This window comes from Rhineura floridana, chromosome 11 (genome assembly GCF_030035675.1).
Source record: "Rhineura floridana isolate rRhiFlo1 chromosome 11, rRhiFlo1.hap2, whole genome shotgun sequence".
In the NCBI taxonomy this organism is placed as follows: Eukaryota; Metazoa; Chordata; class Lepidosauria; order Squamata; family Rhineuridae; genus Rhineura; species Rhineura floridana.
This window is the reverse complement of record NC_084490.1, coordinates 14,421,551-14,564,838: the sequence shown is the minus strand read 5'-3', so window position 1 is coordinate 14,564,838 and position 143,288 is coordinate 14,421,551. Positions and strand designations below refer to the sequence as shown.

The 143,288-nt window shown below is 42.3% G+C and overlaps 5 protein-coding genes across 5 annotated transcripts; all 5 read right to left on the bottom strand.

The window, feature by feature from the left end:
• Positions 1-28,299: 28,299 nt before the first annotated feature.
• Positions 28,300-46,759, bottom strand: LOC133367455 (vomeronasal type-2 receptor 26-like). The gene is made up of 7 exons (XM_061591556.1): positions 46,661-46,759; positions 42,531-42,703; positions 39,487-39,778; positions 38,391-39,233; positions 34,703-34,930; positions 32,216-32,342; positions 28,300-29,210 (listed from the first exon to the last, which is right to left on the bottom strand). The coding sequence occupies exons 1-7, from the start codon at positions 46,757-46,759 to the stop codon at positions 28,300-28,302; spliced, it is 2,673 nt and encodes an 890-aa protein (XP_061447540.1).
• Positions 46,760-52,102: 5,343 nt separating this feature from the next.
• On the bottom strand, positions 52,103-62,256 carry LOC133367454 (vomeronasal type-2 receptor 26-like). Its single transcript, XM_061591555.1, has 5 exons — positions 62,011-62,256; positions 61,490-61,762; positions 56,157-56,384; positions 54,452-54,578; positions 52,103-53,013 (listed from the first exon to the last, which is right to left on the bottom strand). Exons 1-5 carry the CDS (start codon positions 62,254-62,256, stop codon positions 52,103-52,105), a joined length of 1,785 nt encoding a protein of 594 aa, XP_061447539.1.
• A 17,184-nt stretch (positions 62,257-79,440) lies between these two features.
• LOC133367453 (vomeronasal type-2 receptor 26-like) lies at positions 79,441-95,652 on the bottom strand. Its single transcript, XM_061591554.1, has 5 exons — positions 95,407-95,652; positions 91,314-91,556; positions 88,533-88,787; positions 83,464-83,590; positions 79,441-80,351 (listed from the first exon to the last, which is right to left on the bottom strand). Exons 1-5 carry the CDS (start codon positions 95,650-95,652, stop codon positions 79,441-79,443), a joined length of 1,782 nt encoding a protein of 593 aa, XP_061447538.1.
• Positions 95,653-105,135: 9,483 nt separating this feature from the next.
• On the bottom strand, positions 105,136-121,379 carry LOC133367451 (vomeronasal type-2 receptor 26-like). Its single transcript, XM_061591553.1, has 4 exons — positions 120,879-121,379; positions 114,406-114,633; positions 108,335-108,461; positions 105,136-106,049 (listed from the first exon to the last, which is right to left on the bottom strand). Exons 1-4 carry the CDS (start codon positions 121,377-121,379, stop codon positions 105,136-105,138), a joined length of 1,770 nt encoding a protein of 589 aa, XP_061447537.1.
• Positions 121,380-131,449: 10,070 nt separating this feature from the next.
• On the bottom strand, positions 131,450-142,471 carry LOC133367450 (vomeronasal type-2 receptor 26-like). Its single transcript, XM_061591552.1, has 5 exons — positions 142,226-142,471; positions 140,273-141,127; positions 138,967-139,194; positions 136,964-137,090; positions 131,450-132,360 (listed from the first exon to the last, which is right to left on the bottom strand). Exons 1-5 carry the CDS (start codon positions 142,469-142,471, stop codon positions 131,450-131,452), a joined length of 2,367 nt encoding a protein of 788 aa, XP_061447536.1.
• Positions 142,472-143,288: the final 817 nt, after the last annotated feature.

Here is a 143,288-nt window from a genome sequence, read left to right as displayed (position 1 = left end):
TGATGCTCACATGATTGATGACAATCCCTTAATTATTTTATTTTTTATTTATTTAACAAGATCAATATACCACTGGAGTGTTACAAAACCTCTAAGTAGTTTACAAAATCAGTATATCAAGCAAAATAATTCTGGTCTAACTATCTTCTTAACATGTTTTCTGCATTTACATTGAGGCTTTCCCAATCAACTGGGATTCTCCCTTCACACTGAACTTCTTGAACTGGGGCACAATGAAAGCTACTCCTCATTTTCAAGAAATACATTTATTGGTAGGAGTCATACTCCTGCAGGGACTTCATTTGTTAGTAAATGCAACAGTTCAGTGAAAGCTGTGTGCTAGGCTATTTATCTGTAGGTGTGGAAAGCTCAGATTCTAACTGAATGTAAAACCTTTGCTACTGGCCAGATACAATAAAATCTATGTCTTATCAAGAAACATAGGAAGCTGAGTCTGACCATGTGTCCATCTAGGTCAGCATTGTCTACCCTGACCATCAGCAGCTCTCCAGGTTTTCAGACAGGATTCTCTCCCAGCCCTCCCCAGACTTCTTGGCCATTGAACTGGGATCTTCTCCATGCAAAACAGATGCTCTATCACTGAGTGATGGCCCTTCCTCAAAAGATATAACACTGTCAGGACTCTATCATGCAGAAATTTCATTAATTGCTGAATGGGAAATATTGTGGCATGTCCCCTGATGCAGTGGTTTCTCTGTTGAACTTTGGTGTGAAGAGACTTGGGTTAACAGTTCCTCAGTAGCTCAGTATCAATATAGATGTAGGATACTGTACTGACCATAACATATATTTAAAGCAGTTTTTATGTTTGGAAGCAAAGCAGGATGAACACTGAACAAATAATTAAAGCCCCAAATATACACCTCTTCCTTTCTGAAGAACGGATTGTACAAATGGTATTGACGTCCCCATACACATTTATAGCATGTTTATCAAAGGAGAAGAGCAGTATGCTCATTACCATTTATTCAATTTCTGCTATCAGGCAGAGCAGTACTAAAAAAATAAAAGACCAAGAAAATGAATAATTTTGTCATATTCACACTACGCTTTTCAACTGGAATTTTTATTCATCTGTGTGGTCTTCAATATAAAAAGATATTTACTTACTGGTAATTTGTTGCATGAATTGGAGCTTTATTATATACAAATTCTTGAAAATAAGGAATTATAAAAGAGACAAATTCACCAATGACAATAATCTCTGGCATGCCAAAGTCATTTTTAACCTTTAGCTGCTGACCACATCTGTAGTCTGCATTTTTGCTGACAATCTGGGGCAGCTGCAACAGCAAAATAAGTAGCAACAATAACATCCATCTACCTATCAGCAAATCTTGCCCCCACTTGGACACATTCATTGAGGCAGATACACAGCACTAGATTAGCTCCAAGAGCAGCCTGAAAATCCCTAATGGTCAAATAATTTTTGCTGTTCCAATGACTGCAATCTGCATTCTCAAATGTTTCGTAGAACCCTTCCAAAGAGCTCTGCCTGGGAGTTGTTTTGAAACTTGTTCTTATAGATGGAGGAGAGCATTTCCCCAGCTTCTGATGTTGATTCATCTGTGCTTCTGTCTCATAGCTTTGAGATCTCAATCCAATTACAGTGATTTTGATAATTGCAGAGTAGATAATCCCCCTTTCTAAGGTTTTCAGAAGGAAATAACTCTTCACCCAATAACACAAAAAACTGGCACACCTGATCTATCGTATGAGGTCTACCAAAGAGCATCTGATAAAAATCGCCAGAGATACAAGTTAGAAAGTCCTAAGAATTGATACTTTGACCCCTTTTTCCAGGTCTTAAGAAAGCATATTATATATGTCTTTCCACATTTGATGAACTCTATGGGTGCATGTCATTCAGGCTTTTCGGGAGTTCACAGTTTCATTGGTTCAGTGATGTTCTGGTCAGTGCTAAGGAATTACAGATTTCCTGCCCCATTTAGCTCTATGGAAAACAACTTTGGGCAAAATAATATAATGCATGACTAAAAACAGAAGTGAAGCCAAAATTTTCCCAGGAGTCTAATGTTTCAAAGGTATCCACCTACCAGGTTACGTGGCGTTGAAAGAGGATTAAATAAAGTCATGGGGAATAGTGGAAAAGGTCCATGAATGGCTGTTGGTTATGATTATGGCTACAGCTTTATGGATCCTTCAGGTTCAGAACCAATGTGTAAAGGTTGCTCTGCAGCAACAGCACCTGACAGATATCGCATTTGTGCCTTGCTTGGCCGTTTCCAGAGGCATCTGTCTGAGCAATAAGGGAGACAGAGGTTTTTCTCCCTCTCTCATAGTATTGAACTCAGTCATTCAGTGAAGCTGAATATCAGAACATTCAGGATAGACCAAAAAGCAGCGCATCCTCAAACAGTGCATAATCAGCTCTGAAACTCTCTACCATAAGAAGTAGTCATGGCCACCAATCTGGATAGCTTTAAGATGGATTAATGGATGATACGTTTACAAATTGTTACTGTCGGAAGGCAGAGCTGGGGTCCCAATCCCGGGGAGCTGGATCCCGGAGAGTTGGGAGAAGAGTATTCGGATGGATGGCAGAGGGAAGGGGGAGGAACTTCCCCCCTTTGGAGCGAAGACGAAACAGAGGAACTGCCAGTGATAAGGTCGCTTAGCAACGGGGAGCCTGAGCCCTCCCTGGACATTCTCACGCCTCCCCCTCTTTCAGGCTCAGAGCAAGAGGGCAAAGAGGGAGGGCTGCTCACAGCCGAAAAGCGGGGAGGCAGTTTACCATAAGCCCCTCCCCTATCCCCCATCCTGGAATCACAAACTTCAGAAGAGGAGGGGGTGATGCTTCCCCCCTCATTGCGCACACGCAGACAGCTGAAAAGACAGGAGAGAAGGGGGGGAAGGCGGGCAGTACCTGAGGGGCAGTTAAGGAGGAGCAAAAGATTGCGCGCCCATTTGGCCCCTTCTTAAAGAACAGGCGGGAAGAAGTCCCTTGCTCTGTCAACTTTCTCCCAATGCCGCAGGACCTGTATCCCTGTATTGCTTCATGAGAAAACGCAGTCTTTGTTTGGACATTACCCTAATAAAGCACGAATTAACTACAGCCGTTGGTCTGGTTCCTGAGTCACATCCTGGGCCTGACAGCTTGACAGAGCCACCTAAATCACCCTCAACGCTCTCTTCACTTGACTGGGACAAGATGTCAAAGGGAGCAGCGGGGGGGACGAACCCCACTTCTGAGACGGAAGAAGTGGAACTCTTGAGGACTAAGGTAGCTGATTTGCAGACGGATGTTCAAGCCCTGCTAGCAGCAGTCAAGGTGCTGAAGATGGATAATCAAACCTTGAAGGCCACGATAGACCAGATGCGAACAGCCCCTCCAGCTGCCGTAGTAAAGGTTCCCATTGGATTGCCCCCAAAATACGTGGGACAAAGTGATCAGTTGGCAACCTTCGTGGCTCAATGTGAGTTATATCTGGATGTCAGGCACACGGAATTTCCAGACGATGGGGCTAAAGTAGCTTTCGTGATTAGCCTCCTGGAGGGAGAAGCTGCAAAATGGGTGACTCCATATCTCGTGAGAAAGGATACTGTCTTAGGAAGGTACAGAGGATTTATACAGGAGATGACCGAGATGTTTCAAGACCCGCAAAGGGCTGAAACAGTAGCGCGGCAACTAGGCGCTCTGAAGCAAGCTAAAGGGACTGTTTCCGAGTACACTAACGCTTTTAAAATTCTGTCCCAGGAAACTGGTTACAATGACGCCGCCCTGATGTTTATGTACCGGAGTGGATTAAATGCTGAAATCCTGGATGAGTTGGCCAGGACCTCCCCCCCCCGCTGACCTACCAGGGCTCATCCGGCTATGCCTACAGATAGATCACCGGATGGAAGGAAGGCGCCTGGAAAGGAAGCAGGAGGTCCCGAGATACTCAGCCTCGGCATCCCGCAACAAGATCCTTCCCACTGCAGGGATGGCAGGTAATGCAACTGAGGGACAGGGAGGGGCTAGGCCAAGACTGTCGGAAGAAGAAAAGGAAAGATGACGCCGGGAACGTTTATGCTTTTATTGTTCAAAGCCAGGCCATGTGGCCAGAGACTGTGGACTGAAAGGGGGGAAAGCCGAGCCGTCGGGAAACTAGAACACCCAGTCCACGTGCAGGCCGGTGGACTGGGGGCAGCATTGTATAAAGGCCCCCCAACGATCCAACCTCCCTCAAAGGGGGTGTTGGTCTTGCCTATTCGGATTACAACTTCCAGAGGAGTGGTGTTTAATTCCACTGCCTTAATTGACAGTGGAGCCTCCACAAATTTTATTGATGTAAAGTTAGTCAAGCGTCATGGAATTTCCCGGTGGAAACTGGACGCTCCCCTAGCTGTGGAGACTATCGATGGGAGACCCCTGAAGTCAGGAGGGGTGACACAAGCCACGGAGGAAGTGAAACTTCAAATCCCTGGGCACGAAGAGTTCATTTTGCTATACGTGTCAGATCTCTCGAACTTTGAGGTGATTCTGGGAATGCCCTGGCTAGCAAAGCATGAACCCAAAATAAGTTGGAAGGAGGCGGTGGTGTGGTTCACCTCACAGTATTGCCAGGAGAACTGTCAACCTGAAGGAATCAAGAACACCTTAGCAGGGGCAGTGCAAGAGATCGAGCAAGTGACCCTGCTGCCAAAGTATGAAGAATTCAAAGATGTGTTTGATGAAAAAGAGGCAGAGACTTTACCCCCCCACCGCCCTTACGACTGTGCGATTGACCTAGTGCCAGGAGCCAGCATCCCATCAGGGAGAATCTACTCTCTCACAGAGAATGAGAGGGAGGCCCTGAAGGAATTCCTGGATAAAAACCTGAGGCGAGGATTCATACGCCCCTCACAATCCCCTGCTGGAGCGCCACTATTGTTTGTGAAAAAGAAGGGGGGGAACTCAGACCCTGTAACGACTATCGCGCATTGAACCAGATCACCATCCCCAACAGCTACCCGCTGCCCCTGATCTCAGAGTTGCTGGACCGACTGCGCTCTGCAAAAATCTTCACGAAGTTGGATTTGAGAGGAGCGTACAATCTGATCAGAATGAAGGAGGGAGATGAATGGAAAACAGGATTCTTGACCGCTTACAGACAGTATGAATACCTGGTCATGCCGTTCGGGCTTTGTGGAAGTCCAGGAATTTTTCAAAAATTCATGAACGACGTGTTTAGAGACTTGTTGGACACGTATGTAATCTGTTACTTAGATGATATCCTGGTGTTCTCAAAGAACCAGGAAGACCACGACCAGCATGTGAAGACGGTGTTGAAGAGACTGAGAGAAAATCACCTGTATGCTAAATTAGAGAAATGTGGATTTGACCTCAAGTCTCTAGACTTCCTTGGATATCGAATCTCAGCGGAAGGCGTGGAGATGGACCCAGGGAAAGTAAGCTGCATATTGGACTGGGGCCAACCTGTCACCAAAAAGGATGTACAACGGTTTTTGGGGTTTGCCAATTATTACAGAAAGTTCATTCCAGGGTTTTCCAAATTAACAGCTCCTCTGACTGACTGTTTAAGGGGGAAGAAGAAGTTTCAATGGACAGAGAACGCCACCGAGGCCTTTGAGGAGCTGAAGAGAAGGTTTGCTACTGAGCCCATTCTGTGCTTTGCTGATCCGAACCACCCTTTCGTAGTGGAAGCAGATGCTTCAGATTTTGCCATCGGGGGGGTCCTGCTACAATTAGACCAAGAAGGGAAGGAGCTGCACCCCTGTGCGTACTTCTCTAGGAAGTTAAAGCCTGCAGAGAAGAACTACACAGTTTGGGAGAAGGAGCTGCTGGCCATCAAGGACTCTTTTGAAAACTGGAGACAATACCTAGAGGGGACCTCTCATCGAATTGAAGTGCGCTCTGACCACAAGTATCTTGAAAGCCTCCAAACCACCAGAAAGCTGAACCAGAGACAGATAAGATGGTCCCAGTTCTTCACTAGGTTTAACTTCCAGATTACTTACCATGCCCCAGCCAAAAACCAGAGAGCGGATGCCTTATCCAGACAGCCACAATACAAAGAAAGTGAATCCGAGGACCAGCCTCAGTACGTAATCCCGCCAAAGAAATTAACGTTGGGAGTATGCCAGCCTTCATGGGAAGAGGAACTCAAAAAGGCACAACAAGAAGATGCAGACATGCTAAAATATCAGCAGGAGACGGGACAAGGTCAAGACTCAGAAGTAACCTTTCACTGCAGAAATGGACTGTTATGGTTCAAAACCGCCAGATATGTGCCAGAAGGGGAATTAAGGCTCAGAATCCTACGCCAGTGTCATGATTCCATCACAGCGGGACACTTTGGGATTTACAAGACCATTCAGAACGTGGCCAAGGACTTCTGGTGGCCTAAAATGCGTCAGGATATTGAGAGTTATGTAAAGTCCTGCTCTGTCTGTATGCAGACAAAAACACAAACAGGGACACCAGCAGGACTGTTACAACCGTTGCCTGTCCCACACGAACCCTGGAAGGACCTCTCCATGGATTTTATAACTGATCTACCCAAGTCCGAAGGAATGACAGCCATCTTAGTAGTGGTGGATCTACTTACCAAAATGGCACACATTCTTCCTTGTGCAGGGGCCTTAGAGGCTAAAGAAACGGCCAAGTTATTAATAAAAGAAGTCTACCGGCTGCATGGATTGCCAAACAGCGTAGTCTCAGACCGAGGAACTCAGTTCACAGCCAAATTTTGGAGAGCAATGTGGAAACAGTTGCAGACGGAATTAAAACTCTCCTCCGCCCATCACCCCCAGACAGATGGGCAGACGGAACGCTTGAACGCCGTTTTGGAAAGATATTTACGAAGTTATGTGTCCTATCAACAGACTGACTGGGTATCATATTTGCATTTTGCAGAGTTCGCCTACAACAATTCTCTGCACTCCAGCACTCAACAAACCCCGTTCTTCGCTTATTATAGATTCCATCCTAAAGTCTTTCCAAGCAGCTCAGAAGGAATGCTGGTACTGGCAGCTGAGAACTTCCTTAAGGAATTGCAAGCGGCGCAACAGACACTGAAACAGCAGTTAAACGAAGCCAAAACGGAGTACAAGCGAGTTGCTGACCTGCACAGGAAGGAGGGCCCCCCCTTCAACTGGGAGACCAGGTATGGCTGTCCACCCGCTTCCTCCAGATGCCGGGCAAATGTAGAAAATTACAAGACAAGAGGTTGGGTCCTTTCGAAATAGAAACTCAAATCAATCCCGTGGCGTACCGACTGAAGCTGCCTGACATGTTTAAAATACATCCTGTGTTCCATCGATCCCTCTTAACGAAAGCCGCCCCTCCCAGTGAGTTACGGCCGGAGGAACCTCCCGGAGCTCCACTCCTGGTAAATGAGCAGCTTGAGTTTGAAGTTGAGGAGATCTTAGATTCCAGGATCAGACGCCACAAGCTGCAGTACTTGATTCACTGGAAAGGCTATGGGGTGGCTGACAGATCATGGGAAGATGCAGCTGATGTGCATGCTCCAGAATTGGTAAAACTTTTCCATCAATGTTTTCCCCACCGTCCCAAGCCAGACAAGGGGAGGGGGGCACAGCCTGGGAGGGGGGATGGTGTCGGAAGGCAGAGCTGGGGTCCCAATCCCAGGGAGCTGGATCCCGGAGAGTTGGGAGAAGAGTATTCGGATGGATGGCAGAGGGAAGGGGGAGGAACTTCCCCCCTTTGGAGCGAAGACAAAACAGAGGAACTGCCAGTGATAAGGTCGCTTAGCAACGGGGAGCCTGAGCCCTCCCTGGACATTCTCACGCCTCCCCCTCTTTCAGGCTCAGAGCAAGAGGGCAAAGAGGGAGGGCTGCTCACAGCCGAAAAGCGGGGAGGCAGTTTACCATCAGCTCCTCCCCTATCCCCCATCCTGGAATCACAAACTTCAGAAGAGGAGGGGGTGATGCTTCCCCCCTCATTGCGCACACGCAGACAGCTGAAAAGACAGGAGAGAAGGGGGGGAAGGTGGGCAGTACCTGAGGGGCAGTTAAGGAGGAGCAAAAGATTGCGCGCCCATTTGGCCCCTTCTTAAAGAACAGGCGGGAAGAAGTCCCTTGCTCTGTCAACTTTCTCCCAATGCCGCAGGACCTGTATTTCATGAGAAAACGCAGTCTTTGTTTGGACATTACCCTAATAAAACACGAATTAACTACAGCCGTTGGTCTGGTTCCTGAGTCACATCCTGGGCCTGACAGTTACTAGCCAGGATGGCTGTGCACTACCTCCAGTATCAGAGGCAATATTCCTCTGAAAAGCTGAGGAGCATAAGTGGGGAGAAAGCTGTTGCATTCAGGTCCTGCTTATGGGAGGAACTCAGTCAATATTGTTGCATGCCACCCCAATCCCCAAGCAGTGAGGGTCTTTCAGGGGTTTCTGCACTTACCTAAGGTTTGGTTTCCTTGGAAAGAAAGTCAGTGGAGACTGTGGTGTCTTATAGGATACATAGTTTTTATTTGCACATATTCACAATGTGAGAGTAGGGAAGCACCCCAAAGCCATGGTGCAGAGAGCATGCCTCATTTCCAGCTTCTCCAGAACACAAGCCTCTCCTCCAGGATGAAGGGATGAAGGCCTCTTCTCTGAAAAGAATTCCAGTAGCAACAGGATCTCTCTTGGCCACATCCCTTTGGCAGATTGGCTATTCAATAAGTTCATTAACTCATAGGGTGACTTGGCTAAACTATTAGATTAATAAAGGAAACTAGTTTAATCAGTTGAATGGGGTTTTTCCACTGCAGATGCCACTTACAGGTTAAAGGCTTGAAGGGGACCCAAACAAAACATCTATCTCAACTCTCCGCACCATAGTAATACCGCCTTCCCTGACAAAGATCCATCCCAGGCCTGCAAACAAACAACAGAAGAACAATTTTCCCTGGAGAGAAATAACAGTGATGGCTTAATAGAAGCACTGGAAAATATATACATTTCCATGTAACACAGATATAAAAACAGTCTCTTTCTATAAAGCAAGTTTTCAGTTAATTACTTAAAGGCAATACTAAAACTCTCAGAATTCCTACAATGGATCAGTAAACAGTCCCATAACCACAGCCCCCACACCCAAACCATGCAGTTGCCCGCATGACCCTTTGTCTTGGGTTTTCATGAAATTCCCAGTCCAAGTTGGTCCCTGTTGTTGAAGGATCTTGGGCCACCTGTCCAGGTACACATCTGCCCTCTCAATGGCACACTGCAGTTTGTAGACATCTTTCTCCCACTCGCTGCCTTGGAAAAAGTTCTTGGCCCAGTCCACTTCATCTCCTGTCCCAAACTGCAAATCATGATCCTGCTACAGGTCTTTATCTGGGGGCATCTTCGTCACGACTAGCTGGCCTAGCCCACCCAGGTTGGCAGAAAGAAATCTTCTTCTCCCTTACCATTTCCAGTGGAAATCATGACCCCAGAGACAGGTACCCTTCCCTGTGTCTCTTGCCCTCAAAACTCCCAGGGCCCTGGATGGTGGATGCTTCTGGAGCTTGCTTGAGGGCTTTGGCCACTACAGGCCCAGACCCCACAATGTTAAGCCATCATGGGGCACCCAAATTGCAAAGTCACTCAAGGATTTTACAGTATATCGCTTATTATTCCTGGTGCTCACAGCTCCTCTTGGACTTGCATACATGCCTCCAACTGTTCCTCCTGCACTTTCCCTCACACAGCCATTTCTCCCAGTGCTAGCAACTCTTCTTGCACACACAGTTTCTATTGCACTTTCTCTTCCACAGCTGGCAAGGATGGAGTGGAGAAAAGATGGAGTGGAGAGCTTCAGGAGTGAAGCCTCCATTTTCTTTCCAACACGGCTTTTCAGCTGCTCCAGTCCTTGGGTGAGCTGCTCTCTTTGCTGCTGGTCCTCTTGGCTCTCTTCTTGTGTTCGCTCTTCTTGCTGTTGGAATATCAATTTGATCAGTTTCAGAAGGATGCTGTTCCTCCCTCCATTTTGAATCTGGCACACCTTGCTCCCAATTCTTCCTCCAGGAAATTCAATCCCACTGGTAATATCAGTCTTGCATACCACTCTAATCCCTGAGTGGTGTGAGACATCCAAGAGTTCCTGCACTTACTCAGGGTTAAGTTTCCTTTGAAAGGAGGTCAGCAGATACTATGGTGTTTTATAGGCTATACTGTTTTTATTTATACATATTCACAATGTAAACTTAAGATGGAGGGATTCTCAGCATTAGCAGTCCAACAGATACTGCTTTTCCATCAGACTTGTAGGGAGACACCCCAAAGCCATGGTGCAGAAAGCAGGCAACCCTGTGTGTCTCCCTAGCTCCCATCTTCTCCAGCGTAGACTTAAAACACAAGCCTCTCCTTGGCTCCAGGATGGAGACCCTCAATCCCATAACAATATAATCAAAGGGGAGCTCAGTCAATACAGGGACAGGAAGATATATCAACTCAACAACAATGTCATCTTTGCAGTTGTATGTTATTGTGGATGCCTGGACACCAAAGATATGAAGGGCTCTGATTATTGACAATATGAGGCAGCTGTAGCAAGAAAATAAGCAGCAATCTTGTCAGCTGACTGACTACAGACAAATCTTGTCCTGAGCCCAAGCTCAAGCCCTAGCCTTTGCTATAATGCACGTGACTGACAGTGCTATTGTGGAATTAAAATAACCAGGATGTAAAGGATTCTGCATATTTGAAAATATGCTTTCTGCCTGTGTCTGAGTGTAAAAACTGCAGAGTTTGGGGAAAAACAACAACTGATAGAATGACTAGCTAAGGAAAACATGTCTTTGTAGCTTCTTGCATGTCCCTGAAGTACAGTACTTTATTTACGACAGTATAGTCAGCTTCAAAGTGTTACATCCCTAGTTAGCAAGTACTCCCTAACAACTGCTTTAGCAATTTATAGGTAATTGGATTATTTGACCTAAAGAAATTTCTTGTGTATTACTCATGCTCAAAATGTGACAGTGCTCTCTCCTGAAGTCTTTGTTCCCTGAAAGTGTATAAAGGCCTGTGGCATCTTTTAGAGAGCAGAGTCAGTACAGGTTTCCACTTGGCTCTCTGTGGTTGCATTCTTTAAATAAACTTGCAATTTGCTTCAGTTTAAATTGCCTCCGAGTGACTTCCTCCATCAACACAACCAAAGCAATTGATATTGAGTTAGAATTTGTTTCCTTTTTCTGTCAGCTCTATTGAGAGTGATGCAAATATTATAGACATTTATTTATTTATTTAAAGAATAATATATATACATTCAAAGAAAAGTGTGAATTCAGCAACAACAACATGTTCATATGATACTCTAACATTCCTGGTTGCTTTCAGCTGAACATATGCCAAGACATTTATGTAGGGTTAAGGGGCACAGAATCAATATCTTTTTTCAAAAAATGCCTGATGTAAAGAAACTGAATGGATATATGTTTTCACCCTCTGTCATTATTTTATTTGTTTAATATATTTACATTTATATCACAACTTTCAGGCTATATGATCACAAAGCAGCTTATGAATAGGAATACTTAACTAGAACAGGTGAAGCTAATGAAGAATATGGAAAAACTCAACAGGGCCAGCAGGCAAAATAACATTGAAATCTGATGGGTCGCACCTATCCCATACATTTAAGTGACATTTATAGCACTTTAACAGGCATGGCTCTCCCCCCCCAAGAATCCTGGGAACTGTGGATTATTCCTTACAGACCAATAATGCCCAGCACCCTTAGCAAACTAAAATTCCCAGAATTCTTTTTTGGGGAAGTCATTACAGGCTTAAATGAGTGGTGTGGGTGGTCCTTAATAATTCCATGCTTCACTCCTAGAACTAATAGGAAGCTTAGGGGCAGGTGTTAGGTGCTTTTCATAGGGATAAGGACAAAAGAGTAGAGCTATTCCCCTCCCTGTGGCTGAAATTTAAATAAACACATGCAAAACATATTGATTGCATTGACTCAATTAAAATAATGTGGAGTTTGACTCCTTCACCCCAATCTCAATGCCTCCAGAAGGCCATTAATATTTTTCTGAAAATAGACAGAGAAGAAGAGCCTCATGAACTTTTAATGAGCAGCAGAAGAAACATTCCCTTCTGCTGCTCATTAAAAGCATCCCCCTGCTAAATGCTTTAGAAACTTAGATATAGAAATAAATTTGTCTGTGGCCTTACATTCTTTTAAAAAACACAATACAATAAAGAAAAGCTAGTGAGTGAAATTGTCAGAAGAATTGGCATATTAGTCATGTGCCATTTTTTGTTTTCTTTACAAGCTGATCCCTGGTGTTCAGCTCAGGTCTCAAGACAATAATGTAGAATTTAGGAAGGAAGATGCAAACTAGCAATCCAGCACTAGAGGCCAAGATGGAAAAGATCTCCACAGCCACCACGTATTTCCCTTTGGTGCTCAGGTAGGTTGGGACAAAGGATAACCAAACACTGCAGAAAACCAACATGCTGAAACTGATGACCTTGGCTTCATTAAAAATATCTGGCAACTTCCTGGCAAAGAAAGCCACAATGAAGCTGATGGTGGCCAGAAGCCCCATGTAGCCTAGAACAATATAAAACATGAGGACTGATCCTTCATTGCATTGCACAATGATCTGACCCTTTTGGGAGCGCATGTCAAACTCTAGGAAGGGAGGAGAGGTTGCAAGCCACACTGCACATATGTCAATTTGAATAAGAGTACAGATGATGATGACTGACACTGTCAACCTCTTCCCTATCCATTTCCTCATCCTGTTTTCTGGTTGGGTAGCCATGAAGGCCAGAATCACAGTGATGGTTTTAGCCAACACACAAGAAACAGAGAGGGAGAAGATGATTCCAAACACTGTTTGACGGAGAAGGCAGGTCACCTTCCCAGGCTTTCCAATGAATAAGAAGGAACACAGAAAGCAAAGCAAGAGGGAAATGAGGAGTGTGCATGTGATGTTCCAGTTGTTGGCCTTGACAATGGGAGTATTCTGATGTTCAATGAAGATCCACATTACCACAAGGGTGATCAGAGAAAGAAAAACAGCAGATGAAGCCAGAGATTTCCCCAAGGTCTCTCCATATGATAGATAGACTATTTTCTTAGGGATGCACTGATCCTGGTTCTTGTTTGAGTGCTGATCCTCAGGACACTTGCTACAATGGTCTGCATCTGAAAGTTATAAGTCTCAGTAGTTAAAAATGCACATGTACTATCTTAATGTAGATAGGAATAATTGTTTAATGTTCTGTTATAAAATATGGTTTTTAACATATTAGAGAAGAAGAATAGAATTCCTTCCCATCAATACCTTGGCACAGTCATTAACCAAAATGGAGACAATAGTCAAGAAATCAGAAGAAGGCCAGGACAGGAGAGGGCAGCTGTGAGAGAACTAGAAAAGGTCCTCAAATGCCAAGATGTATTCCTGAACACTAAAGTCAGGATCATTCAGACTATGGTATTCCCAATCTCTATGTACGGATGTGAAAGTTGGACAGTGAACAAAGTGGATAAGAGAAAAATCAACTCATTTGAAATGGGGTGTTCAAGGAGAGCTCTGTGCATACCATGGACTGTGAAAAAGACAAATATTTGGGTGTTGGAACAAATTAAACCAGAACTATCACTGGAAGCCAAAATGATGAAACTGAGGTTATCATACTTTGGACACATAATGAGAAGACACGATTCACTAGAAAACACAATAATGCTGGGGAAAACAGAAGGGGGTAGGAAAAGAGGAAGGCCAAACAAGAGATGGATTGATTCCATAAAGGAAGCCACAGACCTGAACTTACAAGATCTGAACAGGGTGATTCATAACAGATGCTATTGGTGGTCACTGATGCATAGGGTCACCATAAATCATAATCACCTTGAAGGCACATAACAACAACCTGTCATAATAATCCTAATCTACAGTTTCATGGTAAAAGCAACAGGTAATAATGAGCCTGAATTAATTAATTTTCTGTTACTATTTAGGATCATCACACATTCCTCTTGAATACTGATTTAATACATTTTAATATTCATCCAAAGTAGGCAGTTGAAAAGAGGATGCAAAATTTAATTGAATCATTTAATTGGTAGAATTTGTTCCTCAGTATTAGGAAGCAGCAGTGTTTTTCCTTCAATGTTTTGACCGAACATTCTATAAAAGCACATACACATTAAATTTTCTCGAGTAGTAAATTTCATGATCAATATGGATCTGTTATTATTTAGTAAGGGAAAAAACCATTAACAGTATGCCTAAGGAAGGATCTGCCCTTCCATGCTTAATTCCAGTCAAGAAACCTGCTGAGAGTTGCAGGATAATCAGCTCAGCATGCAATCCTCTGGTCCCTAGAATGCTGGCCAAGGAACTCTGACTATTCTCCTGATGTCCATATGCAGGGGAGGAGGTCTGTCTTCACAAGCCTTCCTGATGCATAAGTGGAAGCCCCTACCCTTGCTCATCTGCTGTTGGTGCTCTGACAGCCAAAGTGACCAATAAGGTGTATGTCAGGGATAGTGTTTTGTTTATATTTGGTGACATATATATTTGAAGAAAGGAAGGAGAGAGAGATGCATGGATAAGATCCCCATTTGTAAATCTGTAGTCTGGAGTTGCTTTTCGATCCATGCTTTCAATGGAGGTCCAGGTGATCTTAATGGCTTGGAGAGTCTTTTACCAGCTTTGGCTGATAAGAAAACTGGAATAATTTCTGGAGTGGGCTATGTGACTTCTGTTGTTCACCTGCTGGTGACCTCCATGTTGGATTACTGCAATACACTCTATATGGGACTGCCCACAAGGTCAGCCCAAAGCTGCAGTTAGTATAGAATACAGCAGCTCGACTCCTCACTGGAGCAGAATATCACCACCTGTTACTTCTCTTCTCATGGAGCTTCACTAGTGTAGCACCTATCCTTTGGAACTCCGTTTAAACACTGAAATCATAGTGTGACGCTAAGGGCAGTAGGTAATGAACATCCATACATAAACCACTGTGTTCAGCAAATTTACCTTACATATATCAGGACTACCATCTTCTTGTAACTGTGCAATCTCTACTTACCTGTCAGGTTTGAAATCATGCCTTCAGAGCACTGAGGACAATCATAACAACAAAACTGTTCCCCTCGTCTCATGATCCTGCTGTGTCCAGGATGGCAACTTTCAACACATGTGGATTTGGGTAGGGTCTAATAATGTACCCAAAGAAAGGATTTAGGGTGCAAACCAGCATGCAGAACCTTCACACGAATTAGGCACAATTGGAGTCCTAATTTGCCCACAAGATTATTTCCACCAAGCCATGCCCATCAAGCCATGATATTAAATAAGATGACTGGTGTGCGGCAAGTAAAGATTTAGCTTCAAAGGAAAAAATGGGAGTATTAAAATGCACTCCCAATTGTTCCTTTGCAAATTTAGGGATAAACAAGTCTGCCCATTTCAATTCTCTCAGTGTCTTGTTTTTCAAATCTTAAATTAATATTTCCACATTTATGCATCAGTTTACATTTTTTTAAATTATGAAAATTTCTCAGCATTTTCATGCAACCTTTTGAGATTAATAGACTTCTGTATGTTGTTCCAACTGAAATACACCTTTTTGCAAGCAATGTCATTAACAGAAGATAATGGACCTGACACAGCACCTTGGGCTGACAGAAGGCAACATAGCAGAAACTCCAATGGAAGTGGGCTTCTTTAAAGACTGTGAGACTAATGAACTACTGAAAGACAACAGCCAGTACAGGACAGCAGTTGGAAAGCTTCTGTACATATCAGCTCTAACAAGACCAGACACTGCAGCAGCAGTTGGGATGCTGTGCAGAAAGGTTAATACACCAACAAAGAAAGACTGGACTGCAGTCAAGAGGATAGGAAGATATCTAAAGGGAACTGCAGATCTGAAATTGATTCTGCCTGCAAATAGTAACCCAAGACTGGTGGGCTGTATGAATGCAAACTGGGCTGAAGACAGAGAAGAACAAAAGTCCATTAGTGGGAATCTGTTCTGTTATTGGGGAGGAATCATCAACTGGACTAGTAAAAAACAGTCAGTTGTAGCCCTCTCCTCTACAGAAGCAGAATTCATATCTGCAGCACAAGCATGTCAAGAAGCAACCTGGTTACACAGGCTACTCTTAGACTTCGAGAATGCATGAAGACAACAAGAGCTGTATTTTGCACTCCCAGTCAGAAAGGGTGACACCTCAAACAATGCACATTGATACCAAGTACCACTGCATGAGAGATGTGCAACAGAAGGGGGTCATTGATCTGAAGTACTGCCTCACAGAAGAAATGGTGGCAGATGTTCTTACCAAGCCACTGGCCAGAGAACGTTTTCAGGATCTTCGTGAAGTGATGGGAATCATGTGTTGGAGAGCGAGACAATGTCGTTCCTATTAAGGGATGTATTTGCCGCCGCCATTAATATAGGGAGGACTCGTGTATGATTGCGTTAATCAAGTTAGGAGCCACGTGAGATCGTTTATCCAATTGGGAAGGGTGTTGGAGCAGCATATAAAAGGCTGCTCCTTCCTTCCCGCTCTTGCCTTTTTCGCCTCGCGGCACCCACCCTCCCTCCCTTGTCAGTATGGGCTTTGCTGGTCGCCAGAATGGGGCCGAGTAGGAATTTTTTGGGGGGGATCCTGATTTCAGAATCCCTTTGGTTTTGCCTACTCCATGCTGCTTGGGTTGATTCAATTGGCTCTTTGGTGGGGTTGGGTTGCGTCTGCTTTGGCTGGCATAGAATTCGGGCAGGTGAGGTATATGGGGATTATATTTAGGCGTTTACGGCATCCTGAAAAAGGGGCACTCCCCAGGGAACCATCAGGGCTTCATGTCTGGTGGGGATCTGGATAGTGTCCTTGTGGGACTGGCTTGCGCATCATGGTGAACGCCTGTACGGCGGGGCCATGGTGTGGGGGTTGGAACCACGCACCTGGCTCCAGAAGCAAGGGGGGGGATTTCACCTGCGTCCTTGACTCTGGAGTTATGCAATGACGTGAATCGATGCCTTTAGAAGGTGGGAGTGTAGTCCCACGTAGTTAGGTTTAGCCTCACCTGCCCGAAGTACTTATATTTGAATGATTGGCTGTCTTGTTTTGGATTTAGTATGTTATATTTAATAAATATAACATTATTCCAATCTTGTGTCACGAGTCTTCCTTGTGTGGTGGCAATGAGAACAGGTGTTGGAAGTGTCACTTCAGTCAATGCATTGCCTCACTATCAGAGCTTGGAAAAGTTACTTTTTTGAACTACAACTCCCATCAGCCCAATCCAGTGGCCATGCTGGCTGAGGCTGATGGGAGTTGTAGTTCAAAAAAGTAACTTTTCCAAGCTCTGCTCACTATGTGCTCTGAATCTATTGACCATTAGGGACAATAGATATAGTTAGTCAGGTGAAAGGGCCCTCACTTGAATTCTCTCCTTGTTACTTTCCTCCAGTTTAAACATGCCTCTGATTATTTAGAATGATATTCTCAGGGCTATCATCACTTCCTTCTTCTTCCCACAATTCTCTCTCTCCCTATCTTTGGAATTCAGATAATGACGATGATTAGGCTTTCCTATCCACGTGTACTTTCTTAGTAAATAAAATGAGTTTATTTTGTTTAAGATAAACCCTACTCTCATATTATTTTATGTCTCCAATGAACTCTGTTGCATAAAGCAATTCTCTTCAATATACTGTTTGCATGGGACCAGATCAGGGCAGGCTTCATTCTACACCTGTGTTGGACCACGACTAGATAGAATTTGGTCTCCTTCAAGCTATAGTTCAAGAAAATGATCAGCATACCCACCTGATTATACTTGTGGTTCCACACAACAGCACTTCCTTTGATGGTGAACTTCTCTCCTTCAGGAGCCTTTGGGTCAATCCTTCCAACACAGACTCTATGGATGGAATTATTGGGGAATGTGACTGTGTTGATAACATCATATCCAGATGCCAACTCTCCATTCTTATCAAAATATATTTCTTCTCCGGCACTATTGTTGAAGTGGATGCGTTTCAGGAAGGAGTGAAGCTAGATTGGGGAAGGAAAGAACATGAACTGAAGCCAGTGAGGGGAACCAGAAATTGTGATATTCCTGGTATTTGCTTTCTTGCCCCACCCTGTACTGGAAAGATGCAAAGATGCTGGTATTGGGAGGGCAGTTCCATGGCTCTGCTCCACCATGCTAGCCACTACTGATCTCATTCTAACTGCCTAGTATAGATGTATTTGGGTAAAACTATAAAGAGAGAATCTACCTACTGCTGCCTGTAATTCAGGAAGCAGTGGTTGCAAGTATTATAATGGAAATCTGGGCTAAGTACAGGTGAGGGACTCACATAAGTGACCATTTTGTGCTCCATGTAGGAATGAGGTAGCTTTGCTGGCCCCAGCCACTCTATTCATCCAATCTAGGTTTAGGCCTGAAAGACTGTAGAGAAATGCTGTATATGTGTGTATTTAAAAATATTATGTGTAACTGCCATGAAGCCTTGTTTTGGTACATTGTTGCAAGCCTGACTGGCAGTGGTTGCTTGGTGACAGGTTCTGAGAGGGGAGAGACATGACCACTTTAAGATCCTATTATATGCGGTCTGATCAGGTAAATTCTTTCTGATTGACTGGGGGTTCCTGGCAGTAGAATGGCTGGTATAGCACAGTGGGGAGGAGAGCCTGGCTGGGAGTCCACAGTCTGTGAGTTCAAATCCCCGCTCGTGTCTTCTGGGTGTCAAGGGCCAACTAAAGATCACCCCCACAGTGAGTGGCTCAGGGGTTATGTGCCCTGCCACCTGTGCAGCCATGGGCAAGCTGCATAATCCCAAGGAGCCCAGTTGCCCCCCAGCTGGCAGTTGCAGACAAGGAAGGGGCTGGCTTGTGCAGCTGTGGCAAGCTGAGCAGGTCCTAGTCAGCTGGGGAGGACTATCCTCAGAGGGAGGCAATGGTAAACCCCCTCTGAACACCGCTTACCATGAAATCCCTATTCATAGGGTCGCCATGGCTGAGTGTTGCACAGAGCTGATTGTCCATAGAAAAAGAAGCTGATTGGCCAGAGAGCAGTAGATTGACAGAAATGTTTTCAGAGTTTCTCTGAGTTCAAATACAAGCATGAAATCTGTGTGGAACATGCAAATGTGTGGTTTTGAGATTTTTCAGAATTTGTTTTAAAAAACTGCTTGACATTCTCATTGTCAGGGCTGTGCCAGTAGCTCCAGTGGACCAGCCTCCACTGCTTGGAACAGCTAGTTGTTGTATAATAATAGGTAGTTCTCAATTATACATTCCCTTCCTTTCACACTCTGAAGTTACCACTGCCCTGCATCCTGTTGCAAAAGATACATATAGCAGACAGAAAAACAATTCGCATGTTACCGTGTGAAATTGTGGAGGTAGGGGCGTCCAGCAACATGTCATTACCTGCCTAAATATGTGTGAAGATATATATATGTCCCTCTGCATTCATAAATGCTTACTTCTTGTTTTTGCTACTCGACTTAACCATAGGAGCACTCTTGTGTTCTTATCATTCTCTACTGTTTAAATATAGTCACGGTTAGCTTGAGAGATAAACCATCATCTTGATTATTTTAAAACCGATGGAGCTACTTGATACAGTGTAATCTAGGGGAGAATGGTCAGGTATCAGCTTTCAGCCAATTATGGCTGCTTTGAAAATCTTCCCATTGGCGGGGAGAAATAGTTACGGTGGTGGAAATGACCCATCATAAACCCAGGGGATGATTCAAGATGAGCTAAATACTATTTTATCTTGGTTCCTATCAAATTCAATAAATTGTTGCACTAAAATAAAGAACCAGAATGCAGCCAGTGAATGGCATTTATGTCCATAAATGGACTTGAGAATCCTACCTGCCATGGGTAAATGTTTGAAAGGTTCCATGTGGCTCCATGTGCCATTGCCTTCTGCTTATATCTTGATGAGACCATGGCATGGAGAGCATGTGCAACAGCGTAAACAGCATTGTAGATACTGTAGCTCTGACCAGACATTCCCATTTCAAACACAATGTCAGGAAGGCTCCTCAACTTCTCTTCCCCATTACAGATTCCTGCACCTGTGTTATCTGTGGGGAACACACACCTAAATGCAATGTTCCAGAAATCATGGATCATATAAAGTATTGATTGATAAGGATTTAAGGTCTCAAGGAACTCTTTATATTGCCCTACATCAGTAGAGTGGAGAGTGAAGGACAAAGTGCCATTGAAGGATTTTGGTGTGAAAACACGACTATCCAATACAGATGCAAAATCCCACTGAGCTGTTATGATCCAAACTCTCTCTACTGCTTTCATTTTTTTAGTTTCAAGTAAAAGCAGAGTCATCCGTAGACCTTCCATAGACCATGAATCCCCATGAACAAGAATCACATTAGTTTCTGTTGATAAGAGAAGAGAACTTATTCTTTCTATTATCTTCATATTTTGCATGGTTACTCTCCAGTGCTCCTTCAGTATTGGAATAATTTCCTTAAAAGAAATACAAATATTCTGCTGGATCAGTCGAGGAATGAGATTCCTCAATAACATTTCTCCAGTGTCTTCATCTGAAAGAAAAAGGCCAATCCAGGACCATCCAAAAAGCTGAAGGAGCTGAACAATCCCAAGGTATTGAAGAATTTCACTTGGCATCATTCGATAGACAGAAGGAAACTGTGTTTTATCATTCAATGCAGGGTCAAAGGAACCATAGCTGAGCTAAGAACAATGAAAATAATCTTTTTAGACATCGTAACAATCTGTGACTCATTAATTTGCCTCTTAAAGAAACAGTACACATCACCCAGGCACCAAAGCATGCATTTCCCCATAAAGAACTGAACAAATTTTGTTTGTTGACAAGGGGAGAGCCTTTTAGCTCCACAGCAAATGGACCTGTTCCTCTAACTCCTACTAGGATACACCTTTGTGTACAGGCAGACAGACAGACAGACAGACAGACAGACAGACCTGTGTCATCTTGTAAACATTTAAGATGTGGGGCATCTGTTTGGTGTTATGAGAAGTAAGCCCACCAATGATGGCCATTAGCTTATAGATCCTGCCACAGTTGTAGTTCACAGGACTCCCCTGTCTCATGAAAAGGAGATCCATAGTCCCATAATAGTTTCCCATTTCATTGTGAGCATTTAGACCAAAGAGATAAGACAATGTGCTGTTGGGTATGAGGTGCACATTCTTGTTGATCTCATTTATGGCAAACGTGAAGATAAGCACCTGATGGTAGTAATTCAGGAACAGGCTGAAATGACATTCCATGTAAATGCAGTGAACTTATTGACCATTAGAAGCTATTATACTATAGGAAACATCCTTATAAGTCTTATATATCTTCTGTCTTCTAAAGATTTTTGCCACCTCATGTTTCTTTGTAATCTTTCATTACCCACACAGAAATGAAAGCCAAGTAGATATATGAAAACAGTGATTCCTTAGCTGTGCTTCTCTGAAAATAATACAGTCTTCTTGAGGTGGGACTATCTATACATTCTCTCTCTTTGCAGGCATCTGTCTATATAATTTATCAATAAGTGAATGAAAAATTAGCCAGCATAGCCAGGGCTTTTATAGTGGGAGAAGGTCGGGGAAAATATTGTGAGGATACTGGAAAGAAACAAAAAGACTTCTTTCAGAAATACAGTGCCTTGCAAAAGTAATCAGACCCCTGACCAATGCTCTCATATTATTAAATTACAAATAGTACATTGTAATTAACACTGAAACTTGAAATCAAATGTTGTAAGGTGACTTTGCCAGGCACTGTATATAAACTCTAATAGATGCTCAGTACCCAGATGGAGGAGGTTTGTGAGCTATCTGGGAAGGAGATTTGAATGTCCTATTTACACACACTGAATGGAAAAGTATGTGGTTGAAGCCCCATTTGAAGTGCACTCCCGCAAAGCTCAGGGAAGAGGGACTAAAATTAATACATTGGTGGAATCGAACTCTGATTAAACTAAGTTATTAATTATATGTTATATTAATCGGAATCTATTTCCTCTATGCTGTTTAATTAAGGGCACACTATTTCACCTATGGTGGACTTGTGAAAAAGTACAGGAGAAGGCTTTTCATTGTAATAACCCAGATCGTACAGCAGCCTGTGCTTCCTGACCTGACCAGGCACTACGATCCATTTTTAAAGACATGTTAACTTTTTGATATACAGAGCAGTGATAATTTAATCGCTTATAGCTGCCAGGCTGGAGATCACTTACTTCTGGAATGATCTGAGTAACCCCCTCCGTCAAAACATTGGTATGCTGGGACATTGCAGCTATGTTTAGATGAGAAATTGACTCAGCAGTATAAAACGTCAAGGGAAGAAACACAAACATACAAATTCTTGGAAGTTTGGTTCCATTGTATTACTTATGTTAAAAAAGAGAGATAAAAAATTCCTATAGGAAACTTCACTAAAATTGCAAAGTAAATCAAACATATTTAAAGTGACTATCTGAACTATGTCAACTGTCTTAATAATGTTGCTTCCTACCTGCTAAAACAAGATCAGAACAGCACATGTCTTCTTTCTATTATTTGGGCTGATTGCAGGTGTTGCCACCACTCACCAAATGCTCAGAGGCACAGGTTACCAAATTTTTCTAAGCTACACAGGAAGTGGATTGGACTGTGGAAGACCAACCCAAATTGTGTTTGCATTTTGACATATTTGTAGGGCTGTCCAATATCTCAAAGAGGAGGTCAGGTCTCCTGCTCCCCTGGTCCATTCACCATAGCTGCCCAATTTCCCTTCTTTTTAAAGTTTGATAGAAATATCTGTGGGCTATAGGTACGTTCTTAAACTGCATGGGTTTTTTCCCTATTAGTGAATATTGTATACTTATCTGTGGCACTACTATTAGTTAACCAGTTATTTTGATTTTTTAGTTGTTAACAAAAAATCAATAAAAAATAAAAAATAAATAAAAATGAATGGCAAAAGTCATGGAATGTGCTTTGATGTGTTGGCTTTGCTGTTGAATTTTGGTGTGGAGAGATTCATGTTCACAACATCTCAGGGGATTAGTATTAAGACAGAAGTAGGAAACCAGGCTGACCATAACCTACATTACAAAATAATTTTTATGTCTGGCTGCAAAGAAGGATGAAAACTGAGCAAATGATCAAAGCTGCAATTATACACCAATCCTTTCTGAAGAATGGGTTATACAAATGGCTTTGATGTCTGCAACACATTTAGAACCATTTTTATTAATAGAGAACAGCAGTAATCTCACTACAAGGAGTTAACTCATTGCTCCTCTTGTGACTCCCATTTCCTCAAGTTTTGCTATCAGGGGTAGAAGTACCAAAAAAATAAGACCCAAATAATGAATTATTTTTGGTCATATTCTTATTAAGCTACTTAATTGTAATTTTAATTCACCGCTATGTTTTTGATATACTAAAACATAATAACTTACTAGTTACTTATGTCTTGGTATGGAGTCATATAATATGTAAGCTCTTTAATATCAGGAATTATAAAAGAGACAAATTCACCAATGACAATATTATCTGGAATGCCGAACTCGTTTTTAACCTTTGGCTGCCAACGACATCTGTCCTCTGCCTTCTTGCTGACAGTTTGAGGCAGCAGCAGCAGCAGAATGAGCAGCAGCAGTGGCACCCATCTGGCTGCCACAAAATCTTGCTCCAAACGGGACACATTCATTCTGACAGACAGAGAAAAGAACAGGAATTGATCCAAACTACCTTAAAAGCCCCATAAGGGTCAAGACATTTTTACTGTTTCAATTATTGCAATTTGCATTCTCAGACACCTGTTTGTAGAACACTCCCAAAGAGTTATGAGCGGGAGTTGTTTTGAAACTTGTACTTAATGCTGGAGAGGAGCATTTATTTCTGATAGCCTTGAGATCACAGTACAATTACATAAGGACAGCAGTTATGATAATTACAGGCAGAGCTTTGATTTAACATGCTATAGATGCCATTTTTTACTTTAATTTAAAAGAATTAAAAAAATGAAAACATATCAAAGCTAGGGCTTGTTTTTGTAAAGTAGCAAGGGTGCTAGTCTAAAATGGCTGCCAAATTCCAAATTGGTAGGGCAGTACAATAACTCAGAGAGTAGGTTAGGTCTCTTGTTCCCTGGTGCATTCACTATAGCTGCTCTATTTCCTTGCTTTTAAAAGTTTAATAGAAATAAAGGTCATTCTTAAACCACAAGGGTTTTTTCTTTTTTTGAACTTATCTGCTTTTTAATCTGGGAGGTAAGTTTGCTGAGAATGTATTGATCATTTGCATGCTTACTGAGTTCAGTGGGATGTACTCCACTGCAATCATGCTTAGGATAGGTGAAACTGACCACAGGGGAAGGGGATGGGGGGAGGAGGAAGGGGAGGAGGGGAGGAGGAGGGAAGGGAGGAAGGGTGGAGGCGTGGAGGGGGATGAGAGCAGGCAGGAGGGGGAGGAGAGGAGGAGGGCAGGTTTGATCATTTGCATGTTTATTGAGTTCAGTGGGATTTATGTTGGAATAAACAAGCTTGCATGCTGCCCCCTTTGATGGAGAGATTTCCCCTCTTACCAGTATTGGGGATATCTCTATATATTTGTTTACCATGATGTAACTCCCTTAAAGGGTGGGGTTATTTACCTTCTTCTTCCTCCTCCTTTGTCTGGGGACATTGATCCTTTTGCATATTCTCCATTAACCTCTAGCAGAGGGAGCAGGCAGATGCTCCTTCCAGGAGTATACTCACCAATGACTGAAAATGGACTGAGACTACAGATTATTTCTGTCTAAGTAGAGCCTATGTTTTCTTAAACATATGAAGCTCCTGAATAAATATTCTTTTATTCTTTTTACCTAAGAAGATTGTCTCTGTTGATTTATTAGATTAACTAGTATGTATGAGAGAAGGTGTGGGACTGGTTATTCTCAAAATCTGCGGTTTCATTTATACTTTGCTAAGAAATAGGACTACATATTGTTCGTATTTCATTTAAAAACCAAACATGTTGTGTGGGCCAGAGCAAACTGAGAATTAAACCAGATGTTTTGGGATTTTATGTTGAGTATTTTTAGCATGTTTGTTTTCCCCTTTGCTCTGTATCAGACACTAGTTTTTTTAAAAGAGAATTTTTGGGCTGCTGTTTTTTCTGAGTTGATTTGCAAACCAAAGCTTTTCTCAGACCAGCAAGAAGGAATGCATTTGCAAGATAATAAAGCCTTTACCAGAAGGCTGCCAAAACAGTTATAAGATGGGGGATACTTGGCTCAGCAGTACGACATGTGAGAAGGATCTTGGAATTGTCATTGATTACAAGCTGAATATGAGCCAACAGTGTGATGTGCCTGCAAAAAAGGCAAATGCTATATTAGGCTGCATTAACAGAAGTATAGTTTCCAAATCGCGTGAAGTACTAGTTCCCCTCTATTCAGCACTGGTTAGGCCTCATCTTGAACACTGCATCCAGTTCTGGTCTCCACACTTCAAGAAGGACGCAGACAAAGTGGAATGGGTTCAGAGGAGGGCAACAAAGATGATCAGGGGACTGAAAACCAAGCCCTATGAGGAGAGACTGAAAGAACTGGGCATGTTTAGCCTGGAGAAGAGAAGACTGAGGGGAGATATGATAGCACTCTTCAAGTACGTGAAAGATTGTCACACAGAGGAGGGCCGGGATCTCTTCTCGATCATCCCAGAGTGCAGGACATGGAATAATGGGCTCACGTTGCAGGAAGCCAGATTTCAACTGGACACCAGGAAAAACTTTGTAACTGTTAGAGCCATACGACAATAGAACCAATGACCTAGAGAGGTAGTGGGCTCTCCGACACTGGAGGCATTCAAGAGGCAGCTGGACAGCCATCTGTCGGGAATGCTTTGATTGGATTCCTGCATTGAGCAGGGAGTTGGACTCGATGGCCTTGTAGGCCCCTTCCAACTCTACTATTCTATGATTCTAAGTGCCCTTAACTATCAGCAATGGAGAAGGAGAGTAAGGACTGCTCTAGAAGTAGATGAAGTTTTTTCCTGTGTTGAAAAACCAAAGCCACAGGAAAATGCCCAAAATATAAGAGATTGGGAAAAGAAAGATGCAATTGCAAAAACTATTATTTTTTATTCTCTTGAGGATGATCAGCTGGTACATGTTACAGAATGTAACACAGATAAGGAAATACTAGAAAATCTCCAGACAGCATTTGGCTTTATAAGCTTGAAATCTCAGACAATGTTGATTCATGATATGGTCAAGCTGAGACTGGAAACAAAGGGAAATTGTGAAAATCATATAACTTCCTTGATTACTATATTTGGCAAGTTGACATTAACTGGACTTGAGTTTAACGACCAAGAGAAGTTGGGTTTCCTTTAGGAGAGAAATTTGAACAATTTAGGCATTGCAAGCTGACAGAGGAATGTGTTAATCAGAGATCCTCAGCTGCATGTGGCTCAAATTACCTGGCGAGTGGCAAGGACAAAGGAGAAAGCCCCTCCCAAGAACCAATCACAATGCTGTTTTACCTGTGGGAGGCGTGGTCACCTAGCTAAGTACTGTGACTCACCCAAGAGCTCATCGGCCAATGGTAGCTCTCCAAATTTCAAACAGAGAGAACAAAGACAGCATGTTTTACCTGCGAATAACAAAGGACCTCAGAAAGCAGGACCAAAAGAAGGGAGCAATTTCCTTTTAGTGCATAAGGGTCTGATGGCAAATAATTATAAATAAAAATCAAATAATTGGATTTTGGACAGTGGATGTACAAATCATTCTTCATTTAATGAAGCCTTACTTGATGAAATAAACAGAAATGCTAAAGGAAAAATTCAGACTGCTAACAGACAATACATGGATATTCATGGAACTGGACATGTTGCTCTAAAATGCAAACTACCTCATGAAACCATAGAAAATGTAGCAGATAATGTTTTATTTGTACCTGAATTAAGTTGTAACATGCTAAGTGTTTCTGCATTAGATAAGAAAGGATTTGCAATACATTTCCAGGATGGAACGTGTACAGTAACCAAAGATAATACTTGGTTTGCACAAGCTTTTTAAAATGATGGTGTTTATGAACTGAGTCTTTCAGCTGAACAAGCAAATGCAGCAATAGTGGATAAAGATGAGACCAGCTTGGAGCTCTGGCATTGGCAGCTGGGACATTGTGATCCAAAGGCAATCCTGCAACTACAAAAACAGAACCTTACAACAGGTATCAAGAGTACCATGATATAACAAACAGGTGCTTAGACTGCATTGAAGAAAAGGGTGTTAGACCATCATTTCCACCAAGAACAGAAAAGAGAAGCACCAAGGTGTTAGATCTCATACAGGTACTCTATGAACATGGCTGATGTTTAATTAATTTCAACAAATTATGAGACCACTGACAGAAAAAACTGAAACTGGATTTTTTTCACCTCTTTTATTTTAACTCTTGAGATTTTAACTCTCAGTGTTTTGAATGGATGTTGATTCTGGGGGTCCTGCTGGGGCCTGGACCTTGACAGCTGTCCAGTACTGCCAACCTTGACTCTGGTCCTATATTTCACTGATGTTGAGAAAAAAATCAACATCTGATTTTTGGCCCATAAAATCTTAAAATAACGTGTGAAAAGAGTACCACCCCCTAAATATTTCTCTCTAGGATCTTATTACTTGAGTTATTATGCATATTCTTTAATTTTGTTATGTATTGCAATGGAAAGTTGAAAGCTGCCAATTCATCACTTTCTGCCTCAGGAGAATTTGCCGGCAGTTCTAGCCCAGGAATAAGGTTTGACCCTCTTTCCTGTTTTTATTTGTTTAATATACTTCTATACATCAGCTTTCAGGACCCATCATCATGAAGCAATTTACAAAGGAGAATACATACAGTAATCAAAACAGTCAAAACTAACCGAAAATGGGAAACTAATTACAAGAGCAGCAGCTAAAATAATACTAAAAACTGATGGATTAGTTATTGGCAACTTCTCTCCTGGAACTGAGCCAGTTTCTGGAACTTGAGGTTTTCAAAGCAAGCAGGACAGGAGGGGAGGACTACCCCGCTCATTTTGGCTTCACTATAAACTAAAACCTAACCCAGGATCAGCACCAGTATGAAAAAAAATCACCCCACACACAAACTTATATGGTAAGGAATCTGACAAACATGCAGTGGGCTGTAAAACAGAAAAAGTCAAAAAGGTTGGACTCTTGCATCCCACTAAGTCCTTTACATATGAATCGACACCAGCTTGTATATGGGTTTACATTCTTTTAACAAAGCAATCACAACAAAATTAAGGATGTCAGGTGAAGTAAATTATGAGAAGTAATGGGATATTTGTCAGGTACCACAATTCTTTTTCTTTACAAGCTGATCCCTAGTGTTCAGCTCAGGCCTCAGGACAATAATGTAGAATTTGGGGAGGAAGATGCAAGCCAGCAACCCAGTGCTGGAGGCCAAGATGGAGAAGATCTCCACAGCCACCATGTATTTCCCTTTAGTACTCAGGTAGGTTGGAATAAAGGATAACCAAACACTGCAAAAGACCAACATGCTGAAGGTGATGAGTTTGGCTTCATTAAAAGTATCAGGCAACTTCCTGGCAAAGAAAGCTACTGTGAAGCTGATGATGGCCAGAAGCCCCATGTAACCTAGAACAGTATAAAACATGTGCACTGATCCTTCATTGCATTGCAAAGTCATCTGGTCCCTTTTGGAGTGCATATCAAACTCTGGAAAGGGAGGAGAGGTTGCCAGCCATAGAACAGATATGCCAGTTTGAATAAGAGTACAGAGGATGATGACTGAGACTGCTAGTCTCTTCCCTACCCATTTCCTCATCCTGTTTCCTGGCTTGGTGGCCATGAAGGCCAGGACCACAGTGATGGTTTTAGCCAACACACAAGAAACAGAGAGGGAGAAGATTATTCCAAACACTGTTTGTCGGAGAAGGCAGGTCACCTTCCCAGGCTGTCCAATGAATAAGAAGGAGCACAGAAAGCAAAGCAATAGTGCAATGAGGAGGGTGCATGTGATGTTCCAGTTGTTGGCTTTGACGATGGGAGTATTCTGATGTTGAATGAAGATCCACATTACCACAAGGGTGATCAAAGAAACAAAAAGAGCAAAGGAAGCCAGAATTATCCCCAAAGGCTCTCTGTACGATAGATAGATGATATGTTTAGGGATGCAGTGAACCTGGTTCTTGTTTGGATGCTGATCTTCAGGGCACTTGTTGCAGTGGTCTGCATCTGAAAGTTATAATTCTCAATAGTTAAAAATACCCTCAATCTAGATGACAACAACTGTTTAATATTGTGGCATGAAAGATGGCTTTAAATGTATGACTCTAACGGAAGAAGAATGGAATCCCTTGTTTTCATTTTGGAAGAACTGATATGGAAATGATAATGGACAACTTTGTGGTAAACTAGAGATGCTGAATATTTCAGTTAATTTGGGGTTCATATTTAGGAGCATCACATATTCTGCTTGAATGTTGATTCAATAGATTGCAAGATTCAATAGATTGTGTTTTTGCTACCCTGTGCTCCTTTGGGAAGAAATGCAGGATATAATTTTTATAGAGAGATGGAGTAAATAATATTAAACCAAAGCAGGGTTTTTTTTAAAAAAAAATGGATGTGAAAATTGAATTGAATCCTTTAAATGTAGGATCTGTATCAAGAAGTAGTTGTGATTTTCAGAGTTTTGCCAGTTCATTCCAAAAAAGCATATATAAACATTCTGGAATGATAAAATTCATAATCAGTACATTCTGTTGATATAATTATTTTTGCAGAAAAGAAACCAGCAAGATGAAGCTCTGAAAAGTGTCCAGCCTCACAAAATTAATTCCAATGAGCGGTCATCAAGTCCAATCCCCTGTTCAATGCAGGAAACCAAGTTAAAGCTCTTGAATGCCTCCAGTGTTGGAATCCCAAAGCATCACTGCCAAGGGGTAAATCTGTAATCTCCCAGCACAAACCTTTCCTCACTAACCCGGAGAGCTTTTCCAGAAGGATACTATGGTCAGTTAATGCCTATCAAAATCTGCTAGGAGGGCCAAGAAAAACTATCAATAAAAGTAGTGTTTGGATGCAATCCTGTGCCCCCATGAATACACCATCAGGGGTGAGAGAATACCATTGATCATCTGTGCTCCTGATGAGTGAAGTCCATGCAAGGGATCTGAGAAGAAAGTAATTTCCCTTCCAACCTGTATTTGTCACAATCTGAGTCATTTCCATTCTACCAAATACCACGGTATTCATCTTGCTGTCTGCTCTTTAAGTTATGTAACTTTCATAACTTATGTAAATAATAACTTGCATTCATTATAATGTAACAGAAATGTCAAAACAATGTAAAAAGTATTAATCACATACCATTTGCAGACTTAACAATGATGTGAGCAAATACTGATTCTGTTTGCTTGACTGATAGACGTGCACATTGCAGCAGTTTCTGCTTTCTTTTCTGCTTTCATTGGAATTCTCTGATATCCTTAGTCCACACACAGTGGAGGCTTTCTTGTTGCAAGTGTGGGAGCTTCCCCTGCCCTTGCCGCTGTGCCATTGGTGATCTGACAGCAGTGACAGCAACAAGGGCAAGTGACAAGGGCTGTTTTTCTGCCTATAGGACTTGGGAAACATATATTTGATAAAGAGACCTTCTGCTTGTGCCAGGTGGAACTAAGCAAAGTGTGAGATGGGCATAGCTAGGACAGAATGAGAGTTCAATGTTTTCTTAAACACCCACAAGCTTGAAAAAAGCATTTTACTATTGCTCGGGGACCCCAGGATCTCACTGAACTGAAACACCTTATGATTGCAATACAGTGCATGGCTTTGCAGAAGCAAGTCCCACTGAGTTTGAGAGAACTTACTCCCCTGGAGGTGTCCATAGGAGGCTTGTTGGAGAGGAAGCAGCAGCTGGAACCACTCAGCTGGGCCAGTGAGCCGTTTACCCAGCCCTGCCTAGACACTGTTGCTCTTCTGGTACCCTTCCTGACTGCCTGATAACAGCGGCCTTTACACCAAGGGAGGAGAGAAAACATTCTCCTTCAGGCTTGAAGCAATCGGCTGGCTGTGTCCAGCATTTGGCATTTTTGAAGAACTGGCTGCCGCTTATATTTTTTTTACAGTACTGAAAATGTTTTTCACTTCTGACTCTGATTCATATGTCTTGATAGCTTATTTTATAATGTGTTTAAAATATAACTTTTATATGATCAAACTGAATTCTTTGTTTGGATTGTTATATTGTGGTTGAATGGACTTTGGATTGTTATTATAATGTTATATTGTTGTGCATTTTTCCTATTGTGTTGTGAGCCACGTTGAGTGCATTTCTGTGGAAAAGCGGCATACAAATTGAATAAAATAAAATAAAATATATTTAAAAGGACAGAATAAGATCCCCATTTGTAACGTCAAAGTCTTGGGTTGCAACTAACATAAAGCTAATTAACTGCTTATCCTTTAGGGCTAAATTTTCATCCAGAAACCAATTTAGCAGAGCCAATTTGGGAGTTGGGTACATTCTTTTTTATTTTTAATGTCTGCCGTTTCTGAAAACGCTGAGTCCCAGAACTTAATAACTTCACTACAGGTCTACCACATATCAGTAAAAGAGTCTTTCTCTGCACATCCCCTCCAGCAGAGAGGGGAAGCAGTCTTAGACATATAGGATAACTTTACATTGTTTAAATGCCATTTCTGGGCCACCTTTAACAGCAATTCCTTTGTCACTGCAGATATAGATTTATGGAAATTTAGTCCACAGATATCCACACTGCCTCCTCTATTTCCACTTCTTGGGTTGCTTCTGGATCCATCTCTGCATGGTTCAGGTTAGGTCAGTGACTAGGAGCACATTTTTTACCAGCTGTGGATGATGAGACATCTACATTTTTTTCTGGAATGGGACAGCCTGACAACTGACATTCATGTGCTGGCAACCTGCAGATCACATTACTGCAATGGATTCTATACACCTCACTTTAGGAGCTCCATTTAAACATAAAGGTCATTGTGTGATGCTGTGAGCAGTAAGTGGTGAACCTGAGCACAACAGGATGTACAGTCTTCATGTATTTGTCTAATCCCCTTTTAAAGACATACAAGTTGATGGACATCACAGCTTCTTTTGAGAGTGAATTCCATAGTATAGCTGTACAAAGACATACTTTCCTTTGCCTGGACACTTCCAATGTTCAGCTTCATTGAATGCCTCCAAATTCTAGTCCACTTACCCATCAGCTTTGAAATCATTCCTTCAGAGCACTGAGGACAATCATAACAGCAGATCTGTTCCCCCTGTCGCACAATTCTGCTGTGTCCAGGATGGCAACTCTCAACACACGTAGATTGGGGAAGGATCTAATAATATTCAGAAAGAAAGGACTTAGACTGCAAACAAAGTGGAGAACCTCTGGTCTACAAGACTTATATGGCAAGGATTCTCCTACATAGCAGTTTCAAAGGAAAATTTGGAGTCATAAAATGTGGTCCAAATTGTTTCTTGGCAACCAGTGCATTTTAAATCTGAAGCAAAATGGAAGTCCCACTTGGCTTGCTTCCACTTTGCAACTTCCCATATGCAGTCCCCATTGGAGCTTATCTCTACCTGAAAGGGGGAGGGATTGAAATTCCTTTGCTGCATTGCTTGAACTCATAGCACACTTGATGTCATTACACCTGATGTCATTGTAATGTCAGTTGACTGGCAGTTTACCAAGTTTATGAGGTGGGGGATGGATGGATGCCCTTTTGTTCTTCCTATGTAAAATATGAATGCTCTAATCTTACTTTTGATTTTTGCAAACATAAATATATATTATTCATCTCTGTATATATGCTCATATATTATATGAGGGCAGTGGGAATCTAAACGTCTTGTATTCAGTTTAATCTTACTCAGGGTAGAACTCTAGTTAATCATGTCTATTAACTTCAGTGGGTTTATTCTAAATGCCACCTTAAGAGTTGGCATTGTAAATGTTGTCTCTAGTGAAGAAAGGCTTGCAAAAAGCCAACCAGTAAGTTCATAGGTGAGCTGAGCTTTGAAACTCAGAACCGTAACACCACTCTCTGCTCAAGCTGCTTCAGACAACAATTGTAAGCTTTGGGCTCAGCAGTTATATAAAGAGGGGGCAAGCTTCGCAATTATAGATTCTCAAAACTAGACCTCACCAATCAACTTTCTGCAGTTTTGTAACTTATAAGGGGATGGTGTGGGAATCTGGCAAAAACCATGCCTGGTGTGGAATCATATTATTCCTACTTTCCCTATTATTGTGTGGATTGGCTTGGGTGCCTCACACCCACCCTAGAATCAATAAATTGCAAGAGCCTCCCCCCTTTTCGACCTTATATGACGTGGTTTGTGGTCTGCCTCTCTGCCTTTTCCTTTTTTCTTTGTAAATCTTAGAAGCAGACCTAGGTGTCAACCATAAAACAAGTCCCTCTGACAGGTCTCGAAGATGTACCATCACGGGGTATTTATGGGGGTGGGGGATAGACAGATGGATGCCCTTTTGTTCTTCCTATGTAAAATATGAGTGCTCTAGTCTTGCTTTTGATTTTTGCAAGCAGAGATATATATTACTCATCCCTGCATACATGTTCATACGTTACATAAGAGGGCAGTGGGAATCTACATGGCTTGTATTCAACTAAATCTTACTCAGGGTAGACCCATTGAAATTAAGAACTCTAGTTAATCATGTCTATTAACTTCAGTGGGTTTATTCTAAATGCCACCTTAAGAGTTGGCATTGTAAATGTAGTCTCTAGTGAAGAAAGGCTTGCAAAAAGCCAACCAATATGCTCATAGGTGAGCTGAGCTTTGAAACTCAGAACCCTTACACCACTCTCTGCTCAAGCTGCTTCAGACAACAATTGTAAACGTTGGGCTCAGCAGTTATATAAAGAGGGGGCAAGCTTCTTAATTATAGATTCTCAAAACTAGACCTAACCAATCACTCTTTTGCAATTTTGGAAGTTGAATGGGGATGGTGTGGGAATCTGGCAAAAACCACGCCTGATGTGGAATCATATTATTCCTTCCTTCCCTATTGCTGTGTGGATTGGCTTGGGTGCCTCATGCCCACCCTAGAATCAATAAATTGCAAGTCCCTCCCTCTTTTATCTCATATGAGGTGGTTTGTGGTCTGCCTCTCTGCCTTTTCTTTCCCCCCCCCCTTTTTTTGTTTTATTTTTGTAAATCTTAGAAGCTGACAAAGGTGTCAAGAACGAAACAAGTCCCTCTGACAGGTCTCGAAGATGTACCATCATGGGGTATTTTTTTAGAAAAAACACTGGTATACACTGTATATGCACAGCATTTTATGTATATTTTTATCATAAATTTGCCCCGATAGTGTCCACACAACTGCAAGCCCCATCACTCCTAGAAGGACTTGCTTTGTTTAAAAGGTGCCTGTCAGCAGGAGTTCCATGTACAAGCCAGCAAGTTGTAGGTATTTATAATTCCTTTTCAAAATGAAGCAAGGACAGAGGAAGCCTTCAGACAACCTTATGGTAATTTATTATTATTTTAACAAGTGCAGTTTGTAGGTTGCTATTTTCCAGTTTCCTCCTAAAATATCTGCATGGAACAAGCATAGAATGGGATTCATTCCACTTCTGTGGACAGGTTTTGGACCAGCTAGAATTTGGTTCTGGACCCATCCATAACCCTACAGTTCTAAAGAAATAATAAGGATTTTATTCCCCACCTGGTTAAACTTGTGATTCCACACAATGGCATTTCTATGGATGGTGAACTGTTTTCCTTTGGGAGCCTGGGGGTCAATCCTTCCAACATGGTTTTTGTGGATGGACCGATTGGAGAATGTGATGGTGTTAATGATATCATATCCAGCTGCCAACTCTCCATTTTTATCAAAAAATATTTCTTCCCCAGCACTATTGTTGAAGCGGATGTTTTTCAAGAAGGAGTGAAACTACATTGGGGAAAGAAAGAACATGAACAGTGATAGAACTGTGATTTCCCTGGAATTTGCTGCTTTCTCTGACCCATACAGATAAGTTGCCATGATGCCAGTGTCAGGGAAGATGGTTCTGTGATTCTGCTCGACCACATCGGCCGCTACGGATCTCATTCCTCATGTATAGTATAGAAAGACTTGAGCAAGTCTATAAAGGGCGTGTCCTAATGCAAGTTGTTAGATGCTGGCATGTGTTATTTTAAGGAGAGTGAGGGCTGAGGTGCCACAAGTGGCCACCTGATGCTCCAAGTCTGTTTATATGGGACATCTTTGCTGGTCTTAGGTACCCCATCCTCTGGATGTGAGGCTACACCTTGCTGAAGCTAAGGTCTGTGGAGTTGTAAAGAAGCACAAGTTGTGACATTGCACAACGTCACCGGTGATCACATAAGCCTTAACTGCCAGCTTCCTAAGTCTGGAGAGCTGGAGCCAACATGAGAGAGCATTGACCCTAATCTTAACGTGGCAGATTTATTTTAAATCATTGAATTTGTCTGGTTTTAAAAAAAATAAATATTAGGGTCTCTCAAATGTGAAATTAGTTGTTCTGTAACTATTCATTTTTTTAATATAAGTGTTAGTCTCAGTTATACAATCCCTTCAGCTCACACACAACTCTCTTCTGCCCGGCAACTTGTTATGAAGGATACATTTAGCGGTTTGAAATGCAAGTCACAGCATTAGAGAATGAAGTAGAACAAAGTTTGGCCTAGAGCCTAAGCAGTGGTGTCTGGTTCCCATTGAGGCTGATGATGCAGAAGGCGTGGTGGGGGATAACAGCGGATGGAGCCAGAACCAGTGACAGAAAGGCAACTAATTCTAGTTCTGTCCCCATCTTCCTTCCTGTTGAGTTCTGCAAGGGTTACTCATAAGAACATAAGAACATAAGAAGAGCCTGCTGGATCAGACCAGTGGCCCATCTAGTCCAGCATCCTGTTCTCACAGTGGCCAACCAGGTGCCTGGGGGAAGCCCGCAAGCAGGACCCGAGTGCAAGAACACTCTCCCCTCCTGAGGCTTCTGGCAACTGGTTTTCAGAAGCATGCTGCCTCTGACTAGGGTGGCAGAGCACAGCCATCATGGCTAGTAGCCATTGATAGCCCTGTCCTCCATGAATTGGTCTAATCTTCTTTTAAAGCCGTCCAAGCTGGTGGCCATTACTGCATCTTGTGGGAGCAAATTCCATAGTTTAACTATGCGCTGAGTAAAGAAGTACTTCCTTTTGTCTGTCCTGAATCTTCCAACATTCAGCTTCTGAGACTAAGGAGAAGAAAGCTTGACAGGGGGTGCCACCCACTGGACTTGTGGGCTGATGGCAGAATGAGGGTGGTGGGGCAGTAGTGCCCTGTGTGCCTTAATGGATGAGCCTCCGCTGAGCCTGATAATACTAGTGTCGTCATTTTTTAAGTGGGGAAGACGTGTCAGTACCTCCATCAATATGTGCAAATGAATTCAACTGGATGAATTGCTATGGTTCAGCAAGGTTTACTTTTGAGGACTGCACTATACTTTATTCTTTTATCTCCCTGCTCCCTCTTGATCAGTGATCTCTGTTTGGCAGGCTGGCTTCCTCAGAGCCCAAAAATGACCTCACTTTTGCCTGAGTTGTCAATTTGCTCCTACCCCCCCTCAACATATGTTATTAGCAGATGCGATGGACCAGAAGGACACAACCACTTTATAGCTTTATATATCTCAAGTAAATTGAGCTAATCTCAGTGAAATTAGGGCCATTTACTTGCTATACACAGACATACACAAAAACAGCTCTGCTATAACTTCTAGAACAAATGTTTCTGGGAGGCCTGTGGGCACATTTTGAAGTTTGAGAAACTGTCATAGACTCAGTACAAAATTGGTGCCCTAATTTGGCCAGACCTGTTACAAAATGACTGTTAAAAGGCAGCCATCCCATCCTAGTTCCCTTCAAATCAATTCCTGTTTAATTGACTTCATTCATTTCCCCTGTGCCAGAAACTTCACCTCTCAGGATCTTCATACATACGTCTCACCCACAGGTTCATCACACATACACATACTCCCATGCTTTATCTCCCAGATATAGTGACTGTGGGAATCTATTCCTGTGAACCACAAACCACATGTTTAACAAGGCCTGTAGTCAAGCCACCACATCACAGTGCCTCTTCATTTTGGAAAGGAACACTATGGTGGTACAAACTTGACAGGTGATATGTTCTAGTGCAGTGTTTTTCAAACCGTGGACTCAGATCTACCGGTGAGTTTTGGGCCACTGTCAGGGTGGGACCCACAACCAGAGCCTGCCCAGTGCCTCCTCATGTGCTTGCCCCATCTCCTAGCCTGCCAGAGCTTTCTGGTTGAACTAAAGGCAGCACCAGAGACTTCTTGTATGCTGAGTAAAAGTGGCAGAGATTTTTTTTTTTAGGTGAAGAGAAGAATATTGGGGTGCAGGGGAGAAATAAGGAACAAGGTAAGTGGGAAAGGAGGACAGAAGGAAGAAATTATAGGAGATGGGTGCAAATACTTTGAGAAGCATGTGCGGTTGGAGAGACTGAAATATAGAAGAATAGAGCCATCTCCATAGAGTCTCTCAATCTGCAAGTTTTGTATAATATCGAGGGGAAGCCATCACAAAACCTCCAGATCAAACCTTCCTAAGTTTGATCTACAGATGGATTCTGCTAAATAAGGCAGCCAATGAATCAAAGAGCTTAGTAAAGAAAATGTTTTTTCAGTCATGGTTGCCAATCAGCCAGTTATGGCTGCTTGACAAATCTTCCCATTGGCTGGGTCTGGAGAAATAGGGGTGGGGGAGTGGGGGTGGGAGAGATTTCCAGTTTCATATGTTGATGATTCTGGTTGTATTAAGATTGCAAGTTGTATAGCCTTCTTGTAGGAAAGCCTTCCCCAACTTGGCCAGAGCTTGGAAAAGGCACCTGGTTGGCCACTGTGAGAACAGGATGCTGGACTAGATGGGCCACTGGCCTGATCCAGCAGGCTCTTCTTATGTTCTTATGTTCTTAAGTTACTTTTTTGAACTACAACTCCTATCAGCCCAATCCAGTGGCCATGCTGGCTGGGGCTCATGGGAGTTGTAGTTCAAAAAAGTAACTTTTCCAAGCTCTGCTTGGAACCCTCCAGATGTCTTGAAGTACAACTCCCACCATTCCTGGCAATTGGGCATATTGGCTGGTTATGATGGGAGCTGTAATCAAAAACATCAAAGGACAGCAGGTTTTGCAATATTAGTATACTGTAGAATATTTCAAATCGCTTGAAGGAAACAGCTGATCATAAACCAAGGGAGTGACTCAAGGCAGTGATTTCCTGGCTCCAATCAAATCCAATGAATTGCTGCACTGAAATAAAAAACCTGATTTCAGCCAGTAAAAGACATATATGACCATACAATAGGGATGGACATGAAAACTCTACCTGCCATGGATGAATATTAAGAAGGTTCCTTGTGGCTCCATCTCCCATTGCCTTCTGCTTAGATCTTGAGGACAACATGGCATGGAGAGCATGTGCTACAGCATAAACTGCATTGTAGATACTGTAGCTCTGACCAGACATTCCTATTTCAAATTCAGTTCCAGGGAGGCTTCTCAACCTCTCTTCCCCGGTACAGAATCCTGCACCTGGCAGATAAAGCTTATATGTGAGGAATGCACACCCAAATGCACGGGACCAGAATTGTGGGATCAAATAATGCATAGATTGGTAAGGATTTAAAGTCTCAAGGAACTTTTCATATTCTGCCACATAATTTGTGTGGAGTGTGAAAGACAATGTGCCATTGAAAGATTTTGGTGTGAATGCACGACTGTTCAACACAGTTGCAAAATCCCACTGTGCTGTTATGATCCAAACTCTCTCTATTGGTTTCCTTTTCACAATTTCAAGAAAAAACAGAATAATTCGGAAGCCTTCCATAGACCGTGAATCCCCATGAACAAGGATCACATTGGTTTTGGTTGATAGATAACTTATTCTTTCCAATGTCTTCTCATTTTGCACTGATACTCTCCAGGGGTCCTTCAGTATTTCCTTAAAAGCAAAACAAATATTGTTCTGGAGCAGCTGAGGAATGAGAGTCCTCAATAACATTTCTCCACTGTCATCCTCTGAAACAACAAGACCAATCCAGGTCCATCCAAAATGCTGAAGCAGTTGAACAATCCCAACATACTGAGGACTTTCATTGGGGATCATCCGATAGACAGAAGGGAACTGTGTTTTTTCACTCAATGAAGGGTCAAAGGAGCTGTAAGTGAGCTAAGAACAATGACAATGATCTTTTTAGACTTAACAACAGTATGTGACTGGACATCAGTTTGCCTCCTAAAGAAGCAGTACACAACACCCAGCCTGCATTGCATGCCTTTCCCCAGAAAATGTAGTTATCCCATGAGTGGATCAAGATCTGTGAAGAACTAAGCACAGAGATTTTTAACTACATCATAAACCGGTCTGTTCCTCTAATACCCCATACTAGGACAGACCTGTACATATAGGCAGACAGACAAACCTGTGGCATCTTGTAGATATTTAAGATGTGGGGCATCTGCTTGGAGTTATGAGGTGTGAGCCCACCAATGATGGCCATTAGCTTGAATGACTTTCCACACATATAGTTGATGGGGCTGCCGTGTTTTAGGAAAAGGAGATCCATTGTCCCATAAGCAGTTCCGATTTCATTGTTAGCATTTTGAGCAAAGATGGAAGACAGTGTGCTGTGGGGTAATAGGTTGGCATTCTTGTTGATCTCATTCATGGCAAACACAAAGACAAGTACCTGGTGGTAGTAATTCAGCAGTATTCTGCAATGACATTTCATGCACATTTAAAGTACTTACAGTGAATATATTGACTGTTAGAAGCTCTTACTGATATACCAGAAATGATGCTGTGCAGTAAGAAATATATATCTTTAGTCTTTTAAAGATTATTGCACTTCTTTATGTCTCTTTGTAATATTTCATTTCCCACATAACATTTTAATTTTCCGAGGAAGGCTAAAGAGACCTTTGAAGACTATGATTTGTTATCTGTGTTTCTCTGAAACTGATGTTCTTGTGTTGGGGCTATCACTCTGTGCATCTCTCTCTCTTTCTGTCTCTGCAGCTACCTGTTGTCTGTATACTGTAAAAGTGAACGTATAAAGGTATACATACCTTCTCCCACTTTCTGCCACTACAAAAGGCCTGTCCATCAATTTTTAGTTCTCTTCTTTCATGCTTCTTATACTTAGTGGGATATTAAACCAGGCTCTGGGCTGAACATGCTTCAGACAAGGGTTTGATGTTCACATGATTGATGACAATCCTTCAATTATTTTATTTTTGTTCATTTATCAAAATCAATATACCACTTGCTTGTTGCAAAACCTCTAAGTAGTTTACAAAATCAGTTTATCAAGCAAAATAATTCTGGTCTAAATATATTCTTAACATGTCTTCTTCTTTTACATTGTGACTTTTTCCATTATATGGGATTCTCCCTCCACACTGTACTTCTTGAGCTGGGGCAGCGGCGTCACTAGCAGGAGTGCGGGGGGTGCGGACCTCCAGCGCGCACCCTCCCAGGGGCATGGATGAGGTGGCTGGGCCTGCCTGCGCATGCGTGCACACCCTCAAGGCCAGCCACCCCCATCCATGCCCCTGGGAGGGCATGTGCTGGAGGGGCACCCAGCCGGAATGTCGGCGCGCCTCCCTTGCCCCGCTGACACTGCTCCCGATCTCGCCTGCCCGCCTCCGAGGAGGGCACAGCCTTGCCGGGCAATGCCAGGGGGTGGGGCAGCTCTGGGTGTCACCCCCCTCAGGGTGTCACCCAGGTGCGGTCCACACCCTCTGCACCCCGGTTGTGATGCCCCTGAGCTGGGGCACACTGAAAGCTACTTCTCATTTTCAAGAAAGACATTTATTGGTAGGAATCTACCTCCTGCATGAATTTCATTTGTAAGTAAATGCAAATTTTAAATAAAAACTGTGTGATGTGGCTAGACTGTTTATCTGTAGATGTGGAAGGCTCAGCTTCAAACTCAATGCCTTTTACCTGCTTTGGCTGGTAAGACAGCTGCAGCCATTTCTGGACCAGAATAGCCTGGCTACTGTTGTCCATGCACTGGTAACCTCCAGGCTGGATTACTCCAATGCACTGTGGGGCTGCCCTTGAGGTTGGTCCGGAAGCTGCAGCTGGTGCAAAATGCAGTGGTGAGACTACTCACTGGGGCAGGGTATCGTCAACATGTCACCCCACTGCTGAAAGAATTGCACTGGCTGCCCATATGCTAATGGGCCAAGTTCAAGGTTCTAGTTTTGGTATACAAAGCCCTATACAGCTTGAGACCAGGATACCTGAAAGACCGTCTTACCCCTTATATACCCAGTCAATCACTGTGCTCTGCAGGTGAGGGCCTCCTGCAGGTACCATCTTATCAGGAGGCTCGTTCTGTACAATATAGGAAATGGACCTTTAGTGTGGCGGCACCTACCCTGTGGAACTCCCTCCCCTTAAATATTAGGCAGGCACCATCTCTGCTATCTTTTTGGCACCTTTTGAAGACTTTCCTCTTTCAACAAGCCTTTTAAGTTGAGACCTATCCCAGTTTGCATCTGTGTTGGAATTGCTTCTTAATATATATATTTTTAACAATATATTTTAAGCCTTTTTTAAAGGTGTTTTTAAAGCTTTTTTTAAAAAATATTTTTAACGCTTTGTTTTAATGTATTTCAAGGTCTGTTTTTATGATGTTTTAAAGTATTTTTAGCGCTTGTGTTTGCCGCCCTGGGCTGCTGCTGGGAGGAAGGGCGGATATAAACCAAATAATAAATAAATAATGAATAATGCAAAACCTTTACAACCAGCCAGATCTATTAAAATCTATGTCTTATCAAGAAACATAGGAAGTTGAGTTAGGCCATTGGTTCAACTAGATCAGCATTGTCTACCCTCACCATCAGCAGCTCTCCAGGATTGCAGAAAGGATTCTCTCCCAGCCCCACCTTGTCTTGTTGGGGGTTGCACCTGGGATCTTCTCCATGCAAAGCAGATGCTCTACCACTGAGCTTTGGACTGACCTCAGGACTATATCATGCAGAAATGTCATTAATTACTGAATGGGAAATATTGTGGAATGCACCATGATGCAGTGACTACCCTGTTGAACTTTGGTGGGGAGAGGCATGGGTTCACAGTTCCTCAGTAGCTCAGTATCAATGTACATGTAGGATACCGCACTGACCACAACATACATTAAAAACAGTGTTTATGTTTAGAAGGAAAGCAGGATGAACATTGAGCAAATAATTAAAGCCCCAAATATACACCACTTCCTTTCTGAAAATAGGTCATAGAAATGGTTTTGATGTCCCCATACACATTTAGAACATTTTGTATCAAAGGAGGACAGCAGTATTCTCACTACCATTTACTCAATTTGTGCAGAGCAATATAAAAAAATAAAAAAAATACAGGTAAAAGACCAGGGAAATGAATAATTTTGTCATATTCACACTATTCAATTGGATTTTTTATTCAGCTCTGTGGTCTTCAGTATAAATATTTACTTACCTATCACTCATTTTCTGAGTTGGAGGTGTATTATATGCAAACTCTTGAAAACCAGGAAGTATAAAAGAAACAAATTCACCAATGACAATATTTTCTGACATGCCAAAGTCATTTTTAACCTTTAGCTGCTGACCACATCTGTAGTCTGCATTTTTGCTGACAATATGGGGCAACTGCAACAGCAAAATAAGTAGCAGCAATTTCAGCCATCTAGCTACCAACAAATCTTGCCCCCAGCTGGACATATTAATTGAAGCAGATACACAAAACTAGACTAACTCCAAGACCAGTCTGAAAATCCCTAACAGTCAAATAAACTTTGCTGTTCCAGTGATTGCAATCTGCATTCTCAAACATCTTTTTCATAGAACCCTTCCAAAGAGCTCTGCCTGGGAGTTGTTTTGAAACTTGTTCTTATAGATGGAGGAGACCATTTCACCAGCCTCTGAGGTGGATTCATCTGTGTTTCTGTCTCATAGCCTTCAGATCCCAGTCCAATTACATGAGGACAGTGATTTTGATAATTGCAGGGTAGATAATCACCCTTTCCAAGGTTTTCAGAAGGAAGACATCTTTATCATCTTCATGTCCAATGCTGGCTAATGAAATTTTCATTTATTTATTTATTTATTTATTTATTTTATTTTATTTATATACCGCCCTAAGCCAAAAAGGCTCTCTGGGCGGTGTACATAGAGGATAAACAAGAAAATATATGAATAGAACAAATATAAGAAAAGCAAAAAGCAAAACAAACAAAGAACAGAAACCAAACAACATCAGAACATACCAGCAATGAAACACTGTTTTAAAATACACTACAAAACAATTTATTTAAAAAGAATATTTAAAACTTTTAAAATTTTTAAAATGCCTGGGAGTATAAAAAGGTTTTCACCTGGCGTCGAAAAGAAAGCAGCGTCAGCGCCAGGCGTACCTCATCGGGGAGACTATTCCACAATTCGGGGGCCACCACCGAAAAGGCCCTGGACCTAGTCACCGCCCTCCGAGCTTCTCGATGTGATGGCACTCAGAGGAGGGCCTTAGATGTCGAGCGCAGTGTACAGGTAGTTTCGTATTGGGAGAGGCGTTCCACCAGGTATTGCGGTCCCATGCCGTGTAGGGCTTTATAGGTCAAAACCAGCACTTTGAATTTAGCCCGGAAACAAATAGGAAGCCAGTGCAGACGGGCCAGAACAGGTGTTATATGAGCGGACCGTCTGGTCCGCGTCAATAGTCTGGCCGCTGCATTCTGGACTAACTGTAGTTTCCGAACTATCTTCAAGGGCAGCCCAACGTAGAGCGCATTGAAGTAGTCCAACCTAGAAGTTACCAGAGCGCGAACAACAGAGGTGAGGTCATCACTGTCCAGATAGGGACGTAGCTGGGCTACCAATCGAAGATGGTAGAAAGCGTTCCGTGCCACCGAGGCCACCTGGGCCTCGAGAGACAAGGAAGGATCGACAAGAACTCCCAAGCTACGAACCTGTTCCTTCAAGGGGAGTGTAACCCCATCAAGAACAGGATGAACATCCTCCATCTGGGCAGTGAAGGCACTCACCAGCAGCGTCTCTGTCTTGTCTGGATTGAGCTTCAGTTTATTAGCCCCCATCCAGTCCATTATCGTGGTCAGGCAACGGTTTAGTACGTGAACAGCCTCACCTGAAGAGGATGAAAAGGAGAAATAGAGCTGCGTGTCATCAGCATACTGATGACAACGCACCCCAAAACTCCTGATGACTGTACCCAGAGGCTGCATGTAGATGTTGAAAAGCATGGGGGACAGTACCGATCCCTGCGGGACTCCACAACGGAGAGTCCAGGGTGTCGAGCAGTGTTCCCCAAGCACTACCTTCTGGTGACGACCCACCAAGTAGGAGCAGAGCCACTGCCAAGCAGTACCCCCGACTCCCAACTCCGTGAGTCTCCCCAGAAGGATACCATGGTCGATGGTATCAAAAGCAGCTGAGAGATCAAGGAGAATCAACAGAGTCACACTCCCCCTGTCTCTCTCCCGACAGAGGTCATCATACAGGGCGACCAAGGCTGTTTCGGTGCCAAAACCGGGCCTAAAACCGGATTGAAATGGATCAAGATAATCAGTGTCATCCAAGAGCTCCTGGAGCTGGCCAGCAACCACCCGTTCCAGGACCTTGCCCAGGAACGGAACATTCGCCACAGGTCTATAGTTGTTGAGGTTATCTGGGTCCAAGGAGGGTTTCTTCAGGAGTAGTCTCACCACTGCCTCTTTTAGGCAGTCAGGGACCACTCCCTCTCTTAAAGAGGATGAACTCTATGGGTGCATGTCATTCAGGTTTTTCAGGGAGTTCACAGTTTCATTGGTTTAGGGATGTTCTGATAAGTGCTAAGGAATTTCAGATTTCCTGCCCTATTTAATTCTATGGAAAACAAGTCTGGACAAAATAATATCGTGTATGACTGAAAACAGAAGTGAAGCTAGGTGAAGTAAAAGGGAGGAGTTCTCAGCATTAACAGATCTTACTTCTCCATCAAGCTTATAGAGAGGCACCCCAAAGCCATGTTGCAGACAGCAGGCCTCCCTAGTTCCCAGCTTCTCCATCCTCACACAGTGCATAGTCAGCTGTGAAACTCTCTACCATAAGATGTAGTCATTGCCACCAGTTTGGATGGATTTAAGATAAATTAATGGAGGATAAGCCTACCAATGGTTACTACTCAGGATGGTTGTGCACTACATCCAGTATAAGAGGCAGTATTCCTCTGAAAAACTGAGGAACTTAAGGAGGGAGAAAGCTGTTGCATTCAGGCCCTGCTTATTGGAGGAACTCAGTCATTATTATTGCATGCCACCCCAATCCCTCAGCAGTCCAGGGGTTCCTACACTTACCCAGGGTTTAGTTTCCTTGGAAAGAAGGTCAGTGGAGACTATGGTGTCTTATAGGATGTATGGTTTTTATTTACACATATTCACAATGTGAGAGTAGGGAGGCACCCCAAAGCCATGGTGCACAGAGCAGGTCTCCCTAGTTTCCAGCTTCTCCAGAACACAAGCCTCTCCTTGGCTCCAGGATAAGAGAGTTCCAATAGCAACAGGATCTCTTTTGGCCACATCCTCTGGCAGATTGCCATTCAGTAAGTCCTTTAACTCAAAGACTGACTTGACTAAACTATTAGATTAACAAAGGAAACTAATTTGATCAGTGGAGTGGGGTTTTTTCCCCCACTGCATATGCCACTTCCACATTCAAGGTTACAGGTTTGAAGGGGACCCAAATAAATCATGTATCTCAACCCTCTGTCCCATAGCACTACCCTCTTCCCTGACAAAGATCTATCCCAGGACTGCAAACAAACAACAGAAGAGCAACTTTCCCTGGAGAGAAATAATGGAGACAGGTTAACAAAGGAACTGAAAAACATATATAATCAAAAGCATAGTCATAGCACCATTACATTTCCACGTAACACAAATACAAAAACAGTCCAGTTCTATAAAGCAAGTTTTCAGTTAATTACTGAAAGGCAATAATAAAATTCTCAGAAAGAAGTCCTGCAACAAATCAGTAAACAGTCCCATAACCACAGTCCCCACCCCCAAACCATGCAGTTGCCCACAAGATCCTTTGTCTTGGGGCTTCATGAAGTTCCCAGTCCAAGTTGGTCCCTGTTGCTGCATGAAGGATCTTGGGCCACCTAATCTTCACTGGCACACTGCAGATTGTAGACATCTTTCTCCCATTTGCTGCCTTGGAAAAAGTCCTTGGCCAGTCCACTTTATCTCCTGCCCCCAACTGCAAATCATGGTCCTGCTACAGGTCTTTATCAGGGGGAATCTTCTTCAGGACTAGCTGGCCTAGCCCACTCAGGTTGGCTGAAAGAATTATTCCTCTCTGCTGTCCCTCACCATCTCCATTGTAAGCCATGGGCCCAAACAGAGGCAGGTAACCTTCCCAGTGTCTCTTGCCCTCAAAACTCTCAGGGTCCTGATTGTTGCTGCTGGAGCTTGCTTAAGGTCTTCAGCCACTACAGGATCCCAACCCCAGCCTGTTAGGCCATGATGGGGCACCCAAATTGCAAAGTCACTCAAGGATTTTATAACACTTATTTTTTCCAGGTGCTGGCAGCTCCTCTTCAACTTGCACACATGCCTCCAACTTTTCTTCCTGCACTTCCTTTTGCACAGCCATTTCTCCAGGTGCTGGCAACTCCTCTTGCACACATGGTTCCTCCTGCAGTTTCTGTTCCATAGTTGGCACAGATGGAGCGGAGGAATCCATCAGCAGTAGCTCTTCGTCAGCGTGTACTTCACCCTTCCCCAAAGCCCTTTCTCCCTTCTGCACTTTTTTTTTCAAAGGCAAGCACACATGGAAAAGAGAAATCTATGAGCAGTAGCTCCTCTCCAGTCTGTACTTCCCTGAAGCACATTCTTCTTTTTCAGCACCTTCCCTAAGGCACCTTCTTTTTCATTTTCCAGCATGTCCTCCTTCAATTCTTGGGGATTTACTTCCAGCTTTCTGGTGTCTTCCCTGCTGGCAGGCTCCTGGACATTCAAGGCCCTTTCTGCCTCTGCCACTGATTGCAACCCCTTACAGTCCAAGCCCTTCAACTACCCATCCACTTTCTGGATCTCTTTAGACACCCCAATCTGGATGCTCTGCACCTGGGCTCCCTGGTCACTGTCAACCCCTTGTAGCAGTTGATCAGGCAGGACTCTCCTCTTCTCATATGCAGCCTTCATTTTCTCTCCAAGCCGGAGCTTCAGTAGGGAAGCCTTCATTTTCTTTTCAATACTTCTTTTCAGCTGCTCCAGCCAGGGGCGTCACTAGGGTGGTGCGGCAGGTGCGGGCCGCACCGGGTGACACCACCAACTGGCTTCCTCGGCTGTTAGAAGGTGGAAGTGGTGGCATACAACGAGGCGGCGGCGTGCTCCCGGGCCCTGTCGTTCGGCCGCACACTCCTAGAGGCCGCGCATGAACTCCACTGCACACGCAATTGCTCAGAGTCTGAGAAAGAAGGTGCTGCGGGCCGCACCGGGTGACACCAACCCTAGTGATGCCACTGGCTCCAGCCCCTGGGTGAGCTGTTTCCTTTGCCACCGGTCCTTCTGGCTCTCCTGTTGGGTTCACTCTTCTTCATGCTAGAACATCACTTTTATCTGTTCCAGAAGTGTTGCTGTTCCTCCCTCCATTTTGACTCAGGCATATCTTACTCCTAATTCTTCCTCCAGGAAATTCAGTCCCACTGCTATCACCAGTGCTGCATGCCACCCCAGTCCCCGAGCAGTGAAAGACTTCCAGGGTTCCTGCAATTACCCAGGATTTGGTTTCCTTGGAAAGAAGCTCAGCTGAGACTATGGTGATATATGGTTTTTATTAACACATATTCACAATGTGAATGTAATATGGAGGGTTTCTCAACATTAACAGTCCAGCAGATCTTGTTTTTCCATCAGGCTTGTAGGGAGGCACCCCAAAGCCATGGAGCAGAAAACAGGCCCCTCTGTGTGTCTCCCTAGTTTCCAGATCTCTCCCAAGCCTCTGTTTGGCTCCAGGATGGGGACTCCCAATCCCATAAAAATATAAGGGGAGCTCAGTCAAGATATGGATAGGAAGAGAGAGAAACTCACCAATGATCAGAGCTTGGAAAAGTTACTTTTTTGAACTACAACTCCCATCAGCCCAATCCAGTGGCCATGCTGGCTGGGGCTAATGGGAGTTGTAGTTTTAAAAAAGTAACTTTTCCAAGCTCTGCCAATGATAATGTTGTATGTGGAGTTGTATGCTATTTTGACTGACTGGATGCCAAAGATATAGAGAGCTCTGATTACTGACAATATGAGGCAGGAAAATAAGGAGCAACCATGACAGCTGACTGACTACTGACAAATCTTGTCCCCAGCCCCAGCTCAATACCTTTGTTATAATGCACATGACTAACAATGGTATCATAACTTGTCCTTGAATGAGTGGTTGTAGGCCAGCTCCAGACACTCTTGGATGAGACCGATTATCTGGATCCATTTCAGTCGGGTTTCAGGCCTGGTTTTGGCATGGAAAAGATGACCTCTGTCGGGAGAAAGACTGGGGGAGTGTGACTGTGTTGATTCTTCTTGATCTCTCAGCAGCTTTCGATACCATCAACTATGGTATCCTTCTGGGAAGACTGGCTGAGTTGGGAGTGGGAGGGACTGCATCGTGGTGGTTCCACTCCTACTTGGCGGCTCGGCTCCAGAAGGTGGTGCTTGGGGAACACTGCTCAGCACCCTGGACTCTCCAGTATGGGGTTCCGCAGGGGTCAGTTCTGTCCCCCATGCTGTTCAACATCTACATGAAACCATTGGGTGTGGTCATCCGGAGTTTTGGAGTGCATTGCCATCAGTATCCTGATGACATTTCTCCTTTTCATCTTCTTCACGTGAGGCTGTCAATGTGCTGAACGTCAATTGGCTGTGACAATGGACTGGATGAGGGCTAATAAACTGAGATGCTGTTAGTGGGTGGTTCTTCTGACCAGATGGTGGATGTCCAGCCTGTCCTGCATGGGGTTGCACTCCCCCTGAAGGAGCAGGTTCGTAGCTTGGAGGTCTCCTAGAACCATCTCTGTCACTTGAGGCTCAGATAGCCTCGGTGGCACGGAGTGCCTTCTACCAACTTTGGTTGGTGGCCCAGCTATGCCCCTATCTGGACAGGGATAACTTGGCTTCAGTTGTCCATGCTCTGGTAACCTCCAAGTTAGATTACTGCAATACACTCTAACTGGGGCTGCCTTTGAAGATGGTTCGGAAGCTGCAGCTTGTGCAAAATGCAGCGACCAGATTGGTAACAGGGACCAGATGGTTCAAACATATAAAACCGATTCTGGCCCACTTGCATTGGTTGCCTGTATGTTTCCAAGCTCGAATCAAGGTGCTGGTTTTAACCTATAAAGCTCTACACAGCTTGGGATCACAATACCTGATGGAACGCCTCTCCCAACATGAACCCACCCATACACTACACTCAACATCCAAGGCCCTCCTCCAGGTGCCTACTCTGAGGGAAGCTGGGATGATGGCCAGAAGGGAGAGTGCCTTTTCAGTGTTGGCCCCCAAATTATGGAATGATTTCTGTGACGAGGTGCACCTGGCACCAACACTGTTATCTTTTCAGCGCCAGGTCAAGACTTTCTTCTTCTCCCTGGCATTTTAGCATGTGTTTTTAAATTGTTTTTAATTTTTTTAAATTGTGTTTTAATAGTGGGCACGCTGGCTGGCGCTGATGGGAGTTGCAGTTCAAAAAAGTAACTTTTCCAGGCTCTGGTTTGGTGTATTTCCCTCCCAACTTGGTTTTTGAGGCTTGTGGAGGCGGCCCTGGGGCTTGGGGGGGGCGGTGGCACCTGCTATTGTGGCTGCCGGGAGCTCATGGAGGTGGCTCTCCTTATTCTTAATTTTTATTTTGGGGGCTACAGGCAGCAGTGCCAGCTTCAGCACCCACTGGTAGTTCATGGAGGCAGCTCCTTTTACCCTTGCTCTCCCCGTCTCGGACTACACCGGAGCTCGTGGTTGCGGTGACTGTGGCTCTGGTGGACTGATAATGCACCTCCCTTCATCCTTCTTTGGCCCCAGTCCTTATTTTCCTCCTCTGTTTAAGGTGGCTCCTGCTAATTTCCCTCCTCTGTTTTAAGGTGGCTCCTGCTCATTTCCCCCCGTTCCACACTGCATGCTGGGATGCCTGTCACGTGAGCTGCTGTAACTAGCGGGAAACTCCCGTGATATTCCATATTCCAAGCCTTGCTAACAGATTATTTGTGGTATCATTTGTCACTGAAATTAGTACTACATTCCACCAGAATTGCAAAGCTAGTTTGTGCGTCGTGTGAAAGGTCAAATATAATACAGAAATTAACAGGTAAGAAACTGTCAGAATAACAGAATAAACTGAAGTGTGAAAGCACCCTTATTATTATTTTTCAATTAACAGAGACTAAAATTACAAAAATTAAATTGTGGGGATTGCAAAATATTTGAGGTTACAAAGGGGGTCCCGTACTCATAAAGGTTGGAACCACTGCCCTAAAGTAACATGGAAAAAGAGTATAATGTAGATGTACTGCCTTCAAGTCAATTCCGGCATATGGTGACCCTATGGAGGGCTGGTTCTAAAGGGCAGCTGGGTTGGGCACTGGCCTGACAGCCCTTGGAGCTACAGGGGCCCCTTCAGCCACCCCTCTGCTTCCCTTCCATGATCCACGCCCCCCCACATCCCCCAAGTCTCCCCACTTACCTGTCTGCTGTCTTTTACTGTTGCACTTAACTAAGATGGTGGACGCGGTTTCCCTAAGGTACTGAAGCCCCTGCCATCATCTTAGTTGATGGCAGAGATGCGTATGTGTAGCAAGCATGTGCCATCAACAAAGATGGCGGCAGAGGCTTCACCCCCTTAGGGAAATCACATGCCAGGGCCCAGGGCAAGCTGATGCCCAAAGGCCCCGGCATTCCTGGAGCTGGCCCTGACCCTATGAATAGGGTTTTCATGAGGCTGAGAGGCAGTGACTGGCCCAAAGCCAGTGAGCTTCATGGCTATGTGGGGATTTGAAACCTGGTCTCCCAGGTCATAGTCCAGCACCTTAACCACTACACCACACTGGCTCTTGGAAAAAGAGTACCATCTCCTAAATATGTATCTCTAGGATATTATTACTTATTACATATATTTTAAAAATGTTATGTATTGCAATGGAAAATTGACATCTGCCTTACTTTATATCTTTCAGATGCCAGGTAAAAACCATCTTACTATAGTGACCCAAATATAGGCTGCCTTGAGTTTAGATCACACCACTAAATGAGATCCCTTTGAAAGGAAAAGCAAGGTACACTGTGTAGGCAATATGTAAGTAAAAGCAAATAATAGGTATGAATAAGGCTAACCCATTCTCAGTGAAAAATGAATAACGAATAATGAGACAATCAAGTAAGTAAACAAAAACTGAATTCATCACTTTCTGCTTGAGAATTTGCTGGCAATGCTAGCCCAGAAAATAGGGGGTTGGCCTGCTTTCCTGATTTTATTCGTTTAATATATTTATATCTATACATCACCTTTCAGGATCCGTCATCACAAAGATGATTACAAGGAAGAATATGTAATTGTAACAGGCAAAAGTTACCAAAAATGGGAAACTTATTAACAAGAGCAGCAGCTAAAATAATACTAAAAATGATGTACTAGTTATTGGCAGCTTCCCTCATGGAATTAAGAGCAGACTTGTGGAATTTGTGGCTTTCAGTACAAGCAGGACTGCAGGGGAGAGCTATCCCCCTCACTGTGGCTGCAATCTAAATTAAAAGCAAAACTAGGATCAGCACCATTATAAAAACAATCATCACACAAACATGAAAACCTATATGCTAAGCAACCTGATGAACATGCAGTGGGCTGTAAAACAGACAATAAAGTTAAAGAGGTTGGAATTACACATAACACTAAGTTCTTTACAAACATATGAGTAGACACCAACTTGTATCTGGGTTTACATTCTTTTAACAAAGAAACCACAAGAAAATTGAGGGTGTCAGGTGAAGCAAATTATGAAAAGTAATTGGATATTAGTCAGGTACCACAATTCTTTTTCCTTACAAGCTGATCCCTAGTGTTCAGCTCAGGCCTCAGGATAATAATGTAGAATTTAGGGAGGAAGATGCAAGCCAGCAACCCAGTGCTGGAGGCCAAGATGGAGAAGATCTCCACAGCCACCATGTATTTTCCTTTAGTACTCAAATAGGTTGGAATAAAGGATAACCAAACACTGCAAAAGACCAACATGCTGAAGGTGATGAGTTTGGCTTCATTAAAAGTATCAGGCAACTTCCTGGCAAAGAAAGCCACTGTGAAGCTGATGATGGCCAGAAGCCCCAAGTAGCCCAGGACAGTATAAAACATGAGGACTGATCCTTCGTTGCATTGCAAAATCATCTGATCCCTTTTGGAGTACTTGTCAAACTCTGGAAAGGGAGGAGAGGTTGCCAGCCAGAAAACAGATATGCCAGTTTGAATAAGAGTACAGAGGATGATGACTGAGACTGCCAGTCTCTTCCCTATCCATTTCCTCATCTTGTTTCCTGGCTTGGTGGCCATGAAGGCCAGAACCACAGTGATGGTTTTAGCCAACACACAAGAAACAGCGAGGGAGAAGATGATTCCAAACACTGTTTGACGGAGAAGGCAGGTCACCTTCCCAGGCTGTCCAATGAATAAGAAGGAGCACAGAAAGCAAAACAATAGTGCAATGAGGAGGGTGCATGTGATGCTCCAGTTGTTGGCTTTGACAATAGGAGTATTCTGATGTTGAATGAAGATCCACATTACCACAAGCATAATCAAAGAAACAAAAAGAGCAAATGAAGCCAGAATTATTCCTAAGGGCTCTCTGTACGATAGATAGATGATATGTTTAGGGATGCAGTGATCCTGTTTCTTGTTTGGATGCTGATCCTCAGGGCACTTGTTGCAGTGGTCTGCATCTGAAAGTTACAATTCTCAATAGTTAAAAATATGCATGTACCCGCCTAACCTAGATGACATCAACTGTTTAATATTGTGGCATGAAACTTGGCTTTGAATGTATGACTCTAAGGGAAGAAGAATGGAATCCCTTGTTTTAAGTTTGAAAGAACTGATATGGAAATGATAAAAGACAACTCTGGGGTAAATTAGAGATGCTGAATGTTTCAGTTAATTTTGGGTTAATATTTAGGAGCATCACATGCTGCTTGAATGTTGATTCAATAGATTGCAAAGTTCAATACATTGTATTTTTTGCCACCCTCTGCACCTTTTTTTAATAGAGAGATGGAGTGAATAATATTGATCCAAAGCAATTTTTTTTTAAAAAAAATGGATGTGAAAATTGAATTGAATCCTTTAAATTTAGGATCTGTATGAAGAAGTAGTTGTGTAATATTCCAGCACAAACATTTGGTGCCCTTTCCTCACTAACCAGGAGAGCTTTCCCAGAAGGCTACTATGGTCAGGTAATGCCTATCAAAGTCTGCTAGGAGGGCCAAGAAAATCTATCAAAAAAGGTGATGCCTTGATGCAATCCTCTGCCCCCTGGAATGTGGTCCCAGGGGTGAGAGAATATCATGGATCATCTCTGTTCATGATGAGTGAAGTCTGTGCAAGGGATCTGAGAAAAAAAGTAATTTCCCTTCTAACCTGTATTTAGCAGAGCCAGTTTGGGAGTTCTGTATATTTTTTCATTTGCAATCTTCACCATTTCTGAAAGCACTGAATCCCAGAACTTAATAACTTCACTACAGGTCCACCACACATGGGTAAAAGAGCCTTTTTCTGCACAACCCCTTCAACAGAGAGGGGAGGCAGTCTTAGACATATAGGATCACTTTACAGGGGTTAAATGTCATTTCTGAACCACCTTTAACATCAATTCCTTTGGCACTGCAGATATCAATTTATATGGAAATTTAGTCCACAGATATCCACACTGCCTCATCTATTTCCACTGCTTCAGTTGCTTCTGGATCCATCTCTGCAAGGTTCGGGTGACCTCAGTGACTACAAGCGCATTGTTCAACAGCTTTGGATGATGAGACATCTACAACTGTGTCTGGACTGGGACAGCCTGAAAAGTGTCATTCATGTGCTGGCAACTTCCAGATCACATTACTGCAATGGATTCTATACACCTCACTTTAGGAGCTCCATTTAAACATAAAGGTCATTGTGTGATGCTGTGAGCAACCTGAGCACAACAGGATGTACAGTCTTATACTTCATGTATTTGTCTAATCCCCTTTTAAAGACATACAAGTTGATGGACATCACAGTTTCTTTTAAGAGTGAATTCCATAGTATAGCTGTGCAAAGAAATTCTTTCCTTTGTCTTGAACCTTCCAATGTTCATTTTCATCGGATGTCCCCAATTTCTACTCCACTTACCCATCAGCTTTGAAATCATTCCTTCAGAGCACTGAGGACAATCATAACAGCAGATCTGTTCCCCCTGTCGCACAATTCTGCTGTGTCCAGGATAGCAACTCCCAACACACGTGGATTGGGGAAGGATCTAATAATATTCAGAAAGAAAGGACTTAGGCTGCAAACAAACAGTGGAGAACTTCTGGTCTGAAAGACTTATATGCAAGGGTTCTCCTACGCCGCAGTTTCAAAGGAACATTTGGAGTCATAAAATGTGGTCCAAATTGTTCCCTGGCAAGCAGTGCATTTTAAATCTGAAGCAAAATGGAAGTCCCACTTGGCTTGCTCCCGCTTTGCAACTTCCTATGTGCAGTCACCATTGGAGCTCATCTCTACCCGAAAGGGGGGAATTGAAATTCCTTTGTTGCTGGCTTGAACTCACAGAACACTTGATGTCATGACACCTGATGTCAGTTGATTAACAGTTTGCCAAGTTTATGGGGGTGGGGGATAGACAGATGGATGCCCTTTTGTTCTTCCTATGTAAAATATGAGTGCTCTAGTCTTGCTTTTGATTTTTGCAAGCAGAGATATATATTACTCATCCCTGCATACATGTTCATACGTTATATAAGAGGGCAGTGGGAATCTATATGGCTTGTATTCAACTAAATCTTACTCAGGGTAGACCCACTGAAATTAAGAACTCTAGTTAATCATGTCTATTAACTTCAGTGGGTTTATTCTAAATGCCACCTTAAGAGTTGGCATTGTAAATGTTGTCTCTAGTGAAGAAAGGCTTGCAAAAAGCCAACCAGTAAGTTCATAGGTGAGCTGAGCTTTGAAACTCAGAACCGTAACACCACTCTCTGCTCAAGCTGCTTCAGACAACAATTGTAAGCTTTGGGCTCAGCAGTTATATAAAGAGGGGGCAAGCTTCTCAATTATAGATTCTCAAAACTAGACCTCACCAATCAACTTTTTGCAGTTTTGTAACTTATAAGGGGATGGTGTGGGAATCTGGCAAAAACCATGCCTGGTGTGGAATCATATTATTCCTACTTTCCCTATTATTGTGTGGATTGGCTTGGGTGCCTCACACCCACCCTAGAATCAATAAATTGCAAGAGCCCCCCACCCACTTTTCGATCTTATATGAGGTGGTTTACGGTGTGTCTCTCTGCCTTTTCCTTTTTTCTTTGTAAATCTTAGAAGCAGACCTAGGTGTCAACCATAAAACAAGTCCCTCTGACAGGTCTCGAAGATGTACCATCATTCTCTGTAGGATTTTTTTTTTTGAAAAAAAATGGGATATACTGTATATGCACTGCATTTTATGTATATTTTTATCATAAATTTGCCCCGATAGTGTCCACACAACTGCAAGCCCCATCACTCCTAGAAGGACTTGCTTTGTTTAAAAGGTGCCTGTCAGCAGGAGTTCCATGTACAAGCCAGCAAGTTGTAGGTATTTATAATTCCTTTTCAAAATGAAGCAAGGACAGAGGAAGCCTTCAGACAACCTTATGGTAATTTATTATTATTTTAACAAGTGCAGTTTGTAGGTTGCTATTTTCCAGTTTTCTCCTAAAATATCTGCATGGAACAAGAATAGAATGGGATTCATTCCACTTCTGTGGACAGGTTTTGGACCAGCTAGAATTTGGTTCTGGACCCATCCATAACCCTACAGTTCTAAAGAAATAATAAGGATTTTATTCCCCACCTGGTTAAACTTGTGATTCCACACAATGGCATTTCTATGGATGGTGAACTGTTTTCCTTTGGGAGCCTGGGGGTCAATCCTTCCAACATGGTTTTTGTGGATGGACCGATTGGAGAATGTGATGGTGTTAATGATATCATATCCAGCTGCCAACTCTCCATTTTTATCAAAAAATATTTCTTCCCCAGCACTATTGTTGAAGCGGATGTTTTTCAGGAAGGAGTGAAGCTACATTAGAGAAGGAAAGAACATGAACTGAGATACGTAGTGGGAAAGGATTACTGTGGATTTCCCTGGAATTTGCTGTCTTGCCCATACAGGTAAGATGCCAGTGTCAGGGAAGGTTGTTCAGTGATTCTGCTCCACCACATCGGCCACTACTGATCTCATTCCTCATGTATAGTATAGAAAAACGTGAGTGAGTTTATAAAGGAAGTGTCCTACTGCAATCTCTAAGTCAGTAGATGCTGCCCCATGGTATTCTAGAGGAAGACTGGGCTGAGCTGAGTAAGTGAGAGACTGACATATGTGGCCACGTGATGGTCCAAGTGTGGTTACATGAAGCATCTTTGCTAGTCTCAGGTACTCCATTGTACGGAGTGTGTGTGTGTAGGAAATAAAGTAAATGGTGAGTGTGAATGGAGAATGGGAGAAGAAATTACAGGAGATGAGTAAAAATACTTTGAGAAGCATGTGGGACTGCAGAGGGTTAACTATAGAAGAAAAAAGCCTTCTGTAGTTAGAGCCTCTATATCTGCAAATTTTGTCTAATATTAGGGGGAGGCTGGTACAAAACCTCCAGAGCAAATGCCCATACTTAGCTTGAGGAAAACTGATCTATGGAACTTCTTGCCTCAAAGAAAACACTGTGGCAAATAATTTAACACTTTCTGAAGATTACATGTGATGGCAGCAATTGCGAGGTGATTAGGATATACTCTGCCACGATTTTGTGAGTGGTTCTGCCTTTGCTTCACCATTTTGTTGCTGGTGGGCCTCAGTAATTCCATGCTGTCTCAAGTGAGTCTTGGGGATAGAAAGTTTGATCACTGATCTAGAACGTTTGACTTTTGGACCTGTTAAACACATGGCAATAGATACACAGAAATGCATTGCACCAGTTGCTATCTCTCCACATGAAGTTAAATACTGGAAGAGAATGATTACTAAAATGAACCTCCTGTGAAGGTTCAGTTTGGGACAGGGTGTCTTCAAGGGTTTTCATTGTAGAGTGATGTTCAGTTTCGGGAGCTGTATTTGTGAGGGGATTGTGGGGTGGTGGAGTGTGTGCATAGTTCTTTGTGAAGTGTTCTTTGTGTAAGTGTAGGATAAAGTCTAGAAGAGGTGAGGGTTGCAAGGTTTAATATGTAGCAGGCCCATCATGAGGATAATCAGAGTGGGGTGCAGTTTGTTTCAATGTTTTATTGTGATTCTGGGTGTTTGGGGAATTGCTTCATGTAGTTGGGTCAGGCTACATCCAGTTTTGGGGTGTTGTCCCCTCTAGTGCTTTCATTATTTGATGGTTAACCCGACGGGATGAGTCTCACAGGGATACATTGCTGAAGTCTTCATCAGTTCACATGGCATTTCACAGGTTTGTGTTGTGGTTAAATACTGGAATATTAAATACCCAGTACTCCTGGCAATACTGTTGAGGGAGGTGGATTAAATGTGCAGAATGGGGTATTTGTTATGGGGGGTTCCATTGTTAGGCTGTGTGTGTGTGTATGTGTGATGTACTGTAGGTAGCTCTGCAGCCAGCCTTCCTTGTTAGGTGGAGGAGCCACATTTCTAGGTGGGACATTGGGGGGGAGAGGCACATAGCACCAGCCAATCCCCCCCACTGGTGGAGAGGATGTGAGGGCTGGGCCAGGGAAAGAGAAAGACAGTGACCTTCCCCCTCATGTGTCCTCCATTTAGAGAGTGTAGTAACTTACACGAACCTTATATAATCCAAGTTTTACTTGGATGGCTTTGAAAGAGGATTAGAGGATGGATAAGGTCGTCAATGGCTACTAGCCATGATGGCTGTGCTTTGCCAGCATGGTCAGAGGCAGTATGCTTCTGAAAACCAGTTGCCAGAAGCCACAGGAGGGGAGGGTGTACTTGCACTGAGGTCCTGCTTATGGGATTCCCATTGGCATCTGTTTGGCCACTGTGAGGATAGGATGCTGGACTAGATGGGCCACTGGCTTGATCCATCAGGTTCTTCTTATGTTCTTAATTGGTTGAACTGTCTCACCCTTTTTTGAGAGATTCCCAAGAATACCAAACTCAAAAGCTTGACTTTGCCTATAGCTAGAGTCGTCTTTCACCTGTGGCCTGTCCCTGTCTTTTGATATTTCATGAACTGAACTACTTTGGTAATGACAGCGAGCTTCTGAGCTTCGCTTTACTGCTGCATTAGGTATCTCAGTTTTAGATTCCACCTGAAAAACAAACTTGTCCATACTACAAGTTTAGGGAAGGGCAAGGAAAAAGTAAATACTTTAGGGTGTGTTTGTTAAATCCTCCTTAAGAGTCTCTTCTTCTAGTCTTGTTCCTGACCTTTAGATTTTCTTTCCTGTTGGACATTCAAGGGAAAGCTTTTTAACTGGCTGCTATATAAAGGATGAACTAAGCGATTGGAAACTAAATGTGGAAAGCAATTACGATTTTTTTAACTGGTTGCCAAGTTGATTTCTCTCTCAAGAAATCCTGAAAAGGCCTCATGCTGAGCTGCACATATTGGGAAATTCTATTTATTTATTTATTTATTTATATCCCACCCTTTCTCCCAGCAGGAGCCCAGGGCGGCACCTGATCAGAAATTAGAATCAGAATCAGAAATTAGGCCTGAGTTACAGCCTATGTGGCCAGTTGGCCAGCTAGCTAGCCAACTACAGTGTACTATAGCCAACTATAGTGTACACAGCAATATGTCTACTCCTCTAGCAATTTTTTCATCCTTTGCCATCAAACTACTCAAGAAAAAGAAGAAAAAAAAGCCATTATGATTGTATGATGAGTGCTTTAGAAGAGTAAAGGGTAATTATGTTTCTCAGATCACTTGATCTTTGGCACTTCCATAGATTATATCAGGTAGATCAAGTTTCAGGCAATTGCCAAACAGGTGTCATTTTTATAAACTATAAATTTGTGAGGCAAACAATGGGAGAACCTTATTTTTGCTTCTCACCTTAACTATAGGAGAACTCCTATGCTCTTATCATTCTGTATCATTTCAAACTTAGTCAAGGGCAGCCTGAAAGAAAAAAATCTCTTGTTGATGTTCATTTTCAAACCTGTGAATTTACTAGATGCAGTGTTATCTTGGGGAGAAGGGCTAAGCATCAGCTTTCAAGCACCAAGCTATTTTCAAATGATCTGTGTTTTCTTGCTTCCTTTCACAGTTATATTCCATGGTGCTTAAGCAAGATGCTCTCCAGATGCTTCTGGTATGCCACAGCCAGCTCCCCTCAGCTTTCTCTATATCTGGATTCAGCAGTAAATGAATGTACTGCCTTCAAGTTGATTCCAACTTATGGCGACCCTATGAATAGGGTTTTCATGAGGCTGAGAGGCAGTGACTGGCCCAAGGTCACCCAGTGCGCTTCATGGCTGTGTGGGGATTCAAACAGTGGTCTCCCAGGTTGTAGTCCAACACCTTAACCACTAAGCCACTCTCTCTCTCTGTCTCTCTCTCTCTATATATATATTGGGAATACTGGACTCCACAACGTCTCTGTAGGAAGGCATTGTCTAACATCGCTATGTGCTGGAGGTGTAAACATGGAAATGCCTTCCTGCAGAATATTATGTGGATACGTCCAGTCTTCTCTTTGGTCTGAAGTTGTTATACACACCAACTTTGTAGTGGCCACAAACTTGATATATGTGGATATTCATTTACAGGACAACCTATAGATTTTATGAGGGTTTTTTGGGATGATAAGAGACATTGAGCCTGGAAGAATAAATGACCACCATCTGTTATGCAATGGTCTGAAGTTCTTACTACCCTTGTTTTATTTGAACATACTTTTTATAAACACCAGCTTTGCTTTGATAACTATTGGGACATTTGGATGGCATGTAATAATCTGTATATTTTAACTAAATTGGATGTATTTATGTTTCTTTTAATGTGAGCTGATGGATGTTCCCCCCCCGTTTACCCGTTCCCTTCATTTTGTTTTGTTTTCCTAAATAAATGTGCATTAAAAATAAATAATATAAAGCAACCCACATGTACTGGCCTACACCTTTCTTTGGTAAAACAGAATTAATATTAATAATGTACAAACTGTCTTGGGTTTGATCTACAGATGGATCCAGCTAACTAAGGCAACCAATGACGCAAAGAGGTTGGCAAAGACAATGTTTTTCACTTATGCTTGCTGATCAGATAATCATGGGTGTTTGGTTAATCTTCCCATTGGCTGGGTCTGGAGAAAAGTGGTGGTGTTGGGGAGAGATGTCCAGTTTTCTGCAGGTCAAAATATATGGTGGATACTGGTTGTGTTAAGATTGGCTGGTTCTGATGGGAGCTGTAGTCAAAGACATTAGATGACACCAGGTTTTACAATGCTTCTTCAGAATATTTCAAATCTCTTGAAGGAAACAGCCTATTATAAACCAAATTAGTGATTTCAGGTATGCTAAATGATTTTTCCCTGGCTCGTATCAAATTCAATGTATTGCAGCAGTGAAATAAAAAACCTGAGTTCAGCCATTAAAATACATTTATAACCATACATTAGAGATGGACATGAAAACTCTACCTGCCATGGGTGAATACTGAGAAGGTTACTTGTGGCTCCATCTCCCATTGCCTTCTGCCTAGATCTTGATGAGAACATGGCATGAAGAGCGTGTGCTACAGAATAAACAGCATTATAAATACTGTAGCTCTGACCAGACATTCCCATTTCAAATTCAGTTCCAGGGAGGCTCCTCAGCTTCTCTTCCCCAGTGCAGTCTCCTGGACCTGGTAGATAAAGCTTATATGTGAGGAATGCACACCTAAATGCACAGGACCAGAATTCTGGGATCAAATAATGCATAGATTGATAAGGATTTAAAATCTCGAGGAACTTTTCATATTCTGCCACATAATTTGTGTGGAGTGTGAAAGACAAGGTGCCATTGAAAGATTTTGGTGTGAATGAACGACTATCCATCACAGTTGAAAAATCCCATAGTGCTGTTATGATCCAAACTCTTTCTATTGGTTTCTTTTTCACAATTTCAAGATAAAACAGAATCATTCTGAAGCCCTCCATACACCGTGAATCCCCATGAACAAGAATCACATTGGTTTTTGTTGATAGATAACTTATTCTTTCCAGTACCTGCTTCTTTTGCTCTTTTACTGCCCAGGGGTCCTTCAGTATTTCTTTAAAAGCAAAACAAATATTGTTCCGGAGCAGCCAAGGAGTGAGAGTCCTCAATAACACTTCTCCACTGTCACCATCTGAAATAATAAGCCCAATCCAAGTCCATCCAAAATGCTGAAGTAGCTGCACAATCCCAAGATACTGAGGAGTTTCACTGGGGATCATCCGATAGACAGAAGGAAACTGTGTTTTATCACTCAGGGAAGGGTCAAAGGAGCTATAACTGAGCTAAGAACAATGAAATGATATTTATAAACCTTACAATCTGTGACTGGTCATCAATTTGCCTCTTAAAGAAGCAGTGCACAACACCCAGGCTTCAATGCATACATTTCTTCAGAAAATGTAGCTATCCCCTGATTTGAACAAGATCTGTCCAGAACTAAGTGCAGATATTTTTAACTACAACAAAATGGGTCTGTTCCCCTAACTCCCCCTACTAGGATAGACCTTTATATATAGGCAAAGTGACACACCTGTGGCAGCTTGTAGATATTTAAGATTTGTGGCATCTGCTTGGAATTATGAGATGTGAGCCCACCAATGATAGCCATTAGCTTGTATGACTTTCCACAGATGTAGTTGAAGGGGCTCCCATGTCTTTTGAAAAGGAGATCCATTGTCCCGTAAGAGGTTCCCATTTCATTGTGAGCATTTTGAGTGAAGATGGAAGACAATGTACTGTTGGGTAAGAGGTGGGCATTCCTGCTGATCTCATTCATGGCGAACACAAAGACAAGTACCTGGTGGTAGTAATTCCGGAGTAGGCTACAACGACATTACATGTACATTTAATGTATTTATAGTGAATGCACTGACCATTAGAAGCTATTCCTAAATACACCAGACATGTAGTTTTGAAGTAAGAAAGATCTGTACAAGTCTGATATATCTTTAATCATTTACATATTATTGTCACCTCATTATGAATCTTTGCCATATTTCATTCCCCACACAGCAGTTTAATTTTCCAAGGAAAGCCAAGGAGAGCTTTGTAGACTGTGATTCAATATCTGTCTTTCTCTGAAACTGATGCAATCTTGTGGTAGGACCATCACTCTTTTCATCTCTCTATGCAGCTATCTCTATGTCTATATAATTATAAATAAGTGAATGAATACTACTAATAGACCACTAAAAGGCCTGTGCACCTTGCTTTCATACCTCTGATACTTATTGGGATAGTAAACCACTGACTGGGCTGAGCATACTTCAGACTGGAGTTTGATGTTCACATGATTGAGTGAGTCTCTGTAGGATGACAGTCCCTCAATTATTGTATTTTTATTTATTTAATAAGATCAATACCCTGCATGATTTTAACAATACCTCTAAGTTGCTTTAAAAAATCAGAGTATCAAGCAATATCATTCTGGTCCAACTAGTTCCCTAACGTCTTTTTCTTTTACATGGCAGCTTTCCTCATCATCTGGGATTCTTTCTATATACTGTACTTCTTGAACTGAGACACACTGAAAGCTGTGCCTCATCTTCAAGAAAGACATTTATTAGTAGGACTATATCTCCTGCAGGGTGTTCATTTCTTAGAAAAAACACAGTCTAAATGAAAGTTGTGTGATTTAGTAGCTAGGCTGATTAAATTTAGGCATGGAAGGCTCAGCTACTAACTGAAGGCAAAACATTTGGTACTGGCCAGATATACCAAAAATAATGCCTTATCAAGGGAGATAGGAATCTGCCATCACTTGGCCCATCTAGCTCATTGTTTACACTGACTATCAGCAGCTCTCCATGATTTCAGACATCATTGTCTTCCAGACCTACCTGGAGATGTCAGGGATTGAACCTGGGATACTCTCAGTGCAAAGCAGATGCTCTACCACTGAGGTGTGACCCTTCCTCAAGAGATAGAAAACTGTTGGGTTCACAATGTCTCAGTACCTCAGCATCAATACAGAAGTAGGAAACCACACTAACCAAAATGTACATTAAAAGAAGTTTTATGTTTGAAAGCAAAGCAGGATGAAACTTGAGCAAATAATTAAAGCCTCAGATATATACCGCATCCCATTGGGTTGTACAAATCCTTTTGATGTTCTAATACAGCTATTTCTATCAATGGAGAACAGCAATCTCACTACCATATAGTCAAATTGTGCTATTAGGCAGAATAACAGGAAAATAATAAGACCAAGAAAAATGAACAATTCTTTCATAATCACACAAAGCTAGAATTCAGAGATGTGTCTTTGAAAAAACAGATTCACTTACTTCTTTGTATTTATTTCCTGAGTTGGAGCTTTTTTATATGTAGTCACTTTAAAATCAGGAATTATAAAAGAGACAAATTCACCAATGACAATATTCTCTAGAATGCCAAAGGCATTTTTAATCTTTGGCTGCCTACTGCATCTGTAGTCTGCGTTCTTGCTGACAATCTCAGGCAGCTGCAACAGCAAAATAAGCAGTAGCAATGGCATCCATCTGGTCACCAGCAAATCTTGCTTCCAGCTGAACACATTCATTGCAGCAGATAAACTAAACAGGATTAGCTCCAAAACCTGTCTGAAAATCTTGTAATGGTCAAATAAACTTTTGCTGTTTCAGTGACTGCAATCTGAATTCTCAAACATCTGTTTTGCAAAACCCTTCCAAAGAACTATTCATGGGAGTTGTTTTGAAACTTGTTCTTATAGATAGAGAGGACCATTTCACCAGCTGCTGAGGTGGATTCATCTGTGATTCTGTGTGATAGCTGTGGGATCCAAATACAATTACATGAGGACAGTGATTTTGATAATTGCATGGTAGATAATCACACTTTTCAAGATTTTCAGAAGAAAAACATCTTTATCATCTTCACATCCAATGCCTGATGATGAAATTTTTAGTGTTGGAATTCAGGACATATTGGGTATTATAGGATGACAAGAGTGTTTCTCTGGTTAAGATAAGTAGTAAAAACAAGGGTCTGTCATTATAATCCTCATAATTCTATGATATACAGAAATAGATGTTCAGCCAATAAATAGCTGTTCAGCCAAATTGGCACACTTAATCTACATTTTGAAGTTTACCAGAGAGTTTCTGATAAAAATTGCCACAGATACAACAGGTTAAAAAGGTGTACAAATTGACACTTTAATCCTTTTTAAAATGGAGTGTTAAACCCTTCGGAAGCCCAAAACTGTGAACTGTTTGCAAAACTTTGAGGGTAAAGTTACTTGCCTCTATAGTAATCTTGATGCCTCATCCACATCTTCTGTAAACCCCAGAGAGGTGTCCAGTGCAATGTCTGCCACAACTTCTTGGGATCAGTTTCAGTTGATGCAGCCTGATCGTGTGAACAAGGTCCTTGTGACAATGCAGCCAGCAATGTATACTCTCAACCCTTGCCATTCATGGCTTTTTAAAGCCTGCTGAGAAGGTATGTCTGAATAGATCCAGGGTGTGGTTAGCAAGTCTTTGTGAGAGGGAGTGGTCCCAGCCACCTTGAAAGAGGCAGCAATCTGACCGCTCCTGAAAAAGCCCACCCTGGTCCCACTGGTTTGTGACACCTACTGACCGGTCGCGAATACCCCCCTCTTAGGGAAGGTGATCAAGAGGGTTGTGGCACAGCAACTGCAAGTACTCTTGGATGAAACAGATTATCTTGATCCATTCCAATATGGGTTCAGGTCTGGTTATAGGACTGAATTGGCCTTGGCCACCCTGATGGATGACCTTTATCAGGAGAAGGACAGGGGGAGTGTGACCATGTTATTCTTACCTGATCTCTCAGTGGTTTTTGATACCATTGACCATGGTATCCTTCTGAGGTGACTTGGTGAGATGTGTATCAGAGGCACTATTTTACCTCGAGTAAAATCCTACCTCCAAGGTCATTTTCAGAGAATACCATAGGGTGATTGTCTTTTGGCCTCTGGAAGTTGTGCTGTGGGGTGCCACATCTTGTTCTCAATGACTTTTAACATCTATATGAAGCAGTTGGGAGCAGTCATGAGGAGATTTGGGGTGAGTAGTCAGCAGCACATTGATTATACCCAGCTCTATTTCTCTGTAACAAGTGAATCGGCAGAGACTGTGCAAGCTCTCGACCAGAAGCTACCAGACCACGTTCAAGGTGCTGGTTTTGGTGTACAAAGCACTATGCAGCTTGGGATCAGGATATCTGAAAGATTGTCCTACCCTTATATACCCAGTTGAACACTGCTGTCTGCAGATGAGGGGCCTCCTGCAGATACCATCTTATCAGAAGCCCTGTTCTACACAACATAGGGACCAACACTTTGGAATTCCCTCCCATTAAATATTAGACAGATACCATCTCTGTTATCTTTTGGTCACCTACTGAAGACTTTCCTCTTTCAACAAGCCTTTTAAGTAGAGACCTTAACTCTTTCTGCATCAGTGGTGGAATTGCTTTTTAAGATGTTTTTAAATATGTTCGTTTTAATATGTTCTAAAGTATTATGTTTTTAAGATGTTTGAAAGTGTTTTTAGTATTTTTGTTTGCTGCCCTGGGGTCCTTCTGGGAGGATGGGTGGGTTATAAATTTAATTAATTAATTAATAGTCATAAGAAAGCATATATTTCTTTCCAGTTTCCAGGAAAACTATGGTTTTATATCATTCAGGCTTTTTGGGGAGGTCATTGTTTAATTGGTTTAGTGATGTTATGAAAAGTGGTAAGGAATTAAGGTTGTCCTCCTCTACTAAAGTCTATGAAGAACAAGTTTGGGCAAAATAATATTGTGCATGACTGAAAGCATAAGTGAAACTCAAAATTTCCCAGGAGTTTAATGTTTGTAGAAGGATCCACCTACTAGGTTAGGTGGCTTTGAAAGAGGATTAAATAAAGTCATGGGGAGTAGGAGGAGACGTCTAGGAATGGCTATTGGTTATGGTGACAGCTATATAGAGCTGTAATAGTTGTTGCAGAACATCAGCACTGGAAGGCTCTTGCATTTGTGGCCTGCTTGGGTGTTCCCTGAGGCATCTGTCTGAGCACTAGGAAAGGCAGAGGTTATTCTTCCTCTCTCATAGTATTGGAACCCAGAGTCATCCAATGAAGTTGAATGTCAGAAGAGTAGACCAAAAAGAAATACATCCTCATGCGGTACATAGTTAGACGTGAAATTCTATATCACAAGATGCAGTCATGGCTCCCAATTTGGATGGCTTTGAGATGAATTAATGCAGGATAAGCCTACCCATGGCTACTTGCCAAGGTGGCTGTGCACTACATCCAGTATCAGAAGCAGTTATGCCTCTGAAACAATGAGGGATGGAAGTGAAGAGAATGCTGTTCCATTCAGGTATTGCTTGTGGGAGGAGATCAATCAATCAATATAACCAAAGGAGGGCTCAGTCAATATGGGAATAAGAAGAATGATAAATTCACCAATTATAATATCATCTGTGGAGTTGTACGTTATTTTGAAGGGTCTGCACACTAAAGATATGGTTTGTTTGTTTATTTATTGCTCAATCCAATGACCATTGGACAAGACACTAAATACAAAAAATTAAAATATTTACGACTTCCATGTGATTTCAAAAATCACAATTAAAATTAAAAAGAAAAAGAAGAAAAGAAGAAAAAAAGCTCCACTAACAGCTGTTTATGGATGTGGTGTTATCTGGTCTCTATTGGGCGAGGTTTCACCACTCTGCCCATAAAACAGGTATAGGGAATGTGTGGCCCTCCACATGCAGTTGAACTACAACTCCTCTCATCCTTGACCTTTGACCATGCTGGCCTGGGCTGATGAGGACTGAAGCCAAAGAACAACTGGGGAGCCACACATCCCCCATCCCTGCCTTAAAGATAAAGTTCACAGTTTGAATGAGCTTTTAGATCCATTCTTGCTCCTGTACACTGAAGTTGGCTCAGCATGTCTTTAACAAACTTCTGTAACTAAATTAACAGCTGTGGCCTCTTCTGGATCTTGCCACTCTTATGCATGCCTTGAGCATGACAAGGTTAGATTACTGTCATGCACTCTACACAGTGATCCCCTATGAAAAGCATTCAGAAGCTGCAAATCATTCACTATATAGAAGGCCGAATAATAACTGCTATTCATCAGACAATGCACATTTGAGAAGTTCATATTCAGTTTTTGCTTGGGAAGGGTGGCTTCTCTTGGCATTATACACTTACTTGGTCTCTCCCTCTGGCCCCACTGCACATGACTGTCTAGATGGAGAGGAGTGGCAGTGCCATTCCTTCCCCTTATTCCAGTCCCTGCTCGTTCACAGGGCGTAAGCAAAAAGTCAGAGAAGGAAGGAAGGAAGGAAGGAAGGAAGGAAGGAAGGAAGGAAGGAAGGAAGGAAGGAAGGAAGGAAGGAAGGAAGGAAGGAAGGAAGTGACCAGGTAGCCCCAAAGGGTCAAACTGGGGCCCCTGCTGGAGCCTGCACCTTTACAGCTGCCCAGTACTGCCAACCTTGACCCAGGTCCTGTATCTCACTGATATTTAAATACCACTAATTCACATTTGTTTCAAGTAAAAAAGCAATGTCTGCTTGTTGGCCTCTAAACCTATAAAGGAATGTGGGGAAAGGGTACCACTTCCTACATATTTTTCTCTAGTGTATTCTTACTTGACTTATTATGTATATTCTTACGTTCATTTTCAGTATTAACCTGCCTATCCATAGAGGTCATCTTCTGAAGCCAGGCTTTGGATGACTCCTCATTTGTCAGTGAGATGGGAATCTTACTGGTGGAATAGGTCTATTTTGTTGTATCTTGCAATGTAGATACCAGGTAAAAACCTATAGTAGGAATTAGGTAAAAACCAACTTACTGTATTGACCCAAATATTGACTTTCTTGAATATAGGGCACACAGCTAAAACAGGATCTCTGTGAAACAATAGCAAGGTACACTGTTCAGGCAATGTGTAAGTAAGAAAAAAGAGTAGTCATGAATAATGCCAACTCAGTCTCAATGAAATCCTTAATAAATTACCAGGCAAGTAAATAAAAGCTAAATTATTTACTTCTGCCTGAGAATTTGCCAGCAATGGTAGCCCAGAAATAAGGTTTTCACCTTCTTTCCTGATTTTATTTGTTTAATATATTTATATCTATACAGCACTTTTCAGGATACCTCTTCATGAAGCAGCTTACAAAGTTAAATATATAATTAAAACAGGCAAAACTAACTATGGGAAACTAATTAACAAGAGCAGCAGCTAAAATAATACTATAAATTAATTAATCAGTTATCAGCAGCTTCCCTCCTGAACCAGTTTTGTAGAATTTGTGATTTTCATTGGAAGCAGGACAGGAGGGGAAGGCTATTCCCCTCATTGCTGCAATCTAAACTAAAAACAAAACTAGGCTCAGCAAAAATTATCTGGACAAAGTTTTCTTCACATACACATGTACACACATATATGATAAGTAAGAAACCTGACAAACATGCAGTGGGCCATAAAACAGACAATAAAGTCAAAGAGGTTGGAATTTTATATTCCACTAAATCCTTTCCATATGAGTAGACACCTATAGCTGGCTTTACATTCTCTTAACAAAGCAATCACAAGAAAATTAAAAATTTCACATGAGCAAATTATGATAGGAAATGAGGTATTTGTCAGGTACCATGATACTTTTTCCTTATAAGCTGATTCCTAGTGTTCAACTCAGGCCTCAGGACAATAATGTAGAATTTGGGGAGGAAGATGCAACCCAGTAATCCAGCGCTAGAGGCTAAGATGGAGAAGATCGCCATGGCAGCCGTGTATTTCCCTTTAGTACTCAAGTAGGTTGGAATAAAGGATAACCAAACACTGCAAAATACCAACATGCTGAAGGTGATGAGCTTGGCTTCATTAAACGTATCTGGCAGCTTTTGGCCAAAGAAAGCCACCGTGAAGGTGATGATGGCTAGAGATCACATGTAGCCCAAAACAGTATAAAGCATGGGGGCTAATCCTTCATTGCTTTGTACAATTATCTCCCTTTGGGGGTCTATGTCAAACTCTGGGAAGGGAGGAGAGGTTGCCAGCCACATTGCACAGATGCCAGTTTGGAAAAGAGTACAGAGGATGATGACTGAGACTGCCAACCTCTTCCCTACCCATTTCCTCATCCTGTTTCCTGGCTTGGTGGCCATGAAGGCCAGAACCACAGTGATGGTTTTAGCCAATACACAAGAAACAGCAAGGGAGAAGATGATCCCAAACTAGGGTTGCCAGGTCTCCGGTTTTCTGCCGGAGTCTCAGGGAAAATGGGGCCATCTCCAGCTTCCGGCCATATGTCAGTCAAACTGGTAGATCTCCGGCTTTGTAGCGGCCCCCTCAGCCACGCATGCATGAAGAGGCGGTGGCTGTGGAGGCCAGGCTGGGATGGCTCCTCCTTAGGCCCGGAGCCAGTTCCCCTGCTCTGGAAAGGAAACGAACTCTTTCCGGTGGCAGCTCAAGCTTAGCAGCCCCGCAAAGCTGGCTCGCCCAGTGGAGAGAAGGCAGCGACTCTCGCCTGGATTCAGAGATCCCAATTGCTTTGGCTAGCGGAGCCCAAATGCACAGGAAACTGTTCAAGATGAGGCTGCCTTGATTTAGCCCTGTCCACTTTGGAACCTGTTTCCTTGCTTTCGTGTTATGTCTGGCCCCGAGATCTCCCTCTCCTCCCCCGTCGCTTCTCCCTTTCTCTCTCCGCCCACCCCCTTTTCCTGGTAATAATGACATGTATGCCCTCCTGCCCACATTCTAGCAACTGGGAATGTGCCAAGCGCCACAGCAGGCAGCTACTGCCACCCACTCACCTTGCCTTGCCTTGCCCTGCCCCCTCGCACAATGCAACGGACCCCCACCCTGGAATCCTGCACCCCCTCCTCTTTCCCTTGGGAAAAAGGGGTGAGCCGGCGAGGAAGGGGGCTCTCTTTCAGCCTCCCCCCTCAATTCAGGGCTCCCAAAGGCTCCCAGTCTCCTCTCCCCGCCCACCAAGCCCCCGATCGAGGGGGGGGCAAGGCTGGCATCGGTCGGCCTCCCTTCCCTTCCCCTCGCCTGCTGGTCCCCGGCCAGCCCATGCAGTGCCTGGGGTGCGCACCTCTGTCGCCTGCGATGCAGCCACTTGCCGCTGTCAACCTCTCGCTCAGCCCCTCCCTGCCGATTGCAGCTCTCACACACTCACACGGACCTGCTCTCACACACACGGTGCCGGGAGGGAGCGTGGCGGCACAGTCAGGGCTCCCAAAGGCTCCTGGTCTCCTCTCCCCACCCGCCAAGCCCCCGATTGGGGGGGCAAGGCTGGCATCGACCGGCCTCCCTTCCCTTCCCCTCGCCTGCTGGTCCCCGGCCGGCCCGTGTGGTGCGTGGGGTGTGCGCCTCCGCCGCTGCGATGCAGCCACTTGCGGCTGTCAACCTCTCGCTCAGCCCCTCCCTGCCGATTGCAGCTCTCACACACTCACACAGACCCGCTCACACACACATGGCGCCGGGAGGGAGCGTGGTGGCACAGTCAGACAGGCAGAGCCGGACTCAGTGAAGCTGGCGGGCGAACACTCATGCCCGGAGCCGCCACCACGCGTGAGTGCGTGCCCACATACCGAGCGAGACAGCCCAAGCCGCTGCTGTAGTCCGAGCGGGAGCTGCAGCTGCAGCTTCTCCGAGCAGCATGCTCTGGGAGGGTGGCGTGGGTAGCTTGCTGGCTGGCCGGCAGCAGGCGAGGGGAAGGGAAGGGAGACTGGCCGATGCCAGCCTTGCCCCCCCGATTGGGGGCTTGGCGGGCGGGGAGAGGAGACCGGGAGCCTTTGGGAGCCCTGAATTGAGGGGGGGAGGCTGAAAGAGAGCCCCCTTCCTCGCTGGCTCACCCCTTTTTCCCAAGGGAAAGAGGAGGGGGCACAGGATTCCAGGGTGGGGGGTCCGTTGCATTGCACGAGGGGGCAGGGCAAGGCAAGGCAAGGCAAGGCGAGTGGGTGGCAGCAGCTGCCTGCTGCGGCGCTTGGCACATTCCCGGTTGCTAGAATGTGGGCAGAAGGGCATACATGTCGTTATTACCAGGGAAAGGGGGCGGGCGGAGAGAGAAAGGGAGAAGCGACGGGGGAGGGAAAACCATTTGGAACAGAAAAAAGATCAGAAGAGCTCTGTATTGCTAATTATAATAAGGAGTTTTGTAAAGACTGCACTAAAGGGTATCAGAAGCTATTGTATAGTGACCAGCACTATGGAAGCCCCAAGAGTGTTGACATCAAAAGCGAAGGAAAACCTCTACATAATAACAAAGAAAAACAACAAATTTTGTGGAGGCATGTTGGGAATGCTAGTGAAATGGACAATGGAAAGGAGGACAGTGGATACTCCTCTTTGTTGGCCAGTCAGCACGAGCCCACAGATAATGACGATAGTATGCTACTGGCAGGAAACATAAGTGATACACATATATGCATATTCTTTATCTATTAAGGAGGCAAGTCCTAAATAGGGGGTGGGGGAGAGAGAACACACACCTCTGCATTATTTTAGAACAATGAAATGGTATATAAATAGTCCCCTGAAAATATATGTAGGTGACATTGTGTACTTTGTAAAGCCAGAAGCAAGTAAGCTAGATTAAATGTTCCCTAAAAGTGTTGAACTGTGACCTGGCACACCAGGGTTTGAATCTCCACACAGCCATGAAGCTCACTGGATGACCTTCGGCCAATCACTGCCTCTCAGACTCAGAGGAAGGCAATAGTAAACCACCTCTGTCTGAATACTGCTTACCATGAAGATCCTATCTGGGATCAACTTGAAGGCAGTCCATTTCCATTTTGCATCACCCTAAGCTTGTGAGAAAGAATGACCTTGTCACTTCAGATGGACCTAGGAACACCCTATTTTAGATAAGATTTCTATTTTAATCTCCAGAGAATTTTTTTTGAATGGTATGCTCCAAGCAACTGTGGTTGATACAATGTATCATGTTTAATGATGTCACTAGGGCCCACCCCATGATGTCACTAGGGCCCACCCTGTGACATCACTAGGGCCCGCCCTGTGACATCACTAGGGCCCGCCCTGTGACATCACTAGGGCCCGCCCTGTGACATCACTAGGGCCCGCCCCATTACATCACTAGGGCCCACCCCATTACATCACTAGGGCCTGCCCCGTGACTAGGGCCCACCCCGTGACATCACTAGGGCCCGCCCCATGATGTCACTAGGGCCCGCCCCATGACGTCACTAGGGCCCGCCCCCATTTTCTCAGGTTTTTGGATGGTTCCGACCTGGCAACCCTATCCCAAACACTGTTTGACGGAGAAGGCAGGTCACCTTCCCATGCTGTCCAATGAACAGGAAGGAGCACAGAAAGCAATAAGGAAGTGAGGAGGGTGCATGTGATGTTCCAGTTGTTGGCTTTGACAATAGGAGTATTCTGATGTTGAATGAAGATCCACATTACCACAAGTGTGATCAGAGAAATAAAAGGGCAAATGAAGCCAGAATTATCCCCAAGGGCTCTCCATATGAGAGATAGATGAAATGTTTAGGGGTGCAGTGGTCCTGGTTCTTGTTTGGCTGCTGATCCTCAGGGCACTTGCTACAGTGGTCTGCATTTGAAAGTTATAATTTTCAACAGTTAAAGATATACAGGCACCCTCTTAATGTAAATGACATCAACTGTTTAATATGGTGGCATGAAATATGGCTTTGAATGTATGACTTAGGGGAGAGGAATGGTATCCCTTGTTTTCATTTTAGAAGAACTGATATGTAAAATGTAATGTAGAACTTTGTGGTACATCAGAAATACTGAACATTTCAGTTAATTTTGGGCTAATATGTAGGAGCAACACGCATGCCACTTGAATGTTTGATTGCAAAATAGATTGCAAAATTCAATACAATTTTTTTGCCAACCTGTGATATAGGATATATATTTTCATGAATAGACCCATTAAATAATATTAATCTAAAATCTTATTTTTACAGGAAAAAAGGATATGAGAATTTAACCCAATCCTTTAAAATTTAGGATCTGTATCAAGAGCTAGTTGTGGTTTTCTTCAGTGTTTTTCCAGTGCATTTTATAAAAATAAATGTAAATGTACTGCCTTCAAGTCGATTCCGACTTATGGCCACTCTATGAATAGGGTTTTCATGAGGCTGAGAGGCAGTGACTGGCCCAAGGTCACCCAGTGAGCTTCATGGCTGTGTGGGGATTTGAACCCTGGTCTCCCAGGTCGTAGTCCAACACCTTAACCACTACACCACAAAATTGACAAACAGTACAGGTTTTGTTTGTTTGTTTGTTTGTTTTGGCAGGGAAGAGATCAGCAAAATGAAGTTATGAAAAGTATCCAACCTTACAAGATTAATTCCAATCCAATAAGCAGCAAACTACTGAGGTAAAGAAACTGAGAATTTACTTAATTATTTGTGACATTTTTAAGCTGTCCATGACAAAGATTTCTTTGGATGGCTTCCAAAAGTAAAGTATAAGGATAAAATGTTTAACCATGTCTTTCTTTATTCAGCCTCGTGTCCCATTCCTCTAATGGGCAGAGATCTGCTTTGTAAACTTGAGGCCACCTTAACTTGCACTCCAAGGGGGGTTGGTTTATTAATGAGTGTATTGGGAGTTACTCCGGATTCGATAGTTAGACACAAACACGAACTACACAGGTTGCCCGAAGATCTGACCGACCTGCCAACTGATCTCTGGGGCACAGAGGACACGGACATTGGACTACTCCGGTCCATAAGCCCTGTCAGGATACAGGTAAAACCTTCCCTCCCTCCACCTAGGGTTGCGCGGTACCCACTGTCATTGGAAGCCCGGGAAGGCATAAGACCCATTGTAGAAGGCTTCATTGAAAAGGGCATCATTCAACCTCAAAGGACCCCTTGCAATACACCCATCTTGCCAATAAAAAAGCCCCCCAAGAAACCGGGTGACCCGGTATGGTGGAGATTTTGCCAAGACTTGAGAGCTGTAAACAGGTAAGTGGTCCCTTTGCACACGGTTGTGCCCGACCCAGTAACCGTCATCAGCCAGATCCCGTGGGACGCAAAATGGTTTACAGTGATTGACTTGAAAAATGCCTTTTTTAGCATTCCTCTACATCCAGATTCGCAATATCTGTTCGGGTTCGAATGGGATCAACGCTCTTTCGTTTGGACCAGAATCCCTCAGGGCTATTGTGATTCTCCCGGGGTGTTCAGTCAGTGCTTACGGGATGATCTTGAGGGGTTCACCCCAGAGCGGGGTTCAACGCTTGTTTTGTATGTGGATGACATTTTGATCACAAATGAACACCAGGGGGCGCTGCGACAAGACGGTAAGGCTTTTCTGTTGTATTTACACTCTAGGGGTCACAAAATCAACCCAAAGAAAATACAGTGGCTGACAGAACAGGTTAAATATCTGGGCTTTATTCTAACTCCGGTTGGGTGACAAATGGACCCTGGCAGGGTCACCGCCATACAGAACTGCCTGCTCCCTCAGACCAAGAGACAGCTCAGAGGTTTTTTGGGACTGATTGGGTTTTGCAGACCATGGCTGCCCTCCTGTGGAGAATTAAGCAAACCTCTATATCTACTTACTGCAAATAAAGCTCCAGATAAAATACAGTGGAGCCGGGACAATGAGAGAGCCTTTGAACTGCTAAAACAAAGTGTGGCTACTTCCATGTCCCTAAAACCCCCGAACTACAGTAAGCCATTCCATCTGTTTGTCCATGAACGGGGGGGGGGGTCGCCAGCAGAGTCTTGACTCAGTTATATGGCCCTAATCATTTTCCGGTGGCATTTTACTCACAACAAATTGACAATGTTGCACAGGGCACCCCCACTTGTACACGCACATTGACAGCAGCTGTTTTATTGTTGACCAAGGTGAAAGGACTGACCCTCAGTCATTTCACAACTGTCTGGACATCCCACGCCCTTTCTGCCCTGCTACAAAAGGTCACCACGCAGGTATTTTCGGCACAACGACAGCAGCAGTTGGAAGCGGAGTTGCTAGAAGATCCAAACGTGAGATTTGAGCGTTGCGGGCCACTGAACCCAGCCACCTTGTTGCCAGACCTCCCCCCCGCTTTTCCAGACCATGATTGCATACAAGTATTGCAAACCACCTTGCAAATACGACCGGATCTCTCAGATGAACCACTACAGGATCCGGACCTTGTTTTCTTCACCAACGGAAGCTCTTACTAGCAGGACGGGGTAAGATATACAGGGTTTGCAATAACGACTCAGCAGGAAGTGTTGGAGGCATCCCTCCCAGGCAGATGGGGTGCACAAGCAGCAGAAATCTATGCTTTGGCCTGAGCCTGTCAGCTAGCGGTTGGAAGGAAAGTCACGATCTTCACAGATAGCAGGTATGCTTTCGGGGTCATTCACTGTCATATACACTTATGGAAGTATAAAGGGTTCACGACTGCGGGGGGAAAACCCATTCAACACCTAGAATCAGTACAGAAGTTGTTACAAACGATCCTTGAACCCCTCCAATTAGCTGTCGTACACTGTAAAGTGCATACGAAGGAACAGGATCCGGTCTCATTGGGGAATGCTTTAGCGGATCAGACGGCAAGAGAAGCCGTGCTTCTCCCACTGACATGGCCCACGCTGGCCTTAGTAACCACTGCCTTTGTTCCTCCTATAACTGTTTCAGTGCCTCCACAGGAAATCAAGTGATGGACAGATCTAGGGGCCGCGCTAAAACAACAGTTGTGGATCATGCCGGATGGACGGGCATGTTTACCCAGATCCTTGTACCAAGCAGCGGCAAAATGGTTTCATGACCACGGGGGTCATTACGGAACTCACGCTCTGGCAGATACAATCACCCGCTCCTGGTACGCCCCAGGCATTCACCCAGTATGTACGGCAATAGTGAAAGCATGTCACACTTGCCAAGCAAACGGGCCCGCAGTTCCAAATAGGGCCCTTCAAGGGGGTAGACCGATGCCGGCAGCACCATTCTTGCACATTCAGATTGACTTTGTAGACCTCCCAAAAGTAGAAGGAAAGAAACATCTGCTGGTTCTGGTTTGTCCCCTCATGGCATGGATCGAGGCGTACCCCACCACAAATGCCACAGCCACAACAGTGGCACGAATTTTGCTGAGAGAAATCATTCCTCGCTTTGGAGTGCCAGAAGTTATAGACTCAGACCGGGGAACACACTTTACCGGCCAGATTTTAGCGAAAATAGAGGAGGGACTGGGCATAAAACACCTCTTCCACACTGTGTACCACCCGCAATCTTCCGGGGCAACGGAGAGACAGAACGGGAAATTAAGACGGCATTGGCTAAGTATACCCAGGAAACCGGGTTAAAGTGGCCTCAGGTACTTCCTATCGTATTGTACCACCTTCATATGCGCCCCACGAGAGCTCTGGGGCTCTCCCCCTTTGAATTGATGTACGGCAGACCCCCGTCAAAAGGGGGGTCTTTGCCAAGTGTGGATACTTCACTATTGGGGGGGATCATATAACTGTATCCCAGTATCTTTCCTTACAGCACAAGGTGCAGGAGCTGTGGAGAACCGCCAGATACACCAAGACAAAAGATTACTTATGAGATGGGACCGTTTGCAACCGGGTGCCCTCGAGAGAGACGTCAGCCTTGATAGTGCTATATTCTACGTTTCAAGAGATATACATATCAAAGTTTCTAGGGCACTAGGGAAACTGTAATATGTCCATTGAGCTTACTTTGCAACTATATGTGAAGCATTTAGAACGGGATAATAAGGGAAGGAAATGAAGGGGAGGGATGTTTCCAGCAAACTGGCTTTTATTCATAGAGCCGCTGGAATGTAAAAAGATCAGGTTGCCAGGGAATAAACTGATGTGACAGAATCAATTCTTTTATAGCTTTTTCTGCTCAACAGCAACATAAGTGCAAAATAAAACATGTATCCATTAAAAAGTACAAGAAACCCAAATAAACAGAACTCTCCACAAACTCAAAATTAAAATGAAGTTTTAACAATAGATAAAGTTTACTTAATTAGTTTAACATTCCTTAGTGGATGAAAAGATCTTCAGAAAGCACTGAAAAGACCATAATGATGGAAGCAGGCAAGTTTCCCATGGAAGGCTGTTCCATAACCAAGATCCCACTGCTGATAAGGTCCTCTCCCTAGTGATTGCCCATCTCCCTGCATTAGAAGATCTTCAGGTTCAAGTGTGTACATATGGGAGGAGGTAGTATTTCAGGTAACATAGCCCCAAAACATTTAAAATCAGCACTTTGAATTCGTAATTGTGGAATCCCAAATCATGACCGCCAAGGGGTCAACCTGTAATCTCCCAGCACAACCTTTTGGTGCCTCCCACCACTAACCAGGAGAGCATTTCCAGAAGGATATAGTGCTCAATTAATGCCTATCAAAATCTGCTGGGAGGGCCATTAATGAACCTAAGTTAGCTATGTGTACTAACTTCAATGTGTCTACGTTGAGTAGGACTAGCACTGAATGCCACCCAATGGGTTGGCATTGTAAATGTTGTCTCATGGGTGAGCTTTGAAACTCAGGACTCTGCTGCCACTTTCTGCTCATTCAGCTTCTGAAGACAATTGTAAATTTTGGGCTCAGTAGTGTTATATGAACAGGGGTCAAGCTTCTCTATTATGGATTCTCAAGACTAGACCTAACCAATAGTATTGTTCTTCCCTTTGCAATTGTGGATCTTTTGTGTAACAATTGTGGAATTGTGGGGTGGTTATCTGGCAAAAAAAATGCCAGGTGTGGAATCACATCATTCATACCATCCCAACCTCCACTTTAGAATCAACATATTGCAAAAGCCACTCTTTACCTTTTGGAAGTCATATGAGGTAGCCCGTGGGCTGCCTCTCTGCCTTTGTTGTTGAAAATAATTCCAGCCACTGGTAAGTACATACAGGTGTCAACAACCAAGCAAAGTCCCCATGACAGGTTTTGATGATGTGTCATTATTCGCTCGAGGATTTCTTTTCTGAAAAGTGTGTGTGTGTGTGTATAATATATATATATATAATAAATTCACCTGATAGTGTCTGCACATCAGAGGGAGACCCCACTGGATGATATTGCAATGCCTACTCCTTTATTTAAAAAATATAACAATGTGGTGCAGTTGTTAGGTAGGGACTCATCAACTGCTATGGGTCTAATGGCACATTTGGAAACCTGAGAAAATATTGCCCCATAATTGTTTATGATCCCCACACACACACCTCAACTCCCTCACTTCCCATCTGACATTGTGATGCAATGGACACAAGTATTTTCAGGTCTGTTTGATTATTATTATGGGGGACTGCACACGCTACAGCCATGTACACATTCAGCCCACTGCTACCTCTTCACACAGCACCTCACTATGCAACCTCATAAACATTACACACATACACACAGCCCAACACTGAATCCCCATGACAAACACACCACACACTGAAAAGTACATCCCACCCCACAGTGAACTATCCCTCACACATATTAGAAGACTGACAGGAGGAGCATGGTGGTTCTATTCAAGTATTTAATCTCACAACACCACTGTGAGGTCAGCCATTAGGAGAGGTAGCAACTGTGGCAATATATTCCTGCAAGACAGATGTGTTTAATCAGTCAAATCACAAGAGAGGACCACACCCCAAAGCCACATGTATATCCCGCATTGTAACTCTCCTAGCTCACCCCAGGCTGCACGCGCCAAACACTAATTCCTACTAAAACACACAGACAAACTCTGTCCAACACTGACCCCCTAATAACATCACATACTCTACTTCACAAAAGAGCACTCTTTCCATAGCAGATTTAATGGGGAGCAAAACAGACAACGAAGCCAGATAGACTGGAATTGTAATCTCCCATTAAGTGCTTTATGAACAAAAGTAGACCCAACCTTGTCTGTGAGCTTTAGAAGAAGAAGAAAAGCCACAACCACTAGAAAATAAAGGAAGGCAGGTGAAGTAAATTACGAGGGGGAAAAATGGATATCTGTCAGGTACCATAGTTATTTTTCCTTACAAGCTGATCCTTGGTGTTCAGTTCAGGTCTCAGTATAATAATGTAGAATTTGGGGAGAAAGATGCAAGCCAGCAAGCCAGAACTAGAGGCCAAGATGGAGAAGATCTCCACAGCCACCATGTATTTCCCTTTGGCACTCAGGTACGTTGGGATAAAGGACAACCAAACACTGCAGAAAACCAACATGCTGAAGGTGATAAGTTTAGATTCATTGAAAGTGTCAGGCAGCCTCCTTGCAAAGAAGGCCACAGTGAAGCTGATGATGGCCAGAAGTCCCATGTAGCCCAAGACAATGTAGAACATGAGGTTTGATCCTTCGTTGCATTTCAGGATGATCTGGGCAATCTGGGAGTGCATATCAAACTCTGGGGAAGGGGGAGAGGTTACCAGCCACACTGCACAGATGCCAGTTTGAATAAGAGTACAGAGAACAATAACTGACACTGCCAACCTTTTTCCTACCCACTTCCTTATCTTGTTTCCTGGCTTGGTAGCCATGAAGGCCAGAACCACAGTGATAGTTTTAGCCAATATGCAAGAAACTGCAAGGGAGAAAATGATTCCAAATACTGTTTGTTGGAGAAGACAGGCCACTTTCCCAGGATGTCCGATGAATAAGAAGGAGCACAGAAAGCAAAGCAATAGGGAAGTGAGAAGGGTGCATGTGATGTTCCAGTTGTTGGCCTTGACAATGGGAGTGTTCTGATACTGAAAGAAGATCCACATTACTACAAGTGTGATCAGTGAAAGGAAAAGAGCAAATGAAGCCAGAATTATTCCCAAGGGTTCTCCATATGATAGATAGGTGATACGCTTAGGGATGCAGTGATCCTGGTTCTTGTTTGGATGCTGATCCTCAGGGCATTTGTTGCAATGGTCTGCATCTGAAAATAATCAGTTCCAATCATGAAAACTCTTCATTTGGGGAAAGGCCATAGCTCAGTGGTAGAACATATGCCTTGCATGCAGAATATCCCAGGATCAGTCCCTGGCATTTCCAGGTAGGGCTGGGAGAGACCCTTGCCTGAAACCCTGGAGAGCTATTCCCAGTCTATGTAGACAATAGTGATCCAGATGGACCAATAGTCTCACTCAGTATAAGGCAGCTCCCTGTGTTCTTGTGTTCCCTTAAGTTAGATGGCATCAGCTATTGAATACTGTGTCCTGAAGAACAAAATATGTTCCTTTCATTTTGGAACAACTGCTTCTGAGTTTGGTCAGGAAACTTCAGCTAGACCAAAACGTAGTGGCCTGACTGTTCACCATGGCAAAATATCACCATCATCTTATTCCACTTCTGAAAGAATTACACTAGCTGCCAGTTATCTACTAAGCAAAATGTAAGCTCCCGGTCCTAATGTACAAAGCCATATATAGCTTGGCACAAGGATGCCTAAAATATCATCATACCCCTTATATATACAACCAGTCACTGTGTTCTTCAGGACAGATGTGGTGGCACCAATCTTTTGAAGTTTTCTTCATTTACATATCATATGGAAATGGAAATGGACTGCCTTCAAGTTGATCCCGACTTATGGTGACCCTATGAATAAGCTTTTCATGGTAAGCAGTATTCAGAGGTGGTTTACCATTGCCTTCCTCTGAGGCTGAGAGGCAGTGACTGGCCCAAGGTCACCCAGTGAGCTTCTTGGATGTGCGGAGATTCAAACCCTGGTCTCCCAGGTCATAGTCTAACACCTTAACTACTACACCACACTGGCTCTCACATATCATATAGGAACCATCTTTATTATGTTTCCAGAGCCTATTGAAGACCTCCCAATTCCAACAAGCCTTTTAGGTAAATATTTTATCCAGGTATGTATCTGAATATGTGTTGTGTTTTTTATTGTGGATTATTTTATTGTTAAATAACTTTGGAATGTTTTATGAAAAGCCATTCACAAATGAAATAAAAATAGATCAATTCATTTTATAAATACATTAGGAAAAATATATCTATACCTGAACATTGTACAATTGAATACAAATAGCTAAGTGTGTGAACAGAGTTGTTGGAAAATATTAAATCTGAAATATTAAGAAAGCTCTTTCCAACATAGGGGTCACCCATGCAGATCCACAGGCACAACGTTACCATTGCAAACCTTCAATGCCACACCTTGGGCAGGGGAATCATACTCTGAGCTTTTATTTTTTTAAAGAAAAAAATCATTTTTTCTTTCTGGCCCTCTTAGAAAGGAAGTTATAAAGCAAAATCTGCAGATACCCTTCTTAATTATTTCTGTGAAATGATGTAGCCAGGCTGCTCCTGCCTGTCAGTGTTTTTATCCAATGAGTGAAGTCAGAGCTCTGATTGGTAAATGAGGTTTTTGGACACCAAACAAAAGGAATCCTTGGGGTTCTAAATAGCTGCTGTTTCCCCTCCCCTCCTCCATTTCTGTCTTATTTTCTAGTAGTTCTCATAATATCCATAGTTTCTCCTTCCTTTCTCCCTAGCAACCAGGATGCATCTTTCATAATAATAATAATAATAATATTTAATTTGTGTGTCGCCTATCTGGCAGATGGCCACTCTAGGTGATGTACATTAAAATGGGATAAAATACAATAGTATCAAATGCAGTCACATTAATCTCAATAAATAAAATACTGGACAGTCATCAGTACATTTATAAAAACATTTACATATACAGCATATAATAGATGACAAAATCATGGAGATTAACCCATCCCAAAGATCTCAAAGGCCTGTTGAAATAGCCACGTCTTCAGGGCCTTGCGGAATACATCCAGGGAAGGGGCATGTCGGAGATCAAATGGGAGGGAGTTCCAGAGAGTGGGGGCCACCACAGAAAAAACCCTCTCCCTAGTACCCACCAACCTAGCTGTTTTGGTTGGTGGGATTGAGAGAAGGCCTTGCGTGGCTGATCTGGTCGGGCGGCATAATTGGTGGCGGTGGAGGCGCTCTTTCGGGTAAACTGGGCCGAAACTGTACAGGGTTTTAAAGGCTAATACCAACACCTTGAATCAGGCCCGGAAAACAACCGGCAGCCAGTGTAGATCAAATAACACCGGAGTAATGTGATCACGGCGGCGGCTGTTGGTAAGTAAGCACGCCGCTGCATTCTGTATAAGATGGAATTTCCGGGTCATTTTCAAGGGTAACCCCACGTAGTAGTCCAATCGAGAGGTGACCAGGGCATGTATTACGAGTGGGAGCTGTTGAACAGGGAGGTAGGGTTGTAGCCTACGTATAAGGTGTAACTGATACCAAGCTGCCCGGCTCACGGCCGAAATCTGAGCCTCCATGGACAGCTTGTAGTGGGTTCATCTGATATCCATGTAATCCCTTGAAGTTATTTTGTGCAAATACTTCTACACAATAAATCCAGATGAATGTTAAACATTTTTCTCCTCAGATGGCAAATGCAAAATGTGAAAACTTCACAAAGAGTTTTAGGCATGTATCCTGCTTTTCAGGACCTAAAGGCAAGCATTCATTAAGAATTCACTGTATAGTACCATAGTACATGTGTCTACTCAGAAGTTAAGTCTATTTGTGTTTAATGGGGCTTAATGGGTAAATGGGCACAGGACTGCAGCCTAGGCTTTATCTCAGGTTGCAGTGGGGGAAAACAGGGTTCTTTTGTCTTGAACAACTGTATCTCCATATGCAGGATCAGCAGGTTATAGCTGATTTCCCATTGTAAGCATGACGTTTTCTGGGAAAGGGGGCACAGCGAAGCAGCAATAATTGTACCTTTTCTAATTTTGTATTATGCCGTGTCCTCCACTGCAGCCATTTTGTGACTGGCAGCCACAGCATTCTCTCAAAATCTCTCAAAATCTGCCCACTGGTCCTAAAAGTCCTTGGTGACCTCTGTTCTGAGGTCTTATATCTTCAATTGCCCAGTTACACTTCAAAGTCATAGTGTGATCAACATTCTTGTATAAACCAGCCCTTTGAGTCAATTTATTCTACAAATATCTGGAGTACCATCCACTTGTAACTGTGTAATCTCTACTTACCTATCAGGCTTGATATCGTTCCTTCAGGGCACTGAGGACAAGCATAACAACAAATCTGTTCCCCCGCTCGCACAATCTTCCTGTGTCCAGGATGGCAACTCTCAACACAGGTTGATTCGGGTGGAATCTAATACCCAGAAGGAAAAGATTTAGGGTGTGGACCAACAGTAGGGAACCTCTGGCCTGTGCCACCTAATTAGTACCAGCAGATGACCTAAATTAGTTCTTGAGACCATTTCCCCTAAAGCATGCCCACCTGTCCTATACCTGCCATCATGTATGGCATCAGGTGTGGGCAGATAAAGATGCAGCTGCAAAGGAATAATTGGGAACCTAAAAAATGAGTTCCTGGTTATTCCTTGGCAGGTGGAACTTGTATTTTGTGCCTTTAAAAATCTGGAACCAAATGCAAATACCTGTACATTGGGTTCCACTCAGGTTTTAGCATATCCCTACTGAAAGTTGGGCTTGAACTCCCAAGTGCAGCCAATCCAAAAGTCAAGCCATGTTGAAAAATGAAAATGGGTAAACTGATGTCATGATAAGTTAGGGATGGAATAGAAATTAGATTCAGTTCAAATTTAAAGATTAGTCTATCAAATTCACCATTTCTGAAACAATCTGAGAATAGAAACACAGCTATCCTTCAAAATTCACACTTATTTGAATTTTGCAACACAGTTCTCCAACCAAAGAATGATTACAAAAATGTATATATTAGGGGGAAATGTGCATAAAATGAATATATTAGTGAAAATAACATAAAAATGCCTTCTATTAGGAGACATTGTTTGCAAAAAATGTGTACATTAGTCAAAACTGCATACAAAAATGTGTTTATTAGGATACATTTGCACTAAAATGCTGAGGAATTTTCATGACTTTTTTAAAAAAATGCTGCAGAAATGTGAACTTAATTTAAGATTGGAAATTTTATTGATAACAAGAAATAGAAGCAAACATACTCTCCACACTCTTCAGCAAGCAAAGTAAACTTAATACTTACAAACACTAAAAAACAAGGATCCTTGGGCCACCTCTCCTTTCCCAACTGGATGATACACACCTCTGGGTTTCATAGAAGGCTAACAACCCTGAGCTACCCCCATGTTCCCACTTGAATACTGTTCCCCTCATTTTCCATAAACCCCTGCCCCACCAATTAACTATTAATTTGATGATAATCTTCCTACCTTGGGTCTTACTTTCCTTAGAACATACCCTTCTTCCAAGAAAGATCTGCCCCTGTATACATAGATTGTTTATCCCAAACTGCACCAATGTTCCCCTTTTTGTGGTGACTCATGTGGTTTTTATCTTCTCTCACTTTTCCTTTTAGGAGGAGAAGGGTTTTTTTTTCTGACCATACTGTCAATCATTGCTGCCCCAAGGTGACTTTCTTTATTAAAGCCATATCTCATGCTATATGTATTCTCTTATTATGATTACCTATAATCTATACCTATATAAACCTTATATCAATGATTTTATCTAAACTATACCTTACATTATCTTTAGTTTTGACATTTTATAGCCCCTATCATTCATTTCAGTTTGCTAGGGACAACAAGAGAACGTTCTTTGCAATCTTCCAATGGTACAGAGATAGTTAATAATTCTCTTCTGTGGGTCTTTATGAAATGTTCCATAGTCCCCACAACTTCTTTTAATTACCTGAGGTCTCTTCCTTATGCTTTATTTACAAGCACCCATAATCTCTGATCTCCCCTCTAAAATACTTAAACTAAAATCTTATATCACCTAACTCCTTTACCATTTAAATGTAATAGATCACACTTAAACTGCTAATATATCTCAAGCTCTTCACCCTCCTGGAGATCCCTCTTACATGAATGCATGAAAACCTAGAAACTTTTATTATTCAAATTGTATACCATTGACATCAATATATGGGAGTAAGGTTCACATTTGCCTTGATCTTAAGGACCCATTTACTACACACTTCAGACAGTCAGTGTTAGTTCCCTGTTCTTGTGGTTGTACTGTACTGTGTTAGTTTCCTGTTCTTGTGAGGAGCACAAGATGCCATGTAGTTTAGTGACCATTTCCACCCGACAATGGCACTCTCTTACAAATTTCACTAAGGGGGGTGAGTTTTACTAACTCCGCTCATGTCAAACTAGAGTTCCCCAAAGACCTTTGTTATGGACCCCTAAAGTTTCCAATCTTCTAGACTTCTACAAGAGTGAAGGAAAAGGAAGGCCAGTGTAAAGAAACAGGGGAGAAGTAGATGAATGGCATTTTCTTCTTCTGTATATAAAATATGAATGATCCAGACATACTTCTGAGTTTGCAGATTCAGAAACATGCATTACTCCTCACAATTTATGTCCATACATTATAGAAGATGGTTGCATGTTGGGCTGTGCATCTCACCACCTGGGGCTTGATCTAGCACATCAGATTGGTCCCAAGATGACTCAGGCCTATCTGGGGTGATGTGACCCAGATATGGGCTTCAAATCAATTCAGCCTCTAGTCACAACGTTTGTTTGTTTTAAAAAATCTGTTAAATGTGTGGTTGTGATGGGGACAGGGGACGAAGGAGATGTTCCATCTCCTTCTGCCTCACAACAGTGTAAAGAACAGGAGTGAACCTTCCACTTTCCAGTTGTGCTGCTTCCACAGTGTGTTCCCTGTGAGGAATTCATTGGTGAAGCAGACCCCTGCAGAGATCAGAACTGGATCTTACACTCACCAGCTGATGAGTGAAGAGTTTGAGACAGTTGGATACTGCTTGTAAGTGACTGTAATTACATTTTAAACCATCAAGGAAGGCTGCTAGGAATGCATCAGCAAAACAGACCTTGCAGAGACTGCCTGCCTCTCCTTCTTACCATCCATTGCCTGACCACCCTGCCTTTTGACAGCCCCAGATCACTCTGGCTAGGCCGACCTGATTCAGGGCAATCCGTGGTTATCTCAGCCTGATCCAGCCAAAGCCCAGATCCACTCAAATAGGTCCGATTTGCCTCAGCATTCAGGATTCATCCCCAAATCAAAGCCACAGCCTTAGTTAGGAACATAGAAATCTGCTTTAAACAGAGTCAGACCCATCTAGCTCAGTACTGTCTATACTGACTTGTAGTGGCTCTCCAGGGTTTCAGAATGGGGACATTCCTAACCCTCTAACCCTACTTGGAGATGCCATCAGGACCATCCACATGCACAGCAGATGCTCTACCACTGAGCTCACACAAAACACACACATACACAGAGGCTCTGTCCGGGGGAGGGAGGGGATGCTACATCCCAGCAGCCACTTTTCTTTGTACTGAGGATGCCTGTCTAGGTCCTGGAACCTTGTTCTGATCCTCAGCAAACACAGGATGCTTCCTCATGTTTTCCATTGGGCCTAACCCTAACCCTGACTCAAAATTCTTTCGGAGCAGGAAGGATTGCAGTTCAGTGGCAGAGCACCTGCCCTGCATGCAGAAGGTCCCAGGCTCAATCCCCAATGACATCCACAGGTATGGCTTTGCAGACTGCCACCTGGGATCAGTATCAGGGAAGCTTCAAGTCCTGCTAGACATCTGGGCAGAGGAGAAAGCCTAATTGTCACCCAATAAAAGTTGTGGCAAAAAACAGACTTTATTGAGACTTCTGATCAATGGCCTGGTGCCAAAGGGTGGCCAGGTCAAGGGCCCTGGATAGGGTGGGGGAGGAGTAGCACTTCCCTTCCACAATCCCGGATTACAGGGCAGGAGGTTCCAAGACGCCCACCAGTTCGCTGGCTCCACCTACCAGTTTATCCTGTCTTTTGCTGATGCCCCTGCCACCATCTTCATTGATGGCAGGGATGCATGCACGTAGCATACATGTGTGTCATCAACCAAGATGGCAGCGAAGGCTTCAGTGTCTTAGGGAAACCTCAGCCCCCACTTTGGTTAATGGCAGCTCAGCTGCAAAAGTCAGGAGAGACAGGTAGGTGGTGTGTGTGTGTGCGCACGCAGGTTGGTGGGTGCATGCATGCACGCCAGGGCCCGGGCCAGACTCTTGCCCAAGGGCCCTGGCATGCCTGGCACTGGCCCTAGGCACCTGTTTCAGGCTTCTGCACATCCCATTACACAACAGCTACAAAGCTGTGCAAAATAGCAGCCCAGACTGATGCTGCTCATAGCCAATTTGTGAGAACTAATTAATTATCTGTGTGCAGCGGAGAATGATGGCTGGCTGTGTGCTACTATAAAAGCAAATATTAACTCAATATGAATTGAGCTTTGAAATTCAGAACTCTGCACCCATTCCCTGTTCAACCAACTTCTCAAGACAATTGAAAAGTGTGGAGTGTTATATGAACTAATTTGGTGTATTTTCGTTATAGATTCGCAAGAACTAGACCTGACCAACAGTATTTCCATTATCTTTTGCAGCTGTGAAACATATACAGGGGATGGGGTGGGAACCCCGAGAAAACAATTATCAATGCAGAATCACCTGTCAATCAGTATGCATGTTACTTGGGTGTCTCCCTCGGAATCAACAAATTGCCAGATCTCATAACTTTAACAATTTTATTTATTGTAGTCTATATGTTGCCTCCGTGCCTTCTTTGATGTTTTAACAATGCAATTATAGCCACTTACAAGAAATGGAATGCATTGAGGGGGTCCATGTCTATACTATCCTTCTCGCGGGGGGGCTCTACATTCATTTTTTTTTAAAAAAGAAGCCATGTATTTTACATGCCCTTTTGACAGTTGTGGCACATTCAGAAGGCCTGCCACTCCCAGGGTGACTTGCTTTGTTTTCAAACTGCAAGCTAGTAAGATCTCAGTGCTCTACCTGGCCAGTTGTAGGGACATGTAATACCTTCTAAAAAACAAGGAAAAGAATACAGAAATGAAGCCTCATCAGAGCACCTCATGTTTTTAAAGGCTTTTTTTAAATGAAAAAACTTATTGTGGTTGTTTAACACTTGTCCAAATTCTTCCTAAACTAGAATATGGTATGCTTTGCTGAACTCCTATGTGGAATGAGAACCAGCCAGAATTAGAACTTGAGCCCATCCATATACCTCTAGTTCTGTAAATAATAGCAGCCCACACCTGGTTGAATTTGTGATTCCACACAATAGCACTTCCATTGATGGTGAATTGTTTTCCTATAGAAACCTGAGGGTCCAAGCGTCCAACACGGACTTTACTGATGGAACAATTGGGGAATGTAACAGTGTTAATTATATCATATCCAGTTGCCAACCCTCCATTTTCATCAAAAGATATTTCTTCCCCAGCAGTGTTGTTGAAGCAGATGTGTTTCAGAAAGGAGTGAATCTGGATTGGAGAAAGAAAGAACATGAACTGAGGCCAGTGGTGGAAAAGGATTACTTTGATCTCCCTAGAATCTGCTGTCTTGTCCTCTAGACATGCAACCTCTTTTTGTCATTCAAACATCATACTCAAATTTCTACTTCTTACTTAGGTAGGATGGATATAGTTTAGATGGAATAAGATGCTTACTGTCTTGCAGGCATGCCAGGATATGGTTCCATATTGGTTGCCAGGCCCGGCCTCCAAGAGGTCTTCTGTATCTTTAAAAGTTGTGCAGGGAGAAGGGAGAATTCCACCTTGTGGTTTTTCCCATTATGGTGCTGCAAGAACACCTGCACTTGGCTGACTTTCTCTTCTCCTAAAGATACAGGATCAGTCTCAGGCCCTGAACCTGGCAACCCTATTCCATAAATCTCTCTCTCTCTCTCTCTCTTTCTCTTTCACACACACACACACACACATACACACACACACACACACACACACACACACACAGAGCTTGGAAAAGTTACTTTTTTGAACTACAACTCCCATCAGCCCATTCTAGTGGCCATGCTGGCTGGGGCTGATGGGAGTTGTAGTTCAAAAAAAGTAACTTTTCCAAGCTCTGCACACACACACACACACACACACTAAACAGCAGGTGTCTCCCAACTTCAATTTCTTATTAAGAATGATTCAGATGTAAGTAAATATGGATCTAGAAAGATGTTGCTGTTCTAAACATCTGTCATAAGAACATAGGAAGAGCCATCTGAAGCAGACAAATGGCCCATCTAGTCCCACATCCTGTTCTCATCAGATGCTTATGAGAAGCCCACAAGCAGGACCTGAATGCCACAGCACACTCCCCACTTGTGATTACCCAACAACTGGTATTCAAAGGGATACTGCTTCCAAATGTGGGGATAAAAAATAGTAGGGATGTGGGCTGAGATGAACAGGGGTAATTTGAGGAACGTTCTCACATTCTCACATTCCTAAGTTGTATCATGCAAGTTTAACAAGGCATCTCAAGTTGTGTCAGGGAGTCCCTAAGCTTCTGAGTCACTCTGTAGTCTTGGATGTCAAACACACACATACAACTGCCCCTCCCCCTGAAAAACAAAACCAAATTGTCTAAGGAAATGTCCAGAGTTTTTGATGGGGGGGTCAAGAGGTGGGGGTATCTTTTAGTTTGTTAGACAGGCCTGGCCTTTCATCACAAAAAAACTATTTTCCCAGGGCACCCCAATCACAATAAATTGGTGACCAGTTAAACACAAAATTGGGCGTTTATTTTCTCATATACCCTTCCCCTATGCAAGGCGAAAGAAAAATATCTCACACAGAGAAAGATGAGGTTGTATTCCTTAAAATTAATAACATAGAATTTGCCTTTTACACACCTGCCCCACACTGGTTCAGTATTTTCAACATTTAAAGTAAAGAGGAAGACTGTCCACTATCTCAAAATCTCTTTCCTGGTTAGTTGCTGCCAAGTCAGCAGTGTATATTATGTATGTATGTATAAACTACCCTCCTCCCAAAGGATCCCATGTACATGTGAAGTGGGGGGGGGGGGTTGTCCCAATGCAACTTATTAATGCAATAGTTTTCACTTAAACTCCCCCTTATCCAATATATACTTAGCATTATTCCAGTAACTTATCTAATCTAAAAATATTAATGATATGCATGTCTATTAAGTTTACTATGATATGCTGCCTAAACTTGGGAAAGGACTCAATTTTCAACATTTGGCAACTGGTCTCTGTGGCAATAGAAATCAGTTTAAAATGTGGGCCCTTTGTAAACCTCATCAAGTAGAACATGTATGCCAAGTGACCAGTTATTAGCCCAACAAATGCTATTTGTATAAGACAGAAAATGAGACTGGTGAGGCTTCTAATGACAGAACCTTGCTTTGCTCTTCTCCTTTACTGTTAGAGCACTCCTTTGGATTTATAATTATGTACCATTTCAAACTTTGACAAGGGCAGCCTCACTGTTATGTTAAAGTCTTAAAGTTTATTTTGAAAGTAGTGTAGTTAATAGATGCAATTTGATCTAGGGGAAAAGGGTCAGGCACCAGTTTTCAGGCACCAAGCTCTTTTCATAGTATCTGTGTTTTATTGCTTCCTTTCACACTTATATTTCATGTTTTCTGAGTGAGATATCCTCCAGCTGACTCTGATATGTAATATATATATGATCTCAGGAGTTACAATCCATCAGCCAATCATGAGTGCCAGTTAAGCAAACCCTGGCTGCTTATTAAATGTTCCAGTTATCTGGGCTTGGAGAAACAGGAGGCAGAAAAAGAGGTTTCCAGTTTCTCAGAAGCCAAAATATTTGTTTCCTGCTGGATGTATTAATGTTGCTATTTGTACAGGCTTCGTCTAAAACAGTGATCACCTGGCACCCTGCAGATGTCTTGGACAACAACTATTATTGTTGTTATTTTGCTTCTTTCAAATTCAATAAATTGCTACACAAAAATAAAGACTACGGATCCATCCAGTGAAAGGCTTATATGTCTATAAATTATTCTAGATATGGACATGAAAATCCTACCTGCCATGGGTGAACATTAAGAAGGTTCCATGTGGCTTCATGTCCCATTGCCTTCTGCTTAGATCTTAGTGAAGAAAACATGGCATGGAGGGCATGTGCTACAGCATAAACAGCATTGTAGATATTGTAGCTCTGACCAGACATCCCCATTTCAAACACAATGTCAGGAAGGCTCCTCAACCTCTCTTCTCCAGTACAGTTTCCTACATCTGGCCGATAAAGATTATATGTGGGGAATGCACACTTAAATACAAAGGACCAAAAATTATGGATGAAATAAAGCATAGATTGATTAGGATTTACAGTATCAAGGAATTCTTTATATTCTGCCACATCATTAGTATGGAGTGTGAAGGACAGTGTGCCATTGAAGGATTTTGGTGTGAATATGTCATTATGGAACACAGATACAAAATCCCACTGTGCTGTTATGATCCAAACCCTCTCTATTGGCTTCATTTCAACATTTTCATAAAATAACAAAATCATTCGTAAGGCCTCCATAGACTGTGAATCCCCATGAGCAAGTATCACATTGGTTTTAGTTGATGAGAGAATATAACTTATTCTTTTCAATCTTCTATGCTGTTGCATTATCCAGTGCTCCTTCTGTATTGGAATAATTCCCTTAAATGCAATACAAATATTCCTCTGGTGCAGCCAAGGAATGAGAGTCCTCAAGAGAAATTCTCCACTGTTGTCTTCTGAAACAATTAAGCTAATCCAGGTCCATCCAAAATGCTGAAGCAGCTGAACAATCCCAACGTACTGATGGCTTGCATTGGGGATCATCCGATAGACAGATGGAAACTGTGTTTTATCACTCAATGCAGGATCAAAGGAGCCATAAGTGAGCTAAGAACAAAGAAAATATATATTTTAGGCCTCACAACAGTCTGTTCCTCAATTTAATTTACCTGCTTCACAGGTCTTGCAGGATAGAAGGCTGAACACTTTTTTTAATATATTTGATCCTCTAAATATTAGATAAAAACACATTAGAGAAAAAACATATTTTTTTCTTGAAAAAAGAAATATAACTTTTGAACTAGAGGAGTTTGGAATTGAGAAGTAGTGCAGAAAAAGGATGAATTTCCCCCTTTTGTGCCCAGGTTAATATACTTCTCCAAATGCCTCACTCCTAGATGTTTTTCCATTCCTTTAAAAATTCAAACATGGCTTCATGTGCTATGAATCCCATGGGAGTAGAGTTACCAGATCTCCGGTTTTTGGTTGGAGTCTCCAGCTTCAGGGGAGTTTTCTGGCGCCCTGGCCAGACCGCACACCCTGTCCCTGGATCTCCGGTTTTTGGCATGGTATGGCATGGCAACACAGCAGGGCTGGCCACAGGGCAGGAGATCCCAAGCCCCCCACCATTTCCCCACTCTACTTACCTTTCTCTTTGCTGTTTTTTGCAGCACGCACAGGTTTGCCATCAATCAAGATGGCGGCCAAGATTTCCCTAAGGGGCTGAAGCCTCTGCTGTCATCTTGGTTGATGGCATGCATGATGGCAGCAGAGGCTTCAGCCCCTTAGGGAAACCTCGGCCGCCATCTTGATTGATGGCAAACCTGTGCGTGCTGCAAAAAACAGCAGAGAGAAAGGTAGGTGAAGCGGGAGAATGGTGGGCGGCTCTGAAGCTTCTGCCCTGCTATCCTGCCGCTGATTGCAGAAGAGGAGCACAGGGGCCCCACAGCTTGTCAGCCACTGTGAGAAGAGGATGTGCTGGACTGGATGAGCCCACGTTGGCCTGATCCACCACTGCAGGGCTCTTCTTAGGTTCTTAACCCACCATCCTCCATGAGGACTAGAGAGCCACCCTTGATCCCTGGTGCTGCTCCCTCCCCAGGACTGATAGGGCACTGCCTGGATTAACTACCCTCTAATAGTCTCCCACCCTCCCATCCCAAAAAACAAAACTGAACCAAGCCCTCCTCGCACACTTGGGTCAATGCAGGTGGACACCCCCTCATGCCACAACTTCTTGCAGGTTGACTTCATTGTGGGCTCCTGCCAAAAGAGCCCCCCTTCCCCCAGTTTCCCTTCTCCCTCAGACATGCCTCGAGCCACCCCTGGCTTCCTCTCCCCCCTCCGGAACTCCCCACACTCCCTAGGGAAGGACTGTGGCTGAGTGGGCAGAGCACCTGCTTCACGTGTAGAAGGTCCCAGGTTCATCTCCAGGTGGGGCTTGGGAAGACTCCCTGCCTGAAACGCAGGAGAGCTGCTGCCAGTCAGTGTAGGCAGTACAGAGATAGATGTACCCAATAGTTTGACTTGGTGGCAGGCAGCTCCCTGTTCCCCCCTCTTCATTGACTGCACCTCATACACTGAGGCTCAGGTACATGGCCCTTCCTTTTGCCTTAGGATGCTGCTGGTGATGTGCACACACCATGCACTAATTAATGCATGCCATATCTATAATTATTATAGGTTTGTAGACTCTGTGGGACAACTGCCCTGGTGTGCTTTCTGGTGCTAGACTAGAAGAGACGTGTTCCGTACTTGGGGTTTAGGCCTCTAGTGCTTGGAGCACTCCAGGACAACACATTTTAAAATAAGAAGCATGTGTGGGAGAGTGAATAAACCTAGAAAATGTAAAAAGTGGAGGGGTTTTTAAATAAGACTAACTAGTGCTTCCAGCATAAGGAAAATGTATTTCAGAAGTTCTGTAATTAATCTATAATATATCATTTATAAAATGTAAAATTTTATAGGAAAGCTTTAGATTTTAACATCACAGGATTTAGAAAAATGTTATTGGCTTAAGCAGAGGGTAATGGGAATGTACAACGTGGTGTGTATAGTGGAAGAACTATTTCTCCTAAGGATTATCACAGTTACCTAAAATAATTCCTGCAGTACTTTGATCTTCATCAAATCTGAACTTCTAGGTATTTGTGCAAGAGATTGGATTTATTATCTGGATAGACCATATTTCATGCTCCTTTATTCCTCTAAGATGCAATGAGTGATTTAAATAATTCATTAATTTATATTATTTGGTGGAGCTAGTGTTAATGTTCATTTATTATTATTATTATTATTATTATTATTATTATTATTATTATTATTATTATTATTATTATTATATCCCGCCCTTCCTCCCAGCAGGAGCCCAGGGTGGCAAGTAAACAGGACAGATCTGTCCTTGAGAGAACCTCTCTCTCTCTCTCTCTCTCTCTCTCTCTCTCTCCACACACCCCTCCCAATATCCCTATGTGTCCATCTCTTGAAGTTTGCAAAGAATTTACTGGGTTCTTGCACAGAAGTCGAGAGAAGGTGTTTTGGACAGGAAAAGCATTTTTTTTGTTTGAATGGTATGCTCCAAGCAACTGTGGTTGATACTTAATGTATCATGCTTTATGATGTCACTAGGGCCCACCCTGTGACATCACTAGGGTTCACCCCATGACATCACTAGGGCCTGCCCCATGATATCACTAGGGCCCGCACCATGGCATCACTAGTGCCCACCCCATGACATCTCAGGTTTTGGGATGCTTCCGACCTGGCAGCCCTACATGGGAATATGATTTGAAGTGGAGAAGTAGGAAACTGAAGGAGTTAAATGGGTGAGAGTGCACAGGCACACACACTTTTAAACAGGGTATATTGCAAGAACAAAGTCCCCGCCTTTCAAAGCAAAAAAGGTCCTCAGTATAGCATAAGTGACAAGAGCATTGCATATCCAACTTCTTCCAAAAATATGAGTATTTATTATTATAACTGAAAGGTCAGGTAGAATGAAGGAGGGGAAAAAGGCATGTGAGACTTAACTATTCCAGGATTGTTGTAGCCCGTGATGAGATTATGCTGGTTTAAGCATTCTGACAGGCTTCTGCTGTAAAAGTGTGATTTTCTTCCTGTTCACTCACATGGCTTAATGTGGAGGCCTTCTGAGCTTGCCACTAAGCAGGACACAACATCCAGACTCCATTGCATGTATTTTCCCATAAGTTGAACAAAACGTGTACAGAGCTAAGAGCACAGCCATTTAGCCATACCAGTTTGTTGGAGAAGAACATGGGAAGCAATACAAATCGTTCTGCTCCTCTACTAGGATGCACTCAAGCATATAGACAGACAGACACACCTGTGGCATCTTGTAGATATTTAAGATGTGGGGCATCTGCTTAGAGTTACGAGTGGTGAGTCCACCAATGATAGCCATTAACTTGTACTTCCTGCCACAAATGTAATTCAAAAGGCTCCCATGTCTTAGGAAAAGAAGACCCATAGTCCCATAACAGGCTCCCATTTCATTCTCAGCATTGTGAGCGAAGATGTAAGACAGGGTGCTGTTGGGTAAGAGGTGCCCATTCTTGTTGATCTCATTCATGGCAAATGTAAAGACAAGGACCTGATGGTAGTCATTTGGCACTGGGCTGCAATGATATTTCAATATAGACAAAGGACTGCCACACATCCATTGATGAATGTACACATGGTGGAACATCAGAAATTATTCTTGAAATACCAGGCACAGGGTTGTGCAGTAGGAAATACCTTTATACATCTTATACACCTATAGCCTTTTAATAATGATTGTCACCTCAATCTGTTTCATTGTTGTATCTCATTTCCCATAGAGCTTTCATTTGATAACCAGTGCCATGTGTTCTTTCAGAAGCTGTGTTTCTCTGAAACTTTATGGTTTTGTTCTCTTTCCATGCATCTATCTAATTTATAAATAAGTGAATGAATAAAGTTTACAAAAGGTCTGGCTATCCATTTTGGCTCTCTTCCTTCATGCCTGTACGCTAATGCTAGGAGCCTCTGAACCAAGATGGGAGAACTGGAGTGCTTGGTCTTAGAGGAGAGCATTGATATAGTGAGCATAACCGAGACCTGGTGGAATGGAGAAAACCAGTGGGATACGGTTATCCCTGGATATAAACTATATCGGAAGGACAGGGAAGGACATATTGGTGGCGGAGTCGCTCTATACATGAAAGAAGGCATTGAATCCAGCAAGCTCGAAACCCCAAAAGAGGCAGACTCCTCCACAGAATCGTTGTGGGTGGTGATACCATGCCCCAGGAGGGACTTAATACTGGGAACGATCTATCGTCCCCCTGATCAAAATGCTCAGGGAGACCTTGAGATGAGATATGAAATTGAGGAAGCATCCAAACTAGGAAATGTGGTAGTAATGGGTGACTTCAACTACCCGGACATAGACTGGCCGCATATGTGTTCCAGTCATGACAAAGAAGCAAAGTTTCTAAATATTCTAAATGACTATTCCCTACACCAGTTGGTCATGGAACCGACCAGAGGGACGGCAACCCTGGACTTAATCCTCAGTGGGGACAGGGACCTGGTGCAAGATGTAAGTGTTGTTGAACCGATTGGGAGCAGTGACCACAGTGCTATTAAATTAAACATACATGTAAATGGCCAATTGCCAAGAAAATCCAACATGGTCACATTTGACTTCAAAAGAGGAAACTTCACAAAAATGAGAGGATTAGTAAAAAGAACGCTGAAAAACAAAGTCCAGAGGGTCACATCACTCGAAAATGCTTGGAAGTTGTTTAAAAACACTATATTAGAAGCTCAACTGGAGTGTATACCGCAGATCAGAAAATGTACTGCCAGGGCCAAGAAGATGCCAGCATGGTTAACAAGCAAAGTCAAGGAAGCTCTTAGAGGCAAAAAGTCTTCCTTCAGAAAATGGAAGTCTTGTCCGAATGAAGAAAATAAAAAAGAACACAAACTCTGGCAAAAGAAATGCAAGAAGACAATAAGGGATGCTAAAAAAGAATTTGAGGAGCACATTGCTAAGAACATAAAAACCAACAACAAAAAATTCTATAAATACATTCAAAGCAGGAGACCATCTAGGGAGGCGATTGGACCCTTGGATGATAAGGGAGTCAAAGGAGTACTAAAGAACGATAAGGAGATTGCAGAGAAGCTAAATGAATTCTTTGCATCTGTCTTCACAGTGGAAGATATAGGGCAGATCCCTGAACCTGAACTAACATTTGCAGGAAGGGATTCTGAGGAACTGAGACAAATAGTGGTAACGAGAGAGGAAGTTAAGAACATAAGAACATAAGAAGAGCCTGCTGGATCAGGCCAGCGGCCCATCTAGTCCAGCATCCTGTTCTCACAGTGGCCAACCAGGTGCCTGGGGGAAGCCTGCAAGCAGGACCCGAGTGCAAGAACACCCCTCCTGAGGCTTCCATCAACTGGTTTTCAGAAGCATGCTGCCTCTGACTAGGGTGGCACAGCACAGCCATCACGGCTAGTAGCCATTGATAGCCCTGTCCTCCATGAATTTGTCTAATCTTCTTTTAAAACCATCCAAGCTGGTGGCCATTACTGCATCTTGTGGGAGCAAATTCCGTAGTTTAACTATGCGCTGAGTAAAGAAGTACTTCCTTTTGTCTGTCCTGAATCTTCCAACATTCAGCTTCTTTGAATGTCCACGAGTTCTAGTATTATAAGAGAGGGAGAAGAACTTTTCTCTATCCACTTTCTCAATGCCATGCATAATTTTATACACTTCTATCATGTCTCCTCTGACCCGCCTTTTCTCTAAACTAAAAAGCCCCAAATGCTGCAACCTTTCCTCGTAAGGGAGTCGCTCCATCCCCTTGATCATTCTGTTCTAGGCTTAATGAACAATATAAAAACTGACAAATCACCGGGCCCGGATGGCATCCACCCGAGAGTTCTCCAAGAACTCAAAGGTGAAATTGCTGATCTGCTAACTAAAATATGTAACTTGTCCCTCGGGTCCTCCTCCATGCCTGAGGACTGGAAAGTGGCAAATGTAATGCCAATCTTCAAAAAGGGATCCAGAGGGGATCCTGGAAATTACAGGCCAGTTAGCTTAACTTCTGTCCCTAGAAAACTGGTAGAAAGTATTATTAAAGCTAGATTAACTAAGCACATAGAAGAACAAGCCTTGCTGAAGCAGAGCCAGCATGGCTTCTGCAAGGGAAAGTCCTGTCTCAGTAACCTATTAGAATTCTTGGAGAGTGTCAACAAGCATATAGATAGAGGTGATCCAGTGGACATAGTGTACTTAGACTTTCAAAAAGCGTTTGACAAGGTACCTCACCAAAGACTTCTGAGGAAGCTTAGCAGTCATGGAATAAGAGGAGAGGTCCTCTTGTGGATAAGGAATTGGTTAAGAAGCAGAAAGCAGAGAGTAGGAAAAATGGACAGTTCTCCCAATGGAGGGCTGTAGAAAGTGGAGTCCCTCAAGGATTGGTATTGGGACCTGTCCTTTTCAACTTGTTCATTAATGACCTAGAATTAGGAGTGAGCAGTGAAGTGGCCAAGTTTGCTGACGACACTAAATTGTTAAGGGTTGTTAAAACAAAGAAGGATTGCGAAGAGCTCCAAAAAGACCTCTCCAAACTGAGTGAATGGGCGGAAAAATGGCAAATGCAATTCAATATAAACAAGTGTAAAATTATGCATATTGGAGCAAAAACTCTTAATTTCACATATACGCTCATGGGGTCTGAACTGGCGGTGACTGACCAGGAGAGAGACCTCGGGGTTGTAGTGGACAGCATGATGAAAATGTCAACCCAGTGTGCGGCAGCTGTGAAAAAGGCAAATTCCATGCTAGGGATAATTAGGAAAGGTATTGAAAATAAAACAGCCGATATCATCATGCCGTTGTATAAATCTATGGTGTGGCCGCATTTGGAATACTGTGTTCAGTTCTGGTCGCCTCATCTCAAAAAGGATATTCTAGAGTTGGAAAAGGTTCAGAAGAGGGCAACCAGAATGATCAAGGGGATGGTGCGACTCCCTTATGAGGAAAGGTTGCAGCATTTGGGGCTTTTTAGTTTAGAGAAAAGGCGGATCAGAGGAGACATGATAGAAGTGTATAAAATTATGCATGGCATTGAGAAAGTGGATAGAGAAAAGTTCTTCTCCCTCTCTCATAATTCTAGAACTCGTGGACATTCAAAGCAGCTGAATGTTGGAAGATTCAGGACAGACAAAAGGAAGTACTTCTTTACTCAGCGCATAGTTAAACTATGGAATTTGCTCCCACAAGATGCAGTAATGGCCACCAGCTTGGATGGCTTTAAAAGAAGATTAGACAAATTCATGGAGGACAGGGCTATCAATGGCTACTAGCCATGATGGCTGTGCTCTGCCACCCTAGTCAGAGGCACTATGTTTCTGAAAACCAGTTGCCGGAAGCCTCAGGAGGGGAGACTGTTCTTGCACTTGGGTCCTGCTTGCGGGCTTCCCCCAGGCACCTGGTTGGCCACTGTGAGAACAGGATGCTGGACTAGATGAGCCACTGGCCTGATCCAGGAGGCTCTTCTTATGTTCTTATGCTTGTTATACTAAGTGGGATGGTGAAACTTTGCCTGGGCTGTATAGCTTCAGACTACAAGTAGAGGCTTGCCTGACTGAGGGATCCTTCCTAGTGAGACATTCTCCATAATCTGGGCCATTCCCCCCCCCCAGCCTAATTCTTTAAATAGGACCCAATGAAATAAATATCTTATTTTCAAGCAAGTTATGGTTAGTAAGGATTAGGGATGGAAAGATCTGTCAGTTTCGGTTCTCTCAGTTTCTCATTTGTCCAGTCTCTAATTCAGCTCTCCACGTTTCTGCAGCAATCTGCATTTTTTTTTAAAAAAAACCCTTAATGAAAAGTCTCCTGTGTTTTAGTGCAAATTTCTCCTAGGCAGTTTTGACTATTGTACACATACTTGCAAGCAGTTTCTCATCACATTTTATGTTGTTTTTTCTCTCTCTCTCTCTCTCTCTGTCTCTCTCTCTCTCTCTCTCTCACACACACACACACACAAATTTATTGTTAAACACACTTTCCCCTAACATATGCATTTTCATTGTTTGTTTGGTGAACTGCATTGCAAAATTCAAACAACATGTACACTTCAAAAGGCAACTGTGTTTCAATCCTCATATTGTTTCAGAAAGTGCAAATTTCATAGATTCAGTTTTAAATGACTTTGGAATCAGATTTCTAGGGATTTACCTAATGAAGGAACTTCACTTCCTAGCGAATAATAAACTTATTGGGAAGCCCTGTGATATATCGGGGAGGCTGTAGGATTTTGATACAGAGAAGCTCTTCTTCAGCACTTATGAAGTTGAATAGTAAGACAGAACTGGAAAACCACAGAGATCATTACTCATTTGAAAGGCAATTATTACATTTGAAAATAAAACAATGAAAATTGAGCAAATAAATAAAGCATATATGCCTTATCCTTTCTGAAGTAAGAATTGTTGAATGAATATATGTCCCCAAACACATTGAGAATCATTTTTTAAAGAAACGTATTAACAGAAAGTAACAGTAATCTCTACACAAGGCCTAAGCTTCATTGGTCCTCTTGTGACTTCTAAAATTATGCTGCCAGACCCAGTAGCATATATATATATAAAATATAATGAATAATGAATATGTTTTGCCATATTCACCCTAAACTCTTCAATATAAATTATAATACAGCCCTAGAGACTTGTTTCATATAATAAATTGCTTACTTACTAAGTATTCATATTCAGATCTGGAGAAGTATTAAATGGGGGCTCTTTAAAATCATGAATTAAAAAAAATACAAATTCACCAATGACAAGATTTTCTGAAATGACAAAGTCATTTTGAACCTCTGGCGGCTGACCACATCTGTTGTCCATATTCTTGCTGACAATCTGAGGTAGCTGCAACAGCAGGAGCAGCAGCAACAACATCCATCTGGCTACCAACAACTCTTGCCCCCTGCTGGATACTTCCATTAATACAGATATACAGAACAGGAGTTGCTCCAAGGCCAGCTTGAATACTGCGTAAGGGTTAAACAAACTTTGCTGATTCACTGATTCTTATCTAGATTTTCAAAGACATCTCTGGCAGAACCCTTCCAGAGAGCTGTTTGTAAAAGTTTGTTTTGAAACTCATCTTTATAGATGGAGAGAAGAATTTCGCCATCTCCTGAGGTTGAATCATCTGTTTTCCCTTTTTGGTCATCCCCACTACAATTGCATGAGGACAGTTATTATGATAATTACAAGGCAGCTAATTACCATTTTCTGAAGTTTCTCAGAACTCAGCAAAGTTGAGGAAAACTTCTTTTGCTTCTTCATTTTCATTGCCTACTAATTAAATTGTCAGGGCATGGTGGTTATTATAGAAGCACCTCTATAGTTTAAAGTGAGCAGCAAACACAAGTTTCTATCAGTGTACATCACAATACTATAGCTTATTAAAATGGAATTTGTTGGACTAATAACTTGAGACTTGGCATGCATGATATATCTGCTGAGATCAATGAAAGTGCCAAATTTGAAACCAATCCAATAACAATTGCCAAAGATAGAATAATCAGTTCCTGTAATAAAGTCCCATATCATTTCTGTTCTGATTTCTCTAACTAACCAAATCACCTAGTCTACGCATAAGAGAGCCAGAAAAACTTAGGTAGACATCACCATAGTCTGGAACAGATTTTCTAGACATCATCTTTAAAAATGGCTGCTGCCAAATTTTAACTGAACCTCTTTTGGCTCCTAGAACACTTACAGACATAATTCTGGTGTCTAAATATACATATTTTGGGGATGAAGGAATTCAATTGTAAGGTTCTTAAGTTCATATGGATGTTAGTATCCTTCTGAGCATCTCAGGGAGGTGGTGGTTGGGGGCACTGTGCTTCAGTGGTTCTGCTTTCCAGGGTCACTTACAAAAGGTAGTTATGGGAGGCTACTGGTGGGCAACACAGGGGCTGTCCTATTCCATTATTGTCCCCCATTATACTTAGCATCTATATGAAGTCACTGGGAGCTGTCATGAGGAGATTTGGTGGTGAGCTAATGCACATTCTTGGGTCTTTGGTTTAGGAATGGGAGATGGGATAGAAAGATCTTTCCATTTTGGTTCTCCCAATTTCTCATTTTTCCAGTCTTAAATTCAGTTCTCCACATTTCTGCAGCAATTTGCATTTTTTTAAAAAAATCCTCATGAAAATTCTCCAGCATTTCAGTGTGCATTTCTCCCAATAAGCACATTTTTGTAGGCACTTTTGACTAATGCATTCATTTGCAAGTCATTTCTTGTCATATAATGCATTTTTGCATGTTATTTTCACTCACATGTTAATTTTTATGTATACAGTCCCCTTACAGGCAATTCGTAAACATTGTTTGGTTGGCGAACTGCATCACAAAATTCAAATTAATGTGAATTTTGAAGGATGGCTGCATTTGGGGTCTCATATAGTTTTGGGAAGTGAAAATTCAATAGATTAGGCTTAAAATGTGAACTGAATTGATATTCTCACCCATCGCAATTGGAGACTCAGCTGAAGTAGTTCCAAGCTATAATGCTTACTTTCCAGATGAATGGCAAAACCACACTAACTATAACTTTCTTCTAAAGGCAACTGTAAGACTCAGAAGCAAAGCAGTATCCAATGAAGTACACAATGAAGCCATTTGGCACAAAATTCAGAACAAACTGAAGGAAGGACTTATGCCTTCACAAGCATAATTAGTTTATGGAATTTGCTGCCATAAAATCTAGTGACAGTCACCACCTTAGATGACTTTGTAAGAGGATAAATGTGGAGGAGGAGTCATCTATGAAAGACAGTTAGCTATGTTGATAGCCATATGGAACCGTCAGATATAATGTTGAAGAGTTGCTCTGGAGCAACAGCACTGGATGGCTCTTGCATTGTGCCTTGCTTGGATGTTTCCCAGAGGCATCTGGCTGGCCACTATGGGGATGAGGTTTTTCCTTCCCCTCTCATAGAATTAGAACCCAAAGCCATGTAATGAAAATGAATGTTAGAAGACTGAGGACAGACCAAAAGGAGGTATAATCTCACACAGTGCATAGTTAGCTGTGAAATTCTATATCACAAGATGTAGTCATGGCCACCGATTTGGATGGCTTTAAGATGAATTAATGGAGGACAAGTCTGCCAATGGCTACAAGCCAGGATGGCTGTGTACTATGTCCAGTATCGGGAGCAGTTATGCCTTTGAAACAATGAGGAGCATAGGTGAGGAGAATGCTGTTGCATTCAGGCCCTGCTTGTGGGAGGTGCTCAGTCAATATAATCAAAGGAGGGCTCACTAAATATAGGAATAGGAAGAGAGACAAATTAACTAATGATAATATCATCTTTGGAAGCATATACACCATTTTGAATGATTGGATATCAAAGATATATAGGTCTCTGAGTCTTGATGACAATATGAGCCAGCAGGAGGAAGAAAACTAGCAGCAGCCATGAGATCTAGATGACTACTGTCAAATCTTGTCCCTCTGCTGTGAAGAGTAAAAGCAACAGCACTTTGAACACAAAAGCAGCTCAAAATCACTCCGAAAAGCCTTCACAGCTGAAGAAGTTCCACTAACCGTGATCATGGATGTGGTTTTATTTGGTCTGGTTTGGGCAATGTTGCACCAGCATCCTCATAAAACAGGGATGAGGAATGTGTGGCCCTCCAAATGTAATTGAACTACAACTCCCATTATCCCTGACTATTGGCCATGATGGTTGGGACTGATGAGAAGTGGAGCCAACCAACATCTGGGAAGCCAAACTTTCCACACCCCTACTTGAAAAATGAGGTTCACAGTTTGAAGGTGCTTTTAGATCTAGTCTGGCTCATGGACACTGTAATATTATATGTAATATTATATGTGACTCCATATATATCTAATCAACTTTGGTAAATAAATTACAACAACTGTGGCTTGTCCTGGATCTTCCTGCAGTTTTCCATGACCAGGTTAGATAACTGCCATACGCAGGGATGTCCTTTAACAAATACTCAGAAACTGCAAATGTTTCAGTGTATGGAAACTTGAATATTTAGTGGTGCACATCAGACAAATCATATTTGTCAAGTGTCACCTCCAGGTTTTTCATGGGAAGGGTGTCACTACATCTGGCTTCTCTTGGCATTATAAGTACACTTGGACCTGCCCTTTCCCTCTGGGCTCAGAATACATGGCTATCCAAAAGGGGAGAGAAGTGGCAGCAGCTATTCCTTCTCATTGCTCATTCACAGGAGGAAGGCAATGAATAAGCAAAAACAAGGAATTGAAGCAAAAGGACCAGGGAGCTCTGGAGGTTGACTGTGGATCCCCTGTATGCTGTGGAGAAACAAGACAGCAATTTCTTTTTGGCCCTTTCACATGATTTTATTTTTTATATATATTTATATCCCACCTTTCAAGATACACTGTCACAGAGCACCGTACAGAGAAGAATGCTTAATTAAAACAGGTAAAGATAACCAAGAATGAGGAGAGGGTTAGAAAAGCACCAGCTAAAATAATATTTAAAAATGATGTATTAGCCATTAGCAGCTTCCCTCCTGGAACTAATAGGAGGCTGGGTGGCAAGTGCTTTTGAATGGAATCAGGGCAGGAGAGAAAAGCTACCCCCTTCCTGTGGCTGCATTTTAAATTAAAGCAAACCCAAAGCATATTAATTGCATAATTCACTGCACTAGTGTAATGTATACTATGACTCTTTGCCTCCCCAAAGCCACTGAGGTGTCTGGGAACATGGGAAAACAAAGATTTTCTGGGAATTCAACTTTCTTCAGCAGCATTATCTAAATAAAGTTTCCTTCACATATACACACAGAGTGATAATATTAAACATAGAACACACATAATGTTTAGTGGGCAGCAGCAGATATAAGAAAGTCAAAAAACATTAGAATTTTGCAAACATAAGAATAGATGTGACCTTCTTATGTGGGCTTATATTCTAAAATAAAACAATCACAAGAAAATTAAGAAAGGGATATGAAATAAATTATCTAAAGAAATGGGATATCAGTCAGGAACCATATTTTTTTTCTTTACAAGCTGATCCCTGGTGTTCAGCTCAGGCCTCAGTACAATAATGTAGCATTTGGGGAGGAAGATGTAACCCACCAATCCAGCACTTGAAGCCAAGATGGAGAAGATCTCCACAGCCACCATGTATTTCCCCTTGGTGCTCAGGTAGGTTGGGACAAAGGAAAACCAAACACTGCAAAACATCAACATGCTGAAGGTGATGAGCTTGGATTCGTTAAAAGTGTCAGGCAGCTTCCTGGCAAAGAAAGCCACCATGAAGCTAATGATGGCCAGAAGTCCCATGTAACCCAGGACAGTATAAAACATGAGGTCTGATCCTTCATTGCATGTCACAATGATCTGCCCAGTCTGAGAGTGCATGTCAAAGTCAGGGAAGGGAGGAGAGGTTGCCAGCCACACTGCACAGATGCTAGTTTGAATAAGAGTACAGAGGATGATGACTGACATTGCCAGCCTCTTCCCGACCCATTTCCTCATCCTGTTTCCTGGCTTGGTGGCCATGAAGGCCAGAATCACAGTGATGGTTTTAGCCAACACACAAGAAACAGCGAGGGAGAAGATGATTCCAAATATTGTTTGGCGGAGAAGGCAGGTCACCTTCCCAGGCTGTCCAATGAATAAGAAGGAGCACAGAAAGCAAAGCAATAAGGAATTGAGGAGGGTGCATGTGATGTTCCAGTTGTTGGCCTTGACAATGGGAGTATTTTTATGCTGAAAGAAGATCCATATTATCCCAAGGGTGATCAGGGTAAGCAAAAGAGCAGAGGAAAATATAATTATTCCCAAGGTTTCTCCATATGATAGATAGCTTATATGCTTCTTGATGCACTGGTCCTGGTTCTTGTTTGGATGCTGATCTTCAGGACACTTGTTGCAATGATCTGCATCTGAAAATAAGAAGTCTCAATGTGAAAAAATATATGTGCCTTCTTAACTTAGATGGTATTTTAATGCTATGGCATGAAATATGGCTTTGAACATATTTCTATTGTAGAAAAAGAATGAAATCTATTCCTTTCATTTCATTTTGGAAGACCTCTTTATGTAGGAAAAAGAGCAGCAAAATAAGGCATGATCTGGTTGTCCAAGGCTTAATTCCAATCCATTAAATTGCAAACTGCTTCTCTAAAGGAACTCATTTATTTACATGTGACATATTTATGATGTACCACTATGGAACACCCTTCCTGACGAGGTACGCCTGGTGCCTACTTTACTATTCTTTCGGCGCCAGGTGAAAACCTTCCTCTTTGCCCAGGCATTTTAATATTTTTAATATTTTTAATAATTTTTAATATTTTAGCATTTTAATATCTGTATTATTGTTGTATATGTCAGTTACATGTTTCATCTGTTTGTTTAATTGTTGATTTGATGATTATGTGGTTTTAAAAGTGAAATGTAAATTTATATTTTTATTGTTGTACACCGCCCAGAGAGCTTTGCTATGGGCAGTATAAAAATTGAATAAAATAAATAAATAAATAAATAAATAAATAAATAAATAAATAAATAAATAAATAAATAATGTAAAGTTCTTTGGATGCCTTCCAAAATGAAGTAAAAAACACTGAAAAAGGAAATGCAAGATAGCACATGAAAACATTTAAAAGGAAAGAAACCCCACATAAATACATAAAAGTGTAACTCCACATCCCCAAAATTAAAAACAGATTTTTTAAAATACTGTTCCTAAGAACCCAAGTTATTTGAAGGACCCAGGTGAATGGAAAGGTCATAACTAATCCCTGAGAAGACAGCAAAGATGGTGCCTCACAAGCCTCCCTAAGATGTCTAATCTATATTCAGGGTGCCATACTGAAAAATGTCTCTAGCTAGTGCTTGCCCTCCCTTCATTCAGCAGAGCAACTCCTCTGAATATGATCTTAATTGATCAGCTATAAAAGCACAGATGTAAAATTGTCAGACCATCCTGATATAGATAGAACTTTGCCTACATCTCATGAAAATAATATAAAGCTGTTTGCCATCCACATACTGGTGACATTGTAGACTGAGGCTTGGATGACCTATCCCAAAACTTTTATATAGCAGTTATCTCCCAACACTACCTTTTCAAAATCACCATGTAATGAGGAGAGGAACCAATGGCAAGCTGTGCTTCCCATCCTTAACCAGGAAACATAGCAAGAAGGATACCATTGAACGCTTCTCAACTGTCAATGGAAATCAACAGAGTTACACTCCACCTGTTTTTCTTTCAATAAAAGTCATTCCCCAAGGCAACCATCTTGTCCCTGAAATGGTTTTCTAGGAACCATAGAATATAGTGGGTCTCTACTCATGTTGAGGGAGGGCAATATGCAGCAGAAGAGGTCCATCCACACAAACCATCCTGTTGCAGGTGTGGAATACTGTCTATGACCTATCTCCTCTGCTGTAGGTGCTCTGACATCAGTCACCGGAAAGAGGGATCTTGCCCAGGGCAGTATACTTATGTATGAGATTTGGTGAGACATATAATAAAAGGAAAGAAGACTAGGGAGGGAAGGAACAAATAAGGAATGTATAAGGATTGGGGGTTTTTTTGGTCAATTCTCATTTACCAAAATCTGGTGCTCCCGGATTCATCTCTGTCACAAGAGGTGCATGAGACTTCAGTGGCTATGTATTACTTTTTTTAAACCTGCTTTTGCTGATAAGATAACTATGACTGTCTCTGGACCAAGATAGACTGATGACTGTCATCCATGTGCTGGGAATTTCCATACTGGCTTACTGCAATGTGCTCTCTGTGGGGCTGTAGCTGAGGTTATACACAACTGTTCACTGGGCTGTGCAGGACAGGGCTTCCTGCAGATACCATCTCATCAAGATGTCTGTTCCATACGATGTGGGAATGGGGTCTTAATTGTGACAGCATCTACCCATTAGATCTCCCCCCATTACACATTAGACATGCACCATCTCTTTTATCATTTCGGTTCTTTCCTTTTCCAATTAGCATTTTAAGTGGAGATCTTTATTCAATTCTATATCTGTACTGCTTTTGAATATACTGTATAACTACAATGGCTAATTAATACCACACAATTATAGTGTGTTGTTGTGTGCAGTAAGTGTTGAACTTGCACGTATAAACCTTTTGACCAAAATTATTTTACAGATACCTAGACTGCCATCCCTATGTAACTGTGCAATCTCTACTTACCAATCAGGTTTGAAATCATTCCTTCAGAGCATCGAGGACAATCATAGCAACAGATCTGTTCCTCTTGTCGCATGATCCTGCTGTGTCCAGGCTGGCAACTCTCAACACATTTAGATTTGGGTAGGATCTAATTATACCCAGAAATAAAGAATTTAGATCAAAGACCAGTGATTGGGAACCTCTTGCCTCTGAGCCAGATTCATCCCAGCAAGGCTCCTAATTTGGCCTAATGAGGTGGTTTTCCCCAAGCCATGCCCACCCGGCATACTGGACATCATGTATAGAGAAAGTAAAGATGCAGCAACAATGACAATTGTGTCTTTTATTTGATTTCTTTTAAATTTGGAGAGAAAGGCAGTGCAGCATAGTAGTTGGAGTGTTGGACTACAACCTGGGAGACCAGGATTCAATTCCCCACATAGCCATGAAGCTCACTGGGTGACCTTGGGCCAGTCATTACCTCTTAGCCTCAGAGGAAAGCAATGGTAAACCACCTCTGAATACTACTTACCACGAAAACCCTATTCATAGGGTCGCCATAAGTCAGAACTGACTTGAAGGCAGTCCATTTCCATTTCCATTCTTTACATTTGGAGCCAAATTCAAGCCCTCCTTGCCTTGGTTCCAGTTGGAAGCTCCTCTTTGAAGCTCCCAAGTGGAGCTGATCCCTAACAAACATGAAGCTGGAAGTCAATATCAATAAGTATTCCCAAAGTGTAGATGATCCAAACAGGGCTACCTACCATGGATGAGCATTAAGAAGATTCCATGTGGCTCCATATCCCATTGCCCTCTGCTCTGATCTTGATGAGAACATGGCATGGAGAGCATGTGCTACAGAATAAACAGCATTGTAGAGACTGTAGATCTGACCAGACATTTCCATTTCTAGTTGGATGGCTAGTTTTGTTTGTTTAAATACAAGTTTTTGACCTATCAATTTTGCATAAAACAGGAGATAGTTTTAAAAGTGTGTCTCAGACCCAGGCCCACCAGTAGTCCACTAAGGAGTGCCTCACCAGGGCAAAGAATGGCTATGTATGCAGAGGCAGAGATGATTTCCTGATGCTCCCCACCAATACAGAGAGCCATAGTGCAGCTTGGGGATCATAAACATTACATTTCACAAAAATGAACATGTGGTCAAGGCAGGACAGGGAATGGAATTTGGGGGAGAAGAGATTAGGAGGCAGGGGTTTTTTTGTCTTTCCCCCTTTCATTTCCTGTCTCCTGGACTTGTGAACACAACATTTATTTATTTATTTAGTTATTTTTAACATAGCTCTTTTTCACAAGAGCAGATCTGCACAAAACAGCTGTTCTGGATGACAGAAACAAAATGGCTAGCTTGTGCTCAGGTAACACACAAATGGAACTAGAGGGTGTGTAGACTGACAGCACCCAACCAAATATCACCACACATTTGTCGCATGGGTGAGCCTTTATTTATTTATTTGGCTCTGTGGGCCAAATTAAATTATCAGATATAGTCTCACAGGCCAAATATGACAGGTGAAGTTTCAAAGATGGACTTAATGGTGGACAGTATAGCCAGTGCTTGGTTTCTCTTGTCAAAGCACAGTCGGGAGAATGCTAACACTCCAAATTCTCCCACAGTTAGGCTGAGAGCATATCTGTCACCTACAGCAAAATGTTTCTTTGGGGAAGGGCAATGTGTTGATCTGCTGATCAGTTGCAAAGTCTGTTTGAAGCTGAATTTTAAAAAATGCACTCAAGCTTATCCCACCAGGTTTTATGTTGATCTCTTGTGCCCCGAACCAACAAGGCAGACGTTACTTGTTACACAGGACACAGAGGTGTGTGAGTAACAGCGCTCCCGAGCCGGCAAACAGTAAAAAAGCACTCTGACACTCCGGAGCCTTGTGCCAGTAAAACAAACTTTATCTCAGTGCATACAAAAACCATCACCAACATATGCTACACTCCTACCTTCCCCCACACAGCCTGGCTCTCTGGGCTTGTGTTTTATAGCCAGCCCCTTTGATCCAGTACAGCTGTGTGTCCTTCACATAATTACTGTGATACTGTTAACCCATTCCCATCATGGGGAATGACTCAGCTTAATGAGCTAACAGCCCCCATCTCATTCCTCATTGTTGGGTGCTTCTGTTGCTCCGCTGTTACAGTACATTTTACATTTCTTTTTACAGAGTACATTTATGCATTTTTATTTACAGCAGTCTTTTTACACATACATAATACATTCAGTATATATACATTCTCAGTCCCATTCATTTTCTTGCCATTTTTCTCTAATCCATACGCCATCCTGTAGTCTTGCACGGACTGCCTCATTTATGGGTGTACAGGGTTTCGTTCTTACTTTGTTTTCCGTTACTACATTAGTTATCTTAAATCTTTCTGGTGGCTTTCCTAGGTTTGCTCTTTCTGACCTTCTTAGGATGGGTTCTGGTTCTGCTATAGTATGTTCTGGACATTCTGTCTGTGCTATATTTTGTTCTGCCTCATTTACACTCTGACTTTCTTCTTTTTCCTTTGCCTCTTGTTTTACTTCTGTTTCTGCGGTTTCTACATTTTCCCCTCCCCTCTCCTCCTGGGGATCAGGCTTAATGTTTCTTTCCTGTTACTCATTGTGTGTGCTGTCTATGTGTATCTCTGCATGTTTTCTACTGTTTTCCCAGTCTTGTTCCTGAGTTTTTACACTTCTACACACATATAAATGTTTTTCCTTCATTAACCAGACTCTGTGATATGCTCCCTCAAAACTGAGGTAGTAGCCTTTTAGTGCTCTCGGACCCTGTTTCCCTTTACGTTGTGGTTTGGGAATATGAGCCCAACATACTGCACCAAATTTTCTTACATGGTTAAGATAAGGCTTTCTGTTAAACATCATTTCATAAGGCGTACAATCTACAGCACTTGTATATACTCTGTTCAACAGATAGTTAGCATATATTGTACATTCTCTCCAGAAATCCCTGGTAAGTGGAGAGTCTCCTAACATTGCTCTCACAGTGTCTTGTAAAAATTTGTTGTACCTCTCTGCAACCCCGTTCTGATGGGGTGAAAAAGGAGCTGTTAATTCATGTTTTACCCTTTTGTTGTTGAGATATTTTTGCAGAGTTGAGGATAAAAATTCTCCTCCTCTATCAGACCAGATTGCTGTTATCCGGGTCTTGAATCTAGCCTCTACCCATTCCACAAAATGTTGTAGCTTCTCAGCGGCTTCTGCTTTGTTATGCAATAAGTAAACAAAAGCATATCTCGTGTAGTCGTTGACCAACACATAATAAAACTTTGCTTTGCCTTTGGATTGCCTAAAGGGACTGGCCAGATCCATGTGTATTAGCTGAAATGGCCTTTGCATGCTTATCAGCCTTTCTTTGTGTATGGGAGCTGCTGTTGACTTCCATTCACTACAAACGCCACAGTCCTCATACTGTGTACAAGTTTTAAACATTAGGTCTACACTATGCTTCTTTGTTTTTAGAAGTGTTGCATAACTGACGTGACCCAACCTTTTGTAGTACATGTGTATACATTTATAATGAGATGGCTTATTTCCTACTGCGTTTACACATAGTGGGGCTTCATCATTTACTATGAACAATGCTTCTTTGAACTTTCCTATAACACATATCTTGTTACCCTTACATATTGTGCATCTCCCTTTGTCAAAGTGAACAACATAATTCATATCATTTAACTTGGCTACAGACATTATATTCCTGTCCATACTGGGAACATAAAGCACATTTGTAACTAGTGTTTTTAAACATTTTAGATATACCACTCCTACCCCTTTTACTTCATGACAGCTTCCATCCGCCAAGTAAACGTTCTGGTTCGTTGTTGGGGTCAGGGTTTTAAACTGTTTTTCATTGTTCGCCAAAAAATGACTCGCTCCCGAGTCTACAGCCCAGGATGCTCTGTTCAGTTCATTGTTCTTTTCCTTTGTTCCTACGACATGCACTTTAAACGGGTCTTTCTCGCATTGTTGTGTTCTTTTCATCTCAGCCTGGCATTGTCTGCGTAGATGACTTGTGGAACCACATTTGTAGCAGCGTCTTACTCCATATGCCATGGATCCTCACTCATTCCGCTCCGGGTTTTCTTTGTTGCTCTGTTTGCTTTTCTCCTGTCAGCGTTCTGCTTCTTGAAGTAATTTGTTTGTGATGTAATTAACACTGAGCTCCGCATCTGGCAAACTTTCTAATGCACTTATTACTCCATCCCAGGAATCATTTAAAGTTGACAGTGTTATGTATGCCATCTGTTCCTGTGTATGCTGCATGTCCATTTCTTGCAGTTCGGCAAACAAATGTTGTAAGTTCTGTAAATGCCTCTGCATGGACTCGCCTTCTTTGTAACGTGTTTGGTAAAGTCTTTTAGCAAGTAGGACCTTAGATCCTGCAGTTTTTCTCACGTTTACAGTACGTAAAGCATTCCACACTTCCTTTGCAGTGTTGAAGCCCCTTACATGGATTAATTGTTCATTTTCCAGAGCTAGGATAATAAGAGCTTTTGCTTTCTCTTCCACCCTTATCCACTCTGCCGGTGGGGCTGCAGGGGGGTCTTTTGCAACTGTGTGCCACACGCCCTCCTTCACCAGAAGCATCTCAGTCTTTACCTTCCAGTAGGAGTAGTTGGTGCTCCCCAGCCTCTCCAAGGGAAAAGACGCGCCTCCAAACGCTGCCATTCTTTTTACCCCTCTTGGCTGCCTTATTGCACTTTCTGGTTCTTCGTCTGTTGCACAGCTTCAAAGTAACGCTGTTATGGCTGGGCCCATAACCCTTTGTTGATCTCTTGTGCCCCAAACAAACAAGGCAGATGTTACTTGTTACACAGGACACAGAGGTGTGTGAGTAACAGCGCTCCTGAGCCAGCAAACAATAAGAAAGCACTCTGACACTCCAGAGCCTTGTGCCAGTAAAACAAACTTTACCTCAGTGCATACAAAAACAATCACCAACATATGCTACACTCCTACCTTCCCCCACACAGCCTGGCTCTCTGGGCTTGTGTTTTATAGCCAGCCCCTTTGATCCGGTACAGCTGTGTGTCCTTCACATAATTACTGTGATACTGTTAACCCATTCCCATCATGGGGAATGACTCAGCTTAATGAGCTAACATTTTACAGTAAAAAAGGGTGGGGTTTGACTAGCATTGTGTGCCCCCATTTTCAGAAAAGAGAGGTGAAGATGCATTGGGACTGGCAGAACCAGAGCTTGGAAAAGTTACTTTTTTGAACTACAGCTCCCATCAGGCTAACCCAGTGGCCATGTTGCCTAGGGCTGATGGGAGTTGTAGTTCAAAAAAGTAACTTTTCCAAGCTCTGGGAACAGTAAGTATGTCTGTACACTTAGTTTGAGCAGAGACTAGAAACTGAAAACAGCCAGAGAGGTTTGATTGTTCTCTGTGTATGAACCCCAAGCTATGGCTGGGAAGACTCCCCAAAAGCCTAATGGGGAAGCAAGATCTATTGCACTGTTAATGCTGAGAACTCCTCCATCTTATGCTTGGGTTGTATATATAGGTAATAAAACCATATATCCTAAAGACGTCACAGTCTGTACTGACCTTTTCCAAGAAAACCAAACCCTGGGTAGGTGCAAGAACCTGTGGAAGTCTCTCACTACTCAGAGATCAGGGTGTGTGCAACAATATAATTGTCATGAGTGTGTATGTCCATGAAAGAGAGCTCTCTAACATTCTGAATTGTATTGAAATAACATTGCATTTTGGCACCACCCCACATAAGACTCGGACAATTATGTCAGGTTTGGTATAGATGGACTGTATGCCCAAGAATAGGAGCCCCACGTGAGAGCTAGCCATGTAGGCATGTCAAATTTCTTATCAAAAGCAAGCAAGACAGAAAGACAGCTCTCAGACTACCTCATCATGTTATAAATGTTTTGAAAAAAGAAAGTCCCATGCCATTTTCTGGGATTTCTGCAGTTTCCTTCTAAAATGTCTGCACAGGATGATCTTTACTTCACCCCTGAACAGAACGAGAAGCAGCAGAAGTTGGTCTTCGACTCATCTTTAAGCCTATAGTTCTGGAAAATAATGGTACTTCCCACCTGGTTGAACTTGTGATTCCACACAACAGCACGTCCATTGATTGTGAACTTTTTCCCTTCAGAAGCCTGTGGATCCATCATTCCAACTCGAACTCTATGGATGGATTTATTGGGGAATGCAATTGTGTTAATGATATCATATCCAGTTGCCAACTCCCCATTTTTATCAAAAAATATTTCTTCCCCAGCACTATTGTTGAAGTGGACTTGTTTCAGGAAGGAGTGAAGCTAGATTGGAGGAGGAAAGAAAGTGAATTGAGTATAGTAGTGAGAAATATGTTTATCCTGTAATTTGCTGTCTTGTGCTGTTGACATGCAACACCCTCCCCCCCATCAAATATCAGATTGGGCAGCTATAGTGAATACACAAGTGGAGCAGGAGACTTGGCCTCCTCTCTGAGATATTGTACTGCCCTACAGATTTGCTCAAGATTCTACAGCAAAGGCTCTTACCATATATGGAGCAAGAAATGCCAGACGTCCAAGCTGGATTTAGAATGTGAAGAGGCACCAGAGATCATATCTCATACATATGATGGATAATGGAACAGACCAAGGAATTTCAGAAGGAAATCACTGTGTGCTTTATAGATTACAGCAAAGCCTTTAATTGTGTAGACCATGAAAAAACTAAGGAATGCTTTAAATGAAATGCGGGTGCCTCAGCATTTGATTGTGCTGATGTACAAACTATAATCTGGACAAGAGGCTACTGTAAGGACAGAATAGGGAGAAACCAATTTGTTCCCAACTGGAGAAGCTGTGAGATAGGGGTGTATTTTATCACCCTATTTATTTAATCTATATACAAAACATATCATACAGAAAATGGGATTGGACCAAGATGAAGGAGGTGTGAAAACTGGAGGGAGAAATATCAATAATTTAAGATATGCAGACGATACCATACTACTAGCAGGAACCAGTAATTATTTGAAACGAATGCTGATGAAAGTTAAAGAGGAAAGCACAAAAGCAGGACTACAGCTGAACGTCAAGACTAAAGTAATGACCACAGAAAATTTATGTATCTTTAAAATTGACAATGAGGACATTGAACTAGTCAAGGATTATCAATACTTTGGCAAAGTCATTACCCCAAATGGAGACAATAGTCAAGAAATCAGAAGAAGGCTAGGACTGGGGAGGGCTGCTGTGAGAGAACTAAAAAAGGTCCTCAAATCCAAAGATGTATCACTGAACACTAAAGTCAGGATCATTCAGACCATGGTATTCCCAATCTCTATGTATGGATGTGAAAGTTGGACAGTGAAAAAACCAGATAAGAGAAAAATCAGCTCATTTGAAATGTGGTGTTGGAGGAGAGCTTTGCACATGCCATGGACTGTGAAAATGACAAATAATTGGTGTTGGAACAAATTAAACCAGAACTATCTCTAGAAAAAAATGATGAAACTGAGTTTATCATACATTGGACTCATAATGAAAAGACATGATTCACTACAAAAGACAATAATGCTGGGGAAAACAGAAGGGAGTAAAAAAAGAGGAAGTTCAAACAAGAGATTGATAGATTCTATAAAGGAAATCACAAACCTGAACTTGCAGGATCTGAACAGGGTAGTTCATCACAGATATTATTCGAGGTCAGTGATTCATAGGGTCTCCATAAGTCGGACTCGACTTGAAGGGACATAACAACAACAACCAAATTTGTAAAAATGCAAACACAATTTGGCTTGGTCTTTCACAGTCCAATCCACTTCCTGTGTTACTTGGAAGAATTTGGTAACATGTGCCTCTGAGCATATGGTGGGTGGTGGCAATACCTGCCATCTCCAGGGATGGAGAATTACATTTTTGTATGTTTGTTGGTGTTCTTCTTACTTTGCTTCTTTTCTGTGTTTCTACTGTTTCTACAAAGAATCTAACCTAGAAAATTATTTTTCTCTCATTATTCATCCTAGAATTTTTTAAAATTAATTTCAAAGCCTTTGTATTGGCCAGTGTCATATGATGGTGAAGATAGCCTTTTGCGTTTCAAACTGGAGGTTATGTTCTATTTCTATTTTGGGTACATTAACAGTTGAATCTGAAATTACAGTTATGATATAAAATCAGACTGATCACAATATGTTGCTACTTAAGCAATGACTGTAGCTGTTCGAAAAAACACACTTGGCCTGCCCAAGATGCATGTTTTCAGTCTGCTATGCTTAAACCACTCCACTGAAAGAAAGGTGGGCACCGTCAATTAAAAACATAGAGCACACCTAGAATTTTGCCAGAATTTATTTCATCTCTCTGATTTATCTTGTGCAAACTAAGACACTCTTCATGTCCATTAGAGACTATTCTGCAGAATAGTCAGTGCCATTATTCCACAATTGTTTTTGGAAGTTTTTTAGTGTAAATTTTGCAAAGTGTTGCTGTACTTCACATATTCACAGAAACAAAAGCAAAAGGAAATAATTCACTATAGGAAACTTCACTGAAATAGCCATCCACTGGAGCTTTTCCATGTTGTCAGGCTGATTGGGCATGAGTAAAACATCATAACCGTGCCTACTGTGTGTTGGTGAGGGCGGCAAAGAACGCCCACTTCTCTGACATCATTGCATCCTCAAGTAGCCATCCAGTGGAGCTTTTTCATATTGTCAGGGGTCTGTGGACATCAACTCCAAGAAATGGAGTTTTAGACTCTTCAGAGGCCCACTGTGAATTGTTTGCAAGGCACTTTGAGGGTAAAGTTGCTCACCTTCGCAGCTATCCTGATGCCCCATCCACATCTACTGTAATCCCCAGTGAGGTGTCCACTGCAACATCTGCTGCAACTTCTTGGGATCAGTTTTAGTTGGTGCAGCCTGATGACATGGACAATGTGCTTGCAACTATGCAACGTGGTTCCAGCCACCTTGAAAGAGGTGGTGATTTGACTGCTCCTGAAAAAGCCCGGCCTGTACCCTTTGGTTTGCAACAACTACCGCCTGACCACCTGCTTAGGGAAGGTGATTGAGAGGGTTGTAGAGTAGCAACTGCAAGTACTCTTAGATAGAGTAGATTATGTTGACCAACTCCAGTCTGGGTCCAGGCCTGGTTATGGGATTGAATCAGCCTTGGTTGCCCTGATGGATGACTTTTTTTGAGAGAATGACAGGGGTAGTGTGACCCTGTTATTCTTACTTGATCTCTCGACAGCTTTCGATACCATTGACCATGGTATCCTTCTGGGGTGACATGGTGAGATTCGTATTGGAGGCACTGTTTTACAGTGGTTCCAATTCTATCTCCAGGGTTGTTGTCACAGGATAGGATTGGGCAATTGTCTTTTGGCCCCCTGACAGTTGTGCTGTGGAGTGCCATGGGGTACCATCCTGTCCCCCATGCTGTTTAATATCTAAATGAAACCCTTGGGAGCAGTCATCAGGAGATTTGGGGCAAGGTGTCAGCAGTACACTGATTATACCCAGCTCTATTTCTCTGTAACATCTGGAGAGGCTGTACAAGCCCTGGACCAGTGTCTGGACTCTGTGGTGGGCTGGTTGAGGGCCAATAAATTGACTCCTAGCAAGATAGAGTTGGTGGTTCCCAAGTTTGGATAATTGGTCAGTTGTCTGCTTTGGATGCAGTCATACTCCCTCTGAAAAACAGATCCGTAGTCAAGGGTGCTCCTGGATCCATCTTTGCCACTTAAGGCCCAGGTGACCTCCGTGGCTAGGAGTGTGTCTCAACAGCTTCTGCTGGTAAGACAGCTGCGGATGTTTCTGGACAGGGATAGCCTGACCACTGTTGTGCATGCAATGGTAACTTCCAGGTTGGGTTATTGTAATGCGCTCTGTGTGGGGCTGCACTTGAGGTTGGTCCGGAAGCTGCAGCTGGTGCAAAATGCAGCAGTGAGACTGCTCACTGGAGCATGTTATCGCCAACATGTCACTCTGCTACTGAAAGAATTGCACTGGCTGCCTATTAGCTACCAGGCTAAGTTCAAGGTTCTAGATTTGGTGTACAAAGCCCTATACAGCTTGGGACTAGGATACCTGAAAGAATCTCTTATCCCTTATATACCCAGTCGATTGCTGGGCTATTTAGGTGAGGGCATCTTGTAGATACCATCTTATCAGGAGGTCCGTTCCTCACAACATAGGAAATAGACCTTTAGTGTAGTGGCACCAAACCTTTGGGTTTCCCTACACCTAAATATTAGACAGACACCATATCTGTTATCTTTTCTGCACCTACTGAAGACCTTCCTCTTTCAACAAGACTTTTAAGTAGAGACCTTATCCCAGTCTTCATCTGTGTTGGAATTGCTTTTTAATATATTTTTAAACTTCTCTTCTTAAATGTTTTTAATGCTTTTAAAAATGTTTTAAAATGTTTTGTTTTAATATGTTTTTAATGATTGTTGTGTTTTAATATATTTTAAAATCTGTTTTATGGTGTTTTAAAGTGTTTTTAGTGCTTTTGCTCGCCGCCCTGGGCTCCTACTGGGAGAAAGGGTGGGATATAAATCAAATAAATAAATAAATAAAATTGCAAAGTAAATCAAACATATTTAAAGTGACTATCTCAACTATATCAACTGTCTTAATATTGTTGCTTCCTCACTGCTTAAACAAGATCAGCACAGCACATGTCTTGTTTCTGTTATTTGGGCTGATTGCAGGTGTTGCCACCACTCACCATATGCTCAGAGGCACATGTTACCATATTCTTCCAAGCAACACAGGAAGTGCATTGGACTGTGAAAGACCAAGCCAAATTGTGTTTGCATCCTTCCAAATTTGTAGGGCAGTACAATATTGCAGAGAGGAGGTCAGGTCTCCTGCTCTCCTGGTGCATTCACTACATCTGCCCAATTCCTGTATAATTCAAATTGCTTATTCTTATTCATGGTACATGTATATAGCTTAGATGGAATAAAATAGTTACCACCTTGCACATATGCTAGAAAGGTGGGATTCAACAGAATTATAGATTCCAGTGATAAACTGGAATTTATTTTCTGAATCCTCACATTTGAAATGGGGATTAAAAAACATGTTTTCCCTACTTCAAATTTCATATTAAAATTAAAGTCACTATAAAACTAAAAAGATATTGCAGTTTCTTAATTTCTGCCCTGATGAATTGAACTAATGGCCCAATATTGGCCAGCATTCCATTCTCACAGTGGCCAATCAAATGGGATATTCCCAATCAGAACATGTCTTTAACAGCCCTCTCCGCACATCTCATTCACAAAAACTAGCACTCAGGGACAATGATGGCTGGTGCCTATTGGGACTGGTGGGACAGTAGGTAGGGAGCCCAAATTCAGATGGAGCCAGAGTTAATGAGAGGCAGAGCCAACTCATTCTAGTTTTGTCCCCATCACCCTCTCTGCTGAGTTCTATAAGAACAACACTGTGACTAAGCAGGAAGAGGAAGCTGACAGCCAGCACCACCCCCTGAAAAGGTTATAAGCAAGAAGGCAGGCAGGTGTGGGCTGGCTGAGGGCCAGAGGTTGGTGGGGCAATGCTCTAGTAGCCCAATGGACCAGCATTTACTGCTCAGGGACATACTGCATCCAACAGTGGAGGTAGTACATAGTGTAGATATTCATCAACTATGTATATATCCCTCAGTTTTGGGGTGTATCAGAGAAGATTCTCATGTTCTCAAAGGAGAGCAAGCCTATAGATTTCATCCACTTGTGGCGAGAAATGAAGAAGTTATTTTAAATGTATCCTGCACTGAAAGTTCCTGGATTATTCTGCCTATGATTTGGTAGTCTTCATCCCATCTGTAGGGGTTGCTAAATCTGCATATTTAAGTCTGTTCTATTAAAAGAAAAATGCCATAGTAGTTTTTAGATTCTCCATTGTACTGAAAGGGGGGGAAAGAAACTATAATTTGAAGGTTTAATTTGGTTTCAAATGATAAACTGAATTGGAAAGACACAGAGATTGTATACACTCTAAGTATTTGAAATGCACAAAGCTCTTTCTTTTCCCCCAGAGCACTTCTGGCTGTTGTCTATACACCAACAGTTGAAACAGAAGTTATATCGCTGTTATTCTTACACACAGGTGGATGTGAGCTTTGTAGTTAGTGTGCCTTGGTGTTCTTGATTCCCTTCTCTTAATTTGTGTGTCCATGCCCCATTGTGAGCATGTGCTCACCCTTGACTAGATACATTATAAAGTTAAAAACTACAGGTCCTAATACTGATCCTTGGGGAAGGGCTTCATCTTCTACACCCTTCAATTTGGAGAACAGTTCCTTTGTTCCTACTCTCTGCTTCCTGTTACTTAGCCAGTTCTTAATCCACAAGGGGGACTATCCTTTTATTCCATGAATGCTAAACTTACTCAGGACATTTTGGTGAGGTATGAGTCAAGGCAAAATAAATATTTTCCTGACTCCAATCAATTTCAGTAATCTGCTGCACTACAATAAAGAATATGAATCCAGACAGTCCAGGCATTTGGATACCTACATTACAAGCGTGACTGAGAGGAGGATCCTACCTGCCATGGATGAACATTAAGAAGATTCCATGTGGCTTCATCTCCTATTGCCTTCTGCTTAGATCTTGATGAAAACATGGCATGGAGAGCATGTGCAACAGCATAAACAGCATTGTAGATACTGTAACTCTGACCAGACATCGCCATTTCAAACACAATTCCAGGGAGGCTCCTCAACTTCTCTTCCCCAGTGCAATCTTGTGAGGTTGGTGAATAAATGTTATACAGGGGGAATGAGCACATAAATGCACTGGACCAGAAATGATGGATGAAATAAAGCCTAGACTGAGTAGGATTTAAAGTTTCAAGGAACTCTTCATATTCTGCCACATCATTAGCATGAAGTGAGAAGGACAAAGTCCCATTGAAAGATTTTGGAGTGAATGCACCACTATGCAATACAGATGCACAATCCCACTGAGCTGTTATGATCCAAACCTTCTCTACTGGATTGATTTCAACATCTTCATACACTGTCAGAACCATTCGCAAACCCTCCATAGACCGTGAATCCCCATGAACAAGAATGACATTGGTTTTGATTGATGAAAGAATCAAACTTATTTTTTCCAATTTCTTGTCAATTTGCATTGATCCTAACCAGAGCTCCTTCAGTGATGGAATAATTTCATTAAAAGCAAAACAAATATTGCTCTGGTGCAGCCAAGGAATGAGAGTCCTCAATAACATGTCTCCACTGTCGTCATCAGATACAAAAAGGCCAATCCAGGTCCATCCAAAATAATGAAGTAACTGAACAAGCCCAACATACTGATGACTTTCACTGGGGATCATCTGATACACAGATGGGAACTGTGTTTTATCACTCAGTGCAGGTTCAAAGGAGCCATAACTGAGCTAAGAACAATGACAATGATATTTTTAGACCTAAAACAACCTCTGCTTGTCCATAGATTAAGGTCACTGTATATTTTATCCTTCAATAAATACTGCAGAGACTATAAACTCTCCAGTACAGCAATCCAGACAGGATTACCAATGGGTTAAACATGGCATTAAAGATAAACACATGAATGAGAGCCAGGAACACAATAAGAAAAAGAAAGAACATTTGTGGTAGGGAAGTTTGGATAGGTGAATCAGTAGAGAAAAGAGATGAGCTTCACCCCTTTTCTGCCTAGGTTAATCTTCTCCAAATCTCCCAATCATACACCTTTCCCACTCCTGTATTAATTCAAACAGACACAGGTGATATGAATACTGTGAAGGGGTGATTATGAGTGCAAAGGTGAGAAGCAGTGAAAGAGTTAATTGTGAGAGTGCCCTTGCACTTTTATATAGCACACATTTCAAGTACAAATTTTCTACCTGTGTGTGTGTGTGTGTGTGTGTGTGTGTGTGGTATAACTGAGAAGACCATCATGAACTCGACTTCTTCTAAACAATTGTAACTTTATTATTACAAGTCACTGTGAAAGCTCATACAGTTTAACTGGTCCAGTTAAGTCCAGGATTGTTCTGGCCCCTGATGAGATTATGTTGGCCTAAGCACTCAAAGCAGGTTTCTGCAGTAGAAGTGTATCTTTCTTCATCTTCACTCACATGGCTTAATGGTGAGACCTTCTGGATTTACTTCTTATAGAAGCAGAACAGAACATGCAGACAATACCCCTTAAAGTGTAGGTAGAGTCTGAGTTGAACATGATCTGTGCACAGCTAAGAGGAAAGCCTTTTAGCCACAACATTTCTGAGGAGGAGAAGGACATGGGTAGTTATATAAATGGGTCTGCTCCCCAAATCCCCCTACACCAATGTACACCAAAGTAAATAGTCAGACCACCTGTGGCATCTTGTAGATATTTAAGATGTGGGGCATCTGCTTGGAGTTATGAGAGGTGAGTCCACCAATGATGGCCATTAGCTTGAACGTCTGGTCACAGATGAAGTTAATAGGGTTCCTGTGTTTTAGGAAAAGGAGAGCCATAGTTCCGTAACAGCCTCCCATTTCATTGTCAGCATTTTTAGCAAATATATAAGATAGTGTGCTGTTGGGTAAGAGGTGGGTATTCTTGTTGATCTCATTTATGGCAAACACAAAGACAAGGCTTTGATGGTAGTAATTTGGCAATAGGCTGCAATGAGATTTCAACACAGACTTAGGCCTTTTGCATATCAATTGATACATATAGATTTTCACTGGGAAATATTGTATCTTTATTACTCTTGTATACCTCTAGCCTTTCAAAAGGGTTATTGCCACCTCATTATCTTTCTTTTGGTGGTACTGACTATGATGATGATGATGATTACTTATTACATTTCTATGAACCCCCCTTCTCAAAGAAGTGTAGGTGTCAAAGCTATCAATACAATATAATAAAAAGGTGAAACATTTAAAGCATTAAGGACATCTTCAATATTGAAATGCATTACAAACATCTAACTTATCACATACTCCCACAGCTAATGCTTTCAAGGATTCTGGGACCAGTATCTATTAGCCATCAAATGCCTGCATGAACAGGGATGTTGTTTTTAAAGGTTAATAATAAATGAAACAAATGCACACCAGCGGGGGCATTCCACAAATAGGGAATTACCCCTGAGAAGGTCCTGACATGAGACAGAACCAAAGGGCCACTCCTAGAGGCAGCAGAACCACCAGGACCTTCCCTGCCGATTGCAGGACCAAAGGTGGTTGATTTTTGAGAGAAGCTCTTTTTTTTGTATTTGGATCCCAAGTTCTTTAATGGCTTGTATGCTAGTATTAACACCTTGAACTGGGCCTTCCAGTTCACTATCAGCCAGAGCAGCACTTTCAGCAAAGGTGACACAAGGCCCCATTGGGCTGCCCTGCTCACCAAGTTAACAGCTAAATTCTGCACTAGCTCCAAGTCATCAATAGCAGTTCCAGTTATAGCACATTGTGTAGTCCATGTGGGAGGTCACTGGAGCATGAACAGCTTGAAGCAAGACTGTTCCTGGTTCAGGAACAGCCACAGCTGGCAAACCAGCCTAAGCTGGATGAAAGCATTCCTGGCCACAGAAACCACTTGGAACTCCAGTGACAAATGAATACAATTTTTAATGGAAAACCCTACGATGTAGTGGCTAGGCTGTGCAAATCTAGATGATGAAGGCTTAATTTTTACCTCAAGGCAGAAACTTTGCTACTGGATAGATATACTTAAAATATGCCTTATTTTCACGATATATAAGATTATCAGGACATTTCTGCTGCAGAAATGTCATTAATTTATGGATGGGAAATGTAATGGGAAGTCCTGTGATGTAGAAACAAGGCTGCTGGATTTTGGTGTGGAAGGGTTGGCCTCAGAAGTTCTCAATTATAACATGCAGTAACAAGGCAGGACTGGGAAACCATCGTAATCATAACTTAATTTACAAAATAATTATTATATATGGAAACACAGCAGTATGAAAACTGAGCAAGTAACTTAAATATATACACCACATCCATTTTGGAGAAAGGATTGCATGATGTTTTGATGTTCCAAAGCACATTCTTCTTCTTCATTTTAATCAGTGGAGAACAGCATTAATCTTACTTACAGGATTTACAATATCTTCACTAGTCCTCCTGTGACTTTCATTGCCTCAGATTGTGATACCACTCTCTCTTTTGCCAATATTCATACTAAGACATTCAGCTGGCATTTTAATTCTACCAAAGGGAATCTTTTGATATAATAGAATATATACTTACTAGGCACTCATTTTTGGATCTGGATATGTATTAAATTGGATCTTATTAAAATCCTGAATGATAAAAGAGACAAATTCACCAATGACAATATTCTTTGGAATGCCACCATGTTTTTGAACCATTGGCTGCCAACATCTCTTGTTCAGATTCATGCCAACAATGCAAGGCAGCTGCAGCTGCAAAAGAAGAAGCAGTAGCAATATCCATCTGGCTACCAGCAAATTTCGGCCCCAACTGGACATATTCATTGTGAGAAATACACAGAACAGGAGTACCTGCAAAACCACAGGAGGGTTAAATAACCTTTGATGTTTTACTGATTCGAATTTGGACTCTTAAAACATCCGTTTGACACAGCCCTTCCAAACAGCTGTTTGTAGAAAGCTGTTTTGAGCCACATCTTTATAGTTTGAGAGTAGCATTTCACCAGCACCTGAGCTAGAGTCATCTGAGTTTTTTTATAACAATGGGATCCCACTACAATTACACAAGAACATTGGTTATGATAATTACAGGGCAGATAATTACATTTTCCAAGATTCTCAGCTCTCTTAAGGGAAGATTCTTTGTTTTCTTCATGTCCAGTGCTTTCTAATGAAATGGTCAGTGCTAGAATTCAGGGCATGTTGGATATTATAGGAGGGTAAGAGTGTCCCTGTGTGAAGTCAAGTAGGAAAACATGGTGTCTTCATTCCAATCCTCAGGATTCTATAGCTTATAAAAGTGGTATCTGTTGGGCCAGTAATTGCATACTCAGCATAACTAATCTATCTGTTGAGGTCTATCAAAATACCTAACCTCAAAGTGATGTGACAAAAATAATCACAGATACAGCAATTTTAATAGTGCTGAAGATTGCAGCTTGACCCTTTATTCTAGTCTTTATGAAAGTATATCACATATGTGTTTTTTTTCAAATTAGGTGAAAACTATGGATGTACTTTATTCAGGCTTTTTCTGGATCATGCATTGTAATTGTTCTGGTGAACTTCTGATCAGTGTTCCAAAAATAATTTAATCTACAGGCTTCTGTGGCATATGTGCTGTGGAGAGCTACCTAGTGTTGCAATGATGATGATGAGTCTAAATAATAATAATAATAATAATAATAATAATAATAATACTAGGCTTGTTGTTGCTATTATGTAAAAACTCAATGATAACATCAGTTAATATTACAATTTGCAATCAGAAGAAATTAAAAACCAATAAAAACATTATTACAAACACTTAATAAAAGCATTAATAAATGCTGGATTGGTTAAAAGGCCTGTCTAAAAAGTACAGTTTTCAAGAGACGCATGAAAGAAAGAAAGGATAGTTCCTGCTGCACCTTCATTGGTAAGGAGTTCCACAGGGCAGGTGCCACCACACAAAAAGGCTTAATCCCTGGTGGAGGCCAGCCGAACCTCGGGGGTGTGGGGGACCACTAAAAGTGCCCCATCAGAAGATCTACACACACACACAGCTTTTTTGTGACATTAGATATTCAAAGCCTCCAGTGACAATGGTGGCTGCAGGAAGTTTCGCTCCAAGGAGCTGTTCCCTCCAGAGGAGTGTAACCCATCCAAAACAGGCTGACTCCCCACTTCTGAGGTCCAAGAACTCAGAATACATAACACCTCTCACTTTTCAGGATTCAGCTTCAATTTATTGGCTCACATCTGGCCTATCATTGTTTCCAAGCACCAGTCTAGCACATGAACTGCCTCTTCTGAGTTAGGTGGAATGGAGAGATAGAGCTGACATCATTTTCATATTGTAAATCTCCTGATGAGAGCTCCTAGCAGATTCAAATAGATGTTGAATAGCATCCGGAACAAAATGGAACAATGGGACATTCCTGTGGTACCAAGCAATATCTCTCCCATAATAGCTCAAAAGGCATGAGCATAGCCCCCAAAGTATAGTGCTCCCAACCCCCCCCCAAGCCATTTCAGAAGGATGCCACGATGAACGGTATTAAAACAATCCTTCCTGGAGGATCTCTCTCAGAGAATGGTATTCAGATACTGCCCCATGGAGTTCCTCAGGGATTCATGCTGTCCTCTATGCTATTGAACACCTATATGAAACAGATGGAAGAAGTTATATGGAGGTTTCAACTAAATTGTCATCCATATGTGGAAGACACTCCTTTCTGCCTCTTTTCTCTCTCTCTTTATCCTATGGAGGTTGTGGAACTCGTTAAACCGGTGCCTGGAAACATTTTGGCATGGACAAGGGTGAAGAAGCAGAAACTTAATGCAGAAAAGATGGAGGTGCTGTGGATGAGGATATCACTGTTCCTGGATTCAGGTGCTCAACCAGTTTTAGACAGCATTGCACACCCCTGAAGGACTGAGTTCACAGATTGTGGGTGCTTCTTGAGCCATCACGGACTGGGAAAGCTCAAGTGTTTGGAGTGTATAGGAGTATACTTGTCACATCCAGACTGCATTACTGTACTGCATGCTACACAGGGCTGCCTGTGAAGAAGGTCTGTGCTCCAGATTCAGCCAAAGCCCAAGAAATTTTGGAGAGATTCAGAAGGACTTGTGTTTTTCCTGAGCTGCTTGGGTAGAACCCCAGATTGCCACAAGTCGAGTTGGGCCACCTACAGTGATCTGGGATTGTCAATTGGGGGGGGCTCAGAGAGGAAGCAGAAACAGGCACTGGGTGGAAAAAGGGATAGGTCAGGCAGGAAAAGAAAGGGTTTAGGAGAGACAGCTGCATTTTTCCCAGGGTGTGGATCCCTTTGGATGCAGGGTGTGAGATGCTCCTTCAAAAGTGGCTTTCCCATCTGAACACTCCTTTTTATTACCTGACTTTCCTTTTACCCACCCAGACCTGCTTGCCTTTTTTTCCTGCCTGACACTTTGGCTACTGAAGCAGCACCTCACAAGATCAATGTCTCCACTCCGCAGCTGCCATGCATGTTACGATGGGACCTTGAACTTCCTCATGAGCATAGCTCACTAGAAATCCAAGTTCCCCTATCAAGAGAGCAGCAGGATCTTTCGCTGGAGTTACCTGCACGTCACCCCCCAGAGCATGCATAATTTTACCCTTAACCCAATGACACATACACAGAAAGTAAAATAAAGAGTGGTTTTATTAAGAGAAGAAACAAGGAAAAATATTGCAGTTTACAATTGCAGTTAACAATGAGCAGCTTTCTAACTATTATTCATTCATTCAGCAACACTGGATAGACTAAAGCAAAGAGACTAAACTTATGCAGACTTTCACATTAAGCTCACCCACACAGAAAGAAAAGAAAGAAAGAAAAAGGCCCAGAAGTTGCATATACCTTTCCTGGAGAGATGCTGCAAGACCAAGGCTGAGAGAGAGACTTTTGTATCTAGCCCAATGAGCAAAAGCTCAGCCCTTTGTAACCAGCGCCAGATTTGAAAGTTCTCACCCAAATCCATAGCTATGAAATTGTTCCAAAGATGCTAGCATGCGTTGATAAGAAAAGCAACTGTTGGAGCCCTCCAGAAGAGGAACTGCCCACCCCTTCACACTTCTCATGTTTTATACCTTTTCCTAACTAAACTGACCCCATTGTAATCCCAATGTAAATGTCTCCAGGAGGATGTGGACATTACAAAAAAAGGAACAATGAAAGAATTCAGGACCATCAGTCAAGGAATGTGTTGTTTTTCCAGAAACCATTCCTTGAGGGATTCCCAGTTAATGACTGCAATCTCCTACCTGTGAATTCCTAATGTTCTGTCTCTTCCTTTCAGATTATCATAAGGGTTATGCCGACCATTTCCTAGGTTGAAAGGAGCTATCCTGTCTCCTTCAAAGGCTTAGAAATGCATAACACCTCCCAGTTTGAGAGGAGCTATTCTGTTTCCTCCTGAAGGCCTAGATTATTTTAAACATTTCTTTTGTTTGAAAGGAGCGCCTATTCTTACTGGGTGTCATTCCCCAAATTTCCATAGGAGTCAGGAAGTCTATACCTTCAGGTTTGCAAGATATGTACTCAGAGGTCACAAAGGCACTGTTTCCCAGGAATCTTTGCTGTTGCAGGCTTTCCAACTCTGGTTCACTGAGATGAATCAAAGATCAAAAATCCCCAATATTTGATTCCTCATTACATGCAGAGGATTTGGTCCTGAGGAGGTGCAAGGTGTTCATTTGTAAGGGAAGCCACTTGCAAAGGAGCATTCCACAAGACTGTATCCCCCCCCCACTCTCAGTGGGGAGGGGAAGAGATGCAATCTATCCCCCACCCTCCTGACCATACATTTAATTATACTATTTTTTTTAAAAAAAATCAACTGTTAACCCTGCTCCTAAATCCATTTGGGACCAGATCTGGGGTGCATTGTCCTTGCTTTTCCCCCAGCAGGTTGGCTCAATCTGGCAGCCAAGAATGTGCCTGGGTGGGGTGGGGATGGAGTGAAACACAGCTAAACTGGAAAGACAGTTCAGAAATTTCAACCACTGCAAAATGCAAAGTGGTCAAAATATATTGCATAGATATTGTACCAGTTGAATTGGTTTGCAGTGTGTTTCTAGGCCCAAAGTGCTGGCTATGTCCTTCAAAGTCCAGAATGGGTTGGTAAGGGGTTGCTTAAAGGATAGCTGGCAGCATGAACAGCATGCCTGTACTTCATGCTCTACATCAGACATCCTGCAATCAGGCAGATGGGCATTAATTGAATTCCATTGGTTTATTATGTTCTTTAAGAAAATTATTTTTCATAAAGATCTTTGTTCCTTTCTGCAGCTTTTATAAACTGGATTTATGAACAGGGCCTGTTATGCAGGAGGCTGACTTATTGTTCATTTCTGTACTACTTATTTAGGTTTTAGTATTTTTATATAATGGATATTGTTAAAGGTTTCGTGTTTTATTTTATTTGGATTTTAATATATATTGTATGTTTTAAAAAGTGGGTCAAAAACAAATTGCTAGAGAACAAAAGAGACAACAAGGCCAAACTAGGTGGAAGTTGTTATCCTGCTTTGTAATTTACCAACTAAATGCAGATTTGGTGCTGTCTGTGGTTTTAGATTCTTAAAGTATACACAGAAACATGGGGAAGTGGGCAGGAAAGAAGTTAGAAGAAATATGGAAGTAACTTTTACCAGCTTCGGCTGATGAGACAGCTGCGGCTGTTTCTGGACTGGGATAGCCTGACCACTGTTGTCCACACACTGGTAATCTCCACGCTGGATTACTGTAATGCGCTCTATGTGGGGCTGCCCTTGAGGTTGGTCCGGAAGCTGCAGCTGGTTCAAAATACAGCGGTGAGACTGCTCACTGGGGCAGGGTATTGCCAACATGTCACCCCATTGCTGAAAGAATTGCACTGGCTGCCCATTTGCTACTGGGCCAAGTTCAAGGTTCTAGTGTTGGTGTACAAAGCCCTATACAGCTTGGGACAAGGATATCTGAAAGATCTTCTTATCCCTTATATACCCAATCGATCATTGCGCTCTGCAGGTGAGAGCCTCCTGGAGATACCATCTTATCATTCCACACAACATAGGAACCAGACCTTTAGTGTGGTGGCACTTAGCCTGTGGAATGCCCTTCCATTAAGTATTAGACAGGCCCCATCTCTGTTACCTTTTCGGTGCCTATTGAAGATCTTCCTCTTTCAACAAGCTTTTAAAGTTGAGACCTATCCCAGTCTGTGCCTGTGTTGGAATTGCTTTTCAATATGTTCTTAAACCTTCTTTTTAAAAATGTTTTTTAATCTTAGAAAATGTTTTGAAAGGTTTTTTTAATGAAACTTTTTTTGAAGATGTTTTGTTTTAAATTTGTTTTTATGATGTTTTAAAGTTTTTAGTGCTTTTGTTTGCTGCCCTGGGCTCCTGCTGGGAGGAAGGGAGGGATATAAATCAAATAATAATTAAAAATAAATAAGAGTACAAGGGTGGCAGAACATATATGAAGGGGGCAACTATATCAATGGTGGCAGTGACGTACCTGAGCAAGTAACTGTAGAATATTACAGAAGACAAATTCAGGGCTGTTATCTTTGAGAGTCATAAAGATACACGGGGGGGGTTGAGGATTGACTTGGAACATGAAAATGTATAACAAGAGCTGAGGGAAATAGGCTGAATCCCAAATAGTAGGTTTGCTATGAGTGGTGGAAGAAATATAAACTCCATGTCTCCCTCTGCTAAAGGTGGAGTGTTGACATGTTGGGGATAGAATAGAATAGAATAATAGAGTTGGAAGGGGCCTATAAGGCCATCGAGTCTAACCCCCTGCTCAATACAGGAATCCAAATCAAAGCATTCCCAACAGATGGCTGTCCAGCTGCCTCTTGAATGCCTCCAGTGTCAGAGAGCCCACTACCTCTCTAGGTCATTGTTTCCATTGTCGTATGGCTCTAACAGTTAGGAAGTTTTTCCTGATGTCCAGTCGAAATCTGGCTTCCTGCAACTTGAGCCCATTATTCTGTGTCCTGCACTCTGGGACGATCGAGAAGTGATCCCAGCCCTCCTCTGTGTGACAACCTTTCATGTACTTGAAGAGTGCTATCATATCTCCCCTCAGTCTTCTCTTGTCCAGGCTGAACATGCCCAGTTCTTTCAGTCTCTGTGACAGTGACACTGGGGAGGGGACTGATATTGGGAGAGTCCCAAGGGCCAAATAGAAAGTCTTGGAAGGCCACTTTCAGCCATCGGGCCTGAGGTTTCCCACCATTACATAAGCTCCTCAGCGATACCAGTAATCAATTCTCTTTGCTTTTATTGGAAGAGGATAACAAATATAACAATTTATGCATACTATAGTTGCTGCAAATACTAACAACCCAATTCATGAACATAACATAAACAAAATAAAATAAAAATGATTTTATGTTCTTTAAAAAGCCAGAGAATCATAGAGAGGAAGGTAGAAAGAAGCTAAACAGAAAGGAGAGATTCAGATAATGCCATTCTTTTTCTTTACAAGCTGATCTCTAGTGTTCAGCTCAGGCTTCAGTACAATAATATAGAATTTGGGTATGAAGATGCAACCCAGTAATCCAGCAGTAGAGGCCAAGATGGAGAAGATCTCCACAACCACCATGTATTTCCCTTTGGTGCTCAGGTAGGTTGGGACAAAGGACAACCAAACACTGCAAAACACCAACATACTAAAGGTGATCAGTTTGGCTTCATTAAAAGTATCAGGCAACTTTCTGGCAAAGAAAGCCACAGTGAAGCTGATGATGGCCAGAAACCCCATGTAGCCCAAGACAGTATAAAACATGGTGATTGATCCTTCATTGCATTGCACAATGATCTGGTCAGTCTGGGAGTGCATGTCATACTCTGGGAAGGGAGGAGAGGTTGCCAGCCACACTGCACAGATGCCAGTTTGAATAAAAGTACAGAGAATAATGACAGAGATTGATAGCCTCTTCCCTACCCATTTCCTCATTCTGTTTCCTGGCTTGGTGGCCATGAAGGCCAGGACCACAGTAATGGTTTTAGCCAACACACAAGAAATAGCAAGGGAGAAGATGACCCCAAACACTGTTTGGCGGAGAAGGCAGGTCAACTTCCTAGGATGTCCAATGAACAAGAAGGAACATAGAAAACAAAGCAACAGGGAAGTGAGGAGGGTACATGTGATGTTCCAGTTGTTGGCCTTGACAATGGGAGTATTCTGGTGCTGAATGAAGATCCACATTACCACAAGAGTAATAAGAAAAATGAAAAGAGCAAATGAAGCCAGAGTCATTCCCAAGGGGTCTTCATATGATAGATAGATTATATGTTTAGGGATGCAGTGATCCTGGTTCTTGTTTGGATGCTGATCCTCAGGGCACTTGTTGCAATGGTCTGCATCTGAAAGTTTTAAGTCTCAACAGTTAAAAATGTACATGTACCTTCTTAACCTAGATGACATTGACTATTTAATGTTGTGGAATGAAATAGAACTTTGAACATATTTCTTTTGGAGAAGAATAGTGGAATCATTTCCTTTCATGTTATTAATTAATACGATAATCATGATTTAGAACCTTTTGGTAAAAATGGATGGGCAGTAATGACCCTGAACAATTTAATTCATTTGGACTTAATAATTAGAAACATCACACATTCTGCTCAAATACTAATGTAATCAGAGCTTGGAAGATTACTTTTAAAAAGTAATAAATTACAGTTACAGTTACATGGCCCCAAAAAGTAGTAATTACCATTACAATTACAATTGCTCTGAAAGTAACTGATTACTTTACTTTTACTCAAAAGTAATTGCTACAATTACATTTCAGTTACTTTTTTTAAAAAAAGCCTACAAGGTGCTGGCCTTGGCTGCTGCACATGTAAGTAGCCTAAAACAACATTAAAAATAAGCACGCACACACAGAGGGTAGTAGAATAAAAAATTTTATCCGTAAGATTAACAGAATCTCACATCCCCTCACCCCACCCCAGCAATGATTATACCCCAACACACATTTTTTTGTATATATATATTGCTTCCAGCTCTTTTCTCCTTCCACTCCTGTCAATTTTTAAACCATTGTTTTCTCCACCCCATCTCGCTCTCCACCTCCTCCCTTGTCGCCTCCTAAGCACCCACAGAGCATGAAGGAAAAACAACGCTGCAGAGAAGCCCAATTTGAAGTACATGATTTTTATTCACAAATCAGAGGAGCAGAAGACTTCTCCCCCTCCCCCCCAAGTAATGCGCAAAAGTAATGCTGGAAACTTTACAATTACTCCTCAAATGTAATGAAGTTACTACTTGTTCTATTACCAGCAAAATGTAATGAAGTTACCCACTCGTTACTCAAAAAAGTAATAAATTACAAGTAATTCCTTACTTGTAACTAGTTACTTCCAAGCTCTGAATGTAATACATTGTAACGGTCATCCAAAATAGGAAGTTGAAAAGAGGATATATAATTTGAACTGAATTATCTAAAATCTAGGATTTGTATATCCAGTATTAGGGAGAAGCAGTACTTCATTCAATATATTCCCAGAACATTCCATGGAAGCACATATAAATTAATCATTCTGAAAGAGTAAATTTCTGAAATATATTATTTTTGATTGATTGATTGATTGATTGAAATGGGTAGCAACAGGACACCATGATATGAATCTGACCTTCCAAAGCTTAATCCCAGTCCACTAAGCTTCACGTGTTGCTGTAAATGAACTCACTTTTAGGATTTTTATTAATTTATTTGTGACAATATCTAAAAGAAGTTAAAAAGCAACTGAAGTGCTATGTAAAATATAAATCCATTAAAAAGGAAATAAACCTACATAAAGAGATCCCCAGACTCCTCAAAATTAAGAACAGATTTAAATAATATCAAGGCTGCCTATGTTATTTGACATGCTTGGATGAATAGAAAGGCCTTCACATGGAACTGAAAACTATATAAAGATGGCACTAGGCAAGTCTCCCTGTGAAAGCTGTTTCATAACTCAGGTGCCACTACTAAAAAGTCTCCCTAGTATCCCTTCATTATCCATCTCCCTTCATTCAACAAAGTAGGGCCTACAGAGAAGATCTGAAGGCTGAGGTAGGTAAATATGGGAGGAGGCAGCCATTCAGGTAGCGTGGTCCCATTAAGGCTCTTGAGTTAGAAACAGCACTTTGGGCTCAGAAATGGATGGGTGCAGTGCAGCTGACAATGCACAGGCATAAAATTCTGGGAAGATTAAAAGCATCACATCAAGTCTGACATGGAAATGGACTGAGAGCCAGAGTAGTTGATAAAGCAGAGGTGTAAAATGTTTGACCCTGTCCCAGTTAATAAACTTGTGTCCCTGTTCTGGCCCAGCTGCAGTGTGTGGCTCAGTTTCAAAAGGCAACCCCACATACAGCACAGAGCAATATTTTAAGTGGGGAAGTTACCAGAATATACGTAATTGTGGCAAAGCTATCTCCATCCAGGCAAGTTCACAGGTAGTACATCCACCATACCTGATAAAAGGTGTCACAAGTCAAAGAGATCACTTGAGACTCCAATAACATTGGGTCAATAAGCATGTCAAGACAACAAACTGATCTTTTACGGGGAATGCAACCCCTCCTAGAATGGGCTCATCACCATTCAGTTTGGTAGATGAACCATTAGCCAACAGTAACTCTGTCGCAACTATATTGGGTCTCAATTTATTTGCCTTCATCCAGTCCATTACTGGCTCATGACAGATATGCCTCACCTGCATCTGATGGAACAGAGATATAGATAGATGTCTTCTACATACTGGTGACACCTCAGTCCAAACCTCTGGATGACCTTTCCAAGCAGTTTAATATTGAAGTTAAGCAACATGGAGGAGACAACAGAAAGCTGCAGAACCTCAACTCATGACGGCCAAGAAGTTAAGCATTAGTCTCCCATCATCACCTTTTGGAAATGTCCATCTAAGTAGGAGAGGGAGCACTACCAAGCAATGCTTCCCTCCCAACCCAGGGAAGAATATCCAGAGCTAACCATGGTTCATTGTACATGGTTCATTGTATTGTACCTCAAATCAAAAGGGCTACATCCACCTTTTTTACTCTCAATAAAGGTGATCATCTGATGTGGCTGTCTTGTCCTTGGAGCAGTGTCTCAGGGTCCAAAGAATACAGTGATTTCTGTCCATGATGAGATAGGTCCAAATGTAGAAGAGGATGTCTTTCCTCATAATCCACTTTGTTGCAACTAGTGTGGAAGCCTCCTTTGCCCTTGCAGCTCTGCCATTGGTGCTCTGACAGCAGTATATGCAAAGAGGTGTGTGCCAGAGGCACTATTTGAGTCTTTCTGATTTGGTAAACCATATTTGTATGATGGAAAGGAGGGATGGAAGAACAGAGGTATGTATAAGATCCCTGTTTATAAATATGCCGTCTAGGCAAGCTCCTGGATCTATCCCTTTCACTAGAGGCTCAGGTGACTTCAGTCATTAGGAGTACCTCTTTTCCCCCTGCTTCTTCTGGTAAGACAGATGTTTCTGTTTCTGGACCAGGATAGCCTGACCACTGACATTCATGTGCTGGTAATCTCCAACTTGTATTGTTTTAAAATGTTTTTTATGTTTCTGTACACCACCCTGATGGTTTATGAGAGGATAGTATATACATGAATTTATGAATAAAATATGTGGACCTACCATGAGGATGGCCTGGAAGCTGCAGCTAGTGCAAAAGGCAGAGGTTCAGCTGCTCATTGAAGCAGAATATTGACACAGTTGAAAGTACTCCCTTTTCCCTGGCTCCCAATTTATTACCGGGATAACTTCAGGATGCTGCTACTGGTGGGCAAAACCCTATACAATTTGTGGCCAGGATATTTTAAAGATTGTCTCACCCCTTCTAAATGCAACCAATCAGTGTGATCTGCCAGAGATGGCATCCTGCAGATAACATCCCATTAGGAGACCCATTCCATAGTTGCAGCAACTATCATTTGGATCTCTCTCCTGTTATATACAGTATTAGACATGACAGATGTCTGTGATTGTTTCAGTGGCTGTTGAAGTCCTTTTTCCTCCAACAACCTTAAATTGTTAAATATATCCACTTAAATTTACACTATTTAACTCTGTATCTGTGTTGGATCTGAAATTGTTTTAATTGTATTTATTATTGTTAATAATAATAATAATAATAATAATAAATTTGTGTGTCGCCTATCTGGCAATTAGCCACTCTAGGCGACGTACATTAAAATGAAATAAAATACAATAATATCAAATACAGTCACATTAATAACAGTAGATAAAATAAATACTGGACAGTCATCAATACATATATAAAACAATTATTTTAGCAGCATACGATAGATGACAAAATCATGGAGATTTACCCATCCCAAGGACCTCAAAGGCCTGTTGGAATAGCCACGTCTTCAGGGCCTTGCGGAATACATCTAGGGAAGGGGCATGTCGAAGATCACATGGGAGGGAGTTCCAGAGAGTGGGGGCCACCACAGAAAAGGCTCTCTCCCTAGTACCCACCAACCTAGCTGTTTTGGTTGGCGGGATTGAGAGAAAGCCTTGTGTGGTTGATCTAGTTGGGCGGCATAATTGGTGGCGGTGGAGGCGCTCTTTCAGGTAAACTGGGCTGAAACCATACAGGGTTAAGTCTATTTGGAATGTTTTATGAGAAGTGATTCATAATATGAGTACATAAATTCATATATATCTATACTATACAGCAAATCACTGTACAATTGAATAAGAATAGCCAAATATGTTAACAGACTGCATGCAAAGAACTGCATCTAAAGTGATATGAAAGCTCTTTCGAAGTTCTTATATATTCACATATCAGGTTTTTATATCTAAAATGCCTTATTCATACATTAAACTCATAGTGTGATGACAAGGGCAGTTATTGATGATCATGCATGTGAAAACCATCCTTCAGAGCAAATTTGCTTTACAAACATCTGGACTACCATCCCCAGGTAACTGTGCAATCTCTACTTACCTATCAGGTTTGAAACCATTCCTTCCAAGCACTGCGGACAATCATAACAACAAATCTGTTCTCCCTGTCGCACAATTCTGCTGTGTCCAGGATGGCAATTCTCAACACACGTGGAGCGGGGTAGAATCTAAGAATACCCAGAAAGAAAGGAATTGGGGTGTAGACCAGCAGTGGGGAATCTTCAGCTCATTGGCCTAATTAGGTCTAGCAGAGGTCTCAGTTTAGTCTGCTATGAAATTTTCTCTAAGTCATGGACACTCACCCCACATATATACATTTGCATGACTTTGCGTGTGGGACACATAAAGATGTGGCTGTAAAGGAACAATTGTCATCCTGGGCTCATTCTGGGAGAAACAGTGTGATACACATATAATAATAATAACAAACATTTCCCAACATAAAACCCATGTTACCTTACATGTTTCAAAATAAAATATCATATGGAATGAAACGTGCCATTTGTAATTCAGTAATATAAGAACACTGGTCAGGGGTCTGATTACTTTTGCAAGGCACTGTATGTTCTCTCTAGTGAACAAAGGTTTGAAGTAAGCCAACTAGTAAGTTCATATGTGAGTTGCGTTTTAAAACTGAGGACTCTACTGCCACTGGCTTCTCAAGCAGTTGTATAAGACAGTTATAAATATTGGATTCCACATTCTTGTGGCTGTTACATTTATATATTGCCCTTCCTCTCAAAGTGAGCCCAGGGTGATAGTATAGAGTGGCATACAAAATGGTTTGGAATATTTCCATTATGGATTCTCAAGGACTAAAATATTGTGCTGCTTTTTTGCAATTTTGGAACCCATATAGGAATTGGGTGGAAATCTAGTGAAAATCATTCTCACACCATCCTAACCAACATTTGAATTGGTTTGTGTGTTCTCCCTGAAATGAGCAGATTGTGAGTAAGAGGAGACATGATAGAGGTGTGTACAGTTATACATATCATATATATTGTGGAGAAAGTGGATAGAGAAACGTTTTTCTCACTCTTTCATAACGTTAAAACTTGGGGACATTCAATGAAGCTGAGCATTGGAAGATCCAGGACAGAAAATGTAAAGTACTTATTAACAAAGCACATTGTTAAATTATGGGATTTGCAGCCATAAGAGGCAGTGATGGCCACCAACTTGAATCACTTTAAAAGAGGATTAGACAAATTCATGGAGGATAAAGCTATCAATGGCTAGTAACCACAATTGCTATTTTCTGCCACCATGGTTGGAGTTAGTATGCTACTGAATACCAGTTTTTATTCATACCAGAGAGAGATTTTTTTTCCACTCAGGTCCCACTTTTGGCTTCTCATAGGCATCTGGTTGCCCACTGTGACCACAGAATGCTGGACTACATGAGCAACTGGCCTGATCCATCAGGTTCTTCTGATGTTCTCATGTTCTTAGTCTGGATTCCTTGCGTTCCATCTAGATCCCCTATAAGGTGGTCTGTGGGCTTTCCTCTGCCTTTGTTTGTTTGTGTTTTTAAAGTACTTACAGTCATTAATAAGCAGGTGTGTGCACAGACAACACAGTGCGTCCCCCTGACATGTCTTGATGATGTGCCATTAGTCTCTGGAAAAACTGTATGTTTAAAGTGTTTTAAAAACAAACATGTATACATACAATGTATTGCACATAAATTTCATTATATACAATTCCCCTGAGACTGATGGCACATGAACAAGATCCATCATTCTCAAGGAGACTTGCTTTCTTTTCAAAGTGCATGGTACAGTGTGCTAGCAAGCCATTTCGTGAGGAGCTGTAATTACTTTGCACAGAAAATGAATCCTGAGACCACTCTGTTGTTGTTTTTTTGAAAAAAACTATTTAGAAATAAAGTTTGTGAAAATTGTTAAGAATTTGTTTATATTTCTCCTAAAATATCTGCAAGGTACCAAAATGGGGCACACTTTATACCTGTGTGGAACCAGAACCAGCTTTTGGGCCCATCCATAAACCTATAGTTCTAGAAATAATAGTCCTTCCCACCTGGTTATACTTGTGATTCCACACAATAGCAATTCCATTGATGGTGAACTTTTTCCCTTCAGGAGCCTGTGGGTTCATCCTTCCAACAAGAACCCTATGGATGGACCGGTTGGCGAATGTGATTGTATTGATAATATCATATCCAGTTGCCAACTCGCCATTCTTATCAAAAAATATTTCTTCCCCAGCACTGTTGTTGAAGCAGACATGTTTCAGGAAGTAGTGAAGCTAGATGGGAGAAGGAAAGAGCATGAACTGAGGCCAGTGGAGGGAAGGGGTTTCTGAGATCTCCCTGGAATTTGCTGACTTGTCCTGTTGGCATGCAACCATTTTTTGCCACTCAAATTGCTGCTTCTTACTCATATATGATGGGCATAGGCTAATGCGATAAGATGCTTACCACTTTGCAAGTGTGCTAGGAAGATTACATTTGAACGTGTTACACTTTCCAGTGATAAGCCACATTTTTTATTTTATTTACATTTGAACGTGTTACACTTTCCAGTGATAAACCAGATTTATTTATTTATTTATTTATTTATTACATTTGTATACAGCCCCATAGCTGAAGCTATTTCTCACTCCACAAATTTGAAACATAGCTACTAAAAAGAAGGGTTTTTTTTCCCACTTCAAACTGGAATGGGTTCAGAGGAGGGCAACAAAGATGATCAGGGGACTGGAAACAAAGCCCTATGAGGAGAGACTGAAAGAACTGGGCATGTTTAGCCTGGAGAAGAGAAGACTGAGGGGAGATATGATAGCACTTTTCAAGTACATGAAAGGTTGTCAAATAGAGGAGGGCAGGGATCTCTTCTCGATCGTCCCAGAGTGCAGGACACGGAATAATGGGCTCAAGTTGCAGGAAGCCAGATTTCGACTGGACATCAGAAAAAAACTTCCTAACTGTTAGAGCCATACAACAATGGAACCAATTACCTAGAGAGGTAGTGGGCTCTCTGATACTGCAGGCATTCAAGAGGCAGCTGGACAGCCATCTGTCAGGAATGCTTTGATTTGGATTCCTGCATTGAGCAAGGGGTTGGACTCGATGGCCTTATAGGCCCCTTCCAACTCTACTATTCTATGATTCTATGATTCTGTGATTTCATATGAAGGTGAAAGTCTATATAAGTCTAGAAATATGTTGCATATTTGTTAATTCAAGGTGGTGATTCAAGGCAAGCTCAATATTTTTTTCTGTCAAAGACAATAGATTACTGCACTAAAAACAAAAACCTGAATCCAGCCTGTGAAAGATATTCATGTCCATGCATTAGAGTAGAGAAGGACATGAGAATCGTACCTGCCATGGATGAACATTGAGATTACTTATGGCTCCATCTCTCATTGCCTTCTGTTGAGATCTAGATAAGAGCATGGCATGGAGAGCATGTGCTACAGCATAAACAGCATTGTAGACACTATAGGTCTGACCAGACATCCCCATTTCAAACACAGTTTCAGAGAGGCTCCTCAACTTCTCTTCCCCAGAACAGATTTGTGCATCTGATTGATAAAGGTTATATTTGGGTAATGAACACCCAAATGCACTAGACCAGAAATGTTGTATCATGAAAAACATAGACTGATTAGGATTTAAGGTCTCAAGAAACTCTTTATATTCTACCACATCATTAGTATGGAGTGCAAAGGACAAGGTGCCATTGAAGGTTTTGGGTGTGAATGCATTACTATGGTGGACAGATGCAAAATTCCACTGAGCTGTTATGATCCAAACTCTCTCTATTGGTTTCATTTCATAATTTTCATGTGAAACAAGAGCAATCCGTAAGCTCTCCATAGACTGTGAATCCCCGTGAACAAGAATCGCATTGGTTCCAGTTGATGAGAGAATAAAACTTATTCTTTCCGTTATTTTTTTATTTTCAGCTGTATCTTTCCAAGGCTCCTTCAGTATTGGAATAATTTCCTTAAAAGCAATGCAAATATTGTTCTGCAGCAGCTGAGGAATGAGAGTCCTTAATAACATTTCTCCGCTGTCATCATCTGAAACAAAAAGACCAGTCCAGGTCCACCCAAAATGCTGAAGGAGCTGCACAATCCCAACATATTGAGGACTATCATTTGGGATCATTCGATAGAGAGAAGGGAACTGTACTTTATCACTCAATGCAGGTTCAAAGGAGGTGTAACTGAGCTAAAAACAATGACAATGATCTTTTTAGAAATAGCAAAAAGTTCTGGTTGTTTCCTTGATTTAGATTACTTCCTTCAAAGTTCTGGCAGGATGAGCTCACTTTATACTTGATCATCAAACAAATACTACAGAGGATACCAGCTCTCCATTACAGAAGTCTAAACAAGATTACCAAAGGGCTAACTAAGAAGTAGGAAGCAGTGGAAGAGTTAAATCACAAACTTTTACACACACCTTTATGCCCTCAGTATTGTATAATTGAAAATAGACTCATGAACCTGACATCTTCCAAATGTTTAACTATTTATTTGCTATAACACACTGTGAAAACTTTAAAAGGAGGAGCACAATAACAAGCCAACTTAATTGTCCCAGTTAAGTCCACAATTGTTCTAAACCTGATAAGATTATGGTGCCCTGTGTAAAGGGCCAGCTAAAGATCTCCCCACAGGGAGTGGCTCAGGGGTTACGTGCCCTGCCACCTGTGCAGCCATGGGCAAGCTGCATAATTCCAAAGAGCCCAGTTGCCCCCCAGCTGGCATTTGCAGACAAGGCAGGGGCTGGCTTGTGCAGCTGTGGCAAGCTGAGCAGGCCCTAGCCAGGTGGGGAGGACTAGCCTCAGAGAGAGGCAATGGTCAACCCCCTCTGAATACTGCTTACCATGAAAACACTATTCATAGGATAGCCATAAGTCAGGATCGACTTGAAGGCAGTCCATTTCCATTTTTACCACACAAAACAGCTTCTACTTCAAAAGACATAATGGCATTTTTCTGGAGTTACCTCATAAGAACATAAGAACAGCCTGCTGGATCAGGCCAGTGGCCCATCTAGTCCAGCATCTTTGTTCTCACAGTGGCCAACCAGATGCCTGGGGGAAGCCCGCAAGCAGGACCCGAGTGCAAGAACTTAAAGGAGCAGTACAGAAAATCCAGATACATCTCCATGAAAATGTGTTCAACCCATAAGTTGAATAAGAACTGTGAAGAGCTAAGAGCCATTGAGTCACACCAATTTTGAGGAAGGAAAGGAGGCACAACTGTGCCTGCTCCCCTAACTCCCCATACTAGGATACATTTTGTATATAGGCAGACACACCTGAGGCATCTTGTAGATATTTAAGATGTGTGGCATTTGCTTGGAGTTATGAGAGGTGAGCCCACCAATGATGGCCATTAGCTTGTAGGTCTTGTCACAGATATAGTTCAGGAAGTCCCTTTGTTTCAAGAAAAGGAGTTTCATAGTTCCAGAACAGGATCCCAGTTCATTGTCAGAACTGAGCATGAAAATGGAAGACAGTGTTGTGTTGGGTAAGAGATGGGCATTCTTGTTGATCTCTTGCATGCCAAACATAGACACAAGGACTTGGTGGTAGTAATTTGGCAGTATGCTGTAATGACATTTCAATTGAGACATAGGGCTATCACACATATCCTTGACTGAAAGTACATACAGTGGTCATATTATTATTATTATTATTTATTATTTATTTAATTTATTAGTCGCCCATCTGGCTGGTTGTCCAGCCACTCTGGGCGACGTACAAGATAAAACGATACATTAAAACATTAAAATTTAAAACCATAACAGTAAGAAACCTAACCCACCCCAAAAGCCTGCCTGAAGAGCCAGGTCTTCAAGGCCCGGCGGAAGCTTATCATAGAAGGGGCATGGCGGAGATCATTTGGGAGAGAGTTCCACAGGGTGGGGGCCACTATTGAAAAAGCCCTCTCTCTAGTCCTCACCAGTCTAGCTGTTTTAACCGGTGGGATTGAGAGAAGGTCTTCTGAGGCTGATCTTGTTGAGCGGCATCCCTGACGATGCTGGAGGTGCTCCTTCAGATAGACAGGGCTAAAACCGTATAGGGTTTTAAAGGTCAAAACCAACACCTTGAATTGGGCCCGGTAAACAACTGGTAGCCAGTGCAACTCCTTCAGCACTGGAGTGATGTGATCTTACCGGCAGCTGCCTTTAATCAGACGAGCCGCCACATTCTGTACCAGTTGCAGCTTCCGGACCGTTTTCAAGGGTAACCCCACGTAGAGCGCATTACAGTAGTCTAGGCGAGAGGTGACCAGGGCATGTACTACCGGTGGGAGCAGATGGTTGGGAAGGTAGGGGCGCAGCCTCCGTATCAGATGGAGTTGATACAGCGCCGCCC

What these genes read in the sequence shown, in the direction of transcription:
- LOC133367453 (XM_061591554.1), bottom strand. Translation starts at nt 95,652, where the DNA reads ATGAATGAGATCAACAAGAATGGGCACCTCTTACCCAACAGCACCCTG. An exon ending in TTAATGTTCACCCATGGCAG is followed by an intron (nt 88,788 to 91,313) that starts GTAGGATTTTCA and finishes CACTGGCCTCAG; the next exon opens with TTCATGTTCTTTCTTTCTCC. An exon ending in AACGATATCAAGCCTGATAG is followed by an intron (nt 80,352 to 83,463) that starts GTAAGTAGAGAT and finishes GATTATTTTCAG; the next exon opens with ATGCAGACCATTGCAACAAA.
- LOC133367454 (XM_061591555.1), bottom strand. Translation starts at nt 62,256, where the DNA reads ATGAATGAGATCAGCAGGAATGCCCACCTCTTACCCAACAGTACATTG. An exon ending in ATATCTACAAGCTGCCACAG is followed by an intron (nt 61,763 to 62,010) that starts GTGTGTCACTTT and finishes CATTGTTCTTAG; the next exon opens with CTCAGTTATAGCTCCTTTGA. An exon ending in GGAATCACAAGTTTAACCAG is followed by an intron (nt 54,579 to 56,156) that starts GTGGGGAATAAA and finishes GAATATTATTAG; the next exon opens with ATCCTTCCCCAATCCACGTG.
- LOC133367455 (XM_061591556.1), bottom strand. Translation starts at nt 46,759, where the DNA reads ATGGAACAGAAACTGCAGGAGGAACCATGTGTGCAAGAGGAGTTGCCA. An exon ending in TTAATATTCATCCATGGCAG is followed by an intron (nt 34,931 to 38,390) that starts GTAGAGTTTTCA and finishes TCCCCAATGTAG; the next exon opens with TTTCACTCCTTCTTGAAAAA. An exon ending in AATGATTTCAAAGCTGATGG is followed by an intron (nt 29,211 to 32,215) that starts GTAAGTGGACTA and finishes TATAACTTTCAG; the next exon opens with ATGCAGACCACTGCAACAAG.
- LOC133367450 (XM_061591552.1), bottom strand. Translation starts at nt 142,471, where the DNA reads ATGCAAGAGATCAACAAGAATGCCCATCTCTTACCCAACACAACACTG. An exon ending in ATATCTACAAGATGCCTCAG is followed by an intron (nt 141,128 to 142,225) that starts GTGTGTCTGCCT and finishes CATTGTTTTTAG; the next exon opens with CTCAGTTACACCTCCTTTGA. An exon ending in GGAATCACAAGTATAACCAG is followed by an intron (nt 137,091 to 138,966) that starts GTGGGAAGGACT and finishes GGGTATTCTTAG; the next exon opens with ATTCTACCCCGCTCCACGTG.
- LOC133367451 (XM_061591553.1), bottom strand. Translation starts at nt 121,379, where the DNA reads ATGGAGGGTTTGCGAATGGTTCTGACAGTGTATGAAGATGTTGAAATC. An exon ending in TTAATGTTCATCCATGGCAG is followed by an intron (nt 114,634 to 120,878) that starts GTAGGATCCTCC and finishes CCTCCAATCTAG; the next exon opens with CTTCACTCCTTCCTGAAACA. An exon ending in GGAATCACAAGTTCAACCAG is followed by an intron (nt 108,462 to 114,405) that starts GTGGGAAGTACC and finishes GGGTATAATTAG; the next exon opens with ATCCTACCCAAATCTAAATG.